The 123,556-nt window shown below is 34.0% G+C and overlaps 12 protein-coding genes and 1 pseudogene across 12 annotated transcripts; 8 read left to right on the top strand and 5 right to left on the bottom strand.

Moving 5' to 3' along the window:
* Positions 1–7,276: 7,276 nt before the first annotated feature.
* Positions 7,277–8,623, bottom strand: LOC112420177 (uncharacterized). Its single transcript, XM_024778850.1, has one exon. The coding sequence runs from the start codon at positions 8,621–8,623 to the stop codon at positions 7,277–7,279; it is 1,347 nt and encodes a 448-aa protein (XP_024634618.1).
* A 5,007-nt stretch (positions 8,624–13,630) lies between these two features.
* Positions 13,631–19,095, top strand: LOC11446526 (ent-kaurene synthase, chloroplastic). The gene is made up of 14 exons (XM_013604526.3): positions 13,631–13,719; positions 14,248–14,303; positions 14,403–14,688; positions 14,973–15,153; positions 15,625–15,842; positions 15,936–16,056; positions 16,152–16,249; positions 16,359–16,582; positions 16,821–16,933; positions 16,997–17,095; positions 17,442–17,657; positions 17,764–17,905; positions 18,089–18,334; positions 18,590–19,095. Exons 1-14 carry the CDS (start codon positions 13,668–13,670, stop codon positions 18,938–18,940), a joined length of 2,403 nt encoding a protein of 800 aa, XP_013459980.1. The 5' UTR covers positions 13,631–13,667; the 3' UTR covers positions 18,941–19,095.
* A 10,706-nt stretch (positions 19,096–29,801) lies between these two features.
* Positions 29,802–31,490, top strand: LOC11441540 (cytochrome P450 71D11). The gene is made up of 2 exons (XM_003600291.4): positions 29,802–30,713; positions 30,817–31,490. Exons 1-2 carry the CDS (start codon positions 29,802–29,804, stop codon positions 31,438–31,440), a joined length of 1,536 nt encoding a protein of 511 aa, XP_003600339.1. The 3' UTR covers positions 31,441–31,490.
* A 12,159-nt stretch (positions 31,491–43,649) lies between these two features.
* Positions 43,650–45,786, top strand: LOC11444853 (cytochrome P450 71D11). The gene is made up of 2 exons (XM_024778483.2): positions 43,650–44,600; positions 45,139–45,786. The coding sequence occupies exons 1-2, from the start codon at positions 43,692–43,694 to the stop codon at positions 45,784–45,786; spliced, it is 1,557 nt and encodes a 518-aa protein (XP_024634251.1). The 5' UTR covers positions 43,650–43,691.
* A 4,285-nt stretch (positions 45,787–50,071) lies between these two features.
* On the bottom strand, positions 50,072–62,664 carry LOC112420176 (uncharacterized). Its single transcript, XM_039832003.1, has 7 exons — positions 62,424–62,664; positions 59,202–62,337; positions 58,536–58,899; positions 58,127–58,466; positions 56,200–57,934; positions 55,744–56,103; positions 50,072–50,117 (listed from the first exon to the last, which is right to left on the bottom strand). Exons 1-7 carry the CDS (start codon positions 62,662–62,664, stop codon positions 50,072–50,074), a joined length of 6,222 nt encoding a protein of 2,073 aa, XP_039687937.1.
* A 6,857-nt stretch (positions 62,665–69,521) lies between these two features.
* On the top strand, positions 69,522–71,295 carry LOC11440138 (cytochrome P450 71D11). Its single transcript, XM_003600282.3, has 2 exons — positions 69,522–70,433; positions 70,678–71,295. Exons 1-2 carry the CDS (start codon positions 69,522–69,524, stop codon positions 71,293–71,295), a joined length of 1,530 nt encoding a protein of 509 aa, XP_003600330.1.
* A 2,829-nt stretch (positions 71,296–74,124) lies between these two features.
* Positions 74,125–74,874, top strand: LOC11438024 (cytochrome P450 71D11-like; annotated as a pseudogene).
* A 566-nt stretch (positions 74,875–75,440) lies between these two features.
* On the bottom strand, positions 75,441–78,301 carry LOC11445333 (cytochrome P450 71D9). Its single transcript, XM_003600280.4, has 2 exons — positions 77,337–78,301; positions 75,441–76,350 (listed from the first exon to the last, which is right to left on the bottom strand). Exons 1-2 carry the CDS (start codon positions 78,219–78,221, stop codon positions 75,739–75,741), a joined length of 1,497 nt encoding a protein of 498 aa, XP_003600328.1. The 5' UTR covers positions 78,222–78,301; the 3' UTR covers positions 75,441–75,738.
* A 4,963-nt stretch (positions 78,302–83,264) lies between these two features.
* On the top strand, positions 83,265–85,807 carry LOC11446525 (cytochrome P450 71D9). The gene is made up of 2 exons (XM_003600279.4): positions 83,265–84,158; positions 84,862–85,807. Exons 1-2 carry the CDS (start codon positions 83,292–83,294, stop codon positions 85,474–85,476), a joined length of 1,482 nt encoding a protein of 493 aa, XP_003600327.1. The 5' UTR covers positions 83,265–83,291; the 3' UTR covers positions 85,477–85,807.
* Positions 85,808–96,666: 10,859 nt separating this feature from the next.
* On the top strand, positions 96,667–98,884 carry LOC11443550 (cytochrome P450 71D10). The gene is made up of 2 exons (XM_003600275.4): positions 96,667–97,626; positions 98,001–98,884. Exons 1-2 carry the CDS (start codon positions 96,721–96,723, stop codon positions 98,622–98,624), a joined length of 1,530 nt encoding a protein of 509 aa, XP_003600323.1. The 5' UTR covers positions 96,667–96,720; the 3' UTR covers positions 98,625–98,884.
* A 1,256-nt stretch (positions 98,885–100,140) lies between these two features.
* On the bottom strand, positions 100,141–103,695 carry LOC11438023 (cytochrome P450 71D9). The gene is made up of 2 exons (XM_003600274.4): positions 102,736–103,695; positions 100,141–101,046 (listed from the first exon to the last, which is right to left on the bottom strand). The coding sequence occupies exons 1-2, from the start codon at positions 103,618–103,620 to the stop codon at positions 100,432–100,434; spliced, it is 1,500 nt and encodes a 499-aa protein (XP_003600322.1). The 5' UTR covers positions 103,621–103,695; the 3' UTR covers positions 100,141–100,431.
* A 6,983-nt stretch (positions 103,696–110,678) lies between these two features.
* Positions 110,679–112,095, top strand: LOC11425273 (cytochrome P450 71D10). Its single transcript, XM_039831215.1, has one exon. It carries the CDS (start codon positions 110,715–110,717, stop codon positions 111,384–111,386), a length of 672 nt encoding a protein of 223 aa, XP_039687149.1. The 5' UTR covers positions 110,679–110,714; the 3' UTR covers positions 111,387–112,095.
* Positions 112,096–112,520: 425 nt separating this feature from the next.
* On the bottom strand, positions 112,521–116,473 carry LOC11421756 (desmethyl-deoxy-podophyllotoxin synthase). Its single transcript, XM_003600271.4, has 2 exons — positions 115,056–116,473; positions 112,521–113,669 (listed from the first exon to the last, which is right to left on the bottom strand). Exons 1-2 carry the CDS (start codon positions 115,956–115,958, stop codon positions 113,052–113,054), a joined length of 1,521 nt encoding a protein of 506 aa, XP_003600319.1. The 5' UTR covers positions 115,959–116,473; the 3' UTR covers positions 112,521–113,051.
* Positions 116,474–123,556: the final 7,083 nt, after the last annotated feature.

Here is a 123,556-nt window from a genome sequence, read left to right as displayed (position 1 = left end):
ACAAATTTGAATTGTTAATTAAATTATGCATTTAAAAAACTAATAAGAATTAAGTCAAACATAGGTAACAAATTAAATTTGTATTACTTAAGTTTCAGGTGTTGGTAACCACAATAAGGTTATCCACATACTCCCAGTCTTCAATGATTTGACGTCGTTGTCGTCGTTATTGATCACCCCCATACGGTACCTCTTCATTTTGGTTGTTTTGTTGTTGTTGTTGTTGCTGTTGTGGAGGCCGTTGATCAGCAAGTAAGGCTAGGAAATTTCCAGTTTGCATAAGAGCTTGCATCAGTTCCGTTGATGATTGTGATGGAACGGATGTGTTAAAGCCTTGTCGGACATTAGACCGGGTGGTGTTGTAATTTGGCGAGTGTGTGGATGGCGGAGTAAATCCAGGCATGGCAAAACCAGGATTAGAATATATGGGGGGATGGCTAGTAGTAGCATGACTAGTAGTAGCTGCTGGAAATGATGCGGGAAGAATAGGCGGGAATGGTGCGGGAGAATTAGGCGGGAATGGAGTGGGGTAAGGAGGTGGAGTAGTAGTAGTAGGAATAGGAGTACCAGTCCGTTCATCAATGTTACGGAAGGTAATCCCCGTCGGCCGAACCCACTGTCTGGTAGGGTCTGAGGAAACATCTATTCTTCCATTCTTCTTTTTCTTCGGCTTCCCATGATCTACAACATGAGCCTTACCCTTATCCTTGTCTCGTCCAAACATCCCTGTCATAATTATACAATAAACAAAATTAATAGAGGTAGCAGAAGAAAGAGTAAAAGAATCAGTTTGAAGTTTTAACTTCAACAACCAAGTGCAGCAAACATTGACTATATACCATAGTTTTAAAACCTGGCTCGTAACGACCGGTTGAACCAGGAACCGGACACCTGACCGGTTCGAGCCAAGTATTGGATCGGGTATGCTATATACCACTAAGTATATCATGGCACAGTCTACCATATCATGACACAGACTATATACCAACCTTACTTCTTTGCAGATAAACTAAGTTGCGTTTCGATCTTGTTCCCCTGTCTGCTTGCCTAAACAGTCTGGAACAGAAATAAAAAGAATTGATTAATGCTCTAAAATACGCACAGGTTTAACATCAAGGAAAAAATGCAATGATACATTCAATTCGACTACACTGTATCAGTAATTCAGAAAGATGGATGGCTAGTAGGCAGGGTATTCAAAAAGATAAATACATGTTAACTCTCAACCCACAATTCATAGCTCTTACCTAACCACGACGGCGACACCTGATGACGAAACCTAAATGCACACTAACAGAGTTGAATCAGCATAAAGTTACTTTTATACTATTATGTCATGGTAATAATGTCTTAGATTAAGAAATGTAGAAGTATGATCAATTGACTAAGTGAAAAAAAAAAAGGAATAGATTGAAATTCTGACTTTTGCAGCTTAGATACTCTGTTATAAATATCGTATAACTTAAGATACAAATGTTCTTTTGAGAGTGGAACTTGAACCATTAGAAAGTAGACAAAATTATCTACATAATAGGCACTAGAATCGTGGAATTTCAATAAGTATAATGAGCAAAACCCTGATTATAAGTTGAATAAAAACTGCTAACATGTTTCTGTACCTGTACACGTTCATTAGTAAAACTGTACAAATTGGATATTTAAACACCAAAACTAAAATTATATTTATATTCTAGACATTCTAAGCTTTCCAGGGAATGTTCGTTTGCTCAATTCGGACACCGTTTAATATTTTAATTAAATAGAGGAAGTTTAAGTCTGTTTACGAACAAAACTGAACTTTTGGATTGGTTTTGTAGAATTACACTCAAATCAACATAATATGTAAACACAAACAACCAATCAAGAGTAAAACCCAATTAAGGTGCTGGTATAGCAAACAGAGTTAGCAAACAGAAATGTGTAAAACCCTATGAAGCACAGACTCGGACACGGACACGGGACACAGCTAATCTGAAAAAACCTAGGACACCGACACGGCTATATCATGGTGGAAAAGGGAGCAACGAATACACTACCTTTCTCTACCGATTCTCTAATTCTCATTCTTTTTCTTCTTTTTTTCTCTACCTATAGAGGAGTTGAGAGAGAAAAGAAAGATACCAATTGGATAAATCTTGAAGGAAGAGAGTGAGAGCGAGCGATTAGTGTGATGGAAGCAGCGATGGAAGCAGCAAACGGCAAGAAGATGATGAACAGTGAAGGTGCATGCATGGTGTCATTATATTTTAGAAACAAAAAGCACCAAACAGAAGCAAATCAGATATATATCCTACAAGACATAATCTATATTTCCATGATTTACAACACAATGAATAATCGTTCCAGCAATAACCAATCAGAAAAATGTGCAAACCATCCATGTTTGCGTCGGTGATGAGAAGGATAGGGTACATAATACACTTGACTAACTTTACTTGCCAAAATGAAAGGGTCAAATGCATTATACATCCTGTTCATTCGTACATCAACAGTTTTATGCTTTGGATCAATTTTCATCCCATTTGCAGGGTCAAACCAGTCACAATAAAACAATACAACTTTGTTAGGTTCACCTACATATAGGTAAGTTACTTCAAATATGTGTTTGATCACACCATAGAAGTCATCTTCACCTCCATCATTGATTCCTTTGACGTAAACACCACTGTTAATTGTTTTTTTGCCCACTGATCGTGATTGAGTATGAAATTTAAACCCATTGACAAAGTAAGTGTCCCATTGTTTGACTTTTCTTCCCGGACCTTCGGCTAATCCCCTCAAATGATATATTTGTGTAGTCGGATGAGAATTTAACAATTGATGCTTAAACCATCCTTGAAAACTTGTATATATGTTGCTGATATTTAATCCTTGAAATATCGCAATGTATGGTCCAACTTCGCTACAATTAATCATCACATGAATTGTCGCTGACTGCAACTCTGCATCGTTCATCCAGTAATATTTCCCTGGATGACAAGGACGTCCTTGGTGATGAAAAACTGATAAGGCAGACTGAAACCCTTCACTTTCAACAATAACTTCATTTCGTGTATTCCTTGGGGTCAACATCAACGGGTTGGAGTAATGAGAGATGAAATAGTTTGTTTCCAGACGCACGTAAGCTGCAACTATTGATCCCTCAACCCTTGCTTTATTTCTCACCATTCGCTTTGCATAACCCATGTGTTATACCCTGATTTTGGACCTAAAAATACCCGTTCAAATTTCTTTTTTACACTGATATCTGTCAATTTACTGTTGTTTTACTCTGAACCTTTACTCTCTTTTCATCTGCATATTTTACTGTCTCTGTCTCGAAGTGTGTTCAATCAGTACTTTTCTTGCATAAAACTATCCAAAGTATCTTTCTTGCATTACAAGTCATTTGAAAACTCTCTGAATCATTGCATTACTTTTCTTGCATTTTATTTCAAAAAATCATACAAAAAAGGGTATTTTGGTCATTTCCTGCATTGGAACCCATTTTAGTCCCTGTGTCTGTCTCTGAGTCTTTTTAACTTGTTTGTACAAATCATTGTTGAATCTCTGTCTAAAATCAATTCAAAAATTGCATCTGAGTCAGTTTAGTCCCTAGGGGCATTTTGCTCTTTTCCTGTCAAAATTTCGGCAGAGAAGTATTTTAAAATACCTCATTTTTGTAATTGGTTCATTTTAGTCCTTTTTGTTGATTTTATTTGTGGTTTCACTTTACGTTTCGTCCAATTTACCAATTTTAGTCCAATTTTATTTTTATTGCATTTTAGTCCAATACTTTTTTAAAATTGCATTTTTAGGTCCTTTTTCTTAATTGCAGTCCAGTCCTTCAATTTTCTTATTTTGCAGAAAGGTCCCTAAGTCCAAAAACAGATGTCACCATTTCATTGGTCCAGAATCACACATGGCAGCCTATAAAAGGTGCATTCACTGAACAAATCTGCACAGATCCACAGAATCAGTGACACATCACCAAAACAGAATTTCAACTTTCTCTCTCCATTCAGTTAGATCAAAACAGAAAATCACAAAGAACACCAAGAACATTCATAAACCCTAACTTTTCCAGAACCAGATTCAATCAAATTCATCACGGTTCTCAGTGATTCATCAAAGAATCATCATCATCGAACCAGATTCTCTACAATTCAAGGTGCGAATTCGCCATTGGCAAACTCAAGCACCGATCACAGAGAATCAGTGAAGAGGAAGAGGAAAAGAAGAAAAAATTCGAACCAGTGAAGAAGAAGAAAGAATCAAACCAGCCAGAACCGATTTATTTTCGGATTCACGCAGCAAAATCAACAAAGCAGAGCCAAAAATCAAGTTTTTTCTGAAGAATCTCGAAACCTCCATTGAAACTACAGGTAAACACATAAACTTCATCTTTCTTGCTTAAAAACAACAACTAAGATGAATCAAATGTAGATCTGTGAAGTTCTAAAGGTCTCATTCAAAAAGAACTAAAAAAAAACTAAAAAAAGATTTCGAAAACCGCAAAAAAGAATCTCAGATCTATGTTGATTCGAGCTTTGCATGCAAAATCCAGTGCCAGATTCGTGTTCAGAACAAAAAAGAATATCTAAAAATGTAAAAAAATTCGAAATCGGAGAAACTTGCTCAACTCCGGCGGCGGCGCCGCCACCCTTGGGCGGCCGGCCACCACGCCGGAGAAGCAAGCTTCACCGGAGAAGATGAAGATCATCCGCCATTTCCAGAATCCGGCGAGTTTGAGAGAGGAGAGAGGTGAGAGCTTCTCTCACTAGAATGAGAGAAGAGAGAGAATGAAGAGGAAGAAAATGAAAAAACCGGTCCCCAAGCCTTTTTATAAGCAACTGAACTGGTCCGGTTTATTTCTGGTTCTTTCCCTTCATTTTGAGCCTTTAGATCTAGGGTTTGGCTTCCTGGATCAATCCAACGCTCCCTATGCATCCGGATCCATGGGTTTTGGGCTTGGGCTTCCAGTTTGTTTATTTCTGCATTTTTTTTCTTATTTCTTGCTATTTGCACCCTGTTTCTTGCTATCTGAACCCCCTGCTTGTTCAATTTTCTTGCAAAAAATTCCTAAAAATTCCTATATGTTTCTTGATGTATTTTTAATACTTTTGTGATGTTTTTGCATGTTAAAAAAAATGATAAAAATATATGCAATATTTTCTTGTTGATTTGTTCGTTTTTTGATTAAACTTGCGAATTTTCTTGCCATAATTCGTTCATGAGGTCTTGGCATGATATGAGTGATTTATATGCAATTTCATGTTGAATATGCTACTGGTTGTGTGTTTGTTTTACTGTTTTAATGTGATTTGTTAATTTCTTTTGTTACAAGTAATGTGTTTTTTTTTACATTTTGGTTATTGTTGTCATTTTTACCGTTTCGCCTCGTAATTCTTTGCTTACTTTTCTTACCATTTTATGCCTTATATTACTAACCATTTCATTTCTTGTTTCATTGACCTCATAAGCATCCTATCATTTCATCTCCATTTCTAATAGTTTAGGCATTTTTTTTAGGTAGTTTAAATTTCCTTTTAATTTCTTGCAAGACCATAGAATGTAAACTAGGGCCAATGTAACGGACAATGGACTCTCTAATGATGTACACCGACACAAGCACCGACACGCACACACGTTGTATGTTTACCGCTTTAGATGTATGCCTAGGAAACGCGATACTTAGAAAAATATCAATTTTCCAAAAAACAAGCAAATTCCATCACTTGAAAATTTTTCCAAATAAACCTTGGAGTCAAACTCCATTGAATTTTCTCTTTATTTTCTTAATCAAACTCAAATGAACTCTAATTCCAACTTAGACCTTTTTTTAATAATAATTGAACCAACTATTCACCATTTTTTTTCTCATGCCTTTACGGCCTCTTTCTCTTCTTCAAAACCATTTTCCAAAACTTAAAATCAATCAAACACACGAAAAAAAATTTGAAAGAGAACTACATGGAATTTTGATCCCTTAAAAGAGTATGTAGGCAAGAGGTCAAATCCTCTCCAAGTCCAATAAAATAAAAATCCAAACACTCCTCCCCCCATTCTTAACATAAACAACTTCCTTTTTTTAGTAAATAGCATTAAAAATAAAGCGTAGACATAAAACTAGGAAAACGGTTCCTATAGAGTACTATAGTCATTGCGGGTGCCTAACACCTTCCCGTAACGAAAACGACCCCCGAACTTAGAATTTCTAAGGGTTTTCTCAATTTTGCCCTTCCCAAGAAAAAATAGAGAATATCAAAGATTGAAAGGTTCAAGCCTAATTAATGACTTGATACCCCGAAATCGTGATAACACCATGAACCTTTCAAAAGGATACCTCCACCTATATTGAACAAGTCCACCGAGCCAAGCTTCGTATGCGAGATGCACAGGAAGATGTTCCATAAAATCAAAGAAGCCCGGGGGAAAAACTTGCTCTAGTTTACAAAGAGTGATAGGCATATTTTGATCCATTTTAACAAGTTCATCCATCCTCAAGGTTGAAGCGCACAAGTCTTTAAAAAAAAAGGCTAATTTCAGTCAAGGGGATTAAGACATTGTTTGGCAATGAGCGAAACGCAATTGGAAGTAAGCGTTCCAGGAAAACGTGGGAATCATGACTTTTCATTCTACGCAGTCTTCCTGAGTTGACGTCGGCACACCTCGACAAGTTAGAACAATATCCGTCTGGCATCCTCAATTCTTTCAACCATTGACAAACAGATTTTGCTTCATCATCAGTAAGACTATAAACAGCCTTGGATTTTAGATATTTTCCATTTTGAAGAAGTTGTAGCTCCATTTATGGTCTCTTACAATGCAATGGCAAGTCCATTCTAGCCTTCTCATTATCTTTTGTTTTAGCAGAGACATTCATCACTATGTGAATTATATTGTCACAAAAGTTCTTTTCAATGTGCATAACATCAAAATTATGTCTCAGTAAATTATCTTTCCAGTAAGGGAGATCCCAGAAGATACTCCTTTTGGTCCAATGGTGCTCGTTACCGTATTTTGGGTGTCTGACTCTTTTGCCAACATCTGTGAATTTCAAAAGTCCTAGTTCATTGACTCTACGGTATACTTCCTCTGATGTCGTCCTAGGAGGCGGGCCATCTTTTTCTGTTTTTCCTTTAGTAAACAAATTCTTCTTCTTACGAAATTCATGTGTCGCGGGTAAAAATGGACGATGACAGTCAAACTACGAATGCTTTCTTCCGTGATGAAACCATATGGCCTTTGTTTGTTCCATGCAATGTGGACAAGCCAATCTTCCATGAGTCGACCATCAAGACAACATTCCATATGCAGGAAAGTCGTTAATAGTCCACATCAGAGCTGCCCTCATTCTAAAAATTTTCTTCCTTGCAATATCATATGTCGATACACCGTTCCACAATCTATTCAAATCATCAATTAAGGGTTGTATATACACATCTATACCATCTAAGGAGCTCGTAGGTCCTGGTACAATACAACTCAAAAACAAATAAGGCTTTGACATGCACATCTCAAGAGGAACATTATACGGGGTAAGAAGAATTGGCCAACAAGAATAAGGCGTTGCTGATGCTTGGATATATGGAATAAATCCATCAGAGCATAATCCAAGCCTCACATTATGTGGATCTTCTGCAAAATCACGATGTACTTGATCAAAGTGCTTCCATGCCACCCCGTCACAAGGATGTCGCATCACACCTGAATTAGGTTTATTATAATAATGCCATGTCATTTTATCGGCCGTGTGAGTTGATGCAAACAATCTCTGCAATCTTGGTATTATTGGCAGATAAAACATTGACTTGATTGAGACTCGTTTCTTCTTCTGAGAACCGGCATCATCACATACTTCATACCTCGGTGCATTGCAAAATTTACACGCCACCAACGCCCCATCATTTTTACCAAATTCGTTGTCGTAAAACAACATGCACCCATTAACGCAACAATCAGTAGTTTTAACTTCCAATCCCAACTTCTCCACCAACTTTTGAGCCTCATAAAAACTCAAGGGCAAATTGTCCTTTACAGGAGTTGTGTCCCTCATGATATCTGTATAACACTCTGAGCCTTCTTCGGCTACACTCCAATCTGACGCGGCAGCTAAAAGCCTTACACTCATGGATAACTTAGAATCAGACGACCCTTCAAACAACGGCTTGTTTACTTCTTGCATCATCTTGTAAAACTTCAACGCTTTCTCATTCGGGATTGTTTCCTCTTCACCACCCTCGTTGTAAGACAGGTTCACCCCAACAGCATCACCGACCATATCTTCCATCACGCCAAAGTTTTCACACTCCATACGTGCCTCACTGCTTGAAGCGTGCATATTAACATCAAACTCGGTATTATTTGTCGGCTCTTGTTCACCGTGATAAATCCACACATAATAATTCTCCATAAAACCAAGGTCCTTTAAATGGTTTAGAACATCTTTTGGGCTCCGAATCAACCTACACGTACATTTAACACACGAACATCTTATCCCTCCCTCCAATTGAAAGGCATCTTGCGCCATGGCGTAAGCAACAAAATCACGAACTCCATCCACAAAAGCCGCCTTAAGTTTCCTTTTCCCCGGATATTTTCTATCGTACATCCAGCTACGATGGAAAATATGTTGATCCATTTTTCGTGTCGCTGCAGTTGACTCAAATTAGTTCCATTTTTTATACGTAAATATTTTTTTAATATAAATAACAATTTTTTTCTAATCATCTAAATATTTAGAAATTTGTACAAAATAAACATGCCATCGCATAAAAATTATATAATATTTTATATTTTATGACTAAAATATATAACATTTTCTAAAATTTGTATGAAATAAACATTGCGTGCATATACAAATTACGAACCACAAATAAATGTTAAGCATAGACGGCAGAATTGATTCCCACAAAATAATTCACATATATCATATTAATTAACTTCATAATTGTTTTACTAATTTACATTATTTTTCTAACAAACTTAATTATACATATTTCTTTACTAACTTAACTTTTTTTCAAAAGAACTACGGTAACATTTTTACTAACTACATTTATTTTACGTAAAACAAATTTGATCTAAATAACATATTTACTACAATTTAATTTTACTAACTATGTTTCTAATATCTAATATTTTTAATACTAATCCATTGAATAAATTTTAAATAGATAAAAGATACTAACCTCAAATAACAAGCAACAACCAGCCAGCAGCAACACCAACTTTAAAATGGATCGAAAACAAGGAAACTACAAAAAATAATGCAACATATTTTAATAACTAAATTAACAATATATATAAATACACACATTTTTAAAAGTAAACATTTTTAACTAAACTACAAATTTTTCTACAAGTTAACACTTTTTTTATTATACTCTCTCTAACACTAATAAGTTACTCTCTCTAACACTAATAAGTTGAAATTTAATTTAATCCCACTAAATATTTTTTTAAAGAAGTTAATCCAACTAACATTTTTTTTAGAAAAATCCCGCTAACATTTTTATTAATTACAATATAATAACTTTAGTAACTATTTTTCTAATATTTAATATTTAGTACTAATACCATTGTAATAATTATTTAAAATAAGTTAGAAATGTACCAACCTCAAATAATAAGTCGACGAACTAAGCGGAGACAACAAAATCAACGGCAACGAACAACAACACCAACCTCAAAATGGATCAGAACCAACATAACTATAAAAAAAAAAAATGTAACTTATTTTAATATATAACTACATTAAATATTTATAAATTCAAACACATGTAAAATTGAAATCAATTATAAGAAAATATCAATAATTACCTTTGTTAGAAACTTCAATAATGATAATAAAATGATGGAGAATAAAATTTGAGTGATATTAAAAAAATTTGAATGAGAATAGAATGAAGATTGTAAAGAAGAAAATAGAGTGTTGTATATTTATACACACAGATGCTGCAACGGTAACAAACGGCTAGTTAGCATGTGGGTCCCGTGTTTTCCGACGAAATTTTCGTATGTAATTTCCACCAATCACAACCATACACACACCCTTTATCCAACGACTGTGTGCATGTGGGGCCGCAGCTTTCCTAGGAAAATATTCCTCGGTAAAGTAGGTCAATCACATGCTTCCACACACCCTTTTTCTGCATGTGGGGCCGCCGCTTTCCTAGGAAATTATTCCTCGGTAAAGTCAGCCATTCACAAGCTGCCACGTGCTCCACTTTTCTGTGCATAACGCTGCTTTTTACTGACAGTTGCTTTCCGACGAAAATTTCGTCGCTAATTCGTAGGAAACCGCTTTCTAGGAAATTTCGTCGGAAAGTTTTGTAGGAAAATCTAGTATTTCTTGTAGTGGAGTTAGATGAGTTGTCAATGATTTGAGGAATATATTGTATTGTTTTCCCTCGAGTCATTATAAATCACTTTTATCCTAAATCATACAACTCCATAGATGTTTTGAGTGTTATGTAAATCGATAAACCAAGACATCACATGAAGGATGAAGATTGAAAATTAGTGGTTCTTAGAAGGTTTTCGAAAACAAGACGAAAACACAAGAATTCACACATGAGCCTCATGCGCCATTGGGTATGATCTATGTGCCACCGTGCACGGGACAATGTTTGCCACTGCCTCATGCGCATCATACGTCCTAGGGATGCGCTAAATCGTTTTTATGCGAGTTAAAAGCATAATATGTTGAAGAAAAGGCCTAAAATGGGAAATAAGGTCCCATGCATGTTCACACCAGAATTGGAAAACCTTTACCGATAACAAACTGAGAGGATGTAATTGGAAAGGGGAAGTTTTTAGATGTCTCAGAGTCCTCAAAATCCTTAAAAGGAACGAGAACCACAGAAGATCTTCCATGCACTTCGCCGCAGAGGAACACAACTATGTAGATCGAGACCGTTTCTATGTCATTGATAATGCTAGTTTCGTATGACAACCAAAAAGACAAAATTATGATGGCTATCACACAAATATTCTTATCTTATTATTATTATTATTATTGGATACAAATATTCTTATTGTTTTTAATATAAGAACAACAAAAATCTGTACCAAGAAAATAAAGAACAGCAAAAGTACTGATATTTCGCGGAAAACACGGTCTGTTAGCGTTACTTTGTTTGCTTAAAATATTATAACACCCCTTGCTTTTGAGTACCTTCATTATTATTTGGTCAAGTAAACTTTGTTAAGGGAAATTTTTTTAAGGCAAAAAAGAAAATATATTAAAAAAAAATAAATCGAAAGATTGGGTGACATTAGACTGACTCAGGGATAACTTAAATGAGAATACATCATGATAAATCGGTCTAAGTGGATCGATTCTAATCTATCATAACAAAAATTCACTAATCACAAGTGCAATCCAACGAACCCGCGTACAAAAACAAGTTACAAAAAGTATGAAAAGTGAACATCTGCATAAAATAGTAAGAGTACAAATATGACGAATTAAGCATAAAAAGGTCCCTGATCAAACATCAAGCATAAAAAACTCTTTCAAGCAATACCAGAGTGACAGTAGACATGACCTCTCGAAACCTACAAATCTCAACAAATCTAAAAGATTAGAGAATCGAAAAAATCATACCACCAAACAAAATAGCCATTGGAAAAGATATATTATGATTTGTTTACAAAATTGTCCTTAATAAATTATACGAGAAAAATAAATGAAAGAATTGAAAGAAGAGAGAGTAAAAAATAGTTAAAGATGTAATTGGAAAAGTAATATCAATGCTTCATTAGTATTGTAAAATGACATATAATTTGAGATAATTTTTTTCTAAATCGACATATAATTTGAAACAAGGGACTAATAATTACATATTTTCAGACAAATTTTACTCAACAATTTTTTATAATTTTTATATTTTTGTAAACTATTGCTATATTAAGGGGATGGAGTGAATATTTCCTAACATATTTAAAGGTTTAAATATCTTCTTCAAAAACAAAAATGAATTTGGTCATTGTTGTTATGTTTCTTTTACGTTTCCTTTGCATAAGCATCAACAACCTCATTTGTTTGTCAACCCATTTGATTGTTTTGGTGGTGTGATTGCTTCCGACTTTAGAATGTGCTCCTGTCGTAGATATGATTTTCTCTGATGTCAATTTAGGTTCGTTTGTCTCTTAACGAACTCAGTGTGAGAGTTCTTGTATAATTTATTAGAGAGAATATATCTACAATATAATATAATGTTTGAAATTCCAAACGTCTACTCAATTATTCTTGAAACTATCCAGCAGTATTCTTTTGAAGTTCAACTCAAAATCCACGTCCCAATTTAGAGTAGATAAAAGACCGAAAGTTTCACTTCTACCGACATCAACAAGTCATCCAAAATACAAAAATCCAATGCTCACTATATTTTGAAGACTTGAGAAAAGACATCAATATTACATAATGATGTATATGGTTCATATTATAAATCACATATATCATTAATTGAATAAACCTAAAAAATTAAATTTGTTTAGAATTAGAAACGGATGGAGTATGTTTATATAGTAATGATATTTGTACAATACATTTTTTTTTTCTACACTCATTCTACACTTTATTTAATTTTAGGATAATGTTTCATGAACACCCTTTTCTCCATACACACTATGCACCACTTCCATGTGAGAGTGTGTGAAAGTGTGTGAATGTGAGTTTTTATGTGTGTGGGGACCACATGAATACATGTCACAATTGTGTGTGGGTGTACAAGTGGTACATGCCACCTAAGGTGGTCTATGTATCACTACTTTAATTTTATCTCTCACCTCCTACCATATCTTCAATTAAATTATCACATTTATCACATCTCTCTTTAAAGGTGTATACATTTAATGGAGTGTCTACCTAACATTTTCTTTGTTTATATTGTAATCGTCTACTGTCATATGTAAAATACTCCCCCGTCTCACAATTATTTTCTCTTTAATATTTTTTCTTTTTCTCAAAGTAATGGTCACTTTATAGTACACCAATGCAGCATTTTTTTTTTTTTTCACTTTTACACCCTTATTTATTGAATTTCATACAACTTAACTACTCCACTAACTACAATTAATAAGGGTGTTTTAGTATATACTACTAATTTTACCATTGAAATCGACACAATTAATCATTTCCTTAATAATAGTAACAAACCTTAAACGACTAATATTGTGAGACGAATGGAGAATTTGATTATTGTCTGTCCAATATATATGAGATAAATGTCTAAAATAAATATTACACATATTAGAGGGTCAAATTGACATATGAATAAATCTTGTAAAGACTAGAACAAAACAATGGAGATCAAAAGAAAACGGAGCATATTTGCAAAGACTAATAAAATAAAAATATTTTTATAGAAACTAAAAGCAAAAAATTGTATATTTCTAGAAACCAAATGAAGATTTGGACCTATGTTAATTTCCTAATATGCAGCTTGCCGGACTGTTCATATTATCTTAATCAATGAAAGTTTGTCTCTTATTGTACATATATATCCCAATTTTATATCTACTCAATAACATATATATATATATATATATATATATATATATATACAGTCAATTTGGAATTAATTATGAAGTTTTCGGGTTATAAAGACTGTAACACTTGGAAATATAATTCCAACTATTGATTCCCTACTGTCTAACTCAGTTTACAACACAGCATCATGTCTCTTCCACACTTCAGCACTCATCTTCCTTGCTTTTCTTCAACTTCAGGTTGAGCTTTGTCTTGTGTTTTACTCTTATTTTTTATTACTATTTATTTCTTTTAGATTTTATTACTATTTTCAGTTTTTGGAGGGAAATATTGGTGAAGGTGAAGTTTCTAGATTGAATGAGATCGGAGGGAGTAACTATTCAGAGTTAGAGTTTAAGAGAAAAAACGAAAATGATAAACTAATTTGATTTTTATTTCTGTATATAAAGCTTCAAATGAGGTTCAGTACAATTTATATTTCCATGCCAATAATGAAGACTTCAATTAAATCTGGAGAAAAACAAGAAAGGTCTAAAGAAGCAGTTAAGCACCAAGTCTTACCGGAAATTGGATTCCGGTAGGCATTGTTAAGGAAAAAAACGCATGGAAAGCAAGCCTATCTCTTAATATAATTGAACCGCGCCTAGGATAACGGCATTGTACTACTTTCAGTTTTTATTTTAATATATTTGATTATTCTGTGCATATGAAACACTGCCTATCTCTTAATATGAAAGTTTTATTAGATAGTTTTTCCTTCATAACAGATTCTTCTATGATTGCATCAGCTCTAAAGAAGAAGAATAACAGCACTACAGCTTTGGTATGACATGCGTATATTTTAAGTTATTTATTAAATACAAAGACTTTTTTTTGTGAGCAGTAGTAAGGAAATCAAATTAATGTGTTTTATTGCTTTTAGTGTTTTGAAGACACTAAAGAAAGAATCAAGAACATTTTCAAGAAGGTTGAACTTTCAATTTCCTCATATGATACAGCATGGGTGGCCATGATTCCTTCTTCCACGTCGCCTCACGCCCCATTTTTCCCTCAGTGCTTGAATTGGTTACTAGATAATCAACTTGTGGATGGCTCCTGGGGTCTTCCCGATCGCCATCCACTGTTGATGAATGATTCTCTCTTGTCCACCTTAGCATGTATCCTTGCATTAAAGCAATGGAATATTGCGGAAGATAAGATAAACAAGGGTAATTTACTCGTCTCCTAGCTATCTTTATTTGTCGTTATAGAAAGCCGAAATACAAAAATTAACGTGTCTGGGTTTAAATTTTATAATATATTATTGTATAATGTTTCCTTTAATTTAATTCTTGTTCTTTTGTTTTATAATATCTCTATGATCTTAACTTATCAAGATTTTAGTATCTACATTCATTTTGTATGTTTTAAATTAAAATTTGAATTTGAAAAAGAATGTGTTGTTAAACTTCAGTTAATGTTGGTTACATTTGAAAATCTATTTATTTTGCAGGACTTGAATTCATTGAGTCAAATTTTACTTCAATCATTGATGACCAGCAACAGCATCCCATAGGATTTGATATACTTTTTCCTTCATTGATTGAATATGCACACAGTTTGGGCATTAACATTGCAATTAGATCTACAACCTTGGAAGCAATAATCCAGAAGAGGGACAGAGAACTCAAAAGGTTCTGTTTTGGTTTTCTCTTGCGTATGTTTCATGATCCTTTTAATAACATGCAGGTGCTAACAATTTAAAGTAGAGAGATTGTTGAGAATTAGGAGAATTGAGGAGAAAGGATGAAACAACACCTTGACAGTTCAATGGAGTAATCACAAATAAAATCATATTTGATAAAAGATGAAAAATAATAATTGACTGTCCTATTTATAGTGCTGAGGAAGCACTAACCTTCTAACTAGTTTATGTAAATCTAACTGCAATTAATTGTTCCTAATCAACTGCGAACTAATATTCGTAAAGTCGAATTGATTGGAAGAACTCGAGTAAAAACATCTGGCTTGAACAATCGTTGGCCAGAATTTACATAGCACATGCTGCCAAGCGAACTCCCTTTCTCCCAGAAACCGAAAGTATTCAAACTAAAACAAAAATCGTTGAAACTGACTTTTTTTATGGTGCATTTGTCTTAATATAGAGGCTTTGAATGCAATTCAGAAGGGTGGAAAGCATATCTAGCATATGTATCCGAAGGAATGTTGAACTCAATGGACTTTAATACAATCATAAAGTATCAAAGAAAGAATGGATCTTTATTTAATTCACCAGCTACGACAGCAGCTGTTTTCCAGCACTCAAACAATGCTGACTGTCTTAGTTACCTTCAATCAGTTTTACAAAAGTTTGGTAATGCAGGTACAATTTTAAACTTATTTTTTCTTTCGATTGAACTTATCTATTAACTTTTTGTGCATTGATTTAACTTTACTTTTAAATAAAAAATATCAGTTCCAACAGTTTATCCTCTAGACATATATGGCCGTCTCTATATGATTGATAGTCTTGAAAGATTGGGCATTGATCGTCATTTCGAAAAGGAAATTCAAAGTGTATTGGATGAAACATACAGGTAATAATACATTGAGACACTCAAAACATTTGTGCAATTTTCATTTTCATCAATTGGATCTCTCCACACATTAATGTGTGAATGAAAAAATTCAGATATTGGCTACAAGAAGAAGAAGATATATTTTTAGATCCAACAACCTGTGCAATGGCGTTTCGAATATTGCGTCTCAATGGTTATGATGTATCTTCAGGTTGGATCATTTATAAATATTTAAGTGCATGTTTAGAATTTCTGTTTTTTAGAAGCGAAAAAAAAAAAACCAAGGAAGCTGATTGTATGTTGTATACTTGCGTTTGCAGATCCATTTTATCAATATTCAGAAGATAAATTTGCCAATTCCTTGAAAGGGTATTTGAAGGATGTTAGTGCTGTTTTAGAGCTATATAAGGCTTCGCAAGTCATTATACATCCTGATGAATCAGTTTTGTTTAAACAAAGTTCTTGGACAAGACATTTTTTGGAGCAAGATTCTTCCACTTACCAATTGTACGCTGATAAACTTCGGATTTATGTTGATAACGAGGTAGTTTCTTGTCTCAATCTTTTATAATAGCATATATACAATCAGTTCGTGTAAATCACGGCCATGGCGTGGTCGATTTTTTTTTGCAACAGCCATAGACAATGTGTAAAGGGATGTCCCCCATGGCCTCACCATACGGCCATATGCCGCAATGACATGTTTATATTGCTGATTTTAGCATCACTGTATACAATATTACAATCTATCCTGAAAACTGCAATGTTCTTGCACATTATAGGTCAATGAAGTTCTTAACTTTCCACAACATAAAAATTTGGAGCGTATGTTGAACAGGAGATCAGTGGAGCATTACAATGCAAACGAAACAAGGATTTTGAAAACATCATACAGGTGTGCCTTTATTTTCATTCCTCTCCTTTCTGTGGTCAAATTTTTAATGTTTGTATCACACAGATCTTGCAATCTTGCAAGCAAAGAAATTCTGAAGCTGGCAGTAGGAGACTTCAATCTCTGCCAATCAATACACAATCAAGAGTTGAAACAACTTGAAGGGTAAATCTTTTTTTTTTATTTCTTTTTAAAGTCCACAAACTACATGCCTTGCTGGAAAATAATAAAGAAAAATCACTATCGTCTTTGTAATGCAAATCATAACCAAAATTACCAAACATCTTTAATTAGCTTTATTTTTAAAGCTCTTGTATTTAGTTTCAATTTTAAAGTAGCTTTTGGTGCCAATATAAACCAGGTCATACAGAGCCTATATATGCTTTGTTTACTAAAAAGTTAATCCAAATACGTGTCGTCAAGATAATGTCATGGACTTTGGCTAAAATTTCTGCAAGAGGACCATGCATTTTACCGAGCTAGATATATAACTGTTTTCTATCAAATGCAGGTGGATTGTTGAAAATAGACTAGACAAATTAAAATTTGCAAGGCAGAAACAAGCATATTGTTACTTCATCGGTGCAGCTACTCTTTTTTCCCCCGAACTATCTGATTCTCGCTTAGCTTTGGCAAAAAGTACGGTGCTTGTAACAGTTGTTGATGATTTCTTTGATGTTGGGAGTTCTGAAGAAGAGCAATTGAACATCATTCAACTATTCAAGATGTACTATTTTTCTATTCTTAGTTAAAGATGTGCATCTGTTGATTTCCTCTGCAGTTCTATCTATAATTTTCAGCACATTAATAATGTTGTCAAAATGTAACTGCAGTTGGGATGTAGATGTTGATACTGTTTGTTGCTCCGAGGCAGTTAAGATAATATTTTCTGCAATGCGTAGCACAATTTGTGAGTTTGGAGAGAAATCTGTCAAGCGGCAAGGACGCAATGTGACAGAAAATCTTATCAAGATTGTAAGAGATTTTCTGCTTTCACTTTATTTCCTGATTTCAAATGTTTGTAAAGCAAAGCGTGAAATGATATTTTATTGTTTTCACATTTAGTTGTTCAAATCTTTGAAATGAAAAAGGAAAATTGAATGACATAAAAATATACATTGTATCATGAATGCATAATTGACTTTGTTTTCTTTGCAGTGGTCAAATATGATTCAGTCTATGTTTATAGAAGCTGAGTGGTCAAGAAGCAAAACCATTCCAACAATAGATGTTTATATGGAAAATGCATGTGAAACATTTGGCTTGGAACCACTTATTCTAACAGCACTCTATCTTCTTGGACCAAAGCTTTCAGATGATGTTGCTACAAATAAGGAATTGAATTATATCTTAAAGACGACGAGTATATGCGGGCGTCTTCTGAATGATATTCAAACATTTAAGGTATATAGCCAATTTATGTTCCGTTGCTGATAGTTAGCTTAGTGGTAAAATTTGATTCTGTAACATTCTCAAGGATAAAGTTCAAATCCCCTCATGACGATCATAATATGTTCAATAGTGTCACTTTAATTAATAATCATTACTACTTTACCATTTTTTTAATAGATAAAACTCAATTTTTGCTATGTGTACTGATTCTGTGTTTGGTTTCGAATCTTTCGTGATAACTAATGTTTTATCTTTTCTGCTCTATAGAGAGAATTCGAGCAAGGGAAACTGAATGCAGTGACTTTGCATATGGTTCATGGTAATGGAGTTGTTACCGTCGAAGACGCCATTGATAAGTTGAAGAGTGTTGTGGAGGAAAACAGAATGGAACTTCTGAGATTAGTTTTGCAGGAAAAAGGAAGCTTAGTTCCAAGACCTTGCAAGGATGTGTTTTGGAAAATGATGAAAGCGTCGTACCTATTTTACGATGAGAATGATAAATTTACATTAAATGAGATGTACTCTACTGTTAATGCAGTAATTAAAGATCCAATTTTTCTTAATGAATTGTTGGGTGATTCTAAGAAACACACCCTCTCAAAAGCACTAGTGGTGTGATACCATAGTTCAATAGGTAAAAACTGAGAAAATCTAGAGCTGCAATTGTTTTTGGCAATGAAATAAAATAGGAGAGAAGGATCTTCTTTTGTGTGTTTTGGTTTCATGATAGAAAGTGGTCCATTTGTTTTAGTGAATGAATTAATTTTTAAGAAGTTCTTTCTCATACTATGAATTCCAATGTTTCTTACTTTTAGTTTATTTTTTACTAAATTTTTCTCATATGTTTAACATTAATGTTTCATCCACACCCCAATGTCCAGAAATTGGATCCTCCCAGTTCCATGCGCCACTATGTCCTACAGGCCAATAAAGAAACATCCAATCCATGAATATTTCAGCCTAAGTATCCGGGAAAAAGCGAAATATTTTATGGAAGCGTTGGTATTAGGGAAATATTAATACAACATTTATTATTTTTTTCACTTACCTATCCTTATTTATTACATTTCAATCGTCAATAAATATTCCACTGACTATAATTAAAAAAGGTGTTTTGGTAAATAATACACATTTTACTATGAAGACCAACGCTATTAATCATTTCTTAAATAACAGTGTAAAACTTAAATAGGACACCTAATATGAAACGGATGTAGTATGAGTAAGAGTCTCACATTGAATTGAAAAGTAAATGTTGAGCTCTTTATAAGTGAGAAGACCTACAAATCCATGGCTTAATGTTTTGGGTTAAAATGTGGTCCTATTCACTGATATGATTGTTCAAAGGGTCTCCCTTAAATCGAAGAACACATAATCCTTTTCAACAACATTGAAAATTAAGAGAATTGTCAAAAAAATATGGCACTTTAATGCATCTTCAACTTGGTGAAGTCTACCTTATTATTGTTTCCTCAGCAGAATATGCTAAGGAAATAATGAAAACTCATGATGTTATATTTGTATCAAGGCCTTTAACTCTAACCTCGGAGATAATATTTTATGATTCAACAAATATAGGTTTTCCACCCTATGGTGATTTGGAGACAACTTAGAAAGATTTGTACCGTAAAGCTTTTTAAGTATAAAACGTGTTCAATCTCTTTGGCCAATCAGAGAACAAGAGATGAATAATCTGGTTAAAAGGATCACTTCCAAAGAAGGAAGTATTATGAAGGAATAAAATGAATGATATAATTCTCATTAAGTGTAATCAAGGTAGGAATATATCTTATATAGAAGAAGAAAATGACTAGAGAAGCTAAGCTATGCCAACTGTATGCTAACATAAACTCTAATACAGTTAGTTAAAAGTAACTAACTATATAACTTTTGGAACAAGTTATCTCTAGAACTAAGACTATATAGTTAGTTACTTCTAAGTTGGTGTCATGAAATACTGGATTAGCTTCAATGTGGAGGGCACTTTGATTGTCATAGTAGATAACTGGTGGCTTAATGCAAGACAGTTTTAGATCTTGAATGAGATATAGAAGTCATTGCAATTCACAATTAGAACGAGGGGTTGGGAGTTGCTAAATGGCATGGTGTTTGAAAAGGCGAACAAAACGGTCACCTTCGAGTACTATACAAATGCCTAGAATTCCGGGAAGAAATACGAGTCCTATGTGAGGGTCAAGTACATTGATTATAGCACCGAGGCTATTAACAAACTGTTGGAGTTAACCCCGCCTGAACAATGTGATGTTCAGAGGCAGAAGGATGAGGACAAGGAATGGAATGCTGAGAAGTGGGGAGAACTGCTTCTTACTTTGTACGGAGAGGGGGCGAAATGGCACGTGGCTTGGATGCTGTTGAAGTCAGACTTCAAGTCGGTCCCTAAGGCGTGGGCCTCATTTGTGGTACAAACTTTGGAAGGCACCTCTTGCTCGGCTGAGATTCCTAGGCGAGTTCCTACTATCCCAACAATCTTGGATTGTGCCCCTATCAATGTCGGTGAGTTGATTTCCAACAACATCTACGAGTTTGCAAGCAAGAGCTTTAGGTCGGTGGCTCATAGTAAGCCTAATATGTTGGTTGTGCGAGGAAGCAGATGTGGACTTGTACTCCAACAATTTGGATGCTTCAATGATGAAGCCGATTACTGACAGGATTATGGAGGGTTTTTTGAAGGACTACAAGGAGTTTTTGATGAAGCTTTAGGCTGAATAGGAAGCAGGAGCACAACCTCATCCTGAGCCACAACCACAGCCACAACAACCCCCACCTTAGTCTCACATGTTTCAGGGAGAGGGTAGCTAGCAGGGGACTTATGCACCCATTCATCCTATGATGCTTCACTACATCTATGCACATTCTAACTAGATAAATGAGGTGTCTGATCAGGAGTATTGGAACCGCCCTGGGTTTGGGAAAGAATTTGCTGAAGCGGCCTGGATTAATAGGAGAAATATGACGGGTTCCTTTGAGAGGTTTGATGGGTCGAGGGATTCGATGACCCACTACTTTGAGGTGACTCGAGCTAGGGCTATTGAGAGAGAGTGGGAGATCTCTACTGATTTTGACGAGGGGGGTGCTAGGTCTAGGTCCCATTTCTTGGAGGAGGTCCATCAGGATACAGAGGGTATGGATACCGATAACTCAAGCACTTGGATTGACTGTGATCAAATGGATTGAGTGAACTACTGATGGTTCAACTCATTACCTTTCCCTGCTTTATTTGTTTCAGCACTTTTATTTTGTAGTTTTTATTTTGTCTTATGAACAACTTACTTTTAGTTTCATTTTGGACTAACTCAGTGAACCCCTGTTATGTAATTGAATTTGAACTTGTTTATCACTCCCTCCGTTTTTAAATATAAGCAAATTTTGCTTTTTAGGTTCATTCAATTAATGATGTATGTGGTTCATATTATAAACCACATACATCATTAATTAAATGAACCTAAAAAGTAAAATTTACTTATATTTAGAAACGGAGGGAGTATTGACTAATTTGTTTGCTAATTGACTTTTTCCAGTTTAGTAACAATTGTGTGATTAAGTGATATTCCAAAAGTTCATAAGGAGGAAGTGACTTGAAATTCAAAGGCAAAGTGTACGGCATATGTGATAGGTAGTCACAACTCCCAGAAATCTAACATTGTAAGGTTCATAGCCAGATTTTATTTTTCAATTTACTTATATAGTGTGTTCCGTGCAACTACATTTCAAGAACTTGCATTGTTTCTTTAATGTTGATTGGTTTTTGTCATTTACACACTGAGGCAAAGTGCTTGGTCATTTGAGCCTTTGAAGCTTACCCTGATTTTATTTGAATTTATCCTTTTTGAAATCCAAATTGAACCGGTAGGTTTAAATCTTTTTGTTCGTTGACAAACTACATATGAAGCCTAGAGAATTTTAGAATTAACCCAAAGATTTATTTTTTAGTTAGGCTAAGTAGGGTGTTGCTAAACAATAAGTTTGAGGTTGCTTTTGGAATTTGCAGCCGACTAAATTTGGGGTGGGGGTACTAGAGAACAAAGAACAAATCATGAACAATACACACAAAAATGGTGTATTAAAAAAAATAGAATGAAAAGCAAAGGGACAAGCAATGAAAAATCTGAGTAACTTCAAACTCGATTGTCCCAACAAGTTACAAGTATTCTCTAGTACCTTAAAAAATGTTGTTTCAAAGGGTGAATGAGGGAATGATCTGTGTTTCAAATCCGTAGGAGTGCCGACCTCAAATTTTGTGTAGCCTACTTATCCAAATATTATCCCACCTTTACCTAAGCCCCGTTATAACCCTAAAAGACCTCAAAGTGTGTAATGACATTGGTTTTGATTGGCATTTAGAAACTTTTCAAGCGTTTGGTAATATGTAGACTTGAATGGCGACTGTGTGAACCGTTATCAAAATATTGCGTGGAGTTGTGAATATGGTGGATGTAAACAAGTCAAACTGGCTCATTATTAGCTAGTCTGGAAATGAACTTTTGGGTACTATCGCTTGATTAGGTAATTGTTATTTTACTGTCGGTTGTCAATATTGCAAGTAAATACCTTGGGGACAAGGAATGGTTCAAGTTTGGGGTTATGATGACACCTTGTCATTACATAATTTTTAGTGTAATATTATGATATTTTGAGTCCACAAGCAAGCTTAAACAGCAAGGAAAGCAAGAAAAACTGAAGATTGTGGTGAAAGTGAAATAGTGACACGGTTGTTGAAAAACGTGTCACGATTTGGAGCACATAATGAGGTGCATTCGACATTGAAGGAATCGGGACACGATAGCATTTTCATGTTGCGATTTGAAGAGTGATAATTTGACCCATGGGCTTGGTGAGGAGGAATTGGGTCACAATTGACTTAAATCGTGTAACGATTAGGTGCGTTCTTATGCCTATTCAAGTTGAAGCCAGTGCAGAAAACAAAAGTTACGATTTTGAGAGAGAAAGGTGCGATTTTGAGATCTGAAGACTGCACCGGAGGCGATTTTATCATCTCTTTATCAGTTCATGTATGTTTTAATTCTTCCATTGAATATGCTATTTGTAACTCAATTATGAGTAGCTAAATCTCTCAGAGATTAGGTCTGAGATGATTATGTGAAACCGTAATTTAAACATGTTGCTGTAAAACTCTATTTATTGTGAATATCAATCTAGTTTTATTCAATTCAATTTTTCTTAATGTTTTTTATATACTTATCAGATATAAACATGAATTCGTGAGAGTGAATGACTACTGACCATAGCTTTCAACTTAGACCTAATTGAATTGTTCAAATAAACATGGTAAGTTTAGGAATGGATAATCGTTTATTTGTGATACTAGGTTAACGTTCTAAAAACCTTCAAAGAATATTAGATCACCTAAGGAATTAGGGACTGTAATTTGAGAAGAGGGTCCTAAGTCAAGGGATTGATTAGGGATATTTTAGTTAACCATCGTAAAACTAGAGAAGTATTCATAGTAAATAGGTGCAGTGTACCAATTAGGGGAACTTAGAGGATTCGAAAGACCTAGTCTCATCTCTCTCTATCTTTTCTAAACAACTTTAATTTTCTATTATTTACTATTATGCATAACAAACCTCTTGCCTCAGGCACTAAAATAATTTACACATCCTATTTCATATCGTTATTGTTTAATTGAGATTAACACGATCCTCGTGGAAACGAACTTTATTTTATTACTTCGATAGTTTTTAGTACACTTGCTAAAATATCTATCAGAAAGTGATAGCTTCAAATAGATAATGGTAAAGATAAGACAATTCCATCCCGCCCCATGACCACTTACTCATCTTGTTAAGATCCCACATTGTCCGAAACCATTTCATGTCAATGTACATATTGCTTTTGTTAGTGAATATAGAGCAAGAAAGCCATCACACACGATTGCCCATAGTTATCTCTGTCCTCCTCATTCTCAGATACATTCTTCAATTGAGTTGCCACATTGAGGTTCTCATCATATAATGTCTTCAGCCATTGGAAGAGTTACATAAGCATAAAACTGTTTTTCACCCTCCTCGATCGAAGTATGCTTGACAACACCAAGCAACTCAGTCATCAGCTTAACTCCCTTCTTATGGGAGATCTTTTCATGGTGAGAAGTTATCTTCCCTTAAATGTAGATATGTAGAAGACATGCCAAATCATCAACCATGTCGGGTTTCTCCCTAATATGCAGATGGTAGCTGCTTGTCTCCTCATGCCATCTCTCAAACATGGCGGTAATCATGGCACCACTCATGTTAGAGAACCCTAATTGAAGAAAAGGTAAAATATTGGAGGCTATAACTTGATTCCAAATATAGTTCATATGCATTGGTGGGTGTGTAAGTGCATACATCTTCTTTCCAGACTTGATAACCGTACACACAAGACAACAACTCTGAAATATAAAATAAAATAAAATAAAATAAAAAGAAGTTAAATATATGTAAACCAAAATAAACATTTGAATGATAGAGAAATACAGTTATACTTACATAAATTTCATTCTAGATCCTTTAAGAAACATGATTAGAAAATCTTAGCAACATAGATAGAAAAAATTCATTTAGAGTTGGGAAAAATTTATCTCAAGTTCCAAAGCATTTTAAGATAGAAGAATCCTCAAAGATGGGACGAGAAATCAAAAATTCGTACATGGGCTACAACCTAATGTGCCCCTACACGCATGTTATACGTACTGCGCATGACACAACATCAGGGGCGGCCTCATGGAACCCTAGGTGTAGTGGCATGTGCCCCACGCATCGAGGTGTGGACTAAAAATGTTCTTTGCTTGTTTTCCAAGCTAGATTGTTGGAAAATTCCCAATTTTCTTCTCTAAACCCCTACGTAATGATGCACTATAAATAGAGACTCTTCCACACTCTTTTGTTGATTTAGAAACGTAGCAGTACAAGGCAGGGGTCAAACCATCATAGCTTCAAGGTAGAGGATCTCTATCCTCCTCTTGTTCTCTTTACAATATGTTTTTATTTTCTTTTGTAAAGATGTTAGTTACCATGAGTAACTAAGCCTAACTTTATTAGGGTTCCATGATAAACTTCTTCTTATTTGTTATATTCAAGTAATAAAGTTTTTTTATTAAGTTTATGATTCTATATTGCCTAATTTAATTTGTGTATGATCTAATCTCTGAGCTATTCAATTGTCGGTTCTCTAGATCAATAGACTAAGGTATATAAATTAACTATCTTGTCAATGGTCGAACAAGAATAATATTAAATTTGCTTATTTTCTGAATCAAATATATTTTTAATGAAATCAATAAGTATGGTTTCTAGGGTTATGATCCATCACTAGGGGGACGTCATAAGTATAGCTTTAGTTTGAGCATAAATACATGAACTCATACCGTTATCAAGGCATGTCATAAATTAAAAGTTAATTGAATTAGTTTCAACAACGTAGAGGATATCCAAGGATACCTTAATCGCCGTTAAACCTCTTAATCAAACAACCTAATCGCGCATTATGCATGACAATTAAAAAACTTGCAAACTAATTATTTCGTTTACTGCTTTCCTTTAAATAAATTATGATAATTGCTAAGTTGAACGAAAATTCATGTGGAGTTGATAATTTACTACTTTATTACTTGTTATGATTAGATGCACTTCTGAATTTCGTCATCAAGTTCTTAGCGTTATTTTGTCAAGGTTTATTGATATTTCAACACATCAACACGACAATTTGCTAAATTTGTTTTGTAAATATTTATTTTTACTTTTTTGTTTTTAAATTTAAGTTGTTTTTTTATACATAACCAAAAACCCAATCTCTCTTTCGCAAGCTCCTCTTAAATTCCTTGAGAGTTGTTTTTTGCGTGGCGCAGATTCAAATACCTTGTTATTTGACTCCGGCATCGATAAAACTAAGAGAGGTATCAAAAAAGCCAACAGTGAAGAAAGAGAGGCAACATCTGTTCCACTTCTCACCATGTGCCATGCACCATGTGCATTGGTTGCAGACGGAAAAGGCGGTTTGCTTGTTTTCCAAGCAAGATTGGTAGAAAAAAGCCAAGTATTTTTTTCTCGTAACCCATAAGTAATGATGCACTATAAATCGAGACCATTGCACACTCTTTTATTGAAATCAATTAGAATGATTGAAAAGGTTATGATTCATCTTTAGAGGCTGTCTCAAGTATAGCTTTTGTCCGAGCATAAAAACTAGAAGTCCCATTGTTACATCACTGGTAGGGATGGGAATAGGCCAGACCGCCCTACAGGGGCCTATGGCCTAGACTACGACAAGTCAGGCCAGGCCAAACTTTTTTCTTAAACAGGGAAGGCCTAGGCTATTTTAGAAGCTTATTTAGCTTAAAAGGCTAGGCCATAGGGCATTCAAGAAGCCTATCAGGCCGACCTATTTAAGTAAATACGAACAATATTATTTATCATTATATTATATTTTGTACTTTGAGTTAAAATAAATATTTGTTAACTTTTTCAGTAATTTAAGCTTATTAGTATACATTAATAATTTTTTTGCATATTTAAATATATTATTATAAACTATAATTGAAATATGATACAATATATAGTCAAATTCCCTAAAAATTCATTTTTATTATCTAAAGAGAGTTTAATCTAATTGATATATTAATTTGTTAGTCTATTTAAACTTATATCACATTGCTTATTAAAAGATGTTCGTGTAAAATAGGCTTTTAAACAAGCTAACATGCCGTATCAGACTTTTAGAAGGGCAGACTCAGGCCAAAAAAGTAAGCCTATGACAGGCCATAGACCAGGCTTAGGCCTTCGAAAAATTTGGCAGGCTAGGTTCAAGCCTTGCAAAGCCTAACTCAGCCTATCCTATTCCCACCCCTAATCACGGGGTCATATCCTAACGGTTATATATCAAGGGCAGGTAAAAAACTAATAGTTAACCGATTCAATTCCAACAAAGAAGTAGAGGGGATTCAAGGATACCCTAATATTCGTTAAACCTTTGAAGCAAACAACCTAATCTCGCATTGTTCAGGACAATTAAAACACCTGCAAACCAATATTTCTTTTATGCTTTTCCTTGAAATAAATTTCGCTGATTGATAAACTGAACGACAATTTCCTGTAAAGACGATAAATTAGAACTTTATTACTTATTACGATTTGGTACACTTTCCTAATTTTGTCATCAATACTGCCTATCATGCTCTCTTTGGCAAGTTTGCCCCTGTCAGACATATCTTCACAACAAAAAAGATGGAAGAAAAAAAAAAATGAACAACTCATTGAGTGCAAAATATACATTATTGGGCTTGTGTTATTTGAAATTTTAAACTTCCACATTGAACGTAAACCTATTCTAAACAATATTCACTGTGCAAACTTGCAAGCATTTGAGACATTGAACTTAAAGAATAATTTTCCCCGCATAATTGTTGGAATATGAAATTCCAACTTAGAAAGTTACAACTTCAAGATCCGTATATAGCCCAAAACTCAAGATGCTATTATTCTGTTTTGATAATAAACCCAAATGTGCGATTTTAAATTTTGTCTTTAAAACAGCAAGTTGTTAATCATGTGATTTATTTAGCTATATATGTTCCTAATAAAAAATATTAACATCTGTGTACAAGTATTTAAAAATTCTATAAAAGAAAAAGGATTTAAAAATGCTTGTGAGTGTTAGGTGATAGCAACCAAACATTATATATATTTTTTTTAAATTAATCCTCCTTCAGATCGAATATAGGAATATCTTTTGAAAAAAGTTTGAATATTCCCACTCTCAATTAAACATTGATATATCTCACGTTTTCATACACTAAAAAATCTTATTCAAAAAGCATCATTTCTAGTCTACACCAGAATGTTTTGAGTTTAATAGTCGTGAGTTGACGGTCTAAAACAACTTTGTACATATAACCAATCAAAACATTTAGAATTATCACATAGATTAAAAACATTAATTGACGTGGTAATTTTAAATGTTTTGATTAATTGTGTGTACAAAAAAAATTAGAATGTCCACCTACCACCATTAAACTCCTTAAATAATTTTTTTTGATTTAAATAAGATATTAGTATCAGCCAGACCGACACATATATATCTAAAACCCCTCGAAAGAATGAAAAGATACTATCTAAAAAGTATTTTCTATGAACCGACAGAAAAATTCATATTTTCACTTGAAGAAATACTCTAGCGCACCATGTCTTTTCTATAAATGTTATATAATCTGATGGATTATATACTAAGATAGATAGGTGAATTGTGGTGGAATACGTTTTTTTTTTTCTTTGTAACGTGGTGGTTATAGTACCCCTTGTAGTAGGATCCAAATCGTGGTTGTAATACTATTTGTAATGTATTCCATTATCAAAATTGATTAAAATATTTTCTATTATAATTATAAATGAAAAACATATTTTGTCAAATAATTCATGTTTTTTTAATATCTATATGAAGGGAACTTGAAAAAAAAAATTACAGTAAAATAAACATCATTCATTCAAATGCTAGAATATTAACGATACAATCAAAAAGATTATGCATTGGGACATTTTTCGTCCATATTTTGAGACCAGTACTAGTGATAAATATAGCTAAATACTCGCTAAAGATACATATAGAACTTTATATCATACTTCAAAGCTTGGTCATGCAACTAACAGTTATGATAATATCATCTACATAAAAGATAAGATAAATGCGTCCTTGGATTGACTAACGCATAAAAACATAATGGTCGACTTTACTATGAATCATATCAAACTATTGCACTACTATGTTGAATCTGCCAAACTAAGCTTGACCTTTGTAGCCGACAAACCATGGTAGATAACTCACCTTGAGCAACAAACCCGAGCGGGTCCTCCATATATACATTTTCTTCAAGATCACCATGCAAAAAAGTAGTTTTAATGAAGTTGATGGAGAGGCCAACGATGAATAGCTTTAATAGAGAGAAAGAGTCTAAGAGATGCCATTTTAGCAAAAATTGAGAACGTGTCACTATAATCAAACCCAAAAATCTTAATATATCCGTTCCCACTAAGCGAGCCTTGAATTTACCAATCTTACCATCAATGTTTCCTTCATCAATGACATTTTCTCCTTCATTGACGGTTTTTCTCTTGTGTTGTCTCTTCCTTTATTTGATTTTATAAATAAACATTTTGATGATAGACAAGATTTTACAGGGGCTTTAGATATTTGAAGTCATCGGTGCACATGTTTTAGAGTGTTTGCAAATGATATGCAAGAAGTACGGGGTGCCAACATAGTTGAAATGTCATAGATTTCACATTATGCTTAGCACTCTATGGCTTTATAAAAAAAAATAGCAATATTTAAGATGGAATTATGACCTTATCTACGTACTTTTCTATATATATATATATATATATATATATATATATATGCCTGCCTAGAATTTCTATTCTGTACCAAATTCCAGTGTTAGTCCTTCTGACATTACTTTTTCATCTCCATGGCTCATCATATTCTCAACTTGTTCACCCTTTTCACTATTTTTATGTTCATGATCATTGCACTAAAAATTAGAAGTCATTACAAAAAATATGCTTCAAGTACTAAAAATATACCTCCTGGGCCATGGAAGTTACCCATTTTAGGAAATATTCTCAATCTTGTTACAACAAACCCACCTAGAAAATTAAGAGATTTAGCAAAAAAATATGGACCCTTGATGCATCTACAACTTGGTGAGATATTTTTCATTGTTGTTTCCTCACCAGAAGTTGCAAGGGAGGTCTTGAAAACTCATGATATTATATTTGCATCAAGGCCTCATCTTCTAGTCTTGGAGATAGTATCTTACAATTCAACAGATATAGCTTTTTCACCTTATGGTGATTATTGGAGACAACTTAGAAAGATTTGTGCTATTGAGCTTTTAAGCACAAGACGAGTCAAATCTCTTTGGCCAAAAAGACAGAAAGAGATCAATTCGCTCTTAAACAAGATTGATGCAAATGAAGGATCAGAATTCAATCTTACTCAAGAAGTTATTTCAATGTTGTATACATTTACTTCAAAGGCTGCATTTGGTAAGAAATATTTGGAACAAGAAGAATTCTTATCAGTTGTAAAACAACTCATAAAACTTGCTGGAGGGTTCTACCTTGGTGACTTGTTTCCTTCAGCTCAATGGATTCAAACTCTCTCTGGAATGAAGCCTAAGCTTAAGAAGTTAAGCCAACAAGTAGACAGGATACTAGGACATATAATCAATGACCACAAAGAGGCAATGTCAAAAAGAGCAAAAGAAGGTTTGGCCGAAGTAGAGGAAGATTTGATCGATTGTCTTTTAAAATTTGAGGACAGTGGCAGTGATATGGGATTTAATTTAACTACTGATAATATCAAAGCTATAATTCTGGTATGCTTATTAACAGCTCTCTATATTTTGATATATAGTCCAAGATTCTAAATCGTGGTTGCGTTGCCAATTGTAATTACGCTGTCTAACTTTTATATTTCAGGATGTCTTCGCTGCTGGAAGTGAGACTTCCGCAAGTACAATTATTTGGGCAATGGCTGAGATGATGAAGGATCAAAGAGTTTTGAAGAAAGCACAAGCTGAAGTAAGAGAGGGATTTGATAGGAGTGGAAGGGTTGATGAAGCTACAATTGACGAGTTCAAATATTTGAAAGCAGTAATCAAAGAGTCACTAAGACTACACCCTTCTGTTCCACTCCTTCTTCCAAGAGAGTGTGGACAAGCTTGTGAGATTAATGGTTATTACATACCTGTAAAAAGTAGAGTCCTCGTTAATGCTTGGGCCATTGGACGGGATCCTAAATATTGGAATGACCCCGATAAGTTTTATCCTGAGAGGTTTATTGATAGTTCTATTGATTTCAAAGGAACTAATTTTGAGTACATTCCATTTGGTGCTGGAAGGAGAATTTGTCCTGGCATGAATTATGGTATGGCAAATGTTGAGCAAGTCCTTGCACTCATATTGTATCATTTTGATTGGAAACTTCCCAATGGAATAAAAAATGAGGAACTAGAGTTGATAGAGGAGTTTGGAGCTGCTATGTCAAGAAAGGGTGATCTTTACTTGATTCCAATCATTTCTCATCCTTTACTTGTAACATGAAAAATATTGTTCTGTCTAAGATGTATTATTAGGATGTGTGATCCTCTACTATAATATTTTATATTTCCTATAAGTAGCTTATTTATGCTACTTGGTGTTTAGAGTTAAGTGTTATGCTATTTTCATTTTAGTCCATCATTACAGTTTCTTTTTTCATGATAATTCATGTTATATTAATTTTAATGTAGTCTATTTAACCTTGTTGAAATTATGTGATTTTCTGTAATATGAGGTATTTGACTAAGGGAGAGTTCAGCATTATCATTTGATTTTTATCTTAGGAATCCCCAGTAATGGTAATTTAGTTCTAACTGTTCTTACAACTCAATACTTCTATTAATCCAGTTTAAACCTGTCTTGTTACCCAACAAAAATCTCTAATTTCTCAGGTGATTAATTTATTAGCTAAAACGTACAACAACGATTTATAGAGATCACATAATCATATATCAATATTCCTAAAATAAATTTTCTTATGGCCAAAGGTCACAATTCTAGTTAATACTGTGCATCTAAGCATCTCCCAAGGTTCATGCTAATGTTTGAACCTGAACTCGAGCAAAATCAGGACGGGCTTTTTGCTCCATGCTTTCATCAAATTGAACAATCCTTCTGATGGAATTAGTTACTACCTGAATAAATAGTGTGGTCCAAGCATGCAGAGGTATCCCACTAATTCACAACCCATCGCGATCCCACGAAGTCAACAACGGTGTCTATCAACGACAGACTCAAACCAAAAATCAAAAACGTCTTTTGCTTCAACCAAGAGCCCTTTCAAATCTTCTTGATAGAATCAATAAAAACCTTTCTGCCACCCATAGGGACGACCTTACGCGTAACACTAACAAAACCCCTCATTGCCCATTCTTCGTCTTCTTTTTTGTTTCAAATAAAATAACACCTTTTATGTTATCAATGGATCGATAAACCATTTATGGACGCACCGCTTCAGCATAAGAAGTTTTGTCGCTCGTTTCCCTTGACAAAGTCCTATTACCTTATTTCAACCTTGATGCACCAAAGTTTTCTTCTTTATTTGTTGCTAGTTGCGTTCGGAACAATCTTTACATCTTCTTTTTCAAACCTTGCCTAGGACGCCCAAGTTTTGAGCTTCCCAAACCAAACATTAAGAATAGCTTGAACCATCTTTACCAAGTCTTTTACACTTTTGAAACATACGAAACCAAACACTTGACGGTTAACACATCTTCTAACATTCCTATCAGCTCAAACCTGATCCATACCTCCTTTATTGAGATATCATTAGGAACAATTAACATTAGTGAAATAAAAAAAAAATTCACAACCTTCTAATCATCACTAACATTCGCAACCTACTCGATAATGTTTTCTTCAAACTTTAACGCGATTGCTTCACTACATTTTTCTTTGACATCCTTAATTTAAAGAAAAAAAAAACAATAAAGTCGGAATAAATGAGAAACAGAAAAACAACACAACAACCTGTTTCACCTCCCTCCGTCTCAATGAATTGTGTTACCCTGGTAGGTTGAATTAAATGGAGTATGACTCTACATACAAACTTGTGATGTTTGAAAATTGGAAGCCATTCCCTCTCTCTGAACCAAGAGGATTGATTTGGAATTGACGCCAAAAGATGGTTGAGTTAATGATTGATTTGGAATTGTTATCTCTTGAGCTCTTTGGTTGGGTTGCTGTAAATACATTAGCAGAAATTGAGTTGCTGTAACTTTTTAACTCTTAAAAAACTATTGTCTTTTGAACCATTTATTTGATGGTTGTTTCTTCTTGTTTTTTTTTTCCTCTATAAAGGAATATAGAACTGGAACTTATACTTTGATTATGGACAATATTTTACACTTTTGTAAGATTTTATTCAAATTCATTTTTCAGACCAAAAAAAAAAACAATTTCTGTGAGTAATAAGAAGCTAAAAGAAAGGCCTCAAAGGAGAGAATAAAACACGTGACGACTTCCAAGTGCATCTGTATGTCTTAAGTTTATGTTCTTGTATGCTAAGGTGTCTATGTTCCTGTACAAAAAGAGAGCTTAAGGTGTGTTCACTGTATGTGACCAAAATACATAGTAATTGAAGATAACAAAATACTTGTGACCAAAATATAAAAACCAATGTATATTCTTTAGACATCAAATCTGCTTGAGCAGAGGACGGCATCAAATCTGTTTCTAAAAAAGTCTTCCGTAATAAAAGAGGGTAAAGAGTTCCACAAAAGAACATTTGCAGATCTGTGTCCATGACTTGCAAGCTTGTCTGCACATCAGCTGCCCTCGTAGAATATAGGCGAAGAAAGAATCGAAAGACCACACTGCATACAATTGTGCCACCTAACATCTTTGAAGGCAACTTGGGCTTTCAAATTTCCAATTCCTCGAAATCTTTATTGAGGAGGATCACCCTTTGATGGGTATTATACCTGATAAGAGCCTTCTTTTTTGCTTCTTCGTCAAATATTTGATAAAAGGCACATTCTCATCATCAGGCTGTTGAACCAAATTATGTCACACCAAATTTGAATCTTTTTGGAGCACGGTACATATTTTGCTGTTGTTCACCACCACAATTTGTGTTGCCAGTACTGATTCCACCCCAATCAGTTGGCGCACCAAATCTAGATCCATACGGAGCTCAGGACAAAAATCGCTGCTATTACCTACCACAACTTGTGTTTCCGGGACAGAAGACCTAGGGGAGGAATGAGTGCTGGTAAATGACTTGTCCAGCAAAGGCGTGGACTGTATTTGCTCCAAAACTGGCAACGATTCATCAGCCATATCCCTTTGTGTTCGGACAATCTCATCATTGACATTTTGCAAGGTAAAATGAAAAGAAGTATCAATTAACGTTGGAAACAACCGGAGAATTTTCCAGAACATGAACTTCATTTTCTTGAACAGATGGGTGGTGCTCTGAAGTCTGGATGGGAAGTTTGTGACTCTGTATGGGTTTCTTCCCCATGTTCCAAATGCTGCTGGTTGTCATGCTCAACATCAAAGACAGCCAGAGATTTTTCCGGAATCTGAATGTCAATTTCGTGAGCTGTAGAATTATTAACTGGCTGGGCAGTTTGAGTCTCCGTAGGAACAACTGAGGTACCCACAGGAACATATTTTTGCTGCATCTATCGTTGTTTCAAAACTTTTTTAGGAACTGTGTCTTTCATCAAAGGCTTCTTCCCGTGATCAGCCTTATCATTATCATTATCCTTCGAAGGATAAAGCCATTTGCAGTTGGATAGGTTGTGACCAATAATGTGACAATGCAAACAAAATAGAGGCAAACAGTCATAAATTACCTCCACATTAAAAGCATAGCCGCCCCTCTCCACCAAAATATCCTCAAAATTGTGTTTCATTAAGTCCATGTCCACAAAACTCTTGCATAACTGGAATGAGAATAGCAGTATTCTTTAGCACATAGTTACAAAAATTAATATCTAAAACATATTTAGTGTCAACATGAAATTACAAAAAGAATAAGCTCCATTGTTTAATGTAGATCAGATGTCAATCAATGTAAGAATCAACACCAATATTTGTATTGTAAAGGGGTTCGTACGTTAATAACAAAAAATAATTAGCATCATGATATGAAAAACATATAAAATTACCATCAACAGGGTCATGTAACTGACTTGCTCCTCATGTACTTATGGGGCCTCATATAAGTTGGAGGTGTGGAACAAGATACTCCATCGACCATATGAGTTGTTAATTCTTTCTCCTAATTAAATATAATTTGTAAATGTAAAATTAAAAATAGATAAGGTACATGTAAAACTAAAACAAGTAATTACATATCGACTTATATACTTGTGAACTTCTTTCTTAAAATGGAGTGTGTCTAGGTGGAGCACGTCTAGATTGAGTGTGTATATGTGGATGAACTCTTCTTCCTTGATTAGGATGGAGTTCAAACCAACGTTGATGTCACTTAGTTCCCTTTGAACCGGATCGTTTCTTAAATCCTTTTAGTTCAATAGCATCAGAACTCAGAAAATCACCGATATCACCGTATGTGTCTATAGCTTGAGCGCGAAATTCCATTATTTTCTGGAGCATGTCATCTACAATATTATCAACAAGCTCAAGGCATTCTTCACTAGGAAATCCTTGAGTTGCCGCTCTAATGAACTTAGAGACAGCTTGTCTAAATATTCAATTTATAGACAACTTTGGATCTTATTCAAGCTATTTTCTCCTAAAACCGTGTACAATTCCACAACGGGCTTCTCTTATCCACCTTCTTAAAATATACTTCTTAGGAATAACCTTAACATCATTCAACCCAAACACTTTTAATGTATGGGAACAAAGTGTGCCAAATGTTCAAACTTCCTGCAACTACAAGTGATACTTGAAGCACAATTTAATGACAATCTCCATATCTTTCACGGCTTTCCATAGTCAGATTCATGTTTCTCTGATAGAGATAAAGATAAGAATAAATTAAACTCGTATTAAAACAACTCTCTCTCTCTCTCCCACTTAATTCTTTAGGGTGTGTTTGGATGGTAAAGGAAAGTTTAAGGAAAGAAAGTGAAAGGAATGATTGTTATAGGAAAAAAAGTGAAAAGTAAGTGGAAAGTGTGATGATTTTTTAATGGTTTTTTCTACATTACCCTGTCTTGTTTAGAGGATATTTACCCCTTCAAGATATCAACCAATCAAAACGTAATATACAAATATAATATTAAATATCAAATAAATGAGTCATTTTTCTATAAAAAAAATCAATTTTAATAAGATAACTTTTAATTTTTATTTAATTATATTTAGGTATACAATCATTATTAATTTACACTATAGGATGAGATTAAAAAGTTTCATTTTACAACACATAAGCCTCTCTCTACTCTATCATTTCTTTTAATTCTTCCTAACCGCTTCATCTTCATCTGCTCACCATTTCAAACAATTAACTTCATCTGGATTGTTCATAAAAAAAACAAACTCTATGAATCTCATTTGATATATAAATCATTTCTTTACATCCGATGCCTATTTTAAGTGAACCTGTTGTTGTTAATTGTTCATCTTCAACACCCCTTTGTCAAACCCCCTTCTGTTTATATTTTGGAATTCAGGGTGAAATTCGTTATTCAATCAATTGCTTTCTTAGTCATCGCATCATAAAAAAGGTTGATAATGAATTCATTGTTGTGAAACAGAAAATTGTTGTGTTTTATACGAAATCAGTTCTTTGTTTGATTATGAATTAGATCTCCACCAACTAAGAAAATAAATTAAAATGTATAATTTGATTAAGTTTTTGTTTTGTTGACTGTTCATCTTCAACATCATTTTTCCAGCATCTGTACCCACTTCTTCATCGTCGTCGGAATCCGACCACCGTGAAAACGTGTCGTGACCAACTGGCAGCTTGTTCAGTCATGATTTTTGTTTTCTTTCCCAACATTTTTTTGGATTGGTTTCTTTCTATGGATTTTCCGACATCGGACATGTGCATGAAAGTGGCGAATCTTAAAGTTCACCATTGACATGGTGAAATCAGAGAAAGTGGAAGCTTAGAGAAGAAAGAACACAGAGAAAATAATATCTCTTTTTATTGAATGAATCAAAGTTAGTTACAATGTAGCTATATATAAAACCTTGGATCTCTAACTAACTCAACTAGTTCTAACAAACAAGTAGTTATTACAAGGCTGTGTTACTCTAAGAGCAGTACTACAGTAACTATGATGTGTAACAGATAACTTTGCTGAACAAGCTATTGAATGAATGTAGACTTTAACAGCGACGACGGGTTCCAATCGTGAATCGGTGGTGACGGCAGGTTTCCGACCGGGAATCGGTGGCGACGGCGGCGTTGAGCATGGGAGGGTTGAGTTCGCTAAGGAGGGGAAGGAGAAACAACAAGAAGAGTCAAAGCACAACACGTGATGTTATATTATTAGGAGAAATAATAGAATAAGAAGAGAAACATATGTTGTTGTATGAGTCATTTTAATCTCAACCATCTATTTAATATCCAAGGGCCTATAATTGTTCTCACCATTCTCACATATAAAAGTCATTCTCATGTGATATGTTCTATATATATATATATATATATATATATATATATATATATATATATATATATAAACATATCCTTTTATGTCATTTTATACTTATCATTCTCATGTGATATGTCCTCTATTTTATACCAAATACTTCAATATTAATAAACCATCTTTTCAGCTATAAGTTTTTTTAATACTAAGACATCAGCTATAAGCTAGTTTTTCAGCTTTCAGCTAGCTTATAACTTATTTTTACCAAACACACCCCACATACGTTCATAAATTTTGTTCCATTCCAAAAACTAGAACACACATAACGTGAAATTTCTTCTTCATTATTCTTGCCATCTTGATTGTTCAATTCTTTCGTTCCAGAATTGTCGTAGTTTCCAATTATCGTAAGAATCGTTGTCGTCCATTTGATTCCAGACATTGTGAGAATCGGTGTTGTTTCCAAAAGCTATATCCACGGATTACTCACGAATTAACGCTCACCTTATGAAATTCATGTTTGTACTAACATTATTTATTATTTATTTATTTATTTCACTTTGTCTTCACTTCCATAGCTTTAACCAACCTCACACAATGTTTACAATCTCAACAAATGTTCATTATGACAACACAAAATTCACCAAAAACATAAACAAAATTACAACACAATTAATATAATGATTTGAATAAAACAAATTCCAAAAGTAAATTTAATAATCAATATTTTACCAAAAATAAAACTAATAATCAACATCCATTTATCTTAATCAAACGCAAAATATGTGTGAGAAAATACAATTTTATATAGCCTCAAACAACTCAATCAAACTCAAAACCCAAATAAAAATGAAAGCATCATTGGAATTCATGTCAAAGTTGAAAGTCTCAAATGTCGTATTATAAGTGTGAAACGGTTGCAATTGAGTCAAAATAGTAGTGAGAAAGAAACGAAAATGAAAAATCAAATCAAGAAGAAAAATCAAGTACCTAATGTGATTATGGAAACAACACCAATTCTCACAATGTCTGGAATCAAAAGGACGACAACGATTCTCACGATGATTGGAAACGACGACAATTTTGGAACGAGAGAATTGAACAATCAAGATGAGAAGAAGAATGAAGAAGAAATTGCACGTTATATATGTTCTAGGTTTTTAAATGGAACAAAATTTATGAACGTATGTGGGGTGTGTTTGGTAAAAATAAGCTATAAGCTACCTGAAAGCTGAAAAACAAGCTTATAGCTGAAAAGATGGTTTATTAAAATTGAAGTGTTTGGTAAAATTAGTTGAAGAAGTGGCTGATAAGTATAAAAGGACATGTTTATATATATATAAACATTTTTTCTAATGTATTTATTTTTTAATATTTTAATTTGTGGTTAACTATGTTACCGACATTTTTTATCACTGCTTTTTTTTTTTTTGTACAAAAGAGGACAAAAGTTCATTGATCTCTACTTTTATGAATTCCAAAAATAAGAGGAAGGTGGAAAAAAATGCAAGTAAGAATATATAAAATTTTACAACGTACCGTAGGGTAGTTATAGTTAAATATAAAGCATTTCTTTTAAAATATATATATATACATATATATATATATATATATATATATATATATAAAGCATTCATTAAAAAATAAAATAAAGCATGACAGTTTTTTTTTCAATGGAGAAAATGTGGTAGCTGTTTCATTAAAAAATAAGCTATGAACTTGGCCGTTATTTTTTAAGCCATGAACATGTTGTTTTATTAAAAAAGAATTAAATTAAATTAATAGGGTTAAAATTGGAAGAAAATATAAAAAAAGTATCAGCTATAAGCTCAAAAGCTACTTGAAATAGCTTCTCAAAAAACGCTATAAGCTAGTGAATTTTTTTTTTACCAAACACATCTTATTATATCAAAACAAGCTTATAAGCTAGTCCAACAAGCTATAAGCTAGCTTATTCGTGTTACCAAAACACACCTATGCTGGGTTGAATTTGATGTGAAATTTTAATTGTTACAAGTCATATAGTGTGAATTAATTAAGATTGTATACCTAAATATAATAAAATTAAAATTAAAAGTTACCTTATTAAAATTGATTTTTTTTATACAAAAATTGACTCATTTATTTGACATTTAATGTTACATTTGTATATTACATTTTGATTGGTTGATATCTTAAAAGGGTAAATACCCCCTAAACAAGAGAGGGTAATCTAGGCCTCACCTTTTTTATTTGTTTGGTATGAGTGATAGTAGAAGGAAAGAAAGATTTATATTTAATAAAATGACTAAAATATCCCTATGAGAAGGTGATATTATATATAACTAATTTAAAGTTATAATTTTTTTCAAGCAATTTAAAGTTATAATTTTAATAAGAATCGAAAAACTACATAACCGTATGGTTTTTTTTATTTTGATAGAACATGACCATAAAAATTTATTCTCATTACTTTATATCACGTTGCAAAGCATTTTTTTTTGTGGGCTTTTATGTAATTTCACTTAAATAGTGCATTCCGACCTCAATAGAGCATAAATATTTTATAGTATGGAGCCAACCATCAGTACCCTTCCTTCCCTTTTTAAGAATTTTCCAAACAATGGAAAGATTGTTAATCCTTATATTTTTGGTTTAATTACTCTTTTGACCCCTTAACTTATTTTTTGGTTTCGTTTTGGTTCCTTAACAATTAAAAGTTTCGTTTCGGTCTCATAACTTATTTTTAGGTTTTCTTTTGGTCCCTTAACTATTAAAAGTTTCGTTTTGGTCCCTTAACTTAATTTTTAGTATCGTTTTGCTCCCTTAACTTATTTTTTGGTTTCGTTTTGGTCCCTTAACTTTAATACATTCATCCTAACATAAAAGACCAAAGTGGTTGACGGAGGAAGAGTTAAGGGATCAAAACGAAACCAAAAAGTAAGTTAAAGGACCAAAACGAAACTTTTAATAGTTAAGGGACCAAAACGAAACCAAAAGTAAGTTAAGAGACCAAAACGAAACTTTTAATAGTTAAGAGACCAAAACGAAACCAAAAAATAAGTTAAAGGACCAAAAAAGTAATTAAGCCTATATTTTTTGTCCTCCTTCAATCTTTCCTACTACTTTCATCCAAAACAAAGATACCCTTAGTGTCACAATTTGATTTAACAAACAAATGTATGTGACTTTTGCGCCACAATGTCATGGAGGTGCGGTCCACCATTATTTGAAGAAGAATTAAACAATTAATATATTTTTTTTTTGAAAAAAATGACTGATACGTATCGGATACGGCTAACTTGTATTCCGATACGACTAACTTATACTCCGACACCAAATACTTCTGTCTTACATATTTCCTTTTAAAAAAAAAATAATAAGAAGAAATAAAACTACAAGTCTAGCAGCGCTATCAAAAACATATTGTCTCTTTTAACCCAAAAAATAGGGTTTCTCGTCACCACATAGCGATAGCTATTTCCTCTTCTAACCATTACCACCGATTGAATTCTACTATGTTTCTTTTCTCTCTAATGCCATGTTTCTTCTGTTCTTCTCTCTAATTGGGAAAAAAACTGTTTATTTTCGATATAAATTAGTGTTAACTATTAAGTAGTCAACATTAGACAAAGGTGTTTTTTTTTATAGTACTTATGATGTTCTCTTTGGATAGTACTAATGATGTTTAGCCATATTCTATCTAATTTGTGCGGAAAAAATATGTAATCGTCACTTACGATACAAAAAATTTTAATATGAATGTTTGTTTATTATCATTTTTAGTTATGTTTATACACTGAGCATTTTTAGTTCAATTGGGCTAATATTTCTAAGAATTAAGAACTCGTTTTATGTAACAAAATCTTGTTCAAACACTTAAAACATTTTATACTATAGAAACAAGTACATAAGTTACAATGAGAAAAGTAAAATAAAATGATTACTAATTATATAAATAAAATTTATTTTTTTTAAGTAAACATTGCAATTTTTATGTTAAGTCAAAGAAATATTAATAAATTATGATGGTTTGATTGGGGTCTTAGTTGATCAGGTTTTCCATCCTACATAATTATTTCTTTTGGTGCAAACATCATTTCTTAATGTTATTCTGCTCTGTGTAATGTTTGTTTTTAATGCATGACCTATACCTTTTACATCTGTTTATTAAAAAATGTATAGGACAGGCTGCCGTTATATAAGAGGTTTTAAAAGATTTTTTTTCCATAAAAATCTTTAGTAAACCAAATTGAAAATGATATTTAATTGGAGATGCAATCAAGGTGATGCTACTTGCTCAAACACATGGTGGGACAACAGCTCACTTTCCAAAACAAGAGCATCAAAACCATCTGAAAATATTATTACTTATATTTTAGACAAAATTACACAATTAGTCCCTTAACTTTATTTTAGGTAACACTTTCGTCCTTTATTTTTTTTTTGTTACGATTTAGTCCTTTATGTTATAAAATAACAACAAAGTTATCCTTTTTTATGAAAAAAATAATCAAAAACTCCAAAAAAAATTCATCAAACTCGTAGGCAAACGTAAATCTTCATCATACAAGCCTAGAAAATCAAATTTCTTTGAAAAAAATCTCATAAAAAATAATAAGATATTGTCATTTTATAACATAAAGGACTAAATCGTGACAAAAAAAAGATAAATGACAAAAATGTTACCTAAAATAAAGTTAAGGGACTAATTGTGTAATTTTGCCTATATTTTATTACTCTTCTTTGGGAAGCAATCTTTGTCAATAGTATTTGACCTAAATCATCTAGCTTAAAATAATACAGGGCAGGTCTCATAATTTACGAATTTGACAACCGGTTTAAATAATATATATGTACTCATTATTATTTTTCAAAGACAAGAGCAAATGACATAAAAAAGAGTGATTTCCCAATTAAGTTGCTATTCAACTCTAATATTTTATCAAATGTTCATATTTATTATTGAATAAAAAGGGAAAAAATAGGGGACATAAACTTAAACCAGTAAATCCACACAAAAGTGCAAGTCGACCACAAAAGGAAAAAACACAACACAAGTGGATCATCTTCTAATTAATCCTAAAATTAATCAAAGGTATTAGTGCGGTAATTAGGCCGTTCGTCAAAACGGAAGCGAGTCCATGTACCATAAACTCCCTGCAGCAAAAGGCAGCAAGCTAAACAACCCTTTCGAGTCTCACAGTCTAAATCAAACATAGTGAATGGACAAACTAAACCAGCGTATGAATCGTCTTCCAGCATAAAAGCGATTCAATATCAATCAAATTCCTGCAAAACCACAACAAGCTATAATTTTCCTTTCGAGCCAAACCATCTGCAATATAGAACACGACGTCAGCACACAAACCACAACACAGATTGAATTGCAATAGTATCTGAGCGTTCAATTCCAAATCATACACGTTCCTCCGAATCAAAAGAGTGGGAGTTGAAATTATCTGTCAAAACGGAAACAAGTCCCCGGAGCCACCACAAAAGCCCTTTCGAGCATATAGTTCGAACCAGTCCAAAGTTGAAGGATTCGTAACCCAACAACATTAAAAAAGAGCAAACTCGGACATAACCAAAACAACCTCCACCAGTAGGCAAGTGGCGATAGTTTGTAAACCTAGAAACTAACCACCACGACGGCTCCGACAGTGGTTTTAAGATACCATATCCGGATCGAAATTGAGAGATCCTAGCCGGATTTTCAGTAACTCACATTTTGTGGTGAAACACACGCACAAACACGTTTTCAGCAAACCAACAGTCACCGATGCGAAGTACATTGATGTAGGGTCTAAGAACAAGAGCGTACCACCACCAAGGACGACAACGACACCTGGAGAAACGGACCCCCGGAGGAGGCAGATCACATCACCATCGTTGTGGCTACATAGTGGTCGAAAAGTTTGGTAGAAGGATAAGGAGGGCGGCGGTGTAAGGGTTGGCTGAAGAGAGATAAGAGAGCATTTAGGGTTGAAGAGAGAAAAGGTGGTCCAATATCAACTATAATTTATCTTTTTTATTTTATGATTGTTACTTTATGTGAATTTTATATAAAACTTTTTTTTCAGAGGTTTTATATAAAATTTCCATTATATATACAAGCAACCAAAGACACATCTATTTCAATGCTCCACTATGTGTCTATATATATGTTTACATAGAATTGATGTTCTTCACTAAACAAGAAAATAAAAATAACACTTGTTCCACCATATTCCCTGTTTCTTTTCTATCTACATGGATCTTCAAACAATTTACACTTTAACCCTGTTTTCCATTTTCGTACTCTCCATTATTGTGACACTAAAATTAAGGAAGAAAATCACGAAAATTGACTCAATTGCAAATATACCACCAGGGCCATGGAAGCTACCAATCATTGGAAACATACATAATCTTATTGGCTCTCCACCACATAGAAAATTAAGAGAATTGTCAACAAAATATGGTGCTTTAATGCATCTTCAACTTGGTGAAGTTTTATTTACTATTGTATCCTCAGCAGAATATGCTAAGGAAATAATGAAAACTCATGATGTTATATTTGCGTCAAGGCCTTTAACACTAACCTCAGAGATAATGTTTTATGGTTCAACAGATATAGCTTTTTCACCATATGGTGATTATTGGAGACAGCTTAGAAAGATTTGTACCGTTGAACTTTTAAGTATAAAACGTGTTCAGTCTCTTTGGCCAATTAGAGAACAAGAGATTAAAAATCTTGTCAGTAGGATTGCTTCCGATGAAGGAAGAGTCGTCAATCTTTCTCAACAAGTTATGTCAATGATGTTTTCTATCACTTCAAGGGCTGCATTCGGCAAAAAGTACAAAGAACAAGATGAGTTTATATCGGCAGTAAGATACATGTTGCAGATAGCAGGAGGTTTCTACATCGGAGACTTGTTTCCTTCAGCGAAATGGCTTCAAAACTTCACTGGAAGGAGGCCTAAGCTTGAGAAGCTGCATCAAAAAGTTGATAGAATACTTGAGATGATCATCAATGACCATAAAGAGAAAAATTCAGGAGATAAAGAAGGTCTAGTAGGAGGGGAAGATTTGACTGATATTCTCTTGAAATTTGAGGATGGTAGCGACAATAATCTGGATTTTTGCTTAACTAAGAACAATATCAAAGCTATAATCTTTGTAAGCATATTTATTATCTTTCAAAAGCATATGCATGTGAATAATTATGTTCTCAGGTGAGAACATTTCATTAATGGTTTATATTTGTTTAGCCCTATGGTAGTAGGCATGGTTTTAAATTGCAGTTTCTGTTGCGGTTGAGGTTATACTGTGAACCTTTATTCTGCAAGAAAATGTGACTGGTATGGTAAAAATTAAAATTGTGGTACTACTATGAAGACCTCAAAAATCTTTATGTTGTGGCCGCAATTATAGATGCGGACCATAATTTAAAACCATGACTAGTTGGAAATTGAGTAGCACATTTTTTGTTGGTGGTGTAGATATATTAGAAGTTTTCACCAATTTAACTTGATATGGTTTTGTTAAGTATTACCCATAGTCACTGATAATACAAAGGAACTGTATCCGATCTGCCATCGGAGAAGTAGGCAAATCGGTCAAACTTCGTAACCAAAAATCGTGTTTTCATTGTTTGCATTTATTGTTTTTTATACTTTTGAATCGGGTAGCAGTTCTAAAGATTTATAATTTTCAGGATATCTTCACCGCTGGAAGTGACACTGCAGCAACGACAATAAACTGGGCTATGGCTGAGATGATGAAGGATCAAAGAGTATTGAAGAAAGCACAAGCTGAAGTAAGAGTGTTATTATATAAAAGAGGAAAATTTGATGAAACCTTAATTTCTGAGTTAAAATACTTGAAAGTAATCATCAAAGAGGTCTTAAGAATGCACCCTCCTGGTCCTCTTTTAGTACCAAGGGTGTGTGGACAAGCTTGTGAGATTGATGGTTATCACATACCAATCAAAAGTAGGGTGATAATCAATGCTTGGGCAATTGGAAGGGATCCAAAATATTGGACTGATCCAGATAAGTTTTATCCTGAAAGATTTATTGATAGTTCTCTTGATTTCAAAGGAACAAATTTTGAGTACATTCCATTTGGTGCTGGAAGAAGAATTTGTCCAGGCATTAACTATGGTATGGCAAATGTTGAACTGACACTTGCTTTCTTATTGTCTCACTTTGATTGGAAGCTTCCTGGTGGAATGAAATGTGAGGATTTGGATATGACTGAGCTATTTGGAGCTTCTGTTATAAGAAAAGATGACATGTATTTGATTCCAACCAATTATTTCACTGAAATAGTGTTAAAAAATGAAAGGTTTTTATGGAATTGAAATATTTGAGAATTAACTTTGTCTAATATTCCCGGTGAAGGATATGTATATATATTTAATTATTTAACTATTGTCTGTTTTGTGAAACTGATATAAGATTATTTCTTATTATTTCTGTCAATCTTACAAGGAGGCATCTGTCATATATACACGTAAAACCCTATTTCTAATATAACTAAAAATAGAGTAATTAATAATTAATAACTATGTTTTTGTCAAGTTTTTTAATAAATCAATGCTAGGTTCATGGAAGGAGTAAAGTGCACATAAGACCTTGAAACCATGTCGAATCATCCAAATCAGAAAAATATGTGGTCGTGCTATGTTTTTATAAGATGTGTCAAGAGATATCTTGAGTGGAAAATGCTCTTGCTTGGCATAATTCTTGACGTGCTCAACTCTGAGACTGATAGGTTAGATGGGGAGGCCTTGATTGAAGAATTGGATAGTAATGTGGTTTCAACATATAAGTTGGCAGCTATCAGTGAAATTAACATTGCTGATCCTCTAGAGAATACTTGCTTAGTGTCTAACACAAGGTTTAAGGCACCTGCTTTTGAACAAGGTTATCAAAATTGGGACTTTACTTCAAGTTAAAAGGAGTAGCAAAATCGGGACTCGTAAAATCGCAATCAAAATCGAAGGATTTTACTCAAGGACTTTTGTAGAATTGATGTAGGATAGCAAAGTCCCGACTCGTAAAATTGCAATCAAAATCGAGGATTCTACCAAAACAAAAATAATGTTATATATATGTTATAAATTGCATATAGTCATAAAATGACTAAAGTTCAAAGTCCACAAAATACATATACATAAATGTGGGGGAAGTGAAAGAATGAATTTTTTTGGCCTTTTGGGTATTTATAGAACGGGTCATGGATTTAAATCGGGTCAATTTACGAACCAGGTCAAAAATTGACCCTTATCAAAAAAATGAGCAAAATCCTTCAAAATCCTGCGATTTTGAATGGATTTCATGATTTTGTGCGATTTTGATAGGATTTTGCCTGTTTTTGGGACTTTGCTATGGATTTGAATCGTTGAAGCTACGCAAAGTCGCAAAAACCAGGAATTTGAGACTTCAGTTGGGTTTTCGATAACAACGCTTCTGAAGATGCAAGATCCTTAAAACTTGTGATTCATAATACTAGTAAGCATGTGAAGTTTTCTGACACTGGGAGGGTGTCATTCCCCAGTTCAGCTTCAACCTCTATGGCACAGCTAGGAGGCTGTCATTTCTCAGTGTCACTTTTGTCTCTTCAAACAGGGTTGTGGATCCTTCTGTCTTATTGCAATAGGTCAACACTCCAGTTTTGACACCTATGAATTTTGTTGTTTCACTCTTCTAATTGATTTTATTTATCAATTTAATTGTCTTTGTCATTCAAAAAAAAGTGTGAAATTCATTTATGAAAAAAGAAAGTCTAAGGGGACATAAATTCAACCATTTATAATTAAAAAAAATAGAAAAATAAAAAGACCATTTATAATAAAAAAAAAAAAAAAAAGCAAAATAAGAAGAAATTGTAAAAAAATCATCAGATAAGGATGTCATTCATATATTCTTGAATATAGCTTGTCTATGTCAGTGCATCATTCCAAGAGCCAACATTACAAATATCATAAAATGTACTCCAAATCTGTTGAGCCACTTTCTGTTTCTTGACTTGATTCTCTGCCAAATGTACATCATATAGATGTAATGTAGTTTGATCTGAAACTGGTTCATTTGTGATACCTGATAATAGTTTTGACCGAGACAAAATTTTAACTGAGCAAGCAGTGACAATGGGGTCACGCTTTTCTCCACGCCTAGATACCTTTTATATTTGCCTTAAATCACGTCAGAATTAATGATTTCTACCTCCTAAATTATTACGGACCCTGGTTTGAAAGTTAAGGTCCACTTTAAAGACTTGCAAATTGTCGCTCCTTTTAAACCCACCAAGCTTTTATGTGGGTACCTCAGTAGATGAAATTTTTTATGCAACACATGTACCATACTAATCTTTATCCTTGAGAAAAAATCATGGTATCATTGGTTTGGTTCTTACATTGCATATCTCTTACCAAGCAAGATATGTTACTTCTATTTTCTCTTTTTTTTTTTTTTTTCCAACTTCTCTTAAAACAAACACACGGTTAAAAGACCACAACTAAAAAAAATTCGTTTGTTTATTACTGCAGTCAAAGTTAAGCATCTTGACAAGTTGTAATCTGATCTGCTTGAAAATAATAGTGCCAAAATTATATATGCATCATTTCATAATGTTATTCGGCTTGATGTTTTGTTTTGTTTAAGATGTAATGTATGTTTGTAGTGTATGGCTTATATCATCTTCGTCTAAGCTAATTAAAAAATAAAAGTATAGGACAAGCTATCGTTATATGTGAGGTTTTACAAGAAAATTAAAAGTAATTGGTATTTACCAAAATGATTCAATAGGAGTTGCAAGCAAGGTAGTGTTTCTTGTTGTGACAATAGCTCTATTCCAAAAGAAAAACATCAAAACCATCTGTAAATTTTCTTTCTTGCTTGTATTACTCTTCTTTGGAGTGAAATCTTTGTTTGTAGTATTTAACCTATACATTCTATTGTTTAAAAAAAAAATACAGGCTTTATAGTTTATGGCTTTGACAACCGTTTTAGTGTAAATAATATGGCATTATTATAACCAGCCGAAAAATTAACTCACATGCATATCAACAATTTTATTTTTTTTTTAATGGATCATTTTTGTATAAAATTTCTCTGTTAAAGTATTATTGCACAAATGTTGCACATACGTTTATTGAACATATATTAATAGTAACTGCCGGAATAAAGAGTTTGGAATTGTACCAAAAAATAAAGTTTGGAATGATGAGAAGTTCTAACAATTACTCTTAATCGTTCAGAAATATAAAATAAATTTCAGCTATGCTATATCAAGCGACTAAAATTGTCCCGAAAGGTCCCTTGAGGGACATCCGATAAAATTGAAACGATATAGAAAAATTGTCCCCAAAGCATAGTAGCGAAAGAAAAATCAGCCAATGAAAAGGTGAGCTTGTGGAAATCAAGGAATATTGGTGAAAAACACCTGAAAGCATGGGCGGTTCTACCGTGTAGCGACCCCGGGCGGTCGTCCGGGCTCGATCGATAATTTTTGCACATTAGACTTAACCCAAAAGCCCATTAACACATTTACAAAAAGAAAAATTTGGGCAATCTAAAAATTGTCACACGTAAATAGGTCTTGAAATTTTATTTAGCACACTATTGACAGTTTCATCTCTCTTATTTTAACGGGTTAATTGTTCAAATTGACTCTGTAATATACTTTATGTTTGAAAAATGACCCAATAAAATACAAAACATATATTCTAACATTGTAACTTGAATTTCTTCTTATTTAATTTTGACCACCCTATAATATACGTGTAGTCTAAACATGTGACCTAAATGTTGAATTTTTTCACTATTTTTTTCTTACATGTTTAGCACGTTAAAATATAGCTTTACATAAAATTAAATTTCTTCGACCAGGGATAAATTAATTATGAATTTTTATTCCCTCATAATTATGAATTTCTTAAACAATTTATAATTAATTTGTATCTCGTTTAAAATTTACAAAATTTCATTGTGAATGTTTCTTATCATGTTCTAGTCATGCCTACAAAATTAGGGAACTAAATTTGACTTGTGAGTATACGCTTACGCGGAACAAAATTTCAATTTTGCACGTTTCAGTTGAAAAATCAAAATAAATTTAAACGACTTCGAAATGCTATGAAACTTTACAAATCCCTTTTTTGTATTTTTATAGATGTCTTTGCAAATAATGAGCTCAAAATTTGATTTATAGATCGAGATTTATGTTGTTTTGTTTTTTGAGCTTTTGACACTTTAAAAATTCATAATTAATTTGTCGTTTGTCGAAAATTTATAATTTTTTTGTTAAAGCCATATTTTAACGTTCTTAACTCGTCGCTGGGAAATCATGAAAAAATTCAATCTCTCAGTTGCTTTTTTGGACTTCGCGTATATTACAGGTTATAAATAATAAAAATCTCGAATTACATGGTCAGAATACATGTTATTTAATTACAGGGTCAATTTTCAAACTTCACGTATATTACGTGGTTAATTTCAATTAATAACCCTATTTTAAATTGTACTTTTGTTGATAAAATGATAAACTTCATTTATGTTGATTTTTTTTAGGTAAAATAATAAAAATTAAAAAAAAAATCAATTTACGACTGTTTATATATTATGTCACATGTGAGTTTACGATTAATTTTTCGCCCAGGCTCCATAAATTTCCTGGCTCCGCCACTGCCTGAAAGTTAACAATATAAACCAAGTGGAATACAAAGTTGAGACAATTTTGCAAGACAACTGTTCACTGTACGTATATAGCATTTTTTAATAAATTTTCACACACTTTAACTCGCTTTCTCCTATTAATTAAAATTAAACGTGACCTATTTTCGAAACTGTGACTTAAAATGATTAGGTGTTGGTTTTGTAAGGTTACGGTTAAAAAACCATGGCAAGAAAACCTGGTAACACCTAAAAATCTGTCGCCAATAGAGTTTAGGCAACACTTTTCATCTGCTGTTTTGTCGTTGCCTAAACCAAAAAATAAATTTTAGTGAACACATGGTGTGATAATAGCTCTCTTCCAAAATAAGAACATCAAAACCATCTCAAATTTTATTTATTACTTGTAATACTCACCTTTGAGGTGCAATATTTGTTTGTACTATCATCTAACCTATACATCCTATTGTTTTTAAAAAATATTGGGCATGCTTCATAATTTATGGCTTTGAAAAAGTTTTTAGTTTAAATAATATGTAATTATTTCTTGGAGAGGAAATAATATGTAATTATTATAAACAACCGAAAAAATGACTCACATTTTCTCGAATGTAAAAAAAAAATATGACTCACATGCATATATAAACAATGTTTTTATCTTCTTTCTTTTATCGTTTGTTAAAATATTACCGTGTATTGTACCCAAAAAAAGTATTACTCTGTGTACAAATGTTGCACATACATTTATTGAACTTATAATAATAACTGCTGGAATAAAGAGTTTGGAATTGTAAATGCTTTAACTCGCTTTCTCCTATCAACATGTCAATCAAGAATGTAGTTTGACCCTATCAACCACCTGAGCGACACATGATTCTTTGCTATGAAAAAGTTGAAGGCTGCGCTCCTTCCAAATTAACCAAACAAAATCTAGCCATATTAATTTTTTTTTTACTAATATGGCTAGTTTTTGTTTGGTTAAACAAATGTGAATATACTTTCTGAAAAGATGGGCACTGCCGAACTGGGTAGTATGCATACCTATATCAGATGGAAGCAAACTAAATATGTCTAACAATTTTAAGATGAAGGACCAACCATCCCCAAAAAAAATGTCAATCCAAGAACAAATGATTCACCAAATCCTCCATCCCATAACTTCTCAAGAATAACAAATGTCTTGTGTGCTCGCGATTTTCGGATGTCAAACCATTAATTGATTTGAATCGTCAATCTTTGAACTCTCGATTTTTATTCTTGGGAAGGGAAAAAATGAGTAAAAACCCTTATCGAGACTTTGGATTCGGGGGTTGGTTACGCGAAGGGAAGGTGCTAGCATCCTAAGCGTCTATGGTATTCCATAGGAACCTCTTACTTAGATTATCTTGTGCTAAGTTACTTGTTTACTTGAAAAAATTATTGCCTAATGTCTAAATGAGAGAATGGAGGGAGAAGAAGTATGTTTTTGGTTATTTTTATTTGATTTGGAAGGACGAGTCCTCTGCCTACGTACCCTTTTTGGGAAAGGGATCAAAACCGACGTAGTTCCACTCAAAAATTTCTTTGGTGGGTTAGGTTGATTTTAAGATTTTTTTGAAAATGGTTTTAAGAAGAGAAAGAGGCCTCAAGGCATGAGATAAAAGAAATGAGTGAGGTTGATTGATTTTAAATTTTGAAAATGATTGAAGTTGAATTAAAATTGATTAAAAATTTGATTAAGAAAATAAAGGGAAAATGTTGCTAAGAAAAAATATTTTTTGAATTTGACATATTTGATTTTTTTTGTGAAAAATGATTTTTCTAAACTAACGGTGAAAACTAACGTAACGTCGTAAAAAACTAACGGAAAGCGGTAAATAAAATGTGGTAGTGTCGGTGCATGTGTCGGTGCTTGTGTTACCTACATTATTACATCAATTCCTAAATACAACCCTAAGGCCTTTATGCCAAAATAAAATGCAAGAAATAAAATTACATCAATTCCCTATTTATACATACTAAGTCAATGACAAAATAAAATGATGAGAAAATTGAATATGCATGCTCTTTTTCCGGTCTCCTCCTTTCCTAGCTTTTCCGGTCCGGTTCTCTTCCCCCTCTTTTGCTACGGTTCTGCTTCTCTCCTTCCGGTCCGGTCCGGTTCTGCTCCTCTCCTTCCGGTTCGGTCCGGTTCGTTTCCCCCTCTTTTGCTACGGTTCAGTTCTTCCTTGGTTTGGGATGATGATGATTTGTGGTTGTATGGGCTGATTTGAGGTTTTGTTTAAGTTTTGTGTTGCTGGATTTTGATGAATATATGAATGTTCTTCATGTGTTCATGTTATTTCTCTGTAATTTTTAGTGTTTGATCTGAAAAAGGGTTGGAAAAGTAGAAAATGAGTGTTTGTGAATTGCTGCTGATTTTTTGACGTGAACAGTGACTTCTGGCCCATTTCCCAATGATTGACAGGGTTTTATAGTGACAAACTAGGGTTGGCTCTGGTACAAACAAATGACCAAAATGCCCCTGCAGCTGAGACTTGGAGAAAAAGATTTGACAAAAAAGATAAATAAATAAATAAAAAAACAAAATGAGTAAAATAAGTAAAAAAATAAATAATAAAAAAAGAAAAGAAAAGGGAAAGAAGAAAGTCACGTGAGTGACTTTTGTTTTTTCTTTTTTTTCTAAAAAAAATAAAAGTAAAAAAAATAATAATAATAATAAACAAACTAGCCTAAAAAAGAAAATAAAAAAAAATCCCTTCGAAATCTGACATGAGGTACTTCAAAGTATCCTCCCTGCCGAAATTTTGTTTGAAATGATTAATAAAAAAAACGCCTTTTAAAATGCGATCAGGCCTTCTCTTTTTTTTTGACGTGATCGTTACGATTAAAAAAAAGACTATGCGACGTAAAAATGAAAGTGTGAAATGCGAACGTTGATTTAAATGTAAAAATAAAAACTTTTTGAATGACTAAAGACAAGAAACCCGAATTTTAAATGGTACAAAAAAACGAATAAAAGGGAACGTGAACCATTTTAAAATACGGACAAGAGATTTTAAACGGTCCAAAATTGGGGTATGACAGATGCCCCTATTTAAGTTTCTTCGTCACAAAGGTTTTAAAAGAGAACTTTTTAAACCAAAGGGTCGGAGAGACTTAAATATATAAAAACGCCAATTTTGGACCATTTGAAACGCCAGAGATGTAATGCTGATGAATGTGATAATACGACTGAATATGATGTAAGTATGAAGGTAACGATGATGCAGAGGCTGACTGGGAGCCAAATGGATAGGTATCACTGGGGAAAGAAATGATAGGTAAGTATAAATGACAATGTTTCAAGGCGAAAGTAAAGACATGATTGGCCGACGAGTGGCGAAAGTAAAGACATGATTGATTGCCGACGAGTGGCGAATGTAAAGACATGATTAATTGCCGACGAGTGGCGAAAGTAAAGACATGATTGATTGCCGACGAGTGGCGAAAGTAAAGACATGATTGGCCGACGAGTGGCGAAAGTAAAGACATGATTGATTGCCGACGAGTGGCGAATGTAAAGACATGATTAATTGCCGACGAGTGGCGAAAGTAAAGACATGATTGATTGCCGACGAGTGGCGAAAGTAAAGACATGATTGGCCGACGAGTGGCGAAAGTAAAGACATGATTGATTGCTGACGAGTGGCGAAAGTAAAGACATGATTGGCCGACGAGTGGCGAACGTAAAGACATGACGGGCCGACGAGTGGCTAAGGTAAAGACAAGACAGGCCGACGAGCGGCTAAAGTAAAGACATGACGGGCCGACGAGTGGCTAAAGTAAAGACAAGACGGGCCGACGAGTGGCTAAAGTAAAGACATGACGGGCCGATGAGTGGCGAAATTAAAGACATGATGGGCCGACGAGTGGCGAAATTAAAGACATGATTGGCCGACGAGTGGCGAAAGTAAAGACATGATGGGCCGACGAGTGGCTAAAGTAAAGACATTGTAAAGCTTGATATGAGTGGGGATTAACTTGACAAAGATACACCTGAGGGGAAAAATGAAATTGTCTGAAGACGATGGGGCAACTGTATAGACTGGTTACTGGCGAGACCTGCCACTTTGAAACACGATTGGTTTTATAACATACCTGAGTTTAGACCCATTTTGAGGATAATGAAGCAAAATATTGGGTAAAAAAAGAAACTATGTATGGATGGTGTTTATATGCGTGCTATGTATGCATGAATGAATGAATATGTATGAGACTCATATGATGGTGTAATGGTAAGATTGTTGAGACAGGACTGGGCAGGTCTACGAGGAGAATGGCCCGGCATCACTGTACGAACACTCAAAGCCTTCAATGGGGATAAAGTCACGGGGAATGAATCAAACATTGTTAGGGTACAGCCCTTAAACATACTGCTGAGGTAAGTCTTCACAAACTGTGGTAGAAGTCGCCATTTCATCAATGCAACACCGTACTGTCTTGTCTGAATAGTCATTGCTTTTTGTATTTATATTTGAAATCCCTAACTTTTGCCTGGATCGTCCTTTCGGATTTTCAATCCACCGGGGAGACATTTTTCTTTTTCTCTTTTTGTATGCCCCTAATTTTTACCTAGATCGCCCTTTCGGGTTTTCGATCCACCAGGGCGCTCTTTTTTTTTGCAATGACTATTTCTTCTTTGTTGAACCTGCTTGTTTCGGACCAACTGTTGACACATACTTATGTGATACATGTTTTTAAAGATAATATGTTTGTCATTTTTTTTGTTGTTTTTTTTTTTTTTTTTTTTTTTTTTTTTTTTAGAAAGAAAACATAAAATCTTTAGAAAAGTTTTTTTCAAAATTTTGTTTCAAATACTAATACTAAAAACGAAAGAAAGATTTTTTTGCACATAGAATAAACAAGAATTCCAACAAAGGGGCACATGCTCAAATTGATTTAATAGAAATGGTGACCGGCTAAAGGCATGGCACCACAGATTACAAAGAGTTGGAATATGGTAATTATATGGGATAGGTACATTGAACACAATGACCGCTATACTTCTTAACCACTTTGAATTCCACAGTTTGGATGCTTCAACATTAGAGAACTTCTGACAGTCAAGGTGTCTCGGGCGAGTGATGTTTCATCTGATGCAGTTACTTGTCTCGATCCTTAATTTTTGCATAGATCGCCCTTGCGGGTTTTCGATCTATCAGGATAATTTCCCTTCTTTTTTTTTTTTTTTTTTTCTGTCTCTAATTTTTGCCTGGACCGCCCTTTCGGGTTTTCGATCCACCGAGACGCTCATTTTTGGTTTAAGCCGCCCTTTCAGGTTTTCGACCTACCGAGCTGTTCTTTTATATATTTAGACAAAGTATTTCTTGACTGCATCAGAATTCACAGGACGAGGTAACTCCTCTCCATCCATATTTGTAAGAATTAAAGCACCACCAGAGAAAGCTCTCTTCACCACATAGGGACCTTCATAGTTTGGCGTCCATTTGCCCCTAGGATCTGGTTGAAAGGATTTGATACATTTGAGCACAAGATCTCCTTCCTTGAATTCGCGGGGATGGACTCCTTTATCAAATGCTTGTTTCATCCTTGACTGATATAACTGTCCATGACACAAAGCAGCCATACGTTTTTCCTCAATCAAATTCAACTGGTCGTACCTGCTCTGGCACCATTCAGCTTCAGACAATTCAGCTTCCATCAAGACTCTTAAAGAAGGAATCTCAACCTCTACAGGTAGTACAGCCTCCATACCATATACCAAAGAGAAAGGGGTTGCCCCTGTCGAGGTTCGCACTGAGGTACGGTATCCATACAAAGCGTAGGGTAACATTTCATGCCAGTCCTTATAAGTAACTACCATCTTCTGTATGATCTTCTTGATGTTCTTGTTTGCAGCTTCAACTGCCCCATTCATCTGTGGTCTGTAAGGAGAAGAATTGTGATGTTGAATCTTGAAGTCATCGCACAACTCTTTCATCATGTTGTTATTCAGATTTGTGCCATTGTCTGTGATGATTCTGTTGGGAACACCGTAGCGGCTGATGAGGTTGTTCTTGATAAATCTGACCACTACCTGCTTGGTCACATTGGCATAAGATGCTGCTTCAACCCACTTGGTGAAATAATCGATAGCCACTAATATGAAGCGATGCCCATTGGAAGCCTTTGGTTCAATCCGACCAATCATGTCAATGCCCCACATAGAGAAGGGCCACGGGGAAGAGATGACATTGAGCATAGATGGTGGTATATGAATCTTGTCAGCATAGATTTGACATTTGTGGCATCTCTTGGCATGATTGTAGCAATCAGCGTGCATTGTTATCCAGTAGTACCCAGCTCTCAATATCTTCTTCGCCATGGCGTGCCCACATGAGTGAGTTCCGAAAGAGCCTTCATGAATCTCGCACATCAATTTTTCTGCTTCATGCTTATCCACACATCTAAGTAGGACCCCATCAAAGTTCCTTTTATACAAAACGTCTTCGTTAAGGAAGAAACGGCTTGACAATCTTCTCAATGTTTTCTTGTCCTTGTTGGATGCCCCAGGTGGGTACTTTTGAGTTTGAAGGAAAACTTGGATATCATGATACCATGGCTTGTCATCATCAATTGCTTCAGCTACAAACACATAAGCAGGTCGGTCGAGAAATTGGACATTGATTACTGGCACAGTATTGTGACCATTCACATTGATCATTGAGGATAGAGTAGCTAAAGCATCTGCCATTTGATTCTCATCGCGGGGCACATGATGTAACTCTACTTTGTTGAAGAAAGTCAGCAATCGTCTCGCATAATCTCTGTAGGGAATCAAACCAGGATGGCGAGTTTCCCATTCTCCTTTGATCTGGTTAATCACAAGAGCGGAATCTCCATAAATGACAATTTTCTTGATCCTCAAATCGATGGCTTCCTCGATACCCATGATGCAAGCTTCGTACTCTGCGATGTTGTTTGTGCAATCAAAACGTAACCTCGCAGTAAAAGGGATGTGAGTACCCTTAGGGGTAATGAGGACCGCACCAATTCCACTTCCATAGACATTAACAGCTCCATCAAATATCAAACCCCATTCGGATTCAGGATCAGGACCTTCACCGAACACTGGTTCGTCACAATCTTTTGCTTTTAGATACATAACCTCTTCATCTGGGAAGTCGAATTTGATTGATTGATAGTCTTCGATTGGTTGATGAGCCAAATGTTCTGCCAAGATGCTACCTTTGACTGCTTTCTGAGTGCGATACTCGATATCATACTCGGACAATAACATCTGCCAGCGAGCAATCCTTCCAGTTAAAGCTGGCTTCTCAAATATGTACTTGATAGGATCCATCTTGGATATCAACCAAGTTGTATGATTAATCATATAATGACGGAGACGCTTGGCAGCCCAAGTTAAAGCACAACAAGTTTTCTCAAGTACAGAATATCGGGACTCACAATCAGTGAACTTCTTACTCAAATAGTAGATAGCGTGCTCTTTCTTTCCGGTTTCATCTTGTTGACCCAAAACACAGCCCATGGAATCTTCCAGTACAGTTAAATACATGATCAAAGGTCTTCCGTCAACTGGAGGAACAAGAATTGGAGGTTCTAACAGATATTCTTTGATTTGATCAAAAGCCTTCTGACAATCATCATTCCACTCCACCCCTTGATCCTTGCGGAGTAACTTGAAAATTGGTCCACATGTGGCAGTCATGTGAGAGATAAATCTGGAGATATAATTGAGTCTACCAAGAAAACCTCTGACTTGCTTCTCTGTCTTTGGAACAGGCATTTCTCTGATGGCTCTGACCTTGTCGGGATCAACTTCAATACCCTTTTGACTGACGATAAAGCCTAGGAGTTTACCAGATCTGACACCGAAAGTACATTTGTTAGGATTCAACCGGAGCTTGTACTTTCTCAACCGCTGAAACATCTTCAACAAATACTCAACATGTTCTTCTTCTGTGCCAGACTTAACAATCATATCATCTACGTAGACCTCAATTTCTTTGTGAATCATATCATGAAAGATTTTGGTCATACCCCTTTGGTAAGTGGCACCAGCATTTATCAAACCAAATGGCATCACCACATAGCAGAAAGCACCCCAGGGCGTGATGAAAGACGTCTTTTCTCTATCCTCAGGAGCCATCCTGATCTGATTGTAGCCGGAGAAACCGTCCATGAAGGAGAAAACCTTGCACTTAGCAGTATTATCAACCAATACATCAATGTGAGGTAAAGGAAAATTATCCTTCGGACTAGCCTTGTTCAAGTCCCGATAATCAACACACATTCTGACTTTGCCATCTTTCTTTGGAACAGGCACTATGTTGGCCAACCATTGAGGATACTCTGATGTGACTAGGAAACCTGCATCAATCTGCTTTCGCACTTCCTCTTTGATCTTGAGGGCCATATCAGGATGAGATCTTCTCAATTTCTGCTTTACCGGAGGACACTCAGGCTTCAAAGGTAGTCTGTGTTCAACGACATCAGGGTCTAGACCCGGCATGTCTTTGTATGACCATGCGAATATATCAACATATTCTCTGATAAGCTCAATTACTCTTTTCTTGACAGATACATCCAACAATGCCCCAATCTTGATTTCTTTCTTGTCTTCCTCAGTACCCAGATTGATGATTTCTATCTCCTCCTGATGAGGTTGAATTGTCTTCCTTTCTTGTTCCAACATCCATTTGATCTCATTCGGGATCTCTTCATCCTCCTCTGCCACAGCCTCGTAAACCGGGACCTCAAAGTTGGGAGAAAGCATGGGGTCACTGTGTTCAACGGATTCACTTATGTTCAGTCTGCACATGATTCATGATTGATTTTAATGAGTAAATGCAGACCTTTGGTTTTGAAATTTAAAAGAGAAAAAAAAAAAAAGAGAATGATTTTTTTTTGGATTTTTGTATTACCATTTTTTCCATAAAAAGCAACAAAAAAAAATAAAAGTAATAAAAGCCGTGATAGAAACGACGATTTTTATTTGTAATAAAAGTACTAGAAGCAAAACAAAGCCCTACATGATTTCACTTTCGCCTTGGGCAGAACGAAAGGAGTTTTCTTAAAAACAAAAAAACAACAAAAGACAAGACAAACACATTACTTAGAGCGGGGTGTCACAGAAGGAATGTCAACAGCAATCCAGTTGCAGCAAGCTCCTCCAGGCGTCACAAAGACCGGTGTCACTCCTCCAGGTGCATCATCTAAAATTGCATTGGTCTCTGGCGAATCATGAATGAAACCAGCACTGTGGAAAGAACCTCTGGTAGGGTCGAACATCCCAGGCTTACTGTTAAGGAAACCAATTCCCTCTTTACGCTTGTTTTCTGGCAACTCCACTAGCTGACCCCAGCCTCCGGTTTTGCCTTCCTGAATTACTCTCCGGGCATCCTTCAACGAAGCCATACAAGTCTCGATCTTACCGACACTTTCTTCGGCAGAGAACCCTTGGAATGATGGCCCGTCCGAACTACTACCACCGATAACAGAGAAAGCAGACAAATTGCTGATTAAAAAGGCCGACTCGCCACTCACAGTGATCAACTTTCCACGACTTACAAACTTCAATTTCTGATGGAGAGTAGATGTCACAGCCCCAGCGTCATGAATCCATGGTCTGCCGAGCAAACAGCTGAAAGAAGCCTGGATTTCCATGACTTGGAAAGTAACCTGAAATTCATGTGGGCCGACCGAAATTGGCAAATCTACCTCACCATACACCGATCTCCTAGTTCCATCGAAGGCCCTCACTGTCACCTTGCTAAGTCTCAAAGGAGCCTCGGAGTACGCCAATTGGTCGAGAGTTGACTTGGGCATCACATTAAGTGCAGAGCCGGTATCTATCAAGACGTTGGATAACGAATCTGTTCTGCAAAGTACAGAGATGAGTAATGCTTGATTATGCTTATTCCCCTCCGCCGGGAGATCTTCATCACTGAAAGTCAGACTGTTACACGCGGTCACATTCCCCACAATGCTTTCGAATTGACCCAGAGTTACATCATAATCCACAAATGCCTGGTCTAGTACTTTCCTCAGGGCATCCCGATGAGCACCAGAACTTGATAACAGGGCCATGATGGAAATCTTCGCAGGAGTTTGTAACAGCTGGTCCACCACCCTGTATTCACTCTTCTTGATCAGCTTCAAGACTTCATCGGCATCCTCAAAGTCAAACTCTTTGGCCTGCTCCCCAGCTTTACCTTTACCGGCGTTTCGCTCTTTTACTGGCTCATCGACCGGAACACTAACACTCTTCGGACCCACCGTAGGAAAGATGCGGCCACTCCTCAAAATCCGGCTATTCTCTGCGATATTATCCACAACAACAGGTGAAGTTGTCTCACTTCCGGGCTCAAGAATCGTGCCTTCATACTTATAGGGTACAGCTTTCTGAGCAGTAGTAGGCGTGGGCCTAGGCACACAGATTACCAAGGGAGTACCAACGGGCTTTGTACTGTTAGGGTTTATCACCAGTGGCCTCCTGGCTCTGAATACCGGAGTGACAACACAGACGTCCTTGCTCTCGGGTTCCCTTGTAACCACAAGTTCCCTTCTATTTAGGAGACCCTGCATATCATTCTGGACTTGTATACATCCACGAGGATCCATCAAACATATGTCACAAGCTTCATGATTGTGGTTGAAGAGAGTTGCTTTACACATTTTCACATGTATCGGTACCAGAGGAGTCTTGATATCACCTACAGAGAGAATGCGAGCCTCTTCCTGATCGTCTTGAATCATATTAACAGCAGGCCCATGAGTAGGCAGAGGATTGTTCTGAGCTACAGCATCAGGGTCGGTGAAGGTTAACTCTTTACTATTTATCAATTTCTGAACCTCTTTCTTAAGAGCAAAACAACGCTCCACATCGTGGCCTGGTGCCCCTTGATGGTAAATACAATGAAGGTCCGGACGGTACCAGCGTGGGAGAGGGTCCGGAATGCGAGGAGGTGGTATAGTTTGGACCAGATTCTGTGCAAGTAAAGAAGGGAGCAATGCTCCATAGGTCATTGGCAAGGGGTCAAATTGTTGTTTTTGATTTTGCTGGTTGTAGGGAGCTTGAGGACGGGGTTGTTGTTGTGGGGGGTTATATGGCCTTTGTTGGTATGGTTGTTGAGGATAGTAGGGTTGTTGAGAGAGTTGTTGTAGGTTGTATAGTGGTTGGTATAATGGGGGGTAGTATGGTGCAGGTCCTTGAGGTCTGGGTGATTGATAGTTTGGGTTCTGGGGTGCGGTCATTTGTGGGGTGATGTTGGCAACAAAGGGGTGATTAGAGTACACGGGCTGAGGTCCTCCATGAGCCACCATGCCAACCTCTTGAGCATTCCTCTTTGGGTAACCATTCCCAAATTTCTTATTACCACTGGACGAAACTCCTGAAGAACCACCTGAAGAACTTCCCGAAACAGCTGCTCCCTTACGAGCCCACTCCTCGATACGCATTCCTGTTTCCACCAAGTCAGTGAACTTCTGTGATGCACAGACAATCATCTTTTCTGAATAACAAGGGCTCAGGGTTTCATAGAACAAATCTGAAAGTTCCCTCTCATCCAAGGGAGGACGAATCTGAGCAGCTTTTTGAATGAAGCGTTGTGCGTATTCTTTGAACGATTCTTTATCTTTCTGGGTTAAGGACTGCAACTCCTTGCGACTTGGCGCCAGATAGGTATTATATTTGTACTGTTGCATGAAGGCCTCAGCCAACTGTTCAAAAGTAGTGACTCCTTTCAATCCCATGAACCAGGTATGTGCCGGACCAGTCAAACTATCCTGGAAGCAGTGAATGAGTAAGGGAACATTATTCTTGTAAGCTATCATCTTGCTAATATACATAGTTAGATGATTTTGTGGACATGTGTCCCCTTGATACTTCTCAAATACAGGCATCTTGAACTTTGGAGGTATGTTTACATCTGGTACCAAGCAAAGGTCATATATGCTTTGGACGACTGCTTCCTTTCCCCGCATATTACTCATCTTCTTCTCTAGAGCACCGAACCTTTCTTCCCAATCGATTGCTTTGTCATCCCCCATTATACTGTCGGAGTGATAAATCTGTTCTTCATGTTGTGGCCCAACATGCACAGTAGGACCTGCTTGAGTCATGGTAGCTTGAGGAATCGGTTGACTCATCTGGAAATGTGCCGAAGTCTGTTGACCCTGTGCGAAAGGCATTTCAGTAGCGCCTGGACCAAAAACCCCGTTAGTTGCAATCGGCATGCCCCAAGGGTAGCCTGAAGGCATGGAATATTGAGGAGTAGCAAAGGGACCCTGGGGCCAAGAGGACGGAAGCCTGAGTTGCCCATAGTTGCCATATTACCAGAAGAAAAATCAGTTATCAGAGGCTGGGTGAGGCCGATAGTTGTAGTAGTAGTCGGAGATGGTTGCGGAGGACCCTCAGGTGCAGCTGTGACAACCACAACAGGAGTTGAATTGGAGATTGCTGCTTGCTCTCTCTCAGCCATCATAGTTTCCATCATAAGTGCCATTCTTTCCATCTCCCCCTTGAGGTTAACCAGTTCCTCTCTGAGCTGAGCGTTTTCCTGTTCTGCCGCTAACATCCTTTTCTTGATATGAGCTCGAGTGTTGTGAATGCGAGCGGGTTTGTACTGAATACGCCGGGCCACTTTGCTTTTCTGAGGCAGAAATGAGGAGAGTATGAGACTTGGATTTTGATACTTTTTATGAATGCAATATGATGCATGATATGCTATATGCCAAAATATGCGATTTTTATATATTTTTTTTTTATTTTTATTGAAGGACCTATAAAAGCAGTTTTGTAAACATACCAACCTAAACAAATCATAAAAAAACAAAGTTGATTACAAGATAATTCCCCTTCTAACAACAAAGCCAAGGGATAAACTTTCAAAGAAAAACAAGATAATTCCCTTTCTAACAACAAAGCCAAGGGAAAAACTTTCAAAATAAAACGAGATAATTCCCTTTCTAACAACAAAGCCAAGGGATAGACTCCGTAACTACACAAAAAACATCAAAACAAACTGAAAGACTCTCAAGCCTCTGAACCGAGCTACTCCTCAAAATCAGAATGCGGCCCATCAAAGAGATCCATACGCTTCTTCTTCCGCCCGGGAATTTGATCAAGCGCGGCATCTTTCTCTCTGATACTCTTTTTCAGCTGGGCGATTATCACATCTTTCTTGTGGCTATCATAGGCTTCTTGCTCTAGTAGGGCCATCACAGCCTCATATTCCTGATCCTTTTTCTGATACTCCCCTTTCCACTTTTGTACTTCACGTTCCGCCTCAACTAAACGCTCTTGGTATTCCTTCTCGGTGTCAAAGGTCATAGGTAGGGGTGGTGCTGGAGTGATTGCAGATACAAATCTTGATATCTTGTAAGGCATCCCAATTTGAACAGCTCTATCTATCACCCACTGAGTATATGATTCATGAACGGCTCCTGTCTTCCTCCCTAACTGGCTCTTGTCTCTTCTACGAATGGTGTGCCAAGCTCGCACAACCTGCTCTTTCGTGCCTTTACTGTCATCTACGTTGAGGTAATACACATTCTCTAGATAGATGCTGAGCGGCTTCCCTTCCATGGGATATCCGAACTGACGTCTGGCAAGCGTAGGATTGTAGCTAATTCCTCCTTCTATACCAAGAAGTGGTACATTGGCAAATTTCCCACAACTGTCAATAATAGTTCCTTTGTCATAAACCCGATCGTACCACACTACCTCGGTTGGAGTCAGGGACATGAGTCTTTTTGACCAAAGAAGGTTTTCTGGATTGGTGGTGAAGCGAGGAGTTCGGGGTAAGTGCGAGGTGATCCATCGATATAGCAATTGTGCACAACAAAGGATAGTTCCACGACCAGCCTGGGTGCGCCTATGGATGGAGAGGTAAGTATCACCTAATAAGGTAGGGACAGGGTTCCTTGACAAGAAAATTTGAATGGCTTTAATGTCCACAAAGTTGTCGAGGCTAGGGAAGAGTACGAGGCCATAAATAAGCAAGGCAAGGATGGAGTTAAAGGCATAGGCAACCCCCATTTTGTCAAAGAATGTGGTCCTTTCGTAAAGAAAATCGGTGGAGAAACCCAAAAGTTTTCCCTTAGTGATGAGATGTGCTTTCACTTCGTCCGTTTCAAGATGGAGAGCTGCGGCAATGGTTGAGTGCTTGGGGATTTCCTCGAGGCCACTGAAAGGTACTTTGTCCAACACTGGTAGATTAATCCAACAAGAGTACTCCTCCAAGGTGGGGAGAATCTGGTAATCTTGAAAAGTAAAGCAATGGTAGCCCGGGTCATAGAACTGAACAAAAGCGTTGAGAAGCCCTTCGTCGATATCTGTCTTAACAACACCCATCAAATTTCCATGTTGCTTGTAGAAATCGTCCATACAAACCACTTTCTTCCCTAGCTTCCTCAAACTCAAGAGATCTGGCCTCCTGAAACTATACTGCCTAAGGTTCCTCATATCTACAATGTTTACAACAAAGCTTTTATAAGTCCTTCAAAAAAAAATGATGAATGGAAAAAATATTTATGGATGGATGCATGTATGCATGATGAAGTTAAATTCATATGTTGGAGTCAAAGGGTAACAACGTCATTTGGTAAGGACTAAGGTTTTTAGATTGCACTTGTAACAAGGGTTCTACCAAGTTCCCAAAGTCTTTAACCACTTCCGAATATTTATCGGGTAACGGGAGTACTCCCATTCCAATTATATTCGTCGGAAAGTCTCGTTTGGGTGTAGTATCGCGTATCAACTAATTCAAGAGTACTCTCGATTAGCCACCGCACTACGTTCCTAAAAGGCCAAGATGGGTTAAAGGTGACTAAAGGTCCTCAACTTCAAAGGTCACTTGAAAATAGCATGCCAAACATGAGTACTCACGTTGACAACATATACTTCCAAGATCCCTCCGTTGAGTGGGGTTATCACATGTGCCAATACCGAAGAGTACTCTTGGCATGGAACTATGATTATACCACCGTCCTATCTTAAGTTTCCCTCAAGCTCGGGTGTAGAGCTTATCTCACCACTCACGTAATAAAGTAAACATGTAAGCAAAATATTTACAAAGCATAAACAAATAATAAAGCACAAAATAAAAAAAGTAAGGTGGGTTTAACCCGCGTAGGATCTAAGTCCCCAGTGAAGTCGCCATTTCTGTGCTCGCGATTTTCGGATGTCAAACCATTAATTGATTTGAATCGTCAATCTTTGAACTCTCGATTTTTATTCTTGGGAAGGGAAAAAATGAGTAAAAACCCTTATCGAGACTTTGGATTCGGGGGTTGGTTACGCGAAGGGAAGGTGCTAGCATCCTAAGCGTCTATGGTATTCCATAGGAACCTCTTACTTAGATTATCTTGTGCTAAGTTACTTGTTTACTTGAAAAAATTATTGCCTAATGTCTAAATGAGAGAATGGAGGGAGAAGAAGTATGTTTTTGGTTATTTTTATTTGATTTGGAAGGACGAGTCCTCTGCCTACGTACCCTTTTTGGGAAAGGGATCAAAACCGACGTAGTTCCACTCAAAAATTTCTTTGGTGGGTTAGGTTGATTTTAAGATTTTTTTGAAAATGGTTTTAAGAAGAGAAAGAGGCCTCAAGGCATGAGATAAAAGAAATAAGTGAGGTTGATTGATTTTAAATTTTGAAAATGATTGAAGTTGAATTAAAATTGATTAAAAATTTGATTAAGAAAATAAAGGGAAAATGTTGCTAAGAAAAAATATTTTTTGAATTTGACATATTTGATTTTTTTTGTGAAAAATGATTTTTCTAAACTAACGGTGAAAACTAACGTAACGTCGTAAAAAACTAACGGAAAGCGGTAAATAAAATGTGGTAGTGTCGGTGCATGTGTCGGTGCTTGTGTTACCTACATTATTACATCAATTCCTAAATACAACCCTAAGGCCTTTATGCCAAAATAAAATGCAAGAAATAAAATTACATCAATTCCCTATTTATACATACTAAGTCAATGACAAAATAAAATGATGAGAAAATTGAATATGCATGCTCTTTTTCCGGTCTCCTCCTTTCCTAGCTTTTCCGGTCCGGTTCTCTTCCCCCTCTTTTGCTACGGTTCTGCTTCTCTCCTTCCGGTCCGGTCCGGTTCTGCTCCTCTCCTTCCGGTTCGGTCCGGTTCGTTTCCCCCTCTTTTGCTACGGTTCAGTTCTTCCTTGGTTTGGGATGATGATGATTTGTGGTTGTATGGGCTGATTTGAGGTTTTGTTTAAGTTTTGTGTTGCTGGATTTTGATGAATATATGAATGTTCTTCATGTGTTCATGTTATTTCTCTGTAATTTTTAGTGTTTGATCTGAAAAAGGGTTGGAAAAGTAGAAAATGAGTGTTTGTGAATTGCTGCTGATTTTTTGACGTGAACAGTGACTTCTGGCCCATTTCCCAATGATTGACAGGGTTTTTATAGTGACAAACTAGGGTTGGCTCTGGTACAAACAAATGACCAAAATGCCCCTGCAGCTGAGACTTGGAGAAAAAGATTTGACAAAAAAGATAAATAAATAAATAAAAAAACAAAATGAGTAAAATAAGTAAAAAAATAAATAATAAAAAAAGAAAAGAAAAGGGAAAGAAGAAAGTCACGTGAGTGACTTTTGTTTTTTTCTTTTTTTTCTAAAAAAAATAAAAGTAAAAAAATAATAATAATAATAAACAAACTAGCCTAAAAAAGAAAATAAAAAAAAATCCCTTCGAAATCTGACATGAGGTACTTCAAAGTATCCTCCCTGCCGAAATTTTGTTTGAAATGATTAATAAAAAAAACGCCTTTTAAAATGCGATCAGGCCTTCTCTTTTTTTTTGACGTGATCGTTACGATTAAAAAAAAGACTATGCGACGTAAAAATGAAAGTGTGAAATGCGAACGTTGATTTAAATGTAAAAATAAAAACTTTTTGAATGACTAAAGACAAGAAACCCGAATTTTAAATGGTACAAAAAAACGAATAAAAGGGAACGTGAACCATTTTAAAATACGGACAAGAGATTTTAAACGGTCCAAAATTGGGGTATGACATCTTGGTTAAAGAACTCCGCGAAAAGAGGGACTATAGGGGCAGCACTTTATTCTAAATGATATTTGTGAATGGTGCTTGAACTTGTTGATAATCAAAAGTTAGTAACTTTTAAATTCCTTTTACGGAGTAACCATGAACTAAATCCAGTTTCCAAAACCAAGTATTCGCAATAAAATCCTGCAAAAAAATATTATCCAACAAAAAGCAATACTCCAAAATCAGTTTCTCCTCCTTAATAGAGTCTCACCCTCCACCTCCATCCCTTACCCTCAACCCCCAACCTAACCTCCTTATTGGAATGATAGGCCTTGCCTTTCTATTGATTTTCAATGATACATATCTGATGTAAGTTTCTCTGTATATTTGCTATACAATCATGACTATTTAATGACAATTATATTCTAATAATAACAATAATATTCTAATAATGACAATGATATTCTAATAATTCTAATACACCCCCGTAATCGAAACGGGACGCTACCGAATGTTGAGACTATCATGAAAATCATCAAAGAGTTGCAACGGAAATCCTTTGGTGAAGATGTCAGCGATTTGATAACGTGAAGGGACATATAAGACTCGTACTTGGCCACGAGCGACTTTCTCACGCACAAAATGTATATCCATCTCGATGTGTTTGGTGCATTGATGTTGGACTGGGTTGCCGGATAAATAGACAGCACTCACATTGTCACAATAAACCAGAGTGGCCGTTGTGACTGGGCAATGTAGTTCCAACAGTAAGTTTCTAATCCAACAAGATTCAGATACTACATTGGCGACTCCGCGGTACTCGGCTTCAGCACTAAACCGAGAGAGGGTGTGTTGGTGTTTGACAAACACACCCTGTAATATAGGTCATTTCTGGTTTTCCCCCCTGTAAAATTTTTATTTTGATTCACCCCCTGTAAAATATTTTTGTTTTGATTTACCCCCCTAATAGGACAAACAAAAACCAATTTTATTTTTTTTTTCAATAAATTTTCGTTTTTGTTTGACCTATTAGCGGGGTAAATCAAAACAAAAATATTTTACAGGGGGGTGAATCAAAATAAAAATTTTCCAGAGGGAAAAACCGGAAATGACCTATATTACAGGGGGTAAAGACCTATTAACTCTTAATTTTATATTGAAAAGCGAAATTATAAGTGATTTTACATAATTATCATTCATTAATAACATGAGAACGAGTGATAAAAAGAATTGAAAGAAGAAATAATAAATAATAAATGTTATAATTGAAAAAGAAACATTAAAGTTTCATTGTTATTGAAAAGTGACTTATAATAAAATACACATATTATTTCAACCCCTGAAAAAAGTATTGCAAAGTAACATATAACAAAACACACAGGAGTATTTTTTTAATTGTCGTTGGCAAAGCGAAATAACTATAATTTGAAATGGTAGGTATATTTTGAAAAACTTCAAATTCTTTGCAATTTATCACACATAAATCAAGGTATATTCTTTTCATGAATCATTGATAGCGAGAGAAATCAATCAATATATAATTCTAAACACTGTTGTTTATCATTTCTGCTTCCATATGGAATCTAAGCACCGAAAAATTAAAAGGAATCTATGCTTTCTCTCAATCAAGTCAAAACAAGTTTGGATTCCATACTACATTTTTTTATATGTCAGGCTACCCACTATTATAAAATATAAAATAGTGTTTAAATCATATATTAAAATAGGGACTTTGGAATTATCGGAAGCGCCAACAGCATTACTCTTTAAATCATTTTTCCTATTATTCAATTGAAGTTATATGAATCATAGCCAATCAAAAATAGTGTATTCAAAAAACGAGAGTTAAAAGAAGGTATCGATGACCTTTTTTTTTTGCCAGAGGTTCAATCATATATCAAGGATCGCATGGGTGTCTTTGTTGGTGTTTTGTTTTCAGGTGTTCCGCATATATACGGCGTCTTTTGGTTTTTAGGGGGTTTGTTTATTTTGGTGGGTGTTGATCGCATGGGTGTCTTTGTTGGTGTTTTGTTTTCAGGTGTTCTGCTTATAAATGGCACCTTTTGGTTGTACCTCACCGGTCTCCGTTCGTCTTGTGCAGAGATCGGATTTTTAATAAACTTTTGCTGATTAAAAAAATAATATCAAAATGTTAATACTAATGAAAAAATATTACAATGTAATAATTTTTTTTGGTGAGATTAGAAAGTAATATTACTATTAACATTGGTGAAATGTAAACACTGTTTTACATTGTGACCACGTAGTTATTATACAAAAAAAATTAAAAAAACACTATGCAGTTATTCCAATGTCTATATATATGAGTACATAAAGTTGATGTTCTTCATTAAACTAGAGAAAAAAAACTTATTCCACATTATTCCCCTGCTGCTTTCTTTATCTACATGGATCTTCAAACAATTCCCCCTTTCACACTTTTTTCCATTTTCCTCCTCTCCATCATTGTGACACTAAAACTAAAGAAAAAAATCAAGAAAATTGACTCAATTTCAAATATACCACCAGGGCCATGGAAGCTACCAATCATAGGAAACATACATAATCTTATTGGCTCTCCACCACATAGAAAATTAAGAGAATTGTCAAATAAATATGGCCCTTTAATGCATCTTCAACTTGGTGAAGTCTTTTTCATTATTGTTTCCTCAGCAGAATATGCTATGGAAATAATGAAAACTCATGATGTAATATTTTCATCAAGGCCTTCTACACTAACCTCAGAGATAGTCTTCTATGATTCAACAAGTATAGCTTTTTCACCTTATGGTGATTATTGGAGACAACTTAGAAAGATTTGTACCGTTGAACTTTTAAGCATAAAACGTGTTCAATCTCTTTGGCCAATAAGAGAACAAGAGATTAATAATCTCATCAGAAGGATTGCTTCGGAAGAAGGAAGAGTTGTCAATCTTTCACAACAAGTTGTGCCAATGATGTTTTCAATCACTTCAAGAGCTGCATTTGGCAAAAAATACATGGAGCAAGATGAGTTTGTATCGACTGTAAGAGAAGTGTTGCAACTAGCTGGAGGCTTCTACATTGGTGACTTGTTTCCTTCCGCGAAATGGCTTCAGAATCTTACTGGGATGAGGCCTAGGCTTGAGAAGTTGCACGAAAAAGTTGATAGAATACTTGAGCTGATTATCGATGACCATAAAGATAAAAAGTCAAGAAGTAAAGATGATTTAGTTGAAGGAGAGGAAGATTTGATTGATGTTCTCTTGAAATTTGAGGATAGTAATAACAGTAGTCAGGAATTTTCTATAACTAAAAGAAATATCAAGGCCATTCTATTTGTAAGCATATTTACTTTCTTCCAAAATCATATGCTTGTCAATAATTATTTTTTCAGCAGGTACAATTTATTGCTTTTGCATAGGCATTTATATGCTAAACGTTTTACTGTAAACAATTAAATACGTTTATCAAAAGTAGTTCTAAGTAGCAAGAAATTGATTAGAAGTTAAAACTTTTTTTGATGTAGTATGAATATATATTTAATGTTTTTACCTATTTAACTCGATTTGGTTGACGTTTAAGGATATTTTCACTGGTGGAAGTGACACAGCAGCAACCACAATTAACTGGACATTGGCGGAGATGATGAAGGATCAAAGAGTAATGAAGAAAGCACAAGCTGAAGTGAGAGTGTTATTCAAAAAAAGAGGAAAAATTGATGAAATTTTCCTTTCTGAGTTAATATACTTGAAAGCAATAATCAAAGAGGTCTTAAGAATGCACCTACCTGGTCCTCTTTTAATTCCTAGGGTGTGTGCACAAGCATGTGAGATTGATGGTTATCACATACCAATCAATAGTAGGGTGATAATCAATGCTTGGGCAATTGGAAGGGATCCAAAATATTGGACTGATCCAGATAAGTTTTATCCTGAAAGATTTATTGATAGTTCTGTTGATTTCAAAGGAACAAATTTTGAGTACATTCCATTTGGTGCCGGAAGGAGAATTTGTCCGGGCATCAACTACGGTATGGCAAATGTTGAGCTGACACTTGCTTTGTTATTGTGCCACTTTGATTGGAAACTTCCTGGTGGAATGAAAAATGAGGATTTGGACATGACTGAGCTATTTGGAGCTTCTGTTATAAGGAAAGATGACCTATATTTGATTCCAACTACTTATCCTTCATTGAAGTAGTGCTGAAAATCGAAAAGTTTTCATTGCATCGTGATATTTATGTATTAACTTTGTATAATTTTCTGGTGGGAGTGGTGGCCCAAATTTCATGTCAATGGCCCAAACTTTGTAAAACAAAATTTACTATAATCTATCTTTGAAGTTGTAATATAGCAGATATTTCAAATAAGATTTGAACAATTTCAGTTACGGAAAATTCTTTCATCAATGCAACACTAACAAGAATAGTGAATATTATTACATAAATAAATTATAAATCTATTAGAGAAACAATTAAATGTTTTCAAAGAATCAAGTATATAGCTTTATTTTGATTTAACTGTTAAAATCTTTCTAATTAGTTCTAATGCTTCCCATAGAATTTTATGATCAAGACCAAATAATTGTAACAGTTTAGATAAATTTCAAGATCTCTACAACGTGCTTTCGATCATATCTGTGTTAGACAATGATTTGAATAGCGGAATTATGATTAGAGAATGATTTGATTTAACTGTTAAAATCTTTCTAATGAGTTTTAATTTTTCCCATAGAATTTTATCATCAACACCAATGAATTGACATATTTTAGACAAGTTTCAAGAGCTTTACAATGTGCTTTAGGATCTGTGTTAGAGAATGATTTGATAAGCTCAATATTATATAAAAATTCAAAACTAACATCATATATGTCATACTACTTGAATCTTATATTAAGTGAGTAAAATTCTTTAGGCTTTTTTCCTTCCTGTTTGTATTCTGGCGCTTTCCGGCTTCCTGCATTTGAGAAATCATACTTAGAGCCACAACATAATCTCAATTGGCAACATACCCACGAAACATAGAATTCCAAAATGCCAAGCTTTATGAAACAGGTTCTATGCCAAAAATAATTAGTTTATACATAGTTGTAATTTTGCGCCCGCATATCACACTTAATTTTTTACTGAAGAGGTTTGTATAATGAGAATTTCTCTGTCAACCATCATCATTTTGGATATGAGGTTTGTAATAGTTTAATGAGTTTAATGAGAATCACTGCAACCATATGGATACCCAACTCTCTCAAATCAAACGCACCCTAAAAGACCGCAACGAATGAAGATTCGTTTGTTTATCGATCTAAACAAAGTTAAGAATCTTGAGAAATTGTAATATTCTTTTCCCAATTAAAAAGACTAAAATTATCTATGTTTTATTTACTAATATTATTTTGCATGATGTATTTTTTGTTTTTTGTAGATGTAATGTTTGTTTCTAGTGCACATGACTTATATCTTCTTCATCTTTGCTAACTAAAAATAGTGTAAAACAAGCTGCCGTTATATGTGATGTTTTAAATGAATATTTTATATTTTTTAAATATCTTAGGTAAACCAAAAAGAGGAAGATACAATTGGAGATACAACCAAGGTGATGCTTTCTTGTTCTACAACAACTTCTTTCCAAAATAAGAACATCAAAACCATCTGAAAATACTATTTCCTACAATTTTATTACTCTTCTATGGATGTTATATTATTACTCTTTCCAAATTAAAAATACTGTATAAACGTAAATATTGACAATGTTTCTCACCGAGGATCAATCGTAAACGTAAATACTGTCGATTGATCTAGGAATTTAGAGTAATAAAAATTACTTGTAACACGTCAGAGGCTAGTTAGTTTTCATTATCTAAAATGATAGTGTAGGAATTATCAGTGTTTACGCAGTTTTCTTTTGGTTTGGCTAGTTAGTTTTCGCAGTTTTCAGCTCTTAGTAAATACTGTTATATATACTACGTGTTAATGGTGTATTGACAATGTTTCTCACCGAGGATCAATCATAAACGTAAATACTGTCAAATGATCTAGGAATTTATATGGTTTTCTAGTGAAGGAATTATCAGTGTTTTTGTTTCATTATTGATTTGGAGAGTTAGGAGCTCTTGCCTTATGTTTAGTATCATTGATTGTTGTGGTGATCTAGTTATTGGCTTTAGGAGTGTTTTTAGACTATTCTAATTGTTCTTTGTGATCTTCTGTTTGCACATCTTGTTATAGGTTATTAGTATTATTTTCCTTTAAAAAAAAAGCTTCATTTTCTATTGCATGATCATAGTTGAATAATTGGAAATGGTAGTTTTGTTTTGAAATATTCAGAATCTATGATCAAACATATATCAAGGAATATTTTTTCATGAAAATATACTTTCTAATGTCCATAAGGAATCTAAGCTTTCTCTCAAGTCAAAATCAGTATGGATGTCATACTCTATTTTTTTATGTTAGGCTTAGAAGCTAATATAAAATAAAAATATAAAAATACAGCCCATAAGTTGACATATAAAATAACAGTTGGAACAATTTGGAATTGTGTGGAGTGATGATAACAACATACTATTTAAATGCGACCCAATAAATTATGCAGGTCTCTCATAAATTTGGTAAAATTTATATGAATTTTTTTTTTTTGAGAGCAAAAATTTATATAAATTTTAGTCAATTGAAAATAGTGAATTGAAAAATGTGTATTAAAGAGAATAATAATACTATTTCTCATAGAAGTTCAATCACATATTCTTAATATAATATTATTAACACATTGGTGGAAAATAACTAAATATTTTCCTTTTTAACAATATTTTACATTGTTGTAACATAAAAAACAATATTTTACATTGACCACATCAAAAAACAACATTTTATATATTCTGACCACTTTAGTTATTATATAAAATAAAAAAATTGAGGAAGAACATGATTCAATACTCCACGATGTGTCTATATATAGTTCACATAGAATTGATCATCTTCACTAAACTAGAAAAATAAATAATTAAAACTTGTTCTACCTTATATTATCTACATGGATCTTCAAACAATTTTCCCTTTAGCCCTTTTTTCCATTTTCCTCCTCTTAATCATTGTGACAATAAACCAAAAGAAGAAAACAGACTCAATTCCAAATATACCACCAGGTCCTACGAAGCTACCAATCATATATAGGAAACATCCATAATCTATTTGGCTCTCCACTACATAGAAAATTAGGAGAACTGTCAAAAATTCATGGCCCTTTAATGCATCTTCAACTTGGTGAAGTCTGCTTTATAATTGTTTCCTCAGCTGAATATGCTAAGGAGATAATGAAAACTCATGATGTTACATTTTCATCAAGGCCTTATAGTCTAACCTTAGAAAGATTTGTACCGTAGAACTTTTAAGCTTACAACGCGTTCAATCTCTTTGGCCAGTAAGAGAACAAGAGATAAGTAATCTCGTCAAAAAGATTGCTTCAGAGGAAGGGTGTGTCCTCAATCTTTCTCAACACGTTGTGTCAATGTTGTTTTCAATCACTTCAAGGGCTGAATTTGGCAAAAAATACATGGAGCAAGATGAGTTTGTATCATTGGTAAGAGAAGTGTTGCATATATCTGGAGGTTTTTATATCGGTGACTTGTTTCCTTCGGCGAAATGGCTTCAAAACTTCTCTAGAAGGAGGCCAAAGCTTGAGAAGTTGCATAAAAAAGTTGATAGAATGATTGAGATGATCATCAATGACCATAAAGTGAAAAGGTCCAGAGGTAAAGAAGGTTTCGTGGAAGGAAGAAAATGAAGTTTTCTATGAATTTTTGAGTTTGGTCCCTCTGCAAATTTTGTTTCTTGATTTTGGTCCCTTTAACTTTGTGACTCGGCATATGGAATGACACATCAATATCGTCTTCCACATCACACATTGCCACGTCATCCTATGTTTGCCACATAGACTTTTTTGTAACAGATGATGACGGATGGGACCAAAACCAAAACGTTTATAACTTACATAGGTTGTTTTAGAACAAAAAAAAATATACAGGGATGAAAACCAAAAACAAGCGAACTTACAGGGACGATTTACATATTTAAACTTAAAGTTAATTGTATAATCTTGTTGGTGGCCCAAACAGCATGTCAATGGAAATATATACAAACACACCAAGAAAATGGTCTCCTTGTAATTATTTAAGTATTATCTTCTTTACATTTTTTACTTGTAAAATCATATATAATCAAAATAAAAATGTTTACTCTATCTTCTTTTCATTTCATCAGTGTTTTGTTTTAAGAATTTGACTCTTTTTAAGCAAAAGGTGAGCCAAGAAAGACTATGGAAACAGCCAAAATATATTAGGAAAAAACGGAAATACAAAAGAGGGCCCAAACCTAACCCTCAAGGCTAACAAAATATATAAAATGGAAGATCAAGCTTGTTTTTCACAAGGACTTCAATGATAACATTAGGAGTATTAGACCATGTAAAGCTATTAATAGGCAAACTAAAATTTATCGGCACAATGGTTCCCTTCCCTAAATATGTTAGATATTATGAAATTCTTGAAGCCATCTATTCTTTAGTATTACGATTATTACCACAACGATGTTTACATAAATCAAACGATTTGTGAACTAGATGTCACTTACATTTAACATGTGAATTAAGCTAAGGATGATACATGACTGGAATAAGGTATAAATCGTCTTTTCGAGTAACCGCTGATCCAAAAGTTTCACTCATGTCCAAATCTTCATTTTTCATCTCATTGGGAAGTTTCCAATCAAAGTGATACATCAACAATGCAAGTGGGTACTCAACATTGACCAAACCAAATGTTACTCCCGGACACATTCTTCTTCCAGCACCAAATGGAATGAACTCAAAATTATTTCCCTTATAATCTACACAACTTTCAATAAACCTTTCAGGATAAAATCTCTCTGGGTCATCCCAATGATTTGGATCTCTTCCAATGGCCCAAGCATTCACTATCACTTTGCTTTTAAAAGGTATATCATACCCATTTATTTCACATGCTTGTCCACATTCTCTTGGAAGCAAAAATGCAGCAGGAGGGTGCAATCTCAATGTCTCTTTCACAACATATTTTAAGTATGTTAATTTCTCCATGTCACTTTCATTAGGGTTTCTTTCTTTATCAAATACCTCTCTTACTTCAGCTTGTACTTTCTCCATTATTTTGGGATTTTTAATCATCTCTGCCATTGCCCATGTTATGGTTGTAGCTGATGTCTCACTTCCACCTCCATACATATCCTTCAAAATCAAGAGATTTAGTTAAGTACAATACTATTATATTACAAATTACTGTGTTTTATCGCTAATTTTTATACGGAAAAAAATGAGAACATGTGTCTATTATTATCATTGATGAGTCTATTTGGTGTTTGAGAAGATTCTAAAGCGTGTGGAAAGAAATTAAATCATTTTAATTAAACGGAAAAAAAAATACTTTTCAAAGTTATCCAATATGTATTATTCGATAAATATTGGACATGCATTTGCATCCGACATAGAGACACATCTAATCTCAATTGTGTCTGCATTTATGCTTGATAGGTATAAACTAATTCTACCTTTAAAAAAAAAAGGTATAACTAATACTACTCTAACTCCATTTGAAATTTCACTCGTATTATGCTAAGAATATTATATATCAAACATAGAAATTGTTTTTGATACTTCAAACAATTTCCAATGAGAACATGTGTCAAGTATTATCATAGATGAGTCTATGTTGTGTTTGAGAAGTGTTTATAGTGGAAACAAATTAAATTATTTGAAAAAAGAAGAAAACAACACTTGTCAGAGTTGCCCAATATATATTATACGAATATCGGACATAGAACAATGCATTTTTAAAATAAAACACTTTTCAAAGTTGTTCAATATGTACATGCATTTGTATACCATTGTCACGTGTGAACACATCTAAACTAAAGAGTGTCTGTGTATGCTAACTCTAACATTAACATGATATACCCAAATTGTAAAGAACTTTATTATTCAGTAACAATTATAACCCCAAAAATTAATTGGAAATATTATTATGCTATGAATATTATATATCAAGCATTGAAAATTTACTTTTGATACTTCTAACAATTCCATTTGAAAAAATTAATTAAGTACATAAACTAGTTCATGTGAATAAAGTAATTAAGTGGTGTAACATATGTTTTTTTTTTCTTTCCATTATATAATAATTTACATTTTGGAGTTAAAGATATTAATATGCTTACCAAGATCACAGCCTTGACACTATTATCATTCAAACCGTCCTGCTTCAAGAGCACATCTACAAGATCTTCCTCCACTTCTTCACCCTGATTTTCATTAACCCTTGATTTATTAACCTCCCTATGTTCATCAATAATATTTTGCATAATCAAATCAGCTTGTTTGTGTAACTTTTCAAGCTTAGGCTTCAATCCAGATATATTTTGAAGCAATCTACAAGAAGGGTACAAATCTCCCAAATCAAAACCACCAGCAATCTTAATAGCATCCCTTACAATAGATATGAATTTCTGATTTTCTTTACACTTTTTCCCAAAGGCTGTCCTTGAAGTGATTGTAGAAATTGTTGAAAAAACTTCTTTGGTAAAATTGATTTGTGATCCTTCTTTAGAAGATATCCACTTGATTAGATTAGTTACCTCTTCACTTCTAATTGGTTGAAAAGATTGGACACGTTTTGAACTTAATAGCTCAAGTGTACAAATTTTTCTAAGGTTTCTCCAATAATCACCATAAGGTGCAAAAGCTAAACCAAGAGAATCATAACTCATGATCTTTGAAGCTTGGATTGGAGGCCTTGATGCAAAGACAAGATCATGGTTTTTCATCACTTCTTTTGCATATTCAGCTGATGAAACCACAATAGTAGAAACTTCTCCAAGCTTTAGATGCATTAATGGTCCATATTTTGTTGATAAATCTCTTAGCCTATGATGAGGAAGTGAACCAATAAGGTTGTGTATGTTTCCTATGATAGGTAACTTCAATGGACCTGGTGGCAAATTTTGAGCTGATGACTCAGATTTCTTGGTTAGTATTTTGTTTGCTATAAACACAAACATGAGAAGGGAGAAAATGGACGTGAAGCATATGATTTGAAGATCCATGTTGGATGGTTTTGTGATGAATCTCTGTTTGTAACTCTAATATATAGAAGAGTTTAATATCTTGCGGTGTAAAAATTTATATAAGCATCAAATTAAATCATATTAGTAAATTGAGGAGATGTGGTTAGCATCGTTTTGGTTCTTCGGATTTAAAAAAAAAAAAAAAAAAAAAAACGAGTTTTGAAGAAAATTAAGTCGGTTTGGTTCAGTTTAAAACAAACCCAAACAAGCTCCAATCCTTTTTTGATATGGTTTGGATTTTCGGTTTCATTTGCTCAAAAAATCGGTTATAAAACTACTTATGTTATTTATCTACCTTAGAGCTATTCATTGTCACAACAAATGTACAACACCGCACTTCAATACGCCTTTTCTTGCTAGAAATACCTGTTATAAGTGACAAAATAGATGGTTTGGATGGACATGGATTTATATGAAAATTAATCGATCTAACATGGATTTATCAATAAACGAGTTGAATGGATATATATTTGATGGGTTAAATTGCCAGTCTATTACCCAAATTCTTAATTGAGTATAATAAAAGCCACTTTCACCAAACATTTTTAAATTTAAAATTAATAACATACCCCAAATGCATTCTGCCAAAAAAACCCAATTGTAAAATAAATCTTGTTTTGTTTTGTAATATTTAAAAGGAAAATGATAACCAGTGCGTTCAGGGTAGTGGTTAAGAAAACAAATATAGTAATCTCGCATGGGAACTTGTACATTCAACTTCTCAAAAGTCTAAAAGGTGGTATTTTCAACTTAAAACTTTCTTTTTCTGAATTTTTTAACCATTGCCATAAAGTGGTTAAGAAAGCAAATATAGTAATCTCGCATGGAAACTTACATTCAACTTCTCAAAAGTCTAAAAGGTGGTATTTTCAACTTAAAACTTTCTTTTTCTGAATTCTTTAACCATTGTCATAAGGGCACCAGTTAGCATAACCCTATTTAAAATCAAATAAATAAAACTCAGAGCCGGTTGTCTAGATGCTCTTTTTCATTTATATAATTTTATTCTTATTAAACCCAAATTAAGCTTAAGACGGCATACTCTATTGATCGGTTCATCATATTTGTTTGAAAACTTTCCTAAAATTGAAAGAATAAAAATCTCATGTAAAGTTCAAACACATCTTCCACTATATAAAATAATGGATATACAAATACTAATGATATATCTAAACAACGTAATAAGAAACTAGAAATACTAACAGAATATATCAAAATTACCGTCCAAGTTTTTTTTTTCATAGACAGATGTTAACGATGTTAGTAGTTATGTTAGTTTCGAGAAAGATAATAACAGGTGACGAGAATGGCATATTTTTTTTGCACAAGCTAAAATGAGATATATTAAAATTGCGAATGAAACACCCTGCATAAGATGTGCAAAGAGTGCGACACCGTTAAGTATTTACAAACAACCCGATGCCAAAAGGACCGACACCGTCAACAAAAATAACAAAAAACTACTGATGCACTCCCATCCAAAGGAGCGGACGAATACACCAGTCATAATAACTGTAATTAAATGAAGTAGTCTTTGCTTTCATCCACAAAATAGAATTGCATTTGACTTTGTTCAAAAGATTGACAGAATGTGTTGCGACGAGAACGACATATTCAATGTAGCTAAACCGGTCAAATTTGTTGCAAACCTATCCACCTGATTCTATTTTTCTTGACTTTGTTTGCTGCAGCTGCATGTTCTGTTTCTCTCTTTCTCGTGTATGTTTTTGACGCAGCCACTTGAGTTCTTGTTGTTGTTTTTCACACACACCTAATACTAGAAGGAAGTATTTCAATTCCCTTTTGTTGTCTCACGTGTTGTGGGCTTGGCCCACTAACCACCACACCACACACATTTGTTTTCTTTCTTTATTTCTTTTCTTTTTTCTTTTATTTAACTGTTGTACGTCCCATGTAAGTATCTTTTTAATTTGGGGGTTTAAAGGGAAGGAAATATCAATATTATAAATAAAAAATACATAAATTTTGAGTGACATTTTTTCTTTTCAATTTTTGTCCTTTATTTACTATTTGATCTTTTTTATAATATTTTTTTAATTATTAATTAAAAAATAATTAAATAATTTTTTTTTATAAGGCCAAGAGAATGGTTAGAAAATAAAATTAAAATAGAAGCTACTCCACTGTAATAGAAACAATATTACATATAGTGCGTGTATCAATTCTTATATATATATGGAATTTTTCACTTTCAATCATACCCTTAAACAAATTTTTTTATATGAATGTCATACTATTGTTAGTATCATTCAAGACGATGGAAATTAAATTTTTTTTCGAAGGGAGATAATAATTTATATTATATTTGTTATATTTTTTTAACAGAAAACTATTATATTTTTTATATTGTTGATGTCATTAAAAAATATAAAAATAATTTTTTATTAATAAAAATATAAAAATAGTTATTTTAGAGGAAGATAAATATAGTTTGCTTGAATATAAGAATACAAAATATCAATACATAAAATCATAATTAAAAAAAAAAACTATTTTAATTATGATTGTCTGATATATTTTAATCAAGCAAATGTTCGTTTGTTAAAAATGATTCTTCTTTATTTATACGCAGTAACATAATAAAAAATGTGGACAAACGAACACTTACTTGATTAAAATATATCGGAGAGGAATGAATGAATGCCAAAATAGGAGAGGAGGTGGGAAGGAATGATAAAATTACCCTCAATCTTTTTTATTAAAATCTTAAATTATTCTTATTGAAATATTACATGCAATTACACACACCATAATACCTCCTTCAAAAAAAAAAAAAACACACCATAATACCCTATGTCTACACCCTCTACCACGAGACACCGCATGAGGAATTAAACCAAACTAGAGTCCATTTATTTTTGTTCAGTATTTTTTTTTTTTTTAATATGTGTTAATTCATCCAAAGACTTAATCCATCAATTAAGCACTCAAGATTACAACAATCTAGCACCTATGACACCATGACTTCATTCATAAGCAAAAATAAAATAATGGAAATTTATTTTCCCATTGTCCGCACTTCTCGTTCTCCCGAATTCTAAAAATACCCATATTTTGATTATATAATTTGAACATTTTTTATAAGTTTTTGGATTATAAAATCTGAAATCTGTCAATTAAAGCATAAAATTCATACTATAATTGATACGAAGGTATCTAGTGACTATCATACAATAACCATATAAACTATGTTGAAATTTTTTGGATAGTATGAATGGTCAGCAGTGACCATAATATCATAACGCTCTCCAAAATTAAAATTCAGAAAGAAAATTATAGAATGAATGAAAAGTGAAGAATTGATGAGAATATTGAAGAAAGCTAGGATATTAACAACCATAAAATGTTCATCGACTGTAACTACTTTTCTTCATGTAGAGAGTGAAACGTCATGATTGTGGTTCGAACCTCGGTGCCGGCACTTTATATGTGTGAGTTTATGATAGGTTTGTCATCTCGCCTATCTAAAAAAAAAACAAATGTTTGTGGTGTGGTGGTGGTTAGTGGGGCAAGCCCACGATGAGACAACAAAAGGGAATTCAAATACTACCTTCTAGTATTAGCTGTGTGTGAAAAACAACAAAAACAACTCAGGTGGCTGCGTCAAAAACATATACGAGAAAGAGAGAGAAAAACATCACATACTGCAATTGCTTGAAATGTACCAAAATAATGATTGAAACAAATCAAAATCAATAAATATTAATAATGACAATTTCAGATTTGAATTTTCGCGGCAGTTAACTGCCGAAGTTCCGCGGTAGTTAACTGCCGCCGATTAACTTCCGCGGCAGTTAACTGCTGAAGGGATATTTCAATATTTTACTGGTGTTTCAACCAAAATGTATGAACAACCCTTGCATAGTTGCTACTGCTAAGGGCAATAAACAGCCGCCACCATGCAACTTTCACTCAGTATTGAATCCTTCAATTACCTTGCTTATTACGTTGTTTAGATATATACACCTCAAATCTATGTTTGATTTTTTTTTCATGTCACCTAACATGGACCATTTTTAGGGATCACACATGGTCCTTGCTAAATGACCTGCAATAATGGGTCAATTTACATTGATGGCTTCCATATGAATCTTTACTGTAATTCACAACAAATCACTAACTTACTCCCGTTACCACAACAAAAACTTAAATTGAAATTCAACAATTAAACATAGCCATAGGCAGAGACATCACCCAGCTAGCCCGGGCACTCGTCCGGGCTCAATCGATACTTTCTTTATACTAGGTCCAACCTAATAGCTCATTAACACACTTAAAAAAATAAAAAATTGGGTAAACTCAAATATTTTTCACACGCGCGCAACAAAAGTCACTTGATGATGTTGATATTATTAGAACATTCACCGCAAAGAGGTCTCGGAAAGGTCATTTACCTCTTAATTTTGTTTAAGACACTATTGATATATTATATTTCATCTCTGTTATTTCAAATTGTACTTTTGTTGACAAAATCATGGATCTCTTTTATTTCGATTTATGACCATTTATGATTATTTATCTATACTATGACTATTTCAAATAATAACATAAATAATATCAAAATAGTTGGTTTTTTCTTTTCCAATTATCCTCTATAACAAATTTCGTTATAAGAATACCATATTTTTTGTGTTATTAAAAAAGATAAGAATTTATATTATATAATATTATATTTGTTACATTGGTGTCATTGAAAAAAATATGTTTTGTTTTTTCTAATAAGAAAAAGATATGCATAATTCGTTACAATATAAAAGTACAAAATATATATAAGTATAATATATTTAGGCATCTATATATACACTTGTACTTTTAATTAAAATTAAAATTTTATAAAAATAATTATACACATTATGGAACACTAAAATAAAATTATAGGCATTAGTGTAACGACAAAAAACCTCAACTTTATATATATATATATATATATATATATATATATATATATATATATATATATATATATATATATTAGAATTAGAAACGAATGTCATCACAAAAACTGAAAGCCATTTTTCTGCTTCTAACATGGATATTCAAATCCTATACTTCACCTCCATTTTCATTTTCATGTTTATAGTAAACAAAATAGTGACCAAGAAATCCAACTCATCAACTCCAAATTTACCACCAGGTCCATTGAAGTTACCTTTTATAGGAAACATACACAACCTTATTGGTTCACTTCCTCATCATAGGCTAAGAGATTTATCAACAAAATATGGACCTTTAATGCATCTAAAGCTTGGAGAAGTTTCTACTATTGTGGTATCATCAGCAGAATATGCTAAAGAAGTGTTGAAAACACATGATCTTGTCTTTGCATCAAGGCCTCCTATCCAAGCTTCAAAGATAATGAGTTATAATTCTATTGGTTTGTCTTTTTCACCTTATGGTGATTATTGGAGACAACTTAGAAAAATTTGTGCACTAGAACTTTTAAGTTCAAAACGTGTTCAATCTTTTCAACCAATTCGAGCCGAAGAGATGACTAATCTTATCAAATGGATAGCTTCAAAAGAAGGATCAGAAATTAATCTCACCAAAGAAGTTTTTTCAAGAATATTTTTAATCACTTCAAGGGTAGCCTTTGGGAAGGAGTGCAAGGATAACAAGAAATTCATATCATTGGTATGGGAATCCACCAGGAGTGCTGGAGGTTTTAATTTGGGAGATTTGTACCCTTCTTATAAATGGCTTCAAAACCTATCTGGGTTGAAGCCTAAGCTAGAAAAGTTACACAAACAAACCGACGTGATATTGCAAAACATTATTGATGAACATAGGTTGGTTAATAAATCAAGGGCTATTAAAGATCATAGTGAAGAAGATCTTGTAGATGTTCTATTGAAGCAGGATTGTTTAAGTGATAATAGTGTCAAGGCTGTGATCTTGGTAAGCATACCTTTTTTTTGTATGAAAATTTTTATTTTTATTTTTATTTCTATTTCTATTTATTTTTTATTTTTTAATTTTAATTCAATTCAATATTATTTTTTTATTTTGTCAATAAGACCGTTAAATCTTTACTGTATAGAGAGAATAGGTCTAGTGATATAAAAAATAGTTATGAATATAATAGAAAAATGACAAATATTTCATCAAATTAAGTAGAGAGGGATTTCATGTTTTCCCTCATTAATTTTTGTTTTTTTAGTAGTAGATCTATTGGTATGTATGTTTAAACAATCTAAATGACCATTAAAATGGAACTAAGCTATCACGAATACTATTTGGAAAATAAAGAAACAGTTGAACACATTTATATCTTCCTTTGCTAACGCAATAGTTTATGATTTCCTTACTTTCATTACCTTGCTAAAAAATTATTTCATGTGTACATAAGGATAATAAATTTTATAAACGTAAATAATTTTTTTTTTTTGGTACAAAAAATTTCTAAACGTAAATAATTATTAAGGAAAAATAAAAGTATAAATTATGTTTCTTGGTGTTGACTCAATAATTTTTTTTAACTAATAGGTCTATAAATATTATTTGGGTTTTAGTTTTTCCTGGATGCTATTCAAATCAATTTACCTAACTTATATTTTTTTACAAAAAAATCTAACTAGCTAGATCTCCTGATTTGTTTTAGGATATGTATGGAGGTGGAAGTGAGACATCAGCTTCTACCATAATATGGGCAACGGCAGAGATGATTAAAAATCCAAGAATAATGAAAAAGTTACAAGCTGAGGTAAGAGAGGTATTTGAAAAAGAAAGAAAACCCAATGAAAGTGACATGGAGAAATTAAAATATTTAAAGTGTGTTGTGAAAGAGACATTGAGATTACACCCTCCTGGTGCATTTTTATTGCCAAGGGAGTGTGGACAAGCATGTGAAATAAATGGGTATGGTATCCCATTTAAAAGCAAAGTAATAGTGAATGTTTGGGCCATTGGAAGAGATCCAAATAATTGGGATGATCCAGAAAGATTTTATCCTGAAAGGTTCATCGACAATTGTGTAGATTATTACAAAGGTAATAATTTTGAGTTCATTCCGTTTGGCAGTGGCAGAAGAATGTGTCCAGGGGTTACATTTGGATTGGTCAGTGTTGAGTTTTCACTTGCATTGTTGATGTACCACTTTGATTGGAAACTTCCCGGCGCTGTGAAAAAAGAAGATTTAGACATGTGTGAGAGTTTTGGAACGGCTGTTATTAGGAAAAATGATTTGCACCTTATTCCCTACGCATATCATCCATAGCCCACTCCACATGTTAAATGGAAGCTGTGAAATTTAAATCACAAAATCTTTTGATTGCTAACAATATCGTGTAGTTATGATCATAATATCAAAGGATCGAATAATTATTGCAAGGAATCCTGGGAGATCATCAATACTATAGATGTTAGTTTTAATTCAAGTTTGTTTGGAATAAAACATGTTTAGTAGTTTGTTACAAGTGAGTCAGGTGATGTAGCTAAGTTTGTTAAGTTTGTTTAGATTGCTTACTAAGCAAGCAAATTGAATAAGTCCTATATAAGGAGTGTTGTAACTATTTTCACAATTAATGAAATACACATAGTTTACAACAATTAATCTCTTCTTTCTTCTCTCAATTTCTCAACAATAATTTCATAAGAAATTCATCGCTTGCATTGCTAGCAATCTTGGTTGCGTTATCAAATTGGCATCAAGAGCTTCTGGTTTTGATCCAATGGAGCAAGAAACTTCAATCACACAATTAATCAAGGTGCATAAACGCTATGAGTGAAGCCATGAATGGTAACAGCAGTTTCAATACTCATCTTCCAACCCTTGAAAGTGGAAATTGGGAAAGTTGGAGTGTTGTGATGAAGAATCTGTTTGGGGCAAAGGATTTATTTAATATTGTGCAAAACGGTTATGATGAACTGGGTGAAAATCCTACTGAGATGCATAGGAATGCATACAAGGAGTTAAAGAAGAAGGATTGTAAGACATTGTTCTTCATTTTGTTGGAGGAAACTTTGTGAGAATTTCTAAATCCACAAGATCAAATGAAGCTTGGGATATTCTTGAATGGTACCATGAAGGAGATGCTAAGGTGAAGCAGATAAAGCTTCAGTTATTAAGAAGGAAATTTGAGTTGATGCAAATGGAAGATGAGAAAAAGATTGTTGATTACATCTCCATGCTGATTAATGTTGTAAATCAGATGAAGGTTTGTAGTGGAACAATTTCTGATAAGAAAATAGTTGAGAAGATTATGATAACTTTATCTTCAAGGTCTGCTTTTATAGTTGTGGCCATACAAGAATCAACAGATGTGAATACCTTGAAGATTGAAGAATTGCATAGTTCTTTGGAGGCACATGAATTGATGGTGTATGAAAGAAGTAGTGAAAGATCAATTCAACAACAATTGCAAGTTCAAACTATTAATAGAGATGATTTTGTTAAGAAGAACTTCAAGAAAGGCAAGAATAACTCCAAGGGAGGAAACTGGTCAAAATGGAAGAACAAAGTCATTGAAAATGGTGAATGTTCAAAAGGATGAAGTTTTTATCAAAACAAGAAGAAATGTTTTCATAAGAAGAAGGATTAATGCTATAATTGTGAAAAGTTTGCCCTCTATGCATCTGAATGCCGGTCTGGTAAAGGGAAGAAAGTAAAGAATGAAGAGGAACATGCTAAGATTGCAAAAGAAGACTTAGATTCTGACACAGTCTTGTTGATGGTGACAACAATCAGTACTGAGAGCTGCAATTCAAAAAGATGGTTCTTAGATACTGTTTGATTTAACCACATGACTTTTAATAAGAATTTGTTAAAAGAAATCGATCCTTGGAAGAATACCAAGGTGAAGCTTGTTGATCATACAACATTAGTTGCAGAAGGCATGGGAAAGATATCTATTGAAGGAAAGAATTGAAGATTAGTTGTAATTGAAGATGTTCTCTATGCCCCCGGTATGCAACTTGCTAAGTGTTGGTCAATTGGTTCAGAAGGGTTACTCGATAACTATGAAGGATAATTCTTTGAAGTTGTTTGATAAGAATCAAAGGTTAGTTATGAAAACTCCCCTTGCAAAGAATAAAACATTTTAGACTGATATGAAAGTTGCTAAATTGAATTGCTTATCTGCTATTGTGAACAATGAAGATAGCTGGCTATGGCACTATATGTTTGGCCATCTTAATTACATAAGTCTTAATCATTTAGTTGACAAAGAGATGATTTTGGTAGTACCTAAGTTGGATATACCTCATAAATTTTATGATACTAGGTTGATAGGCAAGCAACCTAGAACTGCATTCATCTCTACTACAACTCATAGATCAAAAGAGGTGCTGAATGTAGTATATTTTGATGTAAATGGTCCATTAGAGGTTCCTTCAATGGGAAGAATCAAATACTTCATCAGTTTTTTGGATGAATTTAGCAAGAATATTTGGGTATGTCTAATCAAAGCAAAGAGTGGTGCTTTTGATATATTCCAGAAGTTCAAGTTCTTTGTAGAAAAACAAAGTGGTAAATCTATTACGAGTTTAAGAACTGATGGAGGTGGAGAGTATACTATAAAGGTTTTTGAGAAGTTTTGTGAAGAAAATGGTGTAATTCATGAGGTGATTGTTGTATATACTCCACAACATAATGGTTTAGCTGAGAGAAGAAATAGAACATTGCTTGACATGACCAGAAGCATGTTATTTGTGAAGAAAATGGCATAATTTATGAGGTGATTGTTGTATATACACCACAACATAATGGTTTAGCTGAGAGAAGAAATAGAACATTACTTGACATGACTAGAAGCATGTTAAAATTGAAGAATGTGTCAAATACTTTATGGGGAGAATCTATGAAGACTGTAACATACATTATGAATAGATTTCCAACAAAGAAACTTGATAAGATTCCAGAAGAAGTATGGATGGGAAGGAAGCAGTCTGCAAAACACTTAAGAGTGTTTGGTTGCTTGTGCTATAAGCATGTTTTAGATGCAAAGAGAAAGAAGCTAGGTGATAAAAGTGAACCTATGATATTGGTTGGATATCATCAGATAAGTGTTTATAGGCTCTATAATCCTATGAATCACTAAATTATGATTGACAGAGATGTCAGTGTATGAATCGGAAATTTGGGATTGGAATAAGAAGGAGAAAAGTTCTAATCTAGTTGTTCGTGCAATATTTTATGAAGAACAAGTTAAACAAGAGGTTGATACTCAATAGAAGCCTCCCATAGCAGCTAATTAAAACATCAAAGTCTCACAAAGGCAAAGGTTTGTGTCTTTAAGATTAGCTAATAATGAAGTTAATCCTGTGTTAGCCTGTAATTTCGATAGGCTCATTTAATGTTGTCAACATTTAGTTGACTTTTAACTTAGCAGGAATCGAAGACTTTCTCATTTTAATGTGAGGATTTTGACAAGATAGCTAACTTAACGCGCATGATCAAGAGTTCAATAGAACAAAGCTAAATGCGGGGTTGCGTCAAAGTCAAGCAGTCAAGGAGGGAAAGGCACGATTTCAAGCTCAAAGGCGGTTTCCTTAGTGGGAACGTGGGGAAAAGCGGTTTTCCAATACGGAGGAAGTGCTGATCATGGGATTAGGATTTTTCAAGTTACTTTCTTTATGTATAAATAAGAGTTTCCTAGTCGGAAAATGGGTCACAAATCATTTATAGAAATTCTACAACACTCAAGCTACCGGCGTCTAGGGAAACGAGTTATACATAATGTATGTAAACTGATTTGTAGACCACTTTTCTTTCAATGCAATGCATTTTAAATTTGCTTTAAGTTTATGCATTTAAACTTTTACCATTTCCTTTAATTTTATCTTGCTTTTACTTGCAATCTCAAACCTGTCGAGAGACTTTGCCTTTTTTGGTCTAAAACTCGTCCTGCTCTCTAAGTAACTGAGTACGTTTCGTGGCCTTTTTCAAACCGTTTTCGAACAAAACCTTTGCACAACATGTCCTGAGATTTCTAGTTCGTTCTCGCTTGTAATAATCAGAACTAGCCCGTAGTTTGTCGAAAACACCGGTAAACAAATTGGCACGCCCAGTGGGACTCTGTTTGTGTAATTGATTTTCAAAACTTTTTCATGAAAAAAAAAACTGTTTATCAAAACTTTTTCAAAACTCATCTCCTTGAGAAATCCGTTTTTAGAATTTTGTTACTATTTTCGGGTAACTTTATTGCTAAAAATACCAAATTGTTTGGGCATTTATTTGAGGAGTTGTAAATCTATGGCCTATGGCTCGTGCCAGTTCATCATCTTCGCAACCGTCTTCACATGCACAATCTTTACAAGCGACTACTCCTTTGGGAGATTTAAACGTGTCGACCGTCGTGGGGGCAACCATGGCTATGCCAGTTTCAACGGAAATGGGAGTAACCGCTCCCTCAACCGTTTCGACGTCCTCTTCAATGACACGACTAGAAATGGGAACCTTTATGCCCCCGTTCACTGTTGGTGTTCCTTTGACTACCAGTATCCCAAGTTCTCCTTTAGTCAGGCCTAGGCTTGATGATCGAAACACAAATGCGCAGAACCTTCATAAGGAACGACCATATGGTATGCCATCTTCGATAATGGCAAATGTGCATAATAATGCAACCGCATTTGCACACCAAGCAAATCCGTTCACAGTGCACAACGTACATATTCCCTCAAGTTCTAGCATTTTCGGTCAAAGTACTCTACCACCCTTAACAACAGAAGGAATGCCAACTTGCACAAGAACCACGATTAGTGTGGGAAGGAACGGTCCAACTTGCATAAAATCGTTTACAAAAACTAAAACAGATTAACACAAAATGGGTAAAATAAGGCTTCATAGATCTTAATGTCATTCAATTGGAAATAGTTATATATATGGTTAAAATAATGATGAATGTAAATAATAATGTACAAAGAATATATTAAAACTGAAGGGGAAAATATATCAAGTCATAATCAAGTGCATACCATCAACGATCACAACAGCTAACATAGAACCACAATGAATCGGATCAAAGGCTACCTTTGTTATACGAGAACACGAGGTAGTGGTTAATGGAGATTGAACTGTAGCTATCACATATGTGGAAGAAATTGAAATTGGTGAGTTGTGATGTGGTATAGATTCGACAATGTTTTGGTCTGTTTGGTTTTTTTTTCCATTTCTTTTACTTAGATACGAGATAATCAGGACAACCAATAAATATGCAGCTAAAAATGAAAAACCACTCTAGTTGGATGGGCTACGAGTTGGAACACAATTATTAATTATTTTCTTTGTAATTAATTGGATATCATTTACAAGCCGATGCATAACCTTTCGTACAACAACGGTAGATGGATTATCAATTTGCACACCACCAACCATATGCAAGGCACCATTGCCTGTGATGATATCATCCCCAAACACAACACCACTCGACCCAGAACCCAATAATGCATTACTAGTGCAAACACGTTTTTACACTACTAAAGCATTACTGAGTTGTGGTGTAAGTGTCATTATGTTCGGTGATGCTATAATGATAGACAATGGTACCTAGCATTTCCTTCAAAAAAAAGACAATGGTACCTAGCATTTCCTTCAAAAAAAAGACAATGGTACCTAGCATGTGGTTGGTGTGCCAATCGATAATCCATCTACCGTTATTTTATGGGAGGTTATGTTTCGGCTTGTAAATGGTCTCCAATTAACTCCAAAGACAAGTATTAATAATCGTGTCCCACCTCCTAGCCCACCGAAATGAAGTGCCTTTTCACCTTAGCTATATATTTATGGGAAATATTAACCGGTGCCCCCGAGGCATTGGTTAAAGAAGCAAATATAGTAATATTTGCATTGAAAGTTGTGTAATCAATGCATTAAAAGTTTAAAAAGTGTCTTTTCTGACTTACATTTCTTCATTTGGCTTCCTTAACGGGACACTGATTAACAAGATCCTATATTTATTTAGTTTGCAAGATTTTATGTTATACTCCCTCCGTCCCAAATTGTATGACGTTTTGGCAATTTCACACGTATTAAGAAATGTAATTAATATTGTGTGGGGAAGAGAAATTATGAGTTGTTTTACAAAATTATCCTTAATAAATGGTATGGAAAAGATAAATGAAATAATTGAAAGAAGAAGGAATAATTAATAATTAAGGATATAATAGGAAAAGTAACATTAATATTTCATTGGTATTGTAAAGCGACTTATAATTTGGGACAATTTTTTTTTCCAAAGCGACATACAATTTGGGACGGAGGGAGTATAAGGAAAAGCAATGGAGAAACCTTGAAGACCAAAACCTTGGTGAATCTATTTCACTACATTGTTCACCGGTTTCAATGTATGACTACGAGGCCATTGGGACCAATGAAGTTGAACTAAGGCTAATTGAGAATACAGAAGAGACACAAAGAAAATCGGGCCATCTAACTGAAATCAAAGCAATTGCAAGTGTTAGACATTCACACATATTACATAGTATCAAATGATATTAATTTTTTTTTTACCAATACAGAAAGCAACACTAATGAGAGAAAAAAATTATCCTTATTTTAACCCTTATAAAGTCTATTTATCCTTTTTTCTATCCTCTATTGTGGATATTGAAATCCTTTTGCTTCATAAATGATTAGTTTTATTCAAGAGAAGTAGTTTGATGATCAAGTTACTAATTAGACAAATTATAATTGATTAAATATTTTTTTTTATTTCATATATATGATTAATTATCACAAAACAGTAACATTTTGACAGCAAATATATATATATATATATATATATATATATATATATATATATATATATATATGAGACAGGATTCGTTGAAATCAGGTGTCAACGGATCTGTTGACACCAAATCTCATCCATTAAACCGAATTAATCTAAAGGCTATTAATTATTCACTTAAAATTAAAGTCTACAAATGAAATCAAAATTATTTTCCACACCTTATTCCCTCTTGATTTATTTCCTTACGAAAGACTTGAAGTTAAAGTAGAGAGAGTTGTAAAAGGTTGATTCATTAACTAATAAAGATGAAAATAATAGTAAATTAGAGTAAAGGATAATTGTAGAGACGAATATATACGAAGAGCGAGTACGTAAGAAAGTTGTTAGGTTGAAGAGAAGAATAGTCAAGGTAAATGGTAATGATAAATATACGATGAGGTGTAGGTAACGGATGATAGAGGGGAGTAGGTTGGATAAAGGGATATTGTGAGGTATGTCAGTCGCGGTAAGGATGAATGTCGAGTTACTCATGAATAATCGGACAAGATCATAACGATGTAAATAGTGATGTCGAATTAGAGAATTAATGAAGAAAATGGGATTTTATTAGGAATAGTTCATAGGTAGGAGACGGAGGTACTATAAGATCCTAGGAATGAAGGTTAAGTCTAATAACATAATTTAAAATTAAAGAGTACAAAAACTAAGTAAAACAAGCATACGCTGTTAGTGGCCTAAGGTAGTAGACGGTGAAGAAGATGAGTCAATATATGAAAATGCTAGGTGAAGGGATGGTAATCGGAAATATAAAGGCGTAAGTTAACGTAGGGGATAATGTTAGTATGAATGATATTGGTGAAGCAACGACCTTATGTTTAAATGAAATGAGTGTGGTCGATTTAAGAGAAAAAATGATACTGAGAGAATTGATAAGACGAGATATAATGGCAATAGAAAGTTGTGTGTTAATTAAAGAGTAATGTAGGGGTAATATTATCGATGAGGCAAGTTAACGAATCACTAGAGAGATAATGACCTAAGTAAGAATGAATGAAGGATGATAAGAGTGAATGATGTAATAGTTATAATGTTTGACGATAATAATAAAGACCGATATCGAGAGAATAACTCCTTAAATTATAATAAAGTCTTAGTGAGGAAAGTTGTTGAAGTCGAAAGTAACTATAAGATGAGATAATAACTTTAAAATAGAATGAAGTTAAGTTTAATAGAATGATCGATGTATATATGACGACGAATGTGAGAACAAAGTAATAAGATATAAAGTCACTTTAATGGGAAGAATAAGTATGAAGTGTTAATGACGATAACGAGGAAGACACCATTGTTTGATTTTGACAAAAAAAGTTGGGATGAGTCTACTATTGTTTGATTATGACACCATTGTTTGATTAGTTTGATTAGTTTCACACTTACTCGTGCAGAGTTTAGACTCAAAAGGGATGATACGTCGTCTAAAAAGATGATTAGTTGGAAGCCTATTGCGGAATAATAGTCAAGCAAACAAAGATACATTTAAAGGAACATCCTTATGTCAAGTATATTCTGACATCGATGTAAAGTGCTCTCGTTCTTGGCTGGTAAGAAAACTGTACACTCCACGTACCAAATATCATGTCGTCAAATCGAGTTTCCAACACCAAATATCCTAAATATCAACTTGCAATGACACATCATGAAGTAAAATCCTACTGCCTCCGCTTCTTATTATATGAAAAAACTAAAAATCATCAAAATCAAGATAGTCATTAATTGTTGTAACTTTTTATATATTTTTACAAATATACCTTCATAAAAATTTGTGATGTATTAAATATACCTACTAATATTAAAAAGATCACAATTAAATTATGATTAGAAATGTCCTTTAACCAATAAATATAGTATCTTACAAGTTGTAACTTTTTCTTATAAATAAGTCCAAAATTTTCTTATAAATCCGACCGGAAGAAGTACAACCTTGGAAAAATTATATAAGAGTTTTGAATCGTTCCGGTTCTGAGGTGATAATATGGATGGATCGAATCCATTTGACAGATTTCTAAAATCCTATCGATCACATAATTTTTTAAAATGAAATCCAACAAATTATATTTATTTATTGTAATAGATACACTAAAAAAATATTACTATAATTCTATTCAAATAATTTATTAATTTCGCCATCAATTTTTTTATTAATTTACTAGAAAATTGATATTAGAGACGGAAAAAATCCGCATATAAAATACTAAATTTTTAATAGGTTTCAGAGGCTGTTATTTGACTGAAAATAAGTGGTGGACATTGGCAGAGATTATTTATTAAGGTGGGGGTGAGGGTGGCGAGGCTTGGACGTGGCGTCGTAGATTGTTGGTATGGGAAGAGGACCAGTTAAAGGAGTGGAGGATTTTACTTGATGATGTGTCATTACAAGTTGATATATATTTAGGATATTTGGCATTGGAAACTCGATTCGAAGACATGATATTTGGTGCATCGAGTGTAAAGTTTTCTTACCAGTCAAGAACCAGAACACTTTACATCTATGTCAGAACATACTTGACATAAGGATGTTCCTTTAAATGTATCTTTGTTTGCTTGATTATTATTCTGTAATAAGCTTCCAACTAATGATAATCATTTTAGACGACTTATCATCCCTTTTGAGTCTACACTCTGCACGAGTGGGTGTGAAACTAATCAAACTAATCAAACAATGGTATCATAATCAAACAGTAATAGACTCAGCCTAACTTTTTTGGTCATAATCAAACAATGGTGTCTTCCTCGCCATCGTCATTAACATTTCGTACTTATTTACTTTTAATAAGATTTGTTTTTGGAAGAAATATTTGGAATTAATGGATCTTTTAGATAAGAAAGACAAAAGAATAAAAACATATAAAGGTTACAAAGATTAACGAAGCATGTCATGGAACTAAATTTGCCACTTGGCACCGAAGCAATGTTTTGAACTTGGGATTCTTCGTATCCAGTTCCCTTAAATCCATTGTGGAAAAAGACATAGTTCTGGATCTTCACGAAAAACAGAAGAATATCCCAATGGAGATGATATCATCTCAGTTAGCATATTTGGTCCCTCAAAATACAAAAGGAAAATCTTATAGATTAAAAAATGCGATTTCATTTTATAAAAATTAAAAATGAAATTCTATATATATATATATATATATATATATATACACTGTCATATATATATGTTTTATATTTTATTGGGTCATTTTTCAAACATAGAGTATATTACAGGGTAAATTTGAACAATTAACCCGTTAAAATAAGAGAGATGAACCCGTCAATAGTGTGTTAAATAAAATTCCAAGATCTATTTGGTTGAGTTTAATGTGCAAAAATGATCGATCGAGCCCGAGCGACCGCCCGGGATCGCCATACGGTGGAACCGCCACCGCAGATGTGTGTGTCTGTAGGTCTGAATTTTAAATAGGTTTATAGAAGAAGGATAATGTATGTAATCATCACTCTTTGTACGATAAAAGTATGTGCAATAATATTTGGTATCTTGTTTTTTTTTTTTTTTTTATTTTTTATCAAATTTGGTATCTTGTTATTATATGAGTGAATGAAGTTGAAAGATTATGGTATCTTGTTAAACTTTGTTTTTTGGTAATATTCTTGGTTTAGATGTGAAATATATATCATTATTAATATTAATGTCCTTTCCTTTGTATGGCTTAATATTACGTTTAGGTTATGTTTAAACTGATGGAATATGATGAAATGAGATAAAATTAAATGGAATGGAACGAGTTTATGTTCCATATTGTTTAGATTGAAAATGAGAGGAGGAAATTGAGTGGAATAATGCATCCCATCAATACCCTTAATTTTAAATTATAATAGGTACTATTTTGTCTCCATGTTTCCTTCTTTCATATTCTTTATCAAAGACAACAATAATACTAATAAGACATGATACTGACGTAGTAATCCAAAAAGATACCAGGATAACCAATGATGCTTCCCAGTTTATTTACGTATGGGTACCACTCACTGAATTAAAAAATAGTATTGTACAATCCACGAGATATATAGAAACTGAATTCAATATTCAAATGAATCGAGTGATAAATTCAGGTTATGAATTATCTTTTTATTGATGTGTTTGTGGGTTTTGGGGGGACTGTAAACTACTTTTTATTGCTTATTTCTTAAGTGTATTTCAAGGGTTCAAGGGTCATTATATATTTGTTATATTAGTGAGATAAAATGACAAAGGAAGATGATAGAGAATATAGTTTATGTAAGTATAAAATTTTGACATAGAGAATATATGTTTGTATAAGAACATTTGTTTTAATTCTATGAATAATATTTTTTTAAATAAAGGGTTAAATAAGATTAGAAAATTTTAGTAAAAAAATAAAAGAATAGAAAAGTTATAACACATTATATTTTGTTCATTTTTAATGGATGGAATAAAAGTTTCAAAAAAATGAAACTAAATCTCTTCCTTAAAATCTTTCCAAAAAAAAATTTAAAAAAAAACCTAAACCTCTATCCCATTTTTTTTCCGTAAAAAAATAATAAAAAAAATTTAGTCTTTAGAATGAAAAATTAAGCAAGCAAAAATAAAATTACCAATGAGCATTAATTATTTTCCCTCAAAAAATTAACTAAAAATAATGAATTATTTATTTAAGACTTTTTTCTTCATATAAAGTCCTTGGCACCTTCCAATATTATTTGTGGCCACATACATAAGTTCAGAATTAATCTGACATCTAAGATAGCTTTTCCCTTCAGAAACCATGGAGCTTAACACCAAAAATATTGTATCACCTATGTTCTTATCCTTCTTCTTGTTCATAGTATTTATCCTATTTTTCAAATCAAAAAAACCAAAACCTTCAAACTCCAAGTTACCACCAGGTCCACCAACACTACCTATTATAGGAAACTTGCATCAAATTGGTTCAATGCCTCATCATAGCCTAACAAAATTATCACAAAAATATGGACCAATAATGCATATAAAACTAGGTGAAATTTCAACCATAGTTGTTTCTTCACCTGAAATTGCAAAACAAATAATGAAAACACATGACAACAAATTTTCAGATAGGCCACATCTTCTAGCTGCTGATATTATAACCTATGGTTCTAAGGGCATGACATTTTCACCTTATGGTAGTTATTGGAGACAAATGAGAAAAATTTGCACCTTTGAACTATTAACACCAAAACGTGTTGAATCATTTCAATCAATTAGGGAACAAGAAGTGTCAAATATTGTCAAAGAGATAGGTTTGAGTGAAGGGTCATGTATTAATCTTAGTAAGATGATTAATTTATTTTCTTTTGGTTTAACATCAAGAATTGCTTTAGGAGGAAAATCTGAAGATCAAGAAGCTTTTATGGTTGCTATGAAGGATGTTTTGAAACTAGTTGGTGGTTTTTCTATGGTTGATTTGTTTCCTTCATTTCAAGTGCTTCATTTTTTGACAGGGGTAAAAGCTAAAGCTGAGGAGGTGCATAAAGAAATTGATAGGATTCTTGAGAAAATTTTAAGGTATCATCAATTGGATACAAGTTTAGAAACAAAGAAAATCAATAGAAAAGATGGTGAAGATTTAGTTGATGTATTACTAAGGCTTCAGAAGCAGAACAATCTTGAGCATCCTTTATCTGACAGCATTATCAAAGCAAACATGTTGGTTAGTATTTTGCAATTTGGAAACCAAGTGTTTATGTTATTATTTAATCTCACATAAGCTGCAAATAAGTTCTTTCAAACACAATCACACACCACAAACTTTTTAGAACTTGCTTTGTTTATTTACGCTGTCTCTTAAGTGAGACGCTCCACGAGTTATTAAAAAATGTTTAAGAACAATATGTGTACAATTCATGCAATCGAATTTGCTTGATGTTGCCTTAATCGTGGTCATGTGGAGGTTGCGGAGACATCAAAAACCATGATGTAGCAGCTCAGATTACGATTGCAAACCTTGATTTAAAACCCTATATCCGTGCAATTATATGGTAAAATATTGTTAAAAATGATTTACATGTGAATCATTTCTTTCAGGATATCTTTAGTGCGGGAAGTGGTACATCGGCCAAAACCTCAGAGTGGGCGATGTCGGAACTTATCAAAAACCCTAGAGTGATGGAAAAGGCACAAGCCGAGGTAAGAAGGGTGTTCGATGCAAAAGGTCATGTAGATGAAGCAAACATTCACGAACTAAAATACTTAAAGTCGGTAATAAAAGAAACATTTCGTCTGCATGGTCCCGTTCCATTGTTACTACCAAGGGAATGCAGTGAAAGTTGTGAAATAAATGGATATGAAATACCAGCTAAGACTAAAGTCATAGTTAATGCGTCTGCAATTGGAATGGATCCAAACTACTGGAATGAACCGAAGAAATTTTATCCAGAAAGGTTCATTGATAGCTCAGTTGATTACAAAGGTGTGGATTTTCAGTTTATTCCATTCGGTGCTGGGAGAAGAATGTGTCCTGGAATTACGTTTGGCATTGCTAATGTTGAAATCTTACTAGCAAATTTGCTTTTCCATTTCGATTGGAAAATGGTTGATGGAAATAAGGCTGAAGAACTTGACATGACTGAATCGTTTGGTTTGTCGGTTAGAAGGAAACATGATTTGTGCTTGATTCCGATTATGTATCATTCGTCTCCTAAGTTGTAGTTAAATAAAATTGTTTCGAAGTTTATGTATGAATTAAAATAGTTTAGATACAAATATCTATCTTTGAGGTTTTGTTGAAAACAAGATAACAAAACTAGAAGAACAGTTTGTCCACCGACGAATTGATCGAGTGTGCATGTTAATAGGAAAGTAGTATCTGCCATTTACCGGCTGAGAGAATACATTATGTCACTTACTATGAACGATCGTCTTTTGTTTACTAAGAGAACGTAAAAAATAGTTAAAGTCTGTTTCATCAAGACATCAATTGTACGGTAGCCAAGATTGAAGCATCTGGTAGCTTACAGTCTGCAAAACGAAAAAAAAAATGAAATAGAAGTTTAAGAAGAAATTTGGCAGAATGCCAGTTCGTTGATGCCTCAACAGGGCCGTTCCTAGAGTTTTACAGGCCTTAGGCATAGTATGAAAAAAGGGCCCTTTGTCTTGCATCATATTTTTTGTCTTGCATCATATTTTTTTTCAGTTATAGTGGTTGACATCTCAACTATGCTGGCACCCAAAGTCACTATAATACGATATTTTGACATCCCAGCTATGCTTGCACCCCAAAATATTGTGTCAAATACACCTCATCCTATATATTATTAATAAAAAGGAAAAACAAAACAAAAAAGTTGGGGGGGCGAACCTAACCCAACAAAGTTAAGTAAAATTATAAGTAACATCAAAAGCTCCTTGTTGTGATTTAATTAGCTCTTCATTTCGTTTTGTTTTTTTTCGTTTTTCACTACCAGACAAATGTTTTTTAGGCAACATCTTTAAATAAATCAGATACTCAATAGAAACCAATACAAAAAGAATTTTTGTTTGTGTTAGTTGGGCCAATTTCATTATTTTCCTCTTTATTGGGCCTTTCCACGTTTTTTTTTCTTCTGTTTTATTCCTAATGGGCCCAGAAAATGATTTAGAATTAGACCTGCTGTTACGAATTACTATACGCACCTCACTTTTTCCTTAGCTTTGCTATATACACCCCCCCTATAAAAAAAATTTAGGGCCCCCTACGAGCATGGGCCCTAGGCCGTCACACTCGCGGCCTATGCCTAGGGCCGGCCCTGTGCCTCAACAATGTAGTAGAAGAGAGTCTAGTTAGAGAACTATACCAGAATATTTGATCATCCTACCAATACCAAAATTAATGATGGAATCTGAAAGCTAGGTTCCTACATTTACAGCCTGTGAATTTGTATTGTACACTCTACATCGGGTACAACTTCAACGACTCTGTACTTCTCAATGGCTCTTTCCGCAACAGATCTCTTCTCATGATTATAAAAGGAACATCGTTTCAAATAATGAGGTTGATGACAAATGAATAATCAAGAGGTTGATTATGTATCCTCCAAGTCACAAGGCTAACGTTTATAGAAGACATGAGAGAAAAAAGAGAGTCTGATTCAATCTAAAGCTTACTCTTTATCTTTGTGTTCTGTTATCCGCTGCATTTAGACTCTGACCGGGTTTTATTTATTTGTTTATATTCGAACTACCGAGGTATTCACAACTTTATTGCAATTGGTAATAGCTTTATTTCAAATATTTAAAATCTTGCCATACACATACACATGAGTACATATAATTCTCTTCTTATCAACAACAAAAAGAAGGGTTGAACAAAACTATACTTTGGAGGAAAGTTTATTTTTTCTTGGCTCTTGTGTTTAAATATTTTACATGACCTAGATTTTAATATTATATGTATTTTTCAGATAGATACTCACAATCTTCACATTAATCAAAATATTTTGTGAAAAAAAATTCACTTCCATTCAACATGAGGAGTATGCTATGGATGATAAGTGAAGGGAATAAGGTGTAAATCATTTTTTCTAGTAACAGCTACTCCAAAACTCTCACTCATGTCTAAATCTTCCTTTTTCATTGCATTGGGAAGTTTCCAATCAAAGTGATACATCAACAATGCAAGTGAAAACTCAATATTGACCAATCCAAATGTGACCCCTGGACACATTCTTCTGCCACTGCCAAACGGAATGAACTCAAAATTATTACCTTTGTAATAATCTACACAATTGTCGATGAACCTTTCAGGATAAAATCTTTCTGGATCATCCCAATTATTTGGATCTCTTCCAATGGCCCAAGCATTCACTATCACTTTGCTTTTAAATGGTATACCATACCCATTTATTTCACATGCTTGTCCACACTCCCTTGGCAATAAAAATGCTCCAGGAGGATGTAATCTCAATGTCTCTTTCACAACACACTTTAAATATTTTAATTTCTCCATGTCACTTTCATTGGGTTTTCTTTCTTTTTCAAATACCTCTCTTACCTCAGCTTGTAACTTTTTCATAATTCTTGGATTTTTAATCATCTCTGCCATTGCCCATAATATGGTAGAAGCTGATGTCTCACTTCCACCTCCATACATATCCTTAAAAATCAGGAGATCTAGTTAGTTAATTTTTTTTCAAGATAATAAGCTAGTTAAATTGATTTGAATAGCATCCACGAGAAAATAAAACCCAAATAATATTAATAGACCAATTAATTAGTTAAAAAAATGGATTCAACACCAAGAAACATAATTTATACTTTTATGTTTCCTTCATAATTTACGTTGAGAAAATTTATTATCCTAATATACACATTGAAATAACTTTTTAGTAAGTTGATAAATGTAAGGAAATCATAAATTACTGCTTTACCAAAGGAAGATATAAAAACAACCGCACCACTCTATCATTATCGCAGCCGTTCCCTAACAAAAAAAATCATTATCGCATTCGTTTTTTTTTTTTTATAATTTACGTTGAGAAACATATATATTTGTTTTTATTCTTCAAATAGCATTCGTTAAATATATTACGAGGTCACGTAAGATTGTTTAAGCATACCAATAAAGGAATACAAGAAAATCCAATATTTGCTACAAAATGTAACGGTATTAAATATCAAAACAATTAGCAACCATTTCATTGAAATTAAGAACAAAAAAATATATACAATCTCTCAAAAAACACAATGCCCCAGTCTATCATTATCGCAATCCCACTCTCACTTCTGATCTCGATTTTGCACTCAACGTTGTTGTCCATTGCTTCGTCTCTCGCACCGATTTGCCACCTCCTTCGCCGATAACCTCAAAATGCTTGTTGATTCTCAATCTGACAAGCTTTTTTGCGACTTTATCCTAGCCATTTGGGTACGAAACATAAACTTTTGACCAATATTTGGCTACATATTAATTGGGAATTAGCTAGGAGTTTTAAAATTTTAGTTACAAATGAGTTAGGAAATATTTTGATAGATAATTTGCTGCTTGATACGACCAATATGACAGCTAATTCACAATAAATCTGTATCTAAATAACATTTGCTAAAATTTAGCTAAAATATGTTTCGTAGTTAATATCCAATTTTCTTGTCAAATAAATAAATTATTTTGTTATATAATTTAATGAAATTATTTGTCTTTTTCTATAATATTAATTATTATTTTATTCTTGACCGGTCAAAAGGACATTTGGCTCATTTACTTAGGCCCAATACAATCTGAAGCGCAAACACCACGTTTGACAAGTTTACTTGCAACACACCCCCTTCCCGCAAGGGGTGCACGGAGCGAGCGAGACTAGTTCAAACGAATCACAACGTCTCTCTTCACGTTCCCGCAATAAACTCTCTAGCTGTTACACTTCCCACGATTTCATAACCGCCGGAGCCAAGTGTACCATTACAACGGCTCTGCAGCTCTCCACCTTTATAAATAGGGGACTCATAGCAGTCCCCAAGGTAGAATCTATCTCTTCCTCTAAACCCTCACTCTCTGATCTCTACTTACTTGAGCGTCGGAGTGCCTGCAAGTACACGCACCCCATCCACTCCAAGAAGCATTTTGGCGCATTTCACCACCACTTATACCACCGCATTTAAAGCACCGACAGTCACCTTCTGATCAGGTACGATCATATTTATTATATCACAACCTTTTCTCTCTCTACAATAGATTGAAGGGTAATATTGACAAAACAAAAATTAATATTAAATTAAACTTTGAAAACAATAAATTAGAAATAATTTTTTTCCTACAAAACCGAAAAAATAAAGTTGTTATGCTTACCAAGATCACAGCCTTGACACTATTATCACTTAAACAATCCTGCTTCAATAGAACATCTACAAGATCTTCTGCCACTTCTTCACTATGATCTTCAATTGCCCTTGATTTATCAACCAACCTATGTTCATCAATAATGTTTTGCAATATCACGTCGGTTTGTTTGTGTAACTTTTCTAGCTTAGGCTTCAACCCAGATATGTTTTGAAGCCATTTATAAGAAGGGTACAAATCTCCCAAATTAAAACCTCCAGCAACTCTGGTGGCTTCCCATACCAATGATATGAATTTTTTATTATCCTTGCACTCCTTCCCAAAGGCAACTCTTGAAGTGATTAAAAATATTCTTGAATTCACTTCTTTGGTGAGATTAATTTCTGATCCTTCCTTTGAAGCTATCCATTTGATTAGATTAGTCATCTCTTCGCTTCGAATTGGTTGAAAAGATTGAACACGTTTTGAACTTAAAAGTTCTAGTGCACAAATTTTTCTAAGTTGTCTCCAATAATCACCATAAGGTGAAAAAGACAAACCAATAGAATTATAACTCATTATCTTTGAAGCTTGGATAGGAGGCCTTGATGCAAAGACAAGATCATGTGTTTTCAACACTTCTTTAGCATATTCTGCTGATGATACCACAATAGTAGAAACTTCTCCAAGCTTTAGATGCATTAAGGGTCCATATTTTGTTGATAAATCTCTTAGCCTATGATGAGGAAGTGAACCAATAAGGTTGTGTATGTTTCCTATAATAGGTAACATCAATGGACCTGGTGGTAAATTTGGAGTTGATGAGTTGGATTTCTTGGTCACTATTTTGTTTACTATAAACACGAAAAAGAGAAGGGAAAAAATGGATGTAAAGTATAGGGTTTGAATATCCATGTTAGAAGCAGAAAAATGGCTTTCAGTTTTTGTGATTAAATTCGTTTTTAACTTTAATATATATAGAATGTTAAATTTTCATAATTTTGTTTTATTCTATAGAGTCTAGCTGCCAGATTGCGGAATTGAATCCACGACTTTGCATTATTAAATGTATTTTGTTAAAAAAGTATATATGTTCGCAAAGATCAAAGATCATGCATATAGATAATACTAGGTTGATTTCAAAATAAGTAAAAAAATATATCTATCATGATCACATACATATACATAGACTTTTTAAATTTCAAAATCAAATCTATTAATTTCTTTTCTTATATTTGACCAAAGGTAACAGTTGCTAAGGGAAGCTATACTGGGAAAGACTTTAAAATATGACGACAATAACACATGAAGATACAAGAAAATCCAATCCATGAGTGTGATCATCCCCTATGAAAAATGATTTAATACCCTTTTCCTATTTCAAATTAACCCTCCATAATTTTTGGGAAATTCAGTGCAACTTCCATGCTCCGACCGGCTAACACCATGATAAGCACCGCATGAGGGTGCTCCATCTTCACCGTCGTTGTAGCTCCAAATTTCAACCAGTTTTGTTTCGAAACACAAATACCTAAAACGGGTACCATAAAAGCTAACATCTCCAATTTGTTTATGGATTGATGACAATTTTGCAAATGTACTGAAATGTGCAAGTAATAGGGATAAATCTGGATTGTATCAACATAGATTGTGTTTAACTTAAATGTACAACAAAGATTTTTATATATACATAGGGGAAAATGTGCATGAATATTTGATTTGTTATCGGAAATAAAATTACAAATTACCTTGGAATGGTTATAAGGATTAAGATTTGAATCCCCTCCTTTTTACCAACAAATTCTTGAATTCTCTATCCATGCAATTAAGTTTTATATAAATATCTCAGGCTATTATGGTGGAAGGGATTTTGACAAATTTTGCAAATATGTCGGGGTTGAAAGTTAATATTAATAAATCACGAGCCTTCTTCTCAGCTACCACCAGAAGAAGTAAGATTGAATCGATGGTTGCAACAACTGGAATTCGGCAAACCATTTTGCTAGAAAAGTATCTTGGCTTCCCTATGATTCATGGGAGGTTAACTAAAAGTGACTATGAGTTTTTGATTGATAAAATTCAAAGGAGATTAGCTTCTTGGAAAAATAAGCTACTTAACAAGGCGGGTAGATTGGCACTAGCTCAGTCGGTGTTGACCTCAATTCCTAGCTATTACATGCAGATTGCTTGGTTACCATCTTCTATTTGTGAGAACATAGATAAGTATGCGCGTAGTTTTTTGTGGAAGGGGAACAAGGATAAGGGTGTACATCTTGTGGGATGGGATAAGATCACTAGGCCGTGGAAACTTGGTGGTTTGGGTATTCGAAGGGCTCGCGAATCAAATACGGCTATGTTGGGAAAGCTGGTTTGGGACATTCATTGTAACTCAAATAAGTTGTGGGTCTCTCTGCTTCGACACAAGTATGTTGGTGATAAGTTCTTTCTTGATATGCCCATAACCCATGGTTCCATTCTGTGGCAATCTATCATGAAAGCAAAGGCAGCGCTTCAAAATGCGTTCGAATATAGACTGGGAGATGGGTCTTCTTCCTTCTGGTATGCACCATGGACAAAATTTGGGAAGATGTGCGAACATGTTTTATATGTTGATATTCATGATGTCCACTTGACAATAGCGGATGTGATTCAAGATGATACTTGGGTGTTGGGTCGTTTATATACCTAACTTCCTTCTCCTATAGTTGAGGCTATCTGTGGCACCCTAGTGTGTTTGAATGGTCGGGTACAAGATGGCTTTACTTGGAAGGGTAATTTGGATGGTATTTATTCAGTCAAAGCTGGATATAAGTGGCTCATGAAGTAGAACTCAAGCGAGGATGAGGTCGGATCTTGGAAGTGGATTTGGCGTTTAGTTGCTCCTGAAAAGATTAAATTTCTATATTGGATGGTTTGTCATCATTCTGCTCCTACAAGGTCGTTGTTGCATAACAGAGGTATGCTAGACACTAATAACTGCCCGAGGTGCCTTAATAGTAGTGAAAGTATCTTGCACTGTCTTCGAGACTGTCCGTTTGTTAAGCATCTTTGGCTTGCTCTTGGATTTGACAATATTAACTTCTAGTTGGGGAATTCTCTGGTCACTTGGCTCAGACAAGGCGCGTTTAGCGCATATAATCATTTATTCTCTGCTGCTCTTTGGTGGATTTGGTGCGCTCGAAAGTCACTTTGTATGGAGAATGAGATAATTTCTATTTTTTCCTTGAAGGTAAAAATTTACAATTTGGCAGCCCTTCTTTGTTCTGTTTTCTCTCCGGCATTATCCACAGATATAGGGGTTGTTATGTGACTTGGCATCCAGAGGAGAGTATGGCCTTTGTCTTGAATGTTGTTGGCAGCAGTTTTGGAAATCCCGAAATATCTGGTTTTTGTGGCGTTCTCCGCAGGAATGATGGTAGTTGGCTATATGGGTTTGCTGGAAATGTTGGTATTTCCTTAGTCATACATGTAGAGTTGTTAGCTCTGTATTATGGATTAAAAGCAACTTGGGAAAGAGGATTTAAGGATGTGATTTGCTACTCTGACTCAACTATGGTTGTTCAGTTAGTTTCAACCATGGTGAATCCCTGGCATCATTATGCGTCAATTATTAGTAATGTGCAGGATTTATTGCAAAGGAATTGGAACGTTCAATTAAAGCATTCTGTTAGGGAGACAAATTCGTCCGCGGATTTCATTGCTAAACTAGGAGCTACAAGTTCTGATATTTGGCATGAGTTTTTGGAGCCTCTAGAGGGTTTGCTTCCGCTGCTGCAGGTTGATGCCCGACAAGAGGTATTACCGAGACTAGTTTTTAACTTTTTATTTTTCTTTTCTTTTTGTTAGCTCCTTTTCCAAAAAATATAAATAATTGAAATTGAGAAAATAGGTTTACACTAATTTCAAGGCTCAAAATCTATTTTTCAAACAAGAACCCCAATAATCCGAAAGTTATGTCATCTCGCATGCAAGTCATATCGCCTAGAGAGATTCGATAGAATCTTACGTTTCCAAAAACACTAGCTCGAATGGCGAGCCAATCTCCTTTCCAAGCGAATAAGGAAAAGTAGTAATCACACATATTTTTATGCAAAAAAGGGTTCGTTTTCAGCAGTATTGTCTCACAAGCTGGTACCGTTACCATACAAGATTTTTCAACATTTAATATCCTCAATTGCATTTGCTCAGCCGTGCCAAATTGCTTCACCAGAATCAAACAAAATAAACATCAAAAAAACTCTAAAAGTATGGATACGATGAAAAGTAAACAAAAAGTTTTAAATTTAGTACCTACATACCCCAAAAGCTCACTCTCAAAATGGTGAGACTAATCGCTCGAGTTTGATACAACTGTAATAAATGGCAAAGCTCAATCTCAAAATATTGAACACTGCTGTATTTTTAAGGCTCGATTCGAATTCAAAACTTTGATCAAATTGAAAGAGTTTTCTTATCATCTCATTAAAGGGCATAAAAACTAATTTTTTTTGTCAAATATCAATTTCTGTTTAGTTTTGTAAATAAATAAAACAAAATAAATGAAAACTTATCTCGCATTTCCGACATGGCAATTTCTTTTTAATTAAGAAACCCAAAGCCGCCATGCCATATACGTTTCTTCCCTTTCGCAATCACTAAAGTCTTCTGTTTCATTTTTAAATAGTATATTTCTAACCTAGTGGTTTTTAACATGTATTAATTGCTTAATGAACAAGGTTTCAATGATCCATTAGATGACGGTAGGATGTTTCACTCGTCATGGATTGAATAGCCAAACAAGTTATGCTTCATTCAAAACAAAATCTCAATACAAAATCCTTTCATTGGTATTCAAAATCTATTACACAGTTGACCTGAATATATTGATAAACTCCGGAGTATTTTTTTTTTTTCTTCTACTTTCGCACTGGTTTCCGACCCATCAAAGGTGCACGACTAATTCGGCTCATGCGTAGAAGTATGCGCACTAGCCTAGCGTTGTTCCTCTGAGAATCGAACCCGATATTCTCCGGATACAACTGGAGCCCAAACATCTTGGTTTGGAGTATTATTATATGTACAATTTCAAATAATTATGCATTGATTGCAATTCAAAATCATGTAATTCTACAGCATTACATCACCACAATGCAATCAGGCATTTATTCTACAAAACAAATGACATTGTATTATTTTAACGGTTGATGCTAACATGTGCCCAAATTAAGGGCACCGTTAAGAGCATCCACAATAGAGACTCTCATCTTTAAAGTCTTAAATGGGTCGCACATTGATACATCACTATTTAATAATTTTTTAATAATAGTATTTAATAGGTACTCAACCACTTCAATGGAGACCCTCTAGCAAAAGGCCTAATTGGGTCCCACCAATATTATTTATTTAATATACTATCTATTTTAATACACTTTTTAATTATTATTTTAATAAAAAGGTGATGTGGGTCTATTTAAGAATGAGGTCTTAATTTAGACCTTGCATCTTTTAAATCCCTCAATTATTTTTTCCATAATTGGGGCATCTATTAGGTACCAGGTCTTAAATATTTAAGACTCTCCCATTGTAGATGCTCTAAGGATTCTTGAAAAAAAAAGACTTAAATGCATGTTTGATCTTCCTATTTTAACTTAATAGAAATTTTAGATTTTTTATTTCCACATCAATTTTGATGATTTGTCACTCTTATTAATGATATGACATATGTGTGTTGGTTTCATATTTTCCATGTCATTTATAGTAATAAAACTAATTGATTAATTATTAAAAAGGAAGGGAATTAGATTGGGGAACCATGAACCCTAATGAGATTGATGATATATGAAGAATCAATGGGTTGATTATGTATACTCCAAGGCAAAAGGCTAACAATTACAGAAGATATGAGAGCAAGAAGAGAGTCTGATTCAATCCAAAGCTTACTCCAACACTCTTTCTTATCATAATTGATATAGTGAATTATGGCTAAAAGTTCAGTTTTGAATGCATTGTTGTGCCAATATTCACTGAAAATCATTGGACAAAAGTTTTTTTTCTTAACAAGCAAAAATGAAATATATTAACAATCTTCAACACAAGGTGTACCAAAGAGACCACAAAGAATTTACAAAGTCAGCACCAAAATACATATACAAATCACCCGATACCCAAACAAACAAGGGGACTCGACCACCACACATGAGTCTCAAATACAAAACGGGCTTTCTTAACTTGGACAAAAGTTGATCTACAATCTAGAAAGATGGATGGCTCCATAAGTTTCCATTAGATGTTTCCCCATAGAAGAACCATATGTATTTACTTTGATCCAAAATGTTAGAAGGAATCCAAAAATAAAGTTATGATGTTCGGAGGTTTTCATGGTTTAGGAAGCACTTTAAATTAACTGCTAATAGTTTGCTCAGAAGGAATGACCAGAAAATGTTGAGTTCATAAGCTTGTTACATTGTTGCACAGCTGCTAAAACCTTAGATATGACTCTAGAAGCGTAGGCCTTGCCATTCTTAAATCTGATATGCCAGATGATATGAGTAATGGCAGTAAGAATGACATCGTGAACCTGGTTACTCCAAGCATGCTTACAGGAAACAAGCGTAGAAATGAGAGAGGATCTATCAATGATATAGCCAATCATATGAGAAAACCAGACCCATATTTGAGTGGAGAAAGGACAAGTGAGCAACAAATATATATATATATATATATATATATATATGAGGAAGTCTCGTAAGCATTCTAACAGAAGCAACAATGAGATACAAAAACATAACCTCTACTCTACCCAAATAATTATCATCTTTGGGTAGCCTATTGTGACTGAATCTCCAAAACATGATTAAGTGAGAAGGATGAATGTAATTTTGCCAGATAGTTTTTCCGAGTTAACTGGATTGGCATGTTGCTTGAGATGCAAGAAAGCGAATTTATCATTAAGAGAACCATCAATATTATGTTTCCAGATCAAACAACTTATTTGGTCTTCTATCAGAATGATAACATTATCAATTTGATGAGAAATTACAGGGAAACTATGTTGCATAATTAAGAGAACCATGACACTTCCATCATTCATCATCTCTTGAGCTTTAGAATCCAAAGTTCAAGCCAAATTCCAAGGAATGTTCAACAATTGAATCAATGGTCTCCCAAACCACTCATTAGTCCAAAATCTGATATTTGCCATCAATTTAACAAAGCTTAGATCCACTATAAGTGTTAAATTGTGTCAAGTGGAACAAGGTCGTTCCTAGCTAGTATATCGCAAAACTTGCCATCTTATCTTGTTTACCGCTCCAAGGTGCTACATTTTATGTGGTGCATGAGGTCAGATTCTGTGTTGTATCACTTGGCCCGACGACGTGGTCACCTCGATGGACCATAACTTCAACCTTTATTGAGTCATCTTGCCATGTACCTAATGGGCCTTGGTGTTGGACGACCCAAATGATTATTGGATCAAGCCTTTTATCCTATTGTTCATAGTAATCAAAATTATTGGGAGATCTAAAACTAAACAAACAAACTCCAAATTGCCACCAGGACCAAGAAAACTTCCTCTCATAGGGAACATCCACCAACTAGAAGCATTACCTCATCAATCCCTAGCAAAATTAGCACAACAATATGGACCTCTTATGCATATGCGGCTTGGTGAAATTTCTTGCATAGTTGTTTCATCTCAAGAAATGGCTAAAGAGGTAATTTACAAAAATCTAGTTTAAATCCTTGCACATACCACTTTTTATTTTGATGTTTCCTTTTAGCTTCTGGAAAATATGTTCAAAATAAAATTGGTTCATGTAATATTCATTTTATTCTTTAATTGAAATGATTAAAACCAAAATATTCTTCATATTACAGAGAATAACTCTAATATGAATTTATTTTGCATGGAACAAAATAAAACAAGAAAGATCAAAAGCAAAACGTTATATCTTTGCAAGGACTAAAACGACAAAAGAATGTTTTTACCGGAACTAAAAAAAAATTATGTATTTGCTGTAATAGAAAACATGTATAAACCAATAAAGTATGTTACAGATAAATTTATGCCATATTCTCTATCAGGATATGATCATCTTAGTGCTGGAAGCCAAACCACATTCACAACTTTAGAGTGGGCAATGTCAGAATTGATTAAAAACCCTCAAGTGATGGAGAAAGCACAAGCTGAAGTAAGAAGTGTCTACAAAGAAAAAGGGTATGTCGATGAATCAAGTCTTCACAAGCTCAAATACTTGAAATCAATTATCAAAGAAACATTCCGTTTACACGCACCAAGTCCATTGCTACTTCCAAGGCAATGCAGTGAAAAATGTGAAATTAATGGATATGAAATACCTGCAAAAAGCAAGGTCATTGTTAATTCATGTTCAATATGTAGAGATTCAAGATATTGGATTGAAGCAGAGAAATTTTATCCTGAAAGATTAATTGATTGTTCAGTTGATTACAAAGGTGTGGATTTTGAGTTTATACCATTTGGTGCTGGGAGAAGGATATGTCCTGGAATAATATTTGGTATTGCTAACATAGAAATCTCGCTTGCGAATTTGCTTTTCCATTTTGATTGGAAGATGCCTAATGGGAACAATGCTGATGAACTTGACATGATTGAATCTTTTGGTTTGGCTGTTAGAAGAAAACATGATTTGTGGTTGGTTCCTACCACTTATCACTCTTAAGGAAATATTCTCAAAGAAAATTGTAATAGCAGTGTTAAAGTTCCTATTTAAGAGTTCTTTAATGGAAGAAGCTCTTGTGTTGAGTCCCTGTGAATTATACCACTGGTTGTTATTATTTGTTAAAAATACCTAAGAATGCTCTCAAAATGTAGGCATCTAATGTAATGATTTGCCTTTCTGCCATAGTTATATGTGGTTTTCAATACCTTCGATGAATTTCTTAAACAAGTTTAGAATTTACTCCATTTCCATCCTTATGTCATTTCTAAGGACATCCTAAAAGTGGTGTTTGCTTAATAAACACCAAATCTTATATGGCTCATTTGAGGGTAACGATAGGAGAGACATCATAGAATAAATTATCATATCCGATTCCGATCTTAATTTATGGTTTTGTGAGCAAGTGAGCTATGATAATCAAGGTGCAATAAGAGAAAATACATTTGTAAAACAAAATTTAATGCAAGATCAAGTTTGTGTTTGAATACAATGTTTTCTCAAATGATTACTCTCAACAAGAGAGGATATAAAAATAAGCTCATAAGTTCATAACTATTCCATGTTAACTCTCACAAAGAAAATATAAAAACTTCAATTTGGAAGTTAGGCCTATATATAACTATTCTCAACAGAGAGGATATAAAAATGAAGTATTGTTTTCAATGGCATTTCGGCTTGTGTTCATCTTGATTGATGCCAAATAGTTTCTCAATATTCTCTTAAAAAATTTCATCAACTTCAACATTTACGGAGAAGCTCCGTTTATAGTGCTTTAGAATAGATCCGTTCAAGACCTGTTGAAAGAGCCATAGATAGAGGGTCCGTTTAGTAAGACCTAAGTTAATGTGCAAAGCATAGACGCTAGCTACTTTATAGGTTGTCGTTGCACAATTTTGCACGATTTAAAAACAATCCTTCCAAACGTTTGACTGTCATGCTCAAACCTCATACGACTTTAATTTGCTTGTGGAGATTCTATCATGTATATATTTGAATTCTCCAGAAGCTATGAGGAGATCATATCACCTCCTTTGTTCTAGTGTTAGGTCTTATTTGCTTGTAACGAATTGAGCTATTTATTGACAGCTCCTTTACAATCAAATACAAGTTATTATCAGCACATTTTGAAGTTGCTTCATGGTAATCAGAGCATTTTCTTAACAGATAAATTGATCCTTTTACAGACTTGTATGTCGAATTACATTCCACCACCACCTTTCAAATAGTTCTTGTAACCATTAACAATCGTTCATCTTTCAAACTCAATGGCACAAACTATCCGACATGGAAAGTGAAATTCAATCCATTGCTCGTTGGATATGACCTTGTTAGTTACGTTGATAATACTGAGACATGTCTGTTAGGAGTTTCAGCTGCTCTTCGCACAAGAGAAAATCCAATTGCCTTTCAAGAATTGCATGTGCTCTATGACTATGAAAATTACTTAAATCCATATTAGACAAACTCATATTTCTTAATCGATACGTGTCCAACACGGATACTTCTTCTATTTTGGAGTATCCAGACTTTATTGACAATGACAGAATAGCAAATTATTACATTCACTATATATGTACAAGGAGCACAAGAGAATATGCCATCAAAGTATACCATATTCAACAAAGAAAATTAACATTATTAATAATTTTTACCGACGTTATTATCTTAACCTGAGGAATGATAAGCAGTAGGAACCAACCGTAAATCATGTTTTCTTCTAACAGCCAATCCAAAGGATTCATCCATGTCTAGGTCATCAGCGTTGTTCCCATTAGGCATCCTCCAATCAAAATGGAAAAGCAAATTTGCAAGTGAGATTTCCAAGCTTGCAATACCGGATGTCATGCCAGGACACATCCTTCTCCCAGCACCAAATGGTATAAACTGAAAATCCACACCTTTGTAATCAACTGAACTATCGATGAATCTTTCAGGAAAAAATTTCTCCGCCTCAATCCAATATCTTGAATCTCTACATATTGACCAGGCATTAACAATGACCTTGCTTTTTGCAGGTATTTCATATCCATTAATTTCACATTTTTCACTGCATTGCCTTGGAAGTAACAATGGAATCGGTGCATGTAGACGCAATGTTTCTGTAATAACTGATTTTAAGTATTTGAGTTTGTGGAGACTTGCTTCATCCACATACCCTTTTTCATTATAGACACTTCTTACTTCAGCTTGCGCTTTCTTCATTACCTGTGGATTTTTAATCAATTCTGACATTGCCCATTCTAGAGTTGTGAATGTCGTGTCGCTTCCAGCACCGAAGATATCCTAATAAACAACATGGCACAATTATTGCTAAATATCTATTTTTCATAATTACAATAATGTTTGTTGTTGAATTAACTTTGAGTTTAGTTGGGGGAATCATGTCTAGTCTAACAACAGTCAACAACCACCAAGTTTTATCTAACTAAGTCGGGTCGGATACATGAATTTAACGACACCATAGTGTTATATTAAAAAAAAATGTTTTTCTCCAACTCATTAATATGTATATTGTACTAGAGGCCAGTACAGAACCTACAACCCCCTCTCCCATGGCGGTGAAAGGCCTTCAGGCTGAAACAGACCTTGTCAGCAGTGTACCATAAGGTCGGGGTATTTTTATTATAGCTCGACAAGGAAGGATCCCCGGTACAAGATATCCCTAAGTGGTTAGAGAATCAGAGCTGCGTAGTTCTTTTTTTAAAACTGTGAAGTGGGGATGGAAGAAATTCTTCCATCATGGAGGGATGTAACCTCTTATTTATAGAGTTGGTTGTAGGAGTGGGGAGATGAGGATTAAATGAAGAGTGGAGAGCCGAAAGTGGAGGAGTTGAAGGATCATGGGGTTCCCACTACTCTAGACCGAGGTCAAAGGCACATTTGTTTCATCTAGGGACTTAGTCAAAGCGCATTGTATCTCATGACTCATCCTCGAATAAGGTTAGATGAACCAATTCTTTATGAGACGTGGCTAATGGAACTTTACCGAGACCTGCTTTCAATGTGTTCATCTCGTCCAGTGTCAAGCACTTGGCCAACTTTCTTGTCGCAATTGAACTTGGCCTTTGGGTCACCTGTAGGGTCAACTCTGCTTGCATAGGTACATAGTGTCCGATAATATTATCTTGGTGCCTATATCCTTCTTTATAGCTTCTCTTATGGTTTTTCTATATCTTCCCCTACATCTAGTGATTTAACTCCCCTCCATCTGATCTACTTTTCTTACTGCATAATTCACAGGTCTCCATGTCCAAACAACCTAAGTCTAGTTTCTACCATCTTTTTCGACTATAGGTGCTACTCAAACTCTCTCTAATATTTTCATTTCTAATCCTATCGCATATAGTGTTACCACACTTGGAACACAACATCCTCATCCATATTAAGCTTAATTTATTTTTGTGTTGGTAATTTAGTGCCCAGCACCCACATCGTCGGTATTACCGCTGTCGAATAAAAAATTTCGCTTCAAATTAACCGCTACTTTTACTTGTATGGTTTACATCGCCTTCAATTTCTCTATTGTTTTGTGTTTTACCGTGTGTGCACCTTAATGGATGTCTAAGGAGGGTTCAATTCTCACTCCCAACCTAATACTAACAATTACCAACAGTATGAACATTTTCCATTTTAAAAATATAAATATAAATACTTTAAAATAGTACTAACCGAAATTGTTGCTTTGAGAACGTTATTTGATATGGGATGCTCCAGATCACTATTGGTTTGCAGCTTCAAAAGAACATCAACTAGATCCTCCCATTTTTCTTCCTTAGCCTTTGTCTCCAGATTCTTTTTTCTATGACTTCTTACAATGTTCTCTAGTATCTTATCCGTTTCACCATGGAGCTTCTCAATTCTTTGCCTTAATCCTGTAAGAACTTGAAGAATTCTAATTGAAGGATACAAATCCGCAAGCGAAAACCCTCCAGCCACCTTTAAAACATCCTTTATAATTTTCCTATATTTTTCTTTATCTTCATCTTCAACATTTGCACCAAAAGCTGTCCTTGATGTTAACCCATATGCCAATGAATCAAGCTTCTCACTAAGATTTATAGGTGACCCTTCACTTGAATTTATATCTTTGACAAAATTTGCCAATTCTTCTTCCCTTTGTAATCTAAAAGACTCGACTCGATTTTGTGATAGTAGCTCCATAGTACAAATTTTTCTCATCTGCCTCCAATAGGAACCATGTGGAGAAAAAGTCATTCCTTTATATCCATAAGTGACTATTTCTGCTGAAAGAAGTGGAGGCCTATTTGCAAAGTTGAGATCATGTGTTTTCATTATCTCTTTTGCCATTTCTTGAGATGAAACAACTATGCAAGAAAGCTCACCAAGCTGCATATGCATTAGAGATCCATATTCTTGTGCTAATTTTGCTAGGGCTTGATGAGGTAAGGTTCCAAGTTGGTGGATATTGCCTATGAGAGGAAGTTTTCTTGGTCCTGGTGGCAGTTTGTAGGTTGTTTTCTTAGTTTTTGATCTCCAAATAAATTTGATTACCATGAACAAGAGGAAACCAAGGATAGTTGATATGAGAATATTACTAAACTCAAACCCCATGCTTACTTTGGAAATGAACTCAACTCAAGTTATTTTAAGGCTTTAGTAGAAGTTACTACATATAAGTAGATATAATATTAAACACTCCTAACAAACAAGTAATCTTATATATGCACTAGCATGATATTGAACCGTTGACCATGTGTTAAAGGGATTTGATAATCCCTCAACCATGTAAATGACGTTGGTACATTTGAATAAGTAAAGACATTGACAAATAAAAATGAAAAACAATGTTATACTTCCATTAAAAAAATACACCATGTGTTGCTTGCTTCCATTACAATTCCAATTTTTTTCTCACTATTTTTTATTGTTTTCTTCTTTTCCCTTCACATAAGTTGACTTGTGAAACCCTTGGTTAAACTCTCTTCCTATTGGTCAGTGAAGCCGACGGATTTAAATCCGCTGTTTCGACTACGGCATGGTAGAATTTTCGTTATTAAAATGCGCAGAACTAATAATATAGGAGAGACCTTGTACACATATTCACCATTGTGCCTTAGAAAATGAGGTGTACAACACAAAATTAACAAAGGCTCCAGCGCTTTTATCAGGTGCAATTTGCAACAACCCAAAACTACCCTTTTATGGCACAAAATGCAGATTTTGGTCCTAATAAAAACTAAAAAATTAGGCAAAAAAAAATTCAAATTTTAACCTGTGTTGGGAGAAATTTGAAACCAAATATTAAAATTATGGTACAGAGGAAATTTGAAATTTGATGCACTTTCTATTATCAACACTTAATTGCTTCTTTCACAATAACAATTTTTCACTCAACCTAATTAATATTATTAATACACCATTGATGGATGGAAATAAACCTACATTAAAGGAATTTTTTCCAAGACTGATTTGAAAATCAGATTTCTCAAAAACTTCCAATATGAAAACTCACATAACAGTGTCATTCTTCTTTAATGCAAGTTGTGGAGTTAGCAAGTATCATGACCATAAACCAACACTGAATTTATGTTGCTACCATTTCTTATCTGATATGTAACAAAATAAAACAATAAGAAACACATACCGTTTGTTGTTTCTTTTGCTGTCAAGATACCTTGAGAATGAATGATTCAACCCATAGCTCCTACAATTGCAATTCACAGCTTTTTTGTTATCAAATATAGACGAACATTTTGTCGGCAACTGATCAAAAGACTTACCTCATTCCTAACCTTCATCAACAACGCTATGAGCCTGCCAAGTAATATTAGAGAAAAACATAATTTAGAATCTCAATTAATGAAACACAAATAGGAATATAATTGAAGCAAGAAGAATCCTACTTAATACATATTGAGACATTTTCTCAAACAGATAGTGAGCACTCACTTTTAACAATAAAAAATTAAATCCAAAATGTAAATGAAATGCAAACCATTTATTTGAAATGTAAATTCCCTTTTTGGCAAAACATATATACTATTTTAATGGATTTCCCATTTTAATGGTGGGAGATTTTGAAAATTCAAAATCATAGCTTATGTGTCAAGAATACAATTCTTTTTTAACTAATTTTTTTTCAAATATCAAGATGACTTGTAATTCTTAAAGCATGATTGGGGAAAAATTTTGTATTTTGTAGAGATGATTTGGAAATTGAAGCTGTTTTAATTTTTTTCTTTTTAACATTGATAAATGACATGTAATGTTAAAAGCTAAAATTGGTTATGAATTGTCTACTTGATTAAGATGATTCGGCAACAATAACTTAAGAGCACGACACTTATGATTTTTTCCTATTTGTGGTTCCATATAAGATTAAGATATGTTTTAATCATTTTTTCACACATTTCCCATATTTTGTCTAGCTAATTCTCTTATTCCATCGTCTATAATGGCTATTTTAATTATTTTGGCGCAAATCGAGTCAATAAACCTGTTAGTTTGCCCCTTCCATTGTGTGGGGTTACCACATTTTCCATGTTACTTTCATTAATTTAGTGAGCAATTAGTTCTTGAGAAATGCTAAGGACAAACTCTCAAACACACTCTTTCAACACACTCCAATTTAGTTCTTTTGTGTAGAAATTTCAATCCCTTGCTTAAAAATTTATCACCTCTATTGTTCAGGATCGAGCAAATGGCTGAGCCCATTTTCAATAAAGACCCAATACAACATTGGACCATCTACTCCTCACAACACTACAGGTGGCCAATTCAAGACTGAATTAGCACGTCACCCACATGCCCAAAAAGGCCTCACTCGACGACCACGATTTGTGAGGATCCGTAACTGTCAAGCACAAGTGTGTCATTCACAAAGGTTCCTACATCTCCTTACTATATAAGGGGACTTCAATCAGTCATCAAAGGTACAATTCATTTCAACACTAACCGCACTTCCTTGCTCTTTACTGACTTAAGCGTCAGAGTGTCTGCATGCACACACTCCTCTGCCATTCCAAGAACTCACAAGCATTCAAAACCACTGCATCGGACGTCATTCATCTTATCAGGTAGGATTAGTTGCATCGTTTGTGGGAAGATAGACATCCCCTTCTTTTTTCCTAAAGAAGAAACTATACACAAATCTCAAAACACTCATTAAAATAGCTAACGGTTCTACATCTCAAATCCATAGCGAAATCCACCACCCTCAACGCGACGGTCAGACTTCGACTCCATCCCCCATCCCCCATTGAAAGCTAGAAGGAGGAGCCCAATTGCCAAATTTTGCAGCCGCGAGTTCTTCTCTGTGAGGCTCCTTCCTCGTTCTCGATATACAGGAGTTAGGTCACCAACTTTCAGGCAACCTGTTCGCCCTCCTTCACCCCAATCTAGTAAAAGAGGAAGGAGATGACCCCCGGAGAGGTACAGATCCCCTCCCTGAGCAACAATAGAAGGTCTTCAAGGTTGCCATACTTGAAAAGGCGTGCCAGACGCTCACGATCTTCATCTTACTCTGATGATCGTACAACATACGACCAGTTCACTCGAAGGATAAGGGAAGCTTGAATCCCCACTAGATTGGAGAAATCCCCCAGATGGATACCTATGATTGAACGTCAAATCCAAACGAGCATATTGGGGTTGTCCTCAACTATAGGAATGTTCGAGGATTTGTCAAGTGTAAGATGTTTGTGCTAACTTTCAGACAAGGAGCTATAACATGGTACAAGAATCTCAAGACAAAATACATCGACTCCTAGGTTGAACTTTACCAAAGTTCACTACACACTTCACATTGTCAAGGACCCAATCACAAACGGTTACTTCCCTCGAGGCCATAGTGAAAGGCAAAAACGAACCTCTTCGAGAATACATCGAAAGGTTCAACAAGAAAGCCATACAAGTACGGGGAGTGCACAAAAAGATGAAGAAGTACCTGATCAAAAAGGGGCTTCGACCAAAATTTGATATTAAGAAGGTCGTGAAGATCGACAAGGTGTTGTCCCTCGACGAATTTCTGAGGGTAGCTAAAACTTATATCAGGTACGAGGAAAAGTTGTACGCTGACAACCTAAATAAAAAAAAAAAAGGAAGGAAGATCCTCATGTTGACGCTTTCAAAAAGCCCCTCCAGGATAAGAAAAAGGAAGGCAAACCAATTCGAGAAGGAAAAGAACTTGTTGGTCGTTTTGCTGAGTACACATTCCTCGCGGTGTCGAGGGAGAAAAAACTTGCTGAGATCGTTTTCGCAAATATGAAGGAAGCGGGAATCAAGTACCCAAAGACCACTACATCGAAGGCATGTGCAGAGTAGAGCTTATAATATTGTTTCCACAAGTGTCATGGACACACAAATGACGAGTGCATTCACCTCAAGGATGCTATTGAAATCCTCATACAACGAGGAAAGTTGAGGCAATTCACCAAGAATGCCCCCACTAGAAGGGGAAACAACTGAAGCAATTGTAGAGTGTGATGACAAAAATCTAACGATTGTAATGGTAGTGGATCGACTAGAAAATTTGCCTCACTTCCCTGAAAACATCGAGGTAAGCCCTTACTCCTGCACCTGAGAACAAGTTCCATCTTCTAGTGTAATCATAGGAAGAGGGTAGGATTTTCCACGATGGGGACGATCAAAAGAAGGTTTGAAGTGCTGCTGAACATCAACCAAATGGTTGTCACCTCTGCTCGAGCTGTTGGGCGACCACCACTCACGTTTTATGATGACAAGCTACCTGGAGGAGCGCCAAACTTTGCCATTCCTCTACTCGTTTAGACATACATGAAAAACTTCGATGTTCGCAAAATTCTGATCGACACTAGCGCTTCATGTGATATCGTGTATACCAGCCTTTTCAAAACCCTCCAAGATGATAAAGAAGAATGTGAGAGACATGTGCTTGTATAGTTTATATTCCCATTCCACATCTAAAACTTTAATGAATTTAGTTTTATAATCATTAACGAAAGATGAGCAGTCCATTATAGCTTTTTGTTCACAATTATATTTGTTAATGGAGCAAACGTAGATCAAAGATTTTCGCAATTGAATATTTGTTAATGGGTACCACAACAAAAGCCAGTTAATTGAGGGCGCGCACGGCACCATTTAACATTTTGCAACCTAATCATTATGATCATTATGTCTTTATTATTGCTGTTTTCATGAAAGTGAGTTGATAGAAAAGAAGGTAGCATCTGTTTTTTTTTTTTTTTTTTTTTTGACAAAGAAGGTAGCATTTGTTGAAAATGGGGTTTGTATACTTTTTTTCATTTGTTTTGCGCATTTTAATAGTAATATATATATATATATGGGGCTGTTAACTTACACTTATCGAAAAACACTAAGGTGCAAGTTAGCAAGTTACATCCACTTATATTTTATTAAAATACCCTTTTGTTTATATTCTAATTAATTTTAAATAGAAGGGTAGTTTTGTAACTAGCTTAAGAAAATATATATTCTCCTATCAGATTTTCATGGAGTTTAGATTACTTGTTTTTATGGATTCCGATTACATTTTTTTTTTCTTTTTCGGTTGACATTTGCATGCATAAACACCATCAGTACATTAACTAGAAACAAAATAAAAATAGGGGTTAATAGTGTTTTTGACCCCTGTAATATAGTGCACTTTTGGTTTTAGCCCCTGTAAAATTTTTTTTTAAATTCCACCCTTAAAAAATGAAGATTCTTTAGGATTGGCCCCTCACCCCAATGGTCAGCAAAATCTTCTACGTGGCAGTGACGTGTCAATTTTTTTTCATGCCACGCGTGTAAATGAACGCCACGTGGCATTTGTGATTTTTTTAAAATAAAAATAAAAAAAAAACTAAAAAACGAAAAAAACTAATAAAAATACTGAAAAATAAAAAAAAAATGGAAAAATTAATAATGATTAAAAAATCTGGTAAAATAAAAAATAATGAAAAAATTATAAAAAAAATCTGGAAATATTTAAAAAAATTGTGGAAAAGATTAATATATATTGAAATTTTCGAATTTTTTTTTCCAGAATATCATATTTAAAAAAACTAAATTTTCGAAAAAAATTATGGAAAAGATTTAAATAAAACTTCTTACTTTCGAAAATAAAAATATGAATTTTTTCTAAATATATTAATTTTTAGAAAATTTTGATATATATTAATCTTTTCCAGATTTTTTTTTTTTGTTTTTCCCAAATTTTTTCATTATTTTTCTTTTTACCAGATTTTTTTAATCATTTTTTATTTTTATTAATTTTTTCAGATTTTTTTAATTTTTTCATAAAATTTCCAGGTTTTGTTTTAATTTTTTAAGATTTTTTTTTTCGTTTTTAAATTTCACATTTTTAAAAAAAAAAAATTTAAATTATAAATGATGTGACGTTTTTAAATTTCACGTTTTTTTAAAATTATATTTATATTTTTTTCATTATTTTTTATTTTACCAGATTTTTTTAATCATTATTAATTGTTCCATTTTTTTTTCAGTATTTTTATTAATTTTTAAAGTTTTTTTGTTATTTAAAAAAAATTACAAATGCCACGTGGCGTTTATTTACACGCGTGGCATGAAAAAAAATTAAAAATTTGACACGTCACTGCCACGTAGGAGATTCTGCTGACACATTGGGGTAAGGGGTCAATCCTGAAGAATCTTCATTTTTCAAGGGGGGAATCTAAAAAAAAAAATTACAGGGGCTAAAACCAAAAGTGCACTATATTACAGGGGTCAAAAACACTATTAACCCTAAAAATAGTTTATGATTAATGTCCAAAACAAAATTGATTTTTCTTGGAACATTTTATTAATTAACAAGTAACATTTTTTTTGGAACATTTTATTAATTAAGACAAGTGAAAATTGATTTTTCATAATAAAAAAAAAAAAATGCTTTCAGTGACTTTATCAAGACAAACAAAAGACAAGAAAAAGTAACCTTAATTCGACGACAACATTAGATAGAACTTGTTATACCTGAGACAATGGTTTATAGCTAAAAACGGTTAGGTGATGTTTTTGAAACTTACTAATTTACCCTTCTTTTTATAATTGATTTGGACAATGGCAAATGTGGTTTTTGTAAACAATAAGTCGGTGTAGCTTGCTAACTTGCACTTTAATGTTTTTAGGTGGCAGCCCATATATATATATATAAGATTTGCTAGAATACACCCACTAATTTTTATGTGGGAGTGTTTTAGCAAGCTACACCTTAAGGTGTATTTAACTACTTTTTAGTTATAACTTGTTAAAACACACCTTCTATAAAAAATAGAAAAAGATAGATAGACACCCTTTTCATACACTTCTTATGTACACCCTCATGTATTAGGGGTATTTGAGTAATTATACATCATATCATCATCCTTTTTCATCTCTTCTTTCAATGTTTTTGCCACGTGTCACAAATGTGTGTGGGTGTAAAAGGGTGTATGCCACCTAAGGTGGTTCATGTATAAGAGCTCCTAAAAAATAAGTGGGTGTATCCTAGCAAATGTTTATAGGAGTTGCTAACATACACCCACTTATTTTTTAGATGTGTGTTTTAGCAACATTCACTTTAAGGTGTATTTAACAATTTTTTAGTTATATCTTTGCTAAAACACACCTTAATAAAAACTAGTGGATGTATCATAACAAACTCATATATATATATATATATATATATATGCTTTTGGCCAAAAAAAAAAGAAGTAAAATATGCTCTCACTAAAATATAATATATCTCACTAGTTTTTTTTTTCTTTTCGGAAAGTAATATGCTCTCACTAGTTAACTGATATGAATTACGTGAAAGGATAAGAACAAATTATAGAAAGTGTTACGTAGTCGCAACTATTTACGTGTGATGTGATTTATAAAGAATGACAGAAAAAGAAAAAATACTACTTTAGAATCAGCAGGCAATATAGTATACAATACATTGGTGCGTTTTCTTTTAATAGAGATGACATTTTTTATCCTTTGTGCGTATGTTTCACGTTTGCTTAATATAATAGTGATATTTTCTAGGCATTTAAAAAGAATTAGTAAAATATTTATATATTTCTTGATAACATCCCTTTCTCTCTCTTTCTCTATCGTGAGGGTAGCACTTGGGTGACATTGTGGTTGGTGACATTGACCAACCACAATGTCACAAGTGACTTTCTTCTTTTTCTTTAACAAGATTTTTTGTTGTTTTGTACACTTGTAACATTGTGGTTGGT

The sequence above is a fragment of the Medicago truncatula genome, chromosome 3 (assembly GCF_003473485.1).
Source record: "Medicago truncatula cultivar Jemalong A17 chromosome 3, MtrunA17r5.0-ANR, whole genome shotgun sequence".
NCBI classification, from domain to species: domain Eukaryota; kingdom Viridiplantae; phylum Streptophyta; class Magnoliopsida; order Fabales; family Fabaceae; genus Medicago; species Medicago truncatula.
This window is presented reverse-complemented; position numbering and strand designations above follow the sequence as displayed.

Bases quoted from the DNA above. Each gene is read 5' to 3' on its own strand.
- LOC112420177 (XM_024778850.1), bottom strand. From the start codon at position 8,623: ATGGATCAACATATTTTCCATCGTAGCTGGATGTACGATAGAAAATAT.
- LOC11446526 (XM_013604526.3), top strand. From the start codon at position 13,668: ATGTCTCTTCCACACTTCAGCACTCATCTTCCTTGCTTTTCTTCAACT. The intron at 13,720-14,247 runs GTTGAGCTTTGT...CCTTCATAACAG, and splicing joins TTGCTTTTCTTCAACTTCAG to ATTCTTCTATGATTGCATCA. The intron at 14,304-14,402 runs GTATGACATGCG...TATTGCTTTTAG, and splicing joins ATAACAGCACTACAGCTTTG to TGTTTTGAAGACACTAAAGA.
- LOC11441540 (XM_003600291.4), top strand. From the start codon at position 29,802: ATGGCTCATCATATTCTCAACTTGTTCACCCTTTTCACTATTTTTATG. The intron at 30,714-30,816 runs GTATGCTTATTA...TTTATATTTCAG, and splicing joins ATATCAAAGCTATAATTCTG to GATGTCTTCGCTGCTGGAAG.
- LOC11444853 (XM_024778483.2), top strand. From the start codon at position 43,692: ATGGATCTTCAAACAATTTACACTTTAACCCTGTTTTCCATTTTCGTA. The intron at 44,601-45,138 runs GTAAGCATATTT...TATAATTTTCAG, and splicing joins ATATCAAAGCTATAATCTTT to GATATCTTCACCGCTGGAAG.
- LOC112420176 (XM_039832003.1), bottom strand. From the start codon at position 62,664: ATGTTAGCGGCAGAACAGGAAAACGCTCAGCTCAGAGAGGAACTGGTT. The intron at 58,900-59,201 runs GTAATGTGTTTG...AATCATGTGCAG, and splicing joins TCTGTGACACCCCGCTCTAA to ACTGAACATAAGTGAATCCG. The intron at 58,467-58,535 runs GTAAAGCAGAAA...GTGCGAAAGCAG, and splicing joins TGAAGCCTGAGTGTCCTCCG to ATTGATGCAGGTTTCCTAGT.
- LOC11440138 (XM_003600282.3), top strand. From the start codon at position 69,522: ATGGATCTTCAAACAATTCCCCCTTTCACACTTTTTTCCATTTTCCTC. The intron at 70,434-70,677 runs GTAAGCATATTT...TTGACGTTTAAG, and splicing joins ATATCAAGGCCATTCTATTT to GATATTTTCACTGGTGGAAG.
- LOC11445333 (XM_003600280.4), bottom strand. From the start codon at position 78,221: ATGGATCTTCAAATCATATGCTTCACGTCCATTTTCTCCCTTCTCATG. The intron at 76,351-77,336 runs GTAAGCATATTA...TTGATTTTGAAG, and splicing joins GTGTCAAGGCTGTGATCTTG to GATATGTATGGAGGTGGAAG.
- LOC11446525 (XM_003600279.4), top strand. From the start codon at position 83,292: ATGGATATTCAAATCCTATACTTCACCTCCATTTTCATTTTCATGTTT. The intron at 84,159-84,861 runs GTAAGCATACCT...GATTTGTTTTAG, and splicing joins GTGTCAAGGCTGTGATCTTG to GATATGTATGGAGGTGGAAG.
- LOC11443550 (XM_003600275.4), top strand. From the start codon at position 96,721: ATGGAGCTTAACACCAAAAATATTGTATCACCTATGTTCTTATCCTTC. The intron at 97,627-98,000 runs GTTAGTATTTTG...CATTTCTTTCAG, and splicing joins TTATCAAAGCAAACATGTTG to GATATCTTTAGTGCGGGAAG.
- LOC11438023 (XM_003600274.4), bottom strand. From the start codon at position 103,620: ATGGATATTCAAACCCTATACTTTACATCCATTTTTTCCCTTCTCTTT. The intron at 101,047-102,735 runs GTAAGCATAACA...CTGATTTTTAAG, and splicing joins GTGTCAAGGCTGTGATCTTG to GATATGTATGGAGGTGGAAG.
- LOC11425273 (XM_039831215.1), top strand. From the start codon at position 110,715: ATGTATAAACCAATAAAGTATGTTACAGATAAATTTATGCCATATTCT.
- LOC11421756 (XM_003600271.4), bottom strand. From the start codon at position 115,958: ATGGGGTTTGAGTTTAGTAATATTCTCATATCAACTATCCTTGGTTTC. The intron at 113,670-115,055 runs GTTAGTACTATT...GTTGTTTATTAG, and splicing joins TTCTCAAAGCAACAATTTCG to GATATCTTCGGTGCTGGAAG.